General features: G+C 40.8%; 2 protein-coding genes across 2 annotated transcripts; one reads left to right on the forward strand and one right to left on the reverse strand.

Moving 5' to 3' along the window:
• The first annotated feature begins 28,437 nt into the window (after positions 1-28,437).
• On the forward strand, positions 28,438-48,112 carry LOC116399570 (steroidogenic factor 1-like). The gene is made up of 7 exons (XM_031876811.1): positions 28,438-28,649; positions 30,361-30,479; positions 30,872-31,013; positions 31,668-32,323; positions 42,551-42,670; positions 43,745-43,892; positions 46,887-48,112. The coding sequence occupies exons 1-7, from the start codon at positions 28,550-28,552 to the stop codon at positions 47,138-47,140; spliced, it is 1,539 nt and encodes a 512-aa protein (XP_031732671.1). The 5' UTR covers positions 28,438-28,549; the 3' UTR covers positions 47,141-48,112.
• A 5,644-nt stretch (positions 48,113-53,756) lies between these two features.
• Positions 53,757-89,088, reverse strand: adgrd2 (adhesion G protein-coupled receptor D2). Its single transcript, XM_031876802.1, has 25 exons — positions 88,654-89,088; positions 88,330-88,387; positions 87,937-88,176; positions 87,215-87,844; positions 83,890-84,012; positions 81,352-81,446; positions 79,923-80,213; positions 78,210-78,321; positions 77,326-77,454; positions 76,879-76,987; positions 75,792-75,897; positions 75,655-75,710; positions 75,333-75,459; positions 75,094-75,197; positions 74,778-74,880; positions 74,370-74,523; positions 72,860-72,993; positions 71,718-71,833; positions 66,902-67,022; positions 59,335-59,376; positions 59,142-59,195; positions 58,781-58,928; positions 57,655-57,713; positions 57,534-57,564; positions 53,757-54,116 (listed from the first exon to the last, which is right to left on the reverse strand). Exons 1-25 carry the CDS (start codon positions 88,696-88,698, stop codon positions 54,076-54,078), a joined length of 3,228 nt encoding a protein of 1,075 aa, XP_031732662.1. The 5' UTR covers positions 88,699-89,088; the 3' UTR covers positions 53,757-54,075.
• Between the last annotated feature and the right edge of the window lie 55,091 nt (positions 89,089-144,179).

Here is a 144,179-nt window from a genome sequence, read left to right on the forward strand (position 1 = left end):
TTTTATCATAAAGAGGCATGTCAACATGTGGGAATAGTTTGCACAAGCATCTCAATATATCGTATAGTGACGGACATAAATGCAGGTAAACTCCAACAATACATATATCGTGTCTTCATTTTTTGTGTTTTTCTTTATTTGGAATACAAACTGCATTTCGTTGCGCAACCCTGTTGTACAATGACAATACATGACCATTGTAACCGTGTGTTATAATAAAGGAACCCCCCCCCCCTCAAACTCCCTTTAGAAATGAATGCATACGAACAATACCTGAAAGAGTTCGTATATCACTTTAAGAAGGAAAGGGATACCAAGTTGCAGTAAAGTCTCCCTCCTTTATCCTTTTTCCAAATGTAATGTACAGTATTGATTCATTTTGCAAACCAGAGGCAGTAATTATCTGCAGTTAGTCCATGAGAAATTATAAGAATATAATGTATTTTGACTTTGAAATACTTTCTTACAAAATGAATGTTATTTTCATGAGCCTACATCTGTGTGAACAGACACCTAAACAAACATGTGACTCCACAATGATAACCAGATACTTATTAAGTAATAGTTCAAGTCTGTAATTACAGAAACGTTGCAGAATGCAGTCCTGATTAGCAGAAAACACCAAGCCGTCAGGGGAGAAGGCAGACAGAACCCAGAGGAAACAGAGGTAGGATCTCGTGGTCGGGGACAGAAGGCTGAGTGGTTTACCGGGGCAGAGGCAAGGCGGAGAAGTCCAAACAGGCAGAGTCGGTAATGGGAAATCCATCGGAGGGTAAACGCTGCCAGATCCTTCTCCGCATTCATGCCAGACCTTCCAGTGTGTGTGAGACTGGGGTCTAAATAGTAGGTGCAGCAGAGTGAGCAGGTGAGAGTGATGAGCTGATGAGGTGGGTGTGACTAGCAGGTGAGAGTGAGATTATATTTATTTTATTTAGTTTTGTTTTATTTTGTGTTTGTTTGGTTTTCGTATTAGAGAATTACTTTCCTTAGTCCACACTCCAGATTAGTGGGTGGCGGTAATGCACCTAAAAGTTGTTTGGCAACCGCCATTAAAAACAAAAGAAGAAGAAGAAGAAGAAGAAGGTGAGAGTGATGAGCTGATGAGGTGGGTGAGAGATGGAGTGACAGGATAGCAGTGGCAGAGCTGTGACACTAATCAAATTATTTCCATCTCAATTGTTTTGGGGGTTGTTTCAATTTCAAAAGAAAAAGAACACTAGATATCCTAAATACAAAAATGCATTGTTTTCTCCTCACTTTCTAAACTCCTCACTATTCTGAGGTCCTGATGGAAAGCTTCGGCAGGCCTCGAGTTGCCGCCGATTGACGATCACTGTTCTCAGGGTTTGTTTTGGTTCTAAGTTTCTATTAATATGTTTGAGATTGCATCAAATAAATCTCTCCAGAAAGGTATTTTGGGGCAGCGTGCTGACGATATGAAAGACTGACATGAATCACACATGACTGAGATATCTGGAAAGAATTCCTGAGCGTTGACTTTGGAAAAATCCAATCTGTGAACAACGTTGACTTGGATTAAAAAGTGTTTGACATTAATAGAACAGATGTGGCTGTCGTTCCACCTCTTCCCATGCTTTCTCTATTTCCTTTTAGATTTTGACAGGCATTGAAACAGTGGGAAATGGGATTTCTTACCCAATCACAGACACTGATCAAGTCCATCAGGTTTAGCTCTGGCAAAATCTGTGAGGAAAGATTTCACATAGTTCCTAACCTGTAGGTGTCCAAGGAGAGTTATTGACATGAAGTAAAATAGGCAGTAACAAGGATGATATACCAGATTTAAAAATTGTGCTTACACTGTATTACCTCTTTAATTCTTCTTTTACCGATTAAAGTACTGCAGATGTTAAATGTGATTAACAGTCCTCCCTTTTTATCTTTAACCACTCGCCACATTCAGAAGTTTCAGCAAATAAATCAAATTTGGTAATGAGATTGCGCTTCAACAATGGGATTCAGTCAGTCAATGCTAGACCCAAATCCATGTGTGTAGGAGGTGAAACGCTTTTATTTTCTCCTCCTTGGTTTGGAATCTGGTATGTGCTACTACCCTATCACATTTAAGAAAAATCAAATGTAAGATGTTTCAAGACTTCATCTCACAACATTGCTCTGCAGATGAAGCCGCCCCCCCGCTTCCCCTCCGCATTCTGCAAACACACATTAGTTTGGTTATGGCCTACTGTATTTATGTCAGACAGAACACATGTCAAGGCTAGAACTGGCTGTGCAGCGCTGCCAAAACTCTTCCACTTTGGCTTCTCCTGGCTCGTGTTCGCGGAGCGTGCGCTCCACCACTCTCCTGAAGCGTGCCTTCACCAGGTGTGGTCCTCCTTCCTCCACACTCCTCCCCTCCGCCCTCTCATCTCGTTCCCCTTGACCCTGATCCACTGCGACCTAGACGCTGATAAAGGGAGAACAACCCCCCCATTCCTCACCCCTCGCCAATTGACACACTTCCAGAAGGGGTTAGCCTTGTTCCCTCACATTTCTCTGATGCCCCTCTGTGCTCCTGAGTGTGCTCTCTCTTTATGTCTCCTTCCACTATAATTTAATGACCATTTCATGACAATAAATGATCACTTTGCAATTATCACCAGTTGAAATAAAATGGTGATCAGCTTTTAATATTTCAATCGAATCTCCGTCTGCTGTTTGACCGGTGATTTCTTTTGGTGAAAGAAGGTTCTACATGTGGGCAGATCATGTGGTGGGCTCTGCATTACATGTGGTGGGCTCTGCATTACATGTGGTGGGCTCTGCATTACATGTGGTGGGCTCTGCATTACATGTGGTGGGCTCTGTATTACATGTGGGTTAGAAAGATACAGAGGTAGAGCAAATGTGATATTTCTGCACCAATTCACCACTGTGTGTAATTGGAAGTGGTACAAAAGCCTGGTAGTGGGTCTTTGTTGGAACATTTGGCAGCAACTGGTTATGCCGACATGTGTTCTCGTCTCACTGCAGCCGGAGATGCTAAGAAGGTGTAATATTTGTTTTTTGTCCTTTGTCCAACTTTCCAAAAGGAATGTGCATAATAAAGAATAAATAACAACAAGGCATACAATTAAATGAATGTTGAAACAATAAGATTTAGGCTGAAGTTTGAGGTTATTATACCGACCCTTTCACTTATTATATTCTAATAAGCAGCTCAGTCACTATTAGGTTTATGTCAAACTAAAACAATAATAATAATCTTACTTCATGAATATATATATATTCTTTTTCTGATGTACTGATCTGTTCTTTATATTTCTCTTTACACTTGTTTTTATTCCTCTTAATTCCTACTTTCTCTTTTTGATTTCAAACAACCCCTGAGTTCAGCTGGAATCTAAATATGATGTGCTTTGTACATTATCTGTGTAGTCTAAGGTGAGCAGAGGAGTATTCAGTGCTCATTCAGTGTTCGCTTTTACAGTTTGCAAACAATAATGTTTGCAAATGCAGTTAAACGGAAGTATGGCAGAGTGCAACAGCTTATAAAGCTATGAAACAGCATTAATGTGCTTCCAACATTATTTGTGTTCATTTACAGAACATCAAACAACATGACATAAACTCAAAGGTCTGACTTTAAAAAGTTTTAAAATGGGCGCTACAAACACAAGCATTTTCATCAGCCCAGTGGTGGTCAACACGGTTAACAGCCTGCAGCCATGTAGACGTTGCCGGTGCTTCGCTTTAATGAGTGACAGTGTTAACTGGTGACTCTCAGCCGAATGTGTCCGTGGTTTCTCGTAGTGACGACAGCTGTTGAAAACACCAACGGAACATGAAAGTGTCTTCGTAAAAGCCTTCAACCAATTTTCAATACATCTGTGTTTTTTATCTACGACAAACACGGAAGCATTCGGCTGAAAGTTACCAGTTAACACGGTCACCTGTTACAGTGAAACACCTGTAGCTCTAAAATGCTGGTGTATTCTGCATTCTGTACAACTTGAGTCTGCTGCTGGAATATTGATTCTGACAACCTAACACATAACAATTAGACGTTTTGATGCTGCTGACAGTTTTAATTTAATTTTTTTATTTAACTCGTGTTAGGGCACAGCAGCCCTTCTGTTGCCAACATGTGCGCGCATATTTCTGATGTCGTCGGCTGTAAAAGGATCTAAAGATGCTGCAGGGACGACATGTCCTTGTAGGCCAACAGGAAGTCTGCATCGACTTAGTTCTCTCGACAAAACCAATGGAATTTTTCCATTGGATTTTGGATTATTGCAGAAAATATGCTCTGTGTTAAAACATTTCTGTTACTTTTGTTCAGCAAGATATTCTTCACAAATGAGCACTTTATGATTTCTTAAGGCTGAATGCTCCTGCCAGAAATAAAAAGAAACGTTAGGCAATGAAGGGACTACACCACGGTCCCATGAGCGTGAGTAAACACAATGAGGTGGTGAAGGAGGTTTACTCATTTGTTAAAAAACGCCTTTTTTAAGACAGACAAGTCAAATGACCAAATGTAATTTCTCTAGACCAGCAGGTGATCCAATTCATGTCACCTCGCCCTAAAGCTAGCACCTTAAAAAGACAGTCATGCATTGTGTCATCAGTCATTGGAATAACTTCCTCCTTTACATACGTCAGTCCAATAGCAAATCCTCATTCAAATACCATTTAAGAATGCATTACTTAAGCTTCTTATCAATAATCCAATGTTTGTCATGTATGATGTTTTGTTCGTGGTGCCTGATGACGGCTCTTGATGCTAATTCAAAGTCAAACGTGATGTTGTATAAAGTACAAGATTAGTCATTAAGCATCAACTAATGAGGTTTTAAATGAATAAATAAATAAACAAATAAATAAATAGATAAATAGATAGATAAATAAATAGATAAATAGATAGATAGATAAATAAATTGATAAATTGATATAAATAAATAAACATGCCCCCTGACAGCAAGATTTTAATTTTCGTTTCGCTGTGTTTTGTAAATATATGCATTCAGAATTCTCTCCTCGGTGCTTTTGCTCGTTCTTCAGCCTCTTTTATTACAACTAATTACCAACCAGCCTGCTGTGGCCTTGAAAATGAATGTGACTCTGGCATGAATCTACACTTCAACATCTGGTGTCCAGATAATAAAATCTCTCAGCACCACTCTCATAGTGCAATAAATCCATGTTCTACATCAATATTGATAAGAGCGGCAATTATCTTGTGAGGAAAAGAGATTTGAAGAAACCAAAAGAAGTCAGTTTAATTTCCCCATTTTCAGTTGTTATGAAATGCATGCAAACACTTTTAAGATCTCTCTCCAAATTCTCAGAGGGGAGTGTGGGTCAAGGACTATTTGAAGGGGATTCAGATAGGCTGTTTGACATGCTTTATGGACATATTCGCACTGTAAAATGTCTGCAAACTTTATTATAAAGTGGATTTACTGCTGATGTGCAACTCTCAATGAACCCATATCAGATCTCATTTCAATTGATAATTTACAAAAATCTGTGTGATATTCTGTAATTTTCTTGACAACAAATCCCATGAAAAGACCAAAACCATCAATGATACCAACAATTATTGTGTGTTTCAAAGTCTGATATATCTTCTGTCTCTGTGCCTCCGAGGTCCAGTGTCATCCAAAGAGTATTAAAAAGTCATTGATGAGCCACACTGTACCTCTGGGTGACATGTTCCTTCATTACCATTAACACACACGAGATTCAGACTCAATCCCACATCCACCGTCCTGCTGCTCTAAATAGGTGGCATAGATCTGAAATACTAGATCAGTAAATGGTAAATGGACTGTACTTTTCTAGTAAGTAAGTAAAAAAATTTTTAGAAAAAAAAATAAAAAGTATTTATAAAGCGCTTTTCACAAACAAAAGTCACAAAGTGCTTATCAGGGCAGAAATTACAAGCATAAAAAAACACAATGTGACCATAGGGCCAATAATTTACATACACACAAAAAAAAATACAAAATGAAAACATAGTTTAAAAGCAGGTCTAGGACATGGGTTTTACTCAAACACCAGTCTAAAGAGGTGCGTTTTGAGCTGCTTTCTAAAAGTGTTCACAGAATCTGCGAGGCGTAGAGGTGCAGGCAGAGCATTCCACAACCTCGGTGCTACTGCCTCAAAATCTCGATCACCACGGGTCTTAAGGCGAGTGCGTGGGACAGACAGAAGACCTAAAACGTCTGACTTGAGTGCGCAGGCGGGTGAATAGGGGCGAAGTAGATCAGCTGCATATGTAGGAGCCTGACCGTGTAGTGCTCTGTAAGTGAGGGTGAGAATTTTAAAGTGGATCCTAAATGCTCCAGGGAGCCAGTGGAGAGATCGGAGTAAGGGTGATGTGATGTGAGACCGTCGATTTGTCCTGGTGAGTAGTCTTTCCGACCACCACACTACTTGTCATTATTCACCCATTCATGGAAGGGGCTACCATGCAAGGTGCCACCTGCCCATCAGACTATAACATTCCCAGTTTGGAGTTAACTGTCTTGATTAAATGCAGATTAATCGCCGGCAGAATAGTCCCAAACATTTGTACCTTTCATTTGAGCAACGCTTCATATAAACTACAGTGAACAGGAAATTACTGACATCAAAAAATGCAACTGTATATGTTAACTATTTCACATGACCCCCTTTTCAGTAGGCAGGGATTAAAACTATGGATGCACCCATCCGGCTTTCTTAGTCCTGATACCGATATCTGGGCTTTCGGTACCGATCAGATACCGGTGTTTACATTACAGACATTTAGCAGACGCTTTTATCCAAACCGACTTACAATAAGTGTATTCAACATCGGTTTTCGAGAGAACAACTAGTCACCAGAAGTCATAAGTGCATCTCCTTTAAACAAGCATCTGAGAGCATAAACCAGAGCCAACATACAGTGCAGAAACAAACGAATGCAATAAGTGCCACAAACTAATATGAATACAATAAGTGCAATAAGCTAGTATGAATACAATAGATCCTAAGTAAGTGCTAAGTAGAAGGCTAAGGGTAGGCCTTCTTGAAGAGGTGAGTTTTCAGCCTGCGCCGAAAGATGGCAGTCCAGGTGGAAGATGACAAGAGCCTGGATTAGCACCTGCGCCGTCTCATCAGTGAGGAAGGGGCGAATCCTCCTGATGTTGTAGAGCAGGAATCTGCAGGAGCGTGTAACCGAAGCAATGTTTGCTGAGAATGACAGTTCAGGGTCACACCCAGGTTTCTCGCAGTCTGAGTTGGCGTCACCACGGTATCGTCAATGGTGATGAACAGGTCTCGGTGCGGGCAACCCTTCCCCGGGGGGAACAGTAGCTCGGTTTTGTCCAGGTCGAGCTTCAGGTGGTGTGTCGTCATCCACTTCGAGATGTCAGCCAAGCACGCAGCGATGCGTGCCTTCACTTGAGTGTCACCAGGGGGAAATGACAAGACCAGCTGGGTGTCATCGGCATAACAATGGAAAGAGAAGTCATGCGAGCGAATAACAGAACCCAGAGATGTTGTGTAGAGCGAGAAGAGAAGGGGGCCCAGGACTGAGCCTTGTGGAACCCCCGTAGTCAGCATGCGTGGTTCCGACACGGCCCCCCTCCAGTGAGGTACAGTGTTTAATTCATGAACTGTGTACCTCACTGTGTGGAAGAGACTGGGATCATTCTTTCATATCCAAGGCAACATCAGGCTTGACTTAAACATTGTTTTCTTAAAAAATCTTCAAAATTAACAGGTATTACAATTCAAGTGTAAACCTTTTTAATGCAACAATAAAATAGTCAGAACTTAAACAGGAATTAAAATTCCAGTATATAATGTATATGTAGTATATAAAAATAATTCAACTAATTTACATAGATTGCCCCCTGATTGTCACTGATGTTGGGATCTGACCATGTGCCTCGCCATGTGCTTTGAGACAAAGGAATCAGGCCTTCCTATTTTGCAGAGCAACCTGCAGCCTGATTTTGGGTTGATAAGGACCAAACCCCCAATAAAACAATTTCACACAACCTTGTGAAATTCTGAGGTAGTTTGGTTGAGAGAACGTGCCGCTGCTCTCATTGGACGAGACCAGGGATGCCGAGGCGGGACTTCCGGTTTTACGGCCGGAAACGACCAGCGTACAAACCGTTTAGAGCCCCTGAAAACTTTGCTTATCCCTCTGACCCTTGGTCGGACTAAGGAGGCACGCAACATTGTTGTGTTTTAAAAGAAAATCCTAGGTTAAACAGTTTTACATTCGCTGGACGAATCCACTGGACTGTTTGTTTCGTTTTGTTTTTGTTCACATCCTGGAAGAGGAAGCAGACAATTTCCCTGCAGAGGTGAAGAAACGGATTCTTCAGAGAGAGAGAAGCACATTTCTCCTCTCCACCCAAGCTACCTTTGTTCCAGCCGTAAGGAAAGAAAGATTCCCTTAACGCGCCAAAGAAATTCTCTGACGCACAGAGAGTTTAATCACCGCGCCGCATGAGTCAGCCAAGGATTCAGAAGGACCGCATCGACCGCCACCAAATCGACTCATAATAAGGCAAATAGAGTTTGGGCAGAGTTAGGTTATTGTGTTTATTATCTTGTTAGTGTTGCTTAAGTTACTCTATCATTTTGGTGTGTATGCTCAACAATCGCCGAGATTAACGATCAAGATCGTTACTGGTGTGTAGATGTTACCGTGTATGTGCTACAATCGTGTTGAGATGTTTCACCGCTGGTGAGGCCGGAAGTTGTTTCTCATCAGTTCAGAGGTCAGAACCAGAGAGTCGTCAGCTGTGTTTCTGTAGATGAGAGAACAATCTTCCATACTCAACCGCGGCGGGGAGGATCTTATTTAGTTTTTGGAGGATTTGTTTTGTTTGCTTTCTCTCTTCTTTTACTAACCCACACAAACATAGCTTTAAGCTAATGTAGCTCCGGGGTTGAGCTAACGGCTTCAGACACGTGTAGATAACGAGATCTCTATTGTCTACGGCCATTTTAGAGTCTCGCACCATCTTGTGGTCTCGCGAGAGAGACGTCGCCACGTTATATAATATATTATTAATGATCTTACTGACATTAATAATTCTACTGATTCAATAATTTAGTTTTCATATATGCTGATAACTCAAACACGCTCCTTTTCGTTCCCAACACTGATATCCGATCCAGTTATTGCAGTATTTGCCAGATATCCAACATCAGTATCGATAATTAGAACTGGGATTGAAAAAAGATCCTGGACTTTTGACCCCAATTTATACAGTATATCATAACCACCTTTTCACATACACAGTCCTCTAAAACATGACCACAACAAAGAACATTCTCAAAAATATCCATATTATTGACTCAACAAACAACTAAATGAGAAGTATCAACAACAGCTGAACATGCCATAAGAATCATGTGTGGCGACCCTCCTTCTCCCATACACTAGGTGTCCCTGTGTCTTTTGGTTGTCATCTGCTGGATGTGGCTCTCCCCTTGAAGGCCTTTTTCATTTGGCAGCCTGGCTCTCTGGTAGAGGAGACCCTTTCAACCACCAGCATTACACTGTTCTTTTGGGTTTCTATTCTGTTTATCTGCAACACACATCCATACATGCACTTTGGGACTGACAACTGATACCTACCCTTTGTATTGTTTAATTTGTTTGTGGAAAAATATATAATGCTTTTCTTAGCAGCCAGCTTGCTTGGCTCCCTGTTTTGTGGCAGTCTCTGAGCCTGGCTGTGACTTTTGGGGGCTCGTCTATTCCTGGTTGATCCGGTGTTGGCATTGACGTCAGAGATCAGCTGTAATATCAGTAGCAGCTGTAGGCTGTGCACCTTGTTTCGAATCGGTTTGTGAAATCTGCTTCATTGGGAAATATTTGAGTCTGTCAAGTAGGCTGATTTGTTTTGTGTTTGTGTCGCCGAGCTGTTACGCTGGTGATTTTGTGTCAGAGTCTGGTTGGCTTTCTTTACATGATGAGCAGGGACAGAACATTACTTCTGTTCTGTCCCTGTTAGGCTGAAGAGCGGATTCCCTGTGGAGTTTGTTGTCAGGTTCTGATAGTGTGGTGACGAAAGTTGTTGGAGCAGTTGTCTCGGGGGCACGTCCGAGGCTGCGGCTAGGTTGCCAGTTTATGGTGTCTTTACCGGGCCTGTGGGTTTAAGTGCATAAATACCCACCACAAGTAGCACCTGAAGACTAGGGGGGAGTTTAGTTACCCTCTAGTTAGGCAGTTAGAGGGACGGGGCTGCGGTAATGTTTGGCTGTGTATGGGCCGATTGATCTCTGGCTGTTGGAGGATTCGTGTAACCGTGATTTGAAGTGGGTGTTATCCAGTCTAAACTGCATGCTGTTGGTTCTGCCTCAGACTCGTTTGGTGCGTCTGCCTCTAGTGGAGCTAGGGTGAGTAATGGTACTGAGTTAACTGTTGAGCAGCGCAAAGAGTTTCTGTTGTTGCAAGTGGAAATTAAAAGACTTGAACTGGAAGAGCGCAGGTTGCGTTTGAGTGATGGTGGCCTGGGGCAGGTCTCTGTTGGTTTTTCTCGGCCTCATGTGCTTGTTATGTAGCTATTAATCTGAGGTTGGTTCCTCCATTTTGTGAACAAGACCCGGATACTTTTTGCATGGTCAGATGCTGACCGCACATTACTCTTGCATTGCGTTTTCACTGGTAAGGCGCAGCAAGTGTAAGCCGCCCTTAGTGGCTGCTACGTGTCCTATGCCGAAGTGTCCCTGAGCAAGACACTGAACCCCCTAACTGCTCTCCGGGCACTTCTCAGCAGCCCACTGCTCCCAATAAGCTACTGCTCCCAAATGCAGAGGACAAATTTTGTATATATGTATATGACAATAAACTTAAAACTAAACTAAAAGAGCCATTCTCCATAAATATGATATTAACCCTGAGACATATTTGGCTGAGATTCCGCTCCCTTGAAATAAGACCTGAGGAGAACCCAAATGAGTTGTATGCATGGTTGGAGTTGTACGGGAAGTGGATTAATCCAAAAGGTAAAACGGTTCAGGAAATTGGTGAAATCCTAATCTTGGAGCAGTACTTGAGAATACTTTCTCCTGAGCTGCAGGTCTGGATTAAAGAGCGTAACCCAGGTTCTGGTGCTGAAGCCGATAAGCTGGCTGATGTGTACATGGCAGCACGGAGGAAAGGCCAGCATATGTCATCAAAGCCTCCTGCCAAAATGCTAATTTGTTATCTATGTGGAATGGAAGGCCATACAAAACCAATGTGCCCCCAAAATTCCTTCAAGATAACCCAAATGTGTTGTGTGCCAAGGAGTGTTGAAACTGAAGTTAACCTGCATGAAAAAATGACTTCAATTGAAATCAATGGTAAAACCCTAATTTCACTCCTGGATTCAGGCAGTGACCTGAATGTACACAAACATTTTGTACAACCAAATATCATTAGCAGTAATGATACTATCCCTGTTTGCTGTGTTCACGGGGATGAAAAGCCCTACCCAACTGCAGACATGTACATCAAGGTGCAAGGGCAAACCTACCTCCTAAACATTGGTGTTGCTGATAATCTACAATTTCCTGCTGTGCTTGGTTGAGACCTGCCTGTGTTGTTTGATTTATTGAATTCCAGCCACAGATGTAACATGGCAGTGACCATAACTCAAGCTAAGAAGGCTCTATATTTCAGAATCCCTAACAATGTCATTGAAATGCAACAGAATGACCCTACATTAGCACATCTTCTTCAGAGCGCTAGGGAGAAGGGACAAGGAACGGACCAAGACTCCTGCAGTGGTGAGAACTTCTTCCTGAAAAGTGGTATCCTTTATCGTCGGCAGGGATCAGACATACAGTTGGTGGTGCCCAGAACAGCAAGGGAAACTGTGCTGATTTTGGGGCACTCTGTTCCATGGGCTAGCCATCTTGGAAAACACAGAACCTTAGCTCGCATTAAAACACATTTCCACTGGCCTGGCTTGCGTGCAGATGTAGCTCTGTTCTGTAAAATTTGCCCTCAGTGCCAGAAAACCTCCCTCAAAATCCCCTCCAGAGCTCCGCTCCAGCCCCTACCGATCGTCAGTACGATTAAGAGCTTGAGGACAACCCCCTACCATCCTCAAACAGATGGCCTCACCGAACACTTCAACCAGACTCTGAAGCAGATGCTACGGAAATTTGTGAATGACACTGGTATGGACTGGGATGAGTGGCTGCCCTACCACCTCTTCGCATATAGAGAAATGCCCCAGGGCTCCACTGGTTTCTCTCCCGTTGAATTGTCATTGTCATGAAGTAAGGGCCCTCTCTCTCTACTGAGAGAGATTTGGGACGGGGACCAGGCGGGGAGGGGGGTGATTAACATCATCTCTCATATGGTTCAGATGCAAAACTGACTGGAAAGGATGAGTGAGCTTGCCCAATCCCACATGGCAGAGGCCCAGCAGCGTCTAAAGACCTGGTATGATCGGTCAGCCCGGCAGAGGTCCTTCAACCCTGGCCAAAAGGTGCTCATACTCCCCAGTAATGATAGTAAGCTGCTGGCAAAATGGGACAACTACCTATCAGGTGTCCACTCCGGGTAAGCCTCGCTCCAGTAGAGTACTACATGTGAACCTACTTAAGGAGTGGGTGGAGAGACCTGAGAAGAAAGCAGAGATGTTGCTCATCAAGAGGGTTACATTACATTACATTACATTACAGTCATTTAGCAAACGCTTTTATCCAAAGCGACTTACAATAAGTGTATTCAACATCGGTTTTCGAGAGAACAACTAGTCACCAGAAGTAATAAGTGCATGTCCTTTCCTCAAACAAGCATCTAAGAGCATAAACCAGAGCCAACGTACAGTGCAGAAACAAACGAATGCAATAAGTGCCACAAACTAATATAATAACAACAAGTGCAATAAGCTAGTATGAATACAATAGATGCTAAGTAAGTGCTAAGTAGAAGGCTAAGGGTAGGCCTTCTTGAAGAGGTGAGTTTTCAGCCTGTGCCGAAAGATGGGCAGCGACTCTGCCGTCCTGACGTCAGTGGGGAGTTCATTCCACCACTGTGGGGCCAGGACAGAAAACAGCCGCGACCGGGTCGATCGGCCGCAGGGACCTCTGAGCGACGGGGCAACCAGTCGCCCCGAGTTAGCAGAGCGAAGTGGTCGGGCCGGGGTGTAGGGCTTGACCATGTCCTGGAGATAGGAAGGAGCTGTTCCTTTCACTGCCCTGTAGGCTAGCACCAGAGTCTTAAACTGGATGCGGGCTCTTACAGGTAGCCAGTGTAGAGAACGGAGAAGGCAAGTTGTGTGGGAGAACTTGGGGCGATTGAACACCAGGCGAGCTGCAGCTTTCTGGACAAGCTCCAGAGGTCTGATGGCCGACGCCGGGGCTCCGGCAAGTAGTGAGTTGCAGTAGTCCAGGCGGGAGATGACAAGAGCCTGGATTAGCACCTGCGCCGTCTCATCAGTGAGGAAGGGGCGAATCCTCCTGATGTTGTAGAGCAGGAATCTGCAGGAGCGTGTAACCGATGCAATGTTTGCTGAGAACGACAGTTGGTCATCCAGGGTCACACCCAGGTTTCTCGCAGTCCGAGTTGGCGTCACCACGGTATCATCAATGGTGATGGACAGGTCTTGGTGCGGGCAACCCTTCCCCAGGAGGAACAGTAGCTCGGTTTTGTCCAGGTCGAGCTTGAGGTGGTGTGTCGTCATCCACTTTGAGATGTCAGCCAAGCACGCAGCGATGCGTGCCTCCACTTGAGTGTCCCCGGGGGGAAATGACAAGACCAGCTGGGTGTCATCGGCATAACAATGGAAAGAGAAGTCATGCGAGCGAATAACAGAACACAGAGATGTTGTGTAGAGCGAGAAGAGAAGGGGGCCCAGGACTGAGCCTTGTGGAACCCCCGTAGTCAGCATGCGTGGTTCCGACACAGAGCCCCTCCATGACACCTGGTAGGATTGACCTGTCAGGTAGGATGCAAACAGGGAGAGTGCAGAGCCTGAAACGCCCATCCCCTCGAGGGTGGATAGGAGGATCTGGTGGTTAACAGTGTCAAACGCCGCAGACAGGTCCAGGAGAATCAGGACAGAGGAGAGAGAGTTAGATCTCGCTGCGTGAAGCGACTCCGTCACCGCAAGGAGGGCTGTCTCAGTCGAGTGACCCACTTTGAACCCGGACTGGTGAGGGTCCAAGAGGTTGTTTTGGTGGAGATAGGAGGATAGTTGAGTAAAGACAGCACGTTCAAGTGTTTTGGAAAGAAAGGGTAGAAGAGACACCGGTCTGAAGTTCTTGACATCAGAGGGGTCAAGTGATGGTTTCTTCAGAAGGGGGGTGACTCTAGTAGTCTTGAAAGCCATGGGAAAGCATCCTGAAACAAGAGATGTGTTCATGAGGTGGGTGAGAAAAGGAAGGAGTTCAGTCGCAATAGACTGAAGAAGAGGGGAGGGGATCGGGTCAAGGGAGCACGTGGTGGGGCGGTTAGATGTAACAAGGTTGAGGACCTCGTTAGGGGAGAGGGGAGCAAGATAGGGTAAGATGGGGCATGGAGAGGGGAGGGAGAGATGTGGGGGAAGAGCTGGAGATGGTAGAGAGGGAGAGGGTGGACAGGGAGAGAGTGGACTGAGAGAAGGAGGATCTGATATCGTTTACCTTCTTGTCAAAGCAGTTGGCAAAATCGTCAGGGAGAAGGGAGGAAGTAGGAGGAGGGGGTGGGGGTTGGAGGAGTGAAGAGAAAGTTTCGAAGAGTTTTTTAGGATTGGAAGCAGAGGTTAGGATTTTGGAGCAAAAGAAAGCAGCTTTAGCAGTAGATAGAGTGGTAGAAAAAGTGGAAAGAAGAGCTTGGAAGTTAAGAAGGTCCCCCGGGAGTTTGCCTTTTCTCCATTTACATTCAGCCTCTCTTAGGCTCCGTCTGTCATTACGCACTGAGTCCGACAGCCATGGGGCAGGTGGGGTTGGCCGTGCAGGCCTGGAGGTGAAGGGACAGAGGTTGTCCAAAGAAGAGGAAAGGGTGGAGAGGAGAAGATCAGTAGCAATATCAGGGGATAGGAGAGAGAAGGCTTCAGGGTCAGGGAGAGCAGAGGTAACAGAAGATGAAAGATCAGCCGGGGAGAGGGAGCGGAGATGACTACGGGTAGAAACCATGTGGGTAGGTGGTGGAAGTACAGGGGGAGAGGAGAGGGAGAGGGAGTAAGACATGAAATAGTGGTCAGAGAGCTGGAGGGGAGTGACGGAGAGGTTAGCAGTAGAACAGTGTCTAGTGAAGATAAGATCCAGCTGGTTGCCGGCTTTGTGGGTAGGAGGAGAAGAGGTGGGGTAAAGGTCAAAAGAGGAGAGGAAGGAAAGAAGCGGTTCTAATTTATCAGTCTGGATGTTAAAGTCTCCGAGCAGGATGAGTGCGGAGCCATCATCATGGAAGTGTGAGACTAATGTGTCGAGATCTTCCAAGAACTCACCAAGAGGGCCTGGTGGGCGATACACAACAGCAATGGTGAGCTTGACTGGATAAGTGACAGTAACCGCATGAAATTCGAAAGAGGACGGGGAGAACTGTGGAACCGAGACAAGAGTGTATTTCCATTTTGGGGAAATTAGGGTTGGGTTCTAGGGTAGGGTTTGGGTTCCAGAGGATGAAGAAGTGGAGGAGCAGTACTTGCCCAAAGCTTCTTCCGTAGACCTGGATCATGGTGTGGTGAAGCCTGACCGGAGTGGCTTCTGAAGTGGTAGGAGGCAGACACCAGAGACTTTGTCCAGATAACAAAAAGGTGTTTTATTTACAAAAGTGCTCTGCTACACGTGTAGCCAAACGTATATACAAACAAACTGTTAACTTAGCTTAACTGAATAAAACTCAACTCATCATCAAGTAACATAATCACGTGCACACAGCTACACACTAATCTTCCTTTCTCCCCTGCTCAGTCAGAGTCATGTCCTTATATAGAGCCTCCTATCAGCAGGATCTAGTTTCTACCATGAGTGCAGGTGACACCAATTACTGACTCCAATAGTTAACAGACAAAAGCTATACCTTACAGCACCCCTTTAGGTAGCCGACAATTTTATATTGTTTACAATTTGCTATACACTCACAACAATGTAAAACAGATCACAACGAACCTACAAATCTACCTGTACATGCTCCACTCCCCCCCATACTTGGTTTGACACAATGACATCACTGATGACATCATCCAGTGTATAAATAGAGGAAATGGTTCAGGTGAGAACTTCCTGGAAGGACAAACCTTGTTAAGCATGACATTGTGTTGAAAGAGGGAGTTTCTGTGAGACGCTTGAGTTACAGAATACCTGAACGTCTGCTGACCGTTCTGAAGGGGGAAGTCCACTTGATGCTGTCTCTGGGGATCATTGAGTCATCAAAGAGTGAGTGGTGCAACCCAGTGGTCTTGGTTCCAAAGGACGGCAGCATATGGTTTTGTATTGACTTCAGGTATCTGTCTTGGGGCTGTTCTCCTACAGGGACCTGCAGAGGGACGACACCCAGTGGCCTTTATCAGCCGCAAGCTGTTCCTGAGGGAGGTCCGGTACTCAACGGTGGAGAAGGTACTAGCAATCAAGTGGGCCCTGGACTCTTTCAAATACTACCTCCTGGGATGTGAGTTCACCCTGGAGACGGACCACAAGACTCTCCAGTGGCTTGAGAGAATGAAGGACACCAATGGACGGATCACCCGATGGTACCTGGCATTGCACCCATTCCGGTACATTATCCATCACATTCCAGGAAAGGACAACTGCACAGCAGATTACCTCTCTCGCTGTCCCAGCGAGAGCTTTGAAGGGGGGGGGGGAAGTGTGTGCTGGCCACAGACCCTCAGTTTCATTCTAGAGGGTTTTTGTTAATGGAGTTAATGTCTTGTTTTGTTCACCTTATTCTTTAATAGAGTTATGTTTCGTTGACTTCTTTTTTAGGGCCCCCATAACTCTGTTCATTAATTCCTTTGTAGCTGACTGTTATTGAATAACTTTTGGGAAAATAAACCCACTTTTGAATTTAAAGCCTGTTTCCTTGTGCCTTGACTGCTTGGTCCACGACAACGTGCAAGGTCATTTTGAATAATGTTTTGTACGGCTCCTTAAACGTATGTGCTTTGTGAATGTTAGTTATTTCTGTATTTCAGCTAATTCATTGTAAGTCTGTTTTAAAATGTTTTGAAATGTTGTTTATCTGCTTCTGCTGCAACAAAAAACAGGGTTTAGTGAAAAATCAGCTCTGCATTAACACAGTTAAAGAATTTAAGAATTTTTTGCTCTAGTCAATTTTGCTCTAGTCAATAAGAGTACATTCATTTACTCATTAGTTAATGTATAATCCATACATTAACACATGTGTTAAGCATGAACACATGTGAATTTATGCAAACCAAGGGGTTCATTCAAGAGCTGCTGCCCACTGTGATGCATTACGACACAGGAGATATATTTGACAGCGAGCAAGGCTGCAATTAAGTTCAGCCTTAACTAACAACGTTTTCCTATTGTTAAACGAAACACAAAAGGCAAGTTATAAGAGGAGCGCTGTCGAGAATAGAATGTTCAAAATCAGGAACCTTGTCAAGGACGAGAAGAGGTGGTGATTTGTTATGTACCCCAGCCCCCACCCTCTGCTTCAATGCTGTGCAGTTCTTACAAGTGCCCTGCTAAGATGATGTTTTGTGCTTTGTGTTATTCAATTTGCATTTTCTGTCCTGATAATGAATTTTCCACAGAATATTGAAAAATACCTATGAAAATGCTGTTCATTATCAATTTATAAAAGACTGGCTATTTTCATGTTTGTGAATTCCTCCCAGATAAATACATCACATTCAAATGATAGTGAAATCTCTGCCTAAAAATGTTACTGTAGAGATTGTATTAAACCATTGCATATAATAAACCTGAAGAAGTATCGTATTATTTATTCATTTGCTGGTGTGATTACTTTTGTATTCATATACCTCTGCTTATCTAAATACTTAAGATCTGTTAAAAGATACCTTCTTTGAATCAATGTATTTGATGAGTAATTTATTTATCTACTTAACTCGTATAATTTTAAATGATGCTGTCTGTTGCAATTTAAAAAACCAACATTAAGCAACAAAATATGTCTTCCGAAACAACGTACTGCAGACACATATTCTCTGATCTGACGGCCCAATCACCAGATTTGGGTTGGTGGTGTAGGGAGAGAGGTTTTGGGTGGTACAAGGGGGTCCAGAGGGTCTTCTGTGAGCCAGAGAGGAACGCTGCTGAGGATCTACAGCCAGACACAGGTGTGACACGTCCTGGCAGTTTTGTATCACTGGCTCTGTGCTGCTCCTGTTACTTTCTATACATGAGAACAATCCAGGTTTACTAATGTACTCCACTCAAGTCATTTTGGGGTTCTTTACTTCAGAATTTCCATTTTATACTTCTTCATACTGCAAGTCTACTTCATTTATGGGACAGCCTTCGACTAGTTAGTTTCAAGATTTTCACATAAAGTATGGTGATCTGGTAATATGTTGCATTATTATCATATAGATGGTCAAAGAAATACTGAGATCCTTTACTTCAGTAAAGTATGTACAAATATTCCTTTACGAGTACTTGCAACATTTCAGAATGATTATCAACATGTACTTAAACTATTTAAAGTAAAAACAATACTCATAGAATCAGTATTTTCATATTATTTATGTTTTTATGATATTGTTATGTAGGCTACATCATATAATACTTTTCTTATTGCTGAAGCCTTTACATGTAAGCGGCATCTAAATGTTGCATCTGCTTAAGGTGGAGCTGATTTGAACGACTAAATTGTTGGGTAGTGTAACAACCGTTCATCATTTTTTAAGCTGATCATATGTTTTGTATGTTAAATCATAAAATAAAATGAACTCTACCTCAACCAGCAACAAACTGTAAATGCTGTGTACAAATTTGATATTTTAATAATAATCTGACAAAATATCTATTGATAACACACTCAAGTATCTATAATAATATGAGTATTTCTACTTTTGACACTAAAGTACATTTTGCTGATTATTCTGCAACTTTACTGAAAGTAACATTTTGAACATGAGTATTTGTTCACTGTGGTGTTTCTACTTCTTACTCAAGTAAAGAATCTGAGTACTTCATGTACTGCAGCTTTTTCCATGACTTCTCTCTTCCATTACCATTCTCCCAGAAGCTGGAGGTTGAAGAGTTCTGAACTCACTATCACAATATATGAATGTTGAACTAGATGTAAACACGATGACTATTACAGGATGAGTAAAGAGCCAACCAACACTTGTAACTTGTGGGAGTCTTAAGTGTTTAGGATTCTGAAATGTGAAGCTCGTAACGTTAGAGCGATCAAAGGAACCATAACTGATTTAATGAGCCATTCGCAGTTTCACTGTACCGGCCGTGTGTACTTAGACTTGCATGGCTTAATCTTTGAGACAAGCATATGCTACTGGCAGGATCAACCAGGTAGGTAGACAAATCACAACTGGGTCAAAGGGTTTCTAGAATTCTGCGTCCCACCACAGTAGATCCACACTGATACACCTCTGGTTTCGCATATATAGTGTGTTCACAAAAAAAGTAGAAATTCAAGTATACTAAAATCAGACAATGTACACTTTTCTCCCACAATGCAATGCACAAACTAAATTAAGGATCAGCTCACAGCTGAAAAAATACTACACTACACCTGGATACTGAATAAAAATACAAAGACAGTTTATTACAAATACACTGTCCATCCTCTGTCTTTCAATCCAGACAAACTCTAAAGTGACTAAGTGACTATTTGGACTGTGGACGAGTGACGAGGAGACACCGTGGTAGCGGTAGCGACCTGTCAATCAGCGTGTAGCCCCGCCCTAAAGCATCCCCTGCTTTATGGTCTGTTTGACTCTAAATGGACCATAATGTACTAAATGAACATCATGCTGTATTGAAGAAGACTTGAAACTAGAGATTGAGACCATAAACTCATGTTTACAATGTTTACTGAGGTAATAAATCAAGAGAGAAGTAGAGTCATTTTCTCATAGACTTCTATACAACCAGAGGAGTCGCCCCCTGGTGGACACTAGAGAGAATGCAGGTTAAAGCACCTCAGCATTGACTTCACTTTTCAGAAACTGCGATTTCCGCCTGACTGAGACGCACACCTGCACAGAGCCAGAGCAGACATCTGCATCGATTCAAATGAGAGCGGATCTGTTGTGTGAGACTTGCAAGGGAAACGTTTGCAGTCTGGACGGTGGGGGGGGGGGGGGGGGGGGGGTATAGCCAATTGTGGGTTGTATTTATTCCATGAAACAATATAGCCGTGGTTGTTTCAGACACACCTGGTGGACTCAGTGGGGAACAGGTGCTGTATATACTGTATATATAGTGCTGAGTTGTAGAGTTTTAACTGTTAAACAGTTTTTCACGATTTATTGGGCAGGTCTGAAATCATGGCTTGATGAATCACTGGAGCCATCCTCAGCATAACCACTCCACTAGCACATTACCTCTAGCACATAGCTTTTGCTGCTCAATCGCCAGTTACAGCACTCACTTACCACATCCTACAGTTTGTTAGCTAGCAGTGGTGTACTGGCCATCTGGCATAGCAGGACAAATCCGTGTGGGTGCCGGTTTTATTTTTTCTCGCCTTATCAACTATCTTGATTAGAGGACCAAAGCATTCGATGCGACAGGTGAACTCCTCAGCACCACAGAGCACAAGCTCATAGAGCTCCCAGGAGTTCCCCGCTGCAGCAATAAATCATCTGCACGAACTTTGAATTCTGATTCAGAATCTTCCCTTTGCAGGGAAGGCATGCAAGGCCCGCAGAGCTCAAATGTGATCTTGTGAATGATTTTCGGTCAGCTGGATTATGTTGATTATGTTGATGTTGATTATCTCCTATGTCAAAGATGATGTCACATTTGAATGATTTGGCGGACAGTGCAAACAGTCTATGGCCGGGGTGTGAGGCCTTCCCTGACAATGCTGCGCGCCCTCCGTAGGCAGTGCTTGAGGTGGAATGGAGTACCGGTGATGCGTTGGGCAGTTTTTACCACCCTCTGCAGTGCTTTCCGGTCTGAGACAGAGCAGTTGCCGTACCTAACTGTGATGCAGCTTGTAAGGATGCTCTCGATGGTGCAGCGGTAGAAGTTCACCAGGATCTTGTGGCCTCCTTTTCTGGTTTGATGCCACAAGCTTCATTTTAGGTGTGGTGGAAGACATGGTCTTGAATTTGTTGCTCATGATAGGTTTGAAAAGATTACTTTTTTGTAAGAAGTCGATCACGTATGAACTTTTGAGTTTGACTATTTCTGAGCGTTTAGCTCATCATAGCTGCTCTTGAAGACAAACTTGTAAACGACTGAGAAGTCTCAAGCTGAAATGGGTTGATGAAAACATGTCTCTATAGTTTGATCTTTTTGCTGCTTATCTGAACGCTCACCACGGCACTCTGGAGTAGACTGAGGTTAGGCTTGCTGCATCTGCACAGGAACTTAGATCTTGCGGGTAGATTCTGACGGTGGTATGAATGGACCCTGCTGCATTTTAAAATGAAGTTTAAAACAAATTGTAAAGCTTTAGAAGGAATTTGGATCAGAATATTCATATTTGAAGAGAATTTGTCAAGCAGAAAGTATTTTGATTTGTCTATTTGGGGGTGTTTGTGATACTGTCAAATAGAATGGCAGGAAGCCCCAGAATCTTATTTTGTTGCTTTCCCTTTATTTTCAGGATACTCCCTATCAAATTCCATACTTGTAAGTCTATTAATAAAATTGTACCGCATATTGTCTGTCAGAGTTTGCTTCCTGCTGGAGTCATTAGGAACAGCTCTACAGGAGTTGCCAAGCAGCCATCCACTCAGGCCTTCTTCCTCCAGGCTAACCTCGCTGTCACTGCAGATATCTGCTTAAAGACAAGAGATAGCTGGATGAAAATAAATGACCCCTTGCTGATTCTTATTTTGTGTATTTGTCTAAATGTAAAGCATTGCTGAAAAAGGAAACATCTATACTTATAAAACTAATAATAATAATAACTTTAAAATGTAATTTAGCCCAAATGTATCTCCTGCCAACAAAGAGAGCTCTTTAGGCTACATATAAAACAATGTATCTCCTAAAATGTTTAAAAGCCACTGCTAAACAATGTAGGTCAGCATATTGTGACGCTGTGGTACAGAGACTAGAATAGGGTCTTATGTTGTGAAGCATTTCCTATTCTAAGATAAGGCCCACTGGAAGACCCTGCAATGAAGGTCTTAAGGTTATACTGTAGGTAATACGCTGTCTTGGTAGGTTGGGAACTTCACAAAAACACTTCCTTGTGTTAAGGTGGAAGCATCATGAGTTGAGCCAGGCCACTATCAAACAATGCTCACTGAGAGGTTTAGAACGGGGCAGCGTATGTCACTCTAGATTGGGTCAAATTACTTCTTATTTGTTTACTTGTATCAGAAAAGGGTATCTTTATGGTGAACAGCATTTGATTATTGCCGCTCTGACAATTTCCCTTGTTTACTTACTCATTGTCTATTTGTGTCTTACTATTAACGCGTGGCATGTGGGCTACTTGTGTCCTTGTGGTGTGCAGATGTTTAAACATGTACATTGACTGCATTTGTACCCTGTGGTTCATTAATTTAAGAAAGGACACCATAGTCAGTCAGTGGTTAAATGATACCAGCAGGGGGCATGAGTTAATAAGACGAGTTAACAGCTATGATTTATTATCCTCTTCCAACAGTATATCATTCAGTGCAATGGTAAGGCAGCTCATTTTGGAGACTGAACTTTTTTTTTGAGTAAATTTTGACACGATGTTAAAGGATCAGAGAGATAAATTAGGTTTCTTTGTTCTGACCTTGTAGGATGACACTGAGGGAAACCCCTGCCACATCTGATTTCTCTCCATGCTATTGTATTTGTTCTATTTAATTTCCCTTTTCTAAGTGGTTTGTTGTGCTTGTGCCCCAGCTTGGTCAAGGACAAACACGAGGACACTGAATGCAGGCTGTTTAGCCCTAAATCTCACTATTCTTTCATTATTGTGGAACATGATGCCCTGACGCTCTCACCTGATCATACGGCTCACATCTGTGGTATAGATTAACAAATTAGTTATATATAAAGGTTGTGGCTGTGTATGGATAGTTGGAGGACAGGCCTGTCTTGAGGATTTGAAAATCTTTTCTTTTGGAAATCATTGCTAAAGTCAATAATGGGATTATTGGTATTTGGTGATGTTTTCAATGACATGAGGTGGTGTGTATGGAAGATGTGGACAAGCCACATGAATCAATCATTAGCCAAAGCACACAGGGACAGTTCCAGATCATAAACCTGGTTTTGAATACAAAACCCTGATTTTCATTTGTCAAAATAGGTTATAGCCAAAACATACTCACAGTGTAACAATATCATTGCATAAACTCATGCGGAAGCATAAATCATCCTTGGAGGTCATATACTGTATATTTTACAGTCATGAGAAAGCCTCAAGTCTCAAAGCAGGCAGGGTCTAACAGGAAGGCTCACTCAAAGGTCAACACCTGTAAACTGGAGTTTGCATAGAACGACACAAACTTTCAAATCTGAGACTGAGCTGAGACACTAGCAGTAGGGAAACAATACTGCTGGCTCAAATCTACCTCTGGTAGGAACAAAATATCTGTGACACTCAATACTTGCATGAATCTAATGATCCTGTCCCTGCTTACTTTCAAATCCAGCAGCTACTGTTTCATTTTATCTTACAAAACACTTGCTCATTACTTTTATCATTGATAAATGCCCATACATTGGTAGCTCTGACATGTTAGAATAAAGGTATAGTTTCATGCTATTCCACTTATTGATAGTTGGTGACAGTAACACATCGGCAAACATAGCAATGTGCCAACAAAGACAGTAAAGCAGACTGCTAGCAAGCAAACATACATGCACACAATGCAGGATTTCAAATATTTTAAAAGCCAGCTCTACAAATGTTTGATGAGGGCAGAAACACATTCAGCACGTTGGTTAGACCTCAAGAAAACCCAACGCGTTTAGGTGAGAACACAGACTGGAAACTTAGTGTTTCCTTGGAGTACCTTAAGTCTCACCTTGTAGGACAGCTGGATTCCCACGACGTCACAAGATCACGTGAGAACCTAAAGAGGTTTGCGTAGTTGCTGCAATAGCATCAGCTCTATCGGAGTATTATTCAGTGGAAGGTTTCTGTCCATGGAAAAGATGTCTTCTCGCTTCAATAAGAGTTTGATCGATGGATAGTTCTTCCAATCACCTGCCAAGTCTTTTTTGAAAGTGCCTTTCCTTTTCCGTACAGCTTCCAACTACGGCTTTTCAGATAGTTTTAAAGGTAAAATAAAATTAATCATTAATGAATCGTTCACAGAATAGAAGTGGTAAATGGACTTGTCTTGCGCTTTTCGAGTTTTCCGACCACTCAAAGAGCTTTAACACTACATTCATACACTGATGGAAGGGGCTACCATGCAAGGTGCCACCTGCCCATCAGTACTCTAACTAACATTCATACAACATTCATATACCGTAGGCACAGCTTTTGGGGTTAAGTGTCTTGCCCAGGGACACATTTACATGGACTAACGGGGCCGGGGATCGAACCACCGATCCTGTGATTGAAGGATGACGCTGCTCTACCCCTGAGCCTCAGATGCCCAAGAGCAAAAGGCAGCTGATCAAAAAGGTCTGAATCTCAAATCTTACAAATGCTGGCCATATTCTACACAGCATAGGAACTCATCCTCCAGTATCTTTCACCCAGAGTGATTGCAGCGCTATCTTCTTTCATCCACAAAGATCCTGCCACTGCAGCACAAAATGGTTGTCGTGTGGGGGTATTACTGATGGAGTCAAAACACAAGCCAGGCCTCAGCCCTTCCCCTTTATTTATTTTACAAATATATCTGGGAGACAGAGACAGAGCTTGTCTGATGATGGGGCTCCTCTGACCTGTAGCCACAGCACACTTGCAAAACAAAATCATGCCAGAGACAAACAGCAGATAGGCCATATTTCTTGGCCCCAGTGACAGAGGGCCCGGCTCAGCAGGGGCCTCCTGCTCCAGTCAGCCTGGCTTGTTTTCTGGCCGGTGCTCCCTAATAATCAGATGAACAGATTTAGGCTGATATTGGCTAATCGAGGACCTTGCAGTGACTCTGGAAGGTCAGGGGTGAAACAGATCAATCGGTAGAACTTTTCTCCCTGTGTGCACCTTCTGCTGAGCAAGCACTCTAATGACATGTGCTGTGCAAGTTTTTAAAGAGCCAGGGCAACTTAGACATGGGTGCACTTTGCTTATGAATCTTTGCATTAAGCTGTTCTAAAGTTCCTGCATTTTATCATTTACTACTAAAAGAAAAAACAGTGTAGCAATGACTGGTATCACGTTCTAAAAGTACATTTATCTTTTACTTAAATTGATTGTATCAAACTAATTATATTAGATCAAATACTATCTCAGGGTGAAACGGTCAGAGGTGATCCTGGACTCCGGGGGTTACCAGGCAAAGAAGAATTGATGTATGCATACAATATAATGGAATATAATGCAGTACGTTATTTATTACTTTCAAATATGGATTCTACTGTAACTTATCTATTTTCCTTTAATGTTATGCCTGATGAGTCAACACCAATGGAAATACCCTTCCATCCTACTTCCTATATTCTGTTTGGGGATGAAACCCCTTTAAATATGCATGTGGCAGCAGTTCACGTCGATGATACATCGGGGCTCCATTAAGGAAACCGTAAAGGCGGCAGCGGCTTGCGTTGGAGTCTGGCACAGGGCCCCTTCACTGCATGGCATCCCTTCTCAGCTGTTCCTGTCTGTCTCTCTCTCACACTTAGAATAAAAACCTGAAATACAACAAAGCTATCTTGAGAAAAGATACACTCAATGAATTCACCCCTGAGCTCTTTAATAATGTGTTTCAGCAAGATTTCTGCTCATGAAATCATACCCCACATATCTGTATTCTCCGAGATGTAGTGAAAAAGTTGTAATATTTTGTGAAAAAAAAGTTGTGATTAAAGTAGAATAAAGTGCTAATTTAATGAGAATAAATTCATTTTTCAAGGGAGGCCCTCTAGCTGTACAGGCCTTTTGCACACTTGTCTGGTGAAAAATGTGATGTTTTATAAAATTACATTTTAGAGGCCTCTAGCATGGGTGTGATCAAATGTCTCACTAGGGCCCCCTAACAGTTTGCTAAATAAAAGCCCCACCTTTTAACTTTCACATACGAATTTTGGTAGACGTAACATGTTGAGACAGAAGGTCAGACATTTTGAATTCCATGGCCACTTGAGGTCGTTTTTAGCCAGGAACTGCAAGTTATTGTAAAAATGTACTTCATATTGTCCAATCTGCTCTAACTCTTGTGGGAGATATCACTGCACTCAGATGAGACTTCCGGTTTCATTAGGGACCATTAGCCCCGCCCCTACTCTTTGTATCCCGGCAGCACCCCGGACACACAGGAAGGTGTGAGGGCACGTTTGTTATTATTGTTCATTTAGATTGTATTGCAACAGCTGCAAAATCATTTCCCTTTAAACTCTTCTACATTATATTATCTTGAAATATTCAGCTTCGTATTTTATCGTATTTTTGCTTTTTACTGGCAACATCAGGTCACGCGTCACACAACCAGGGTCTTACCCACTTATAACTGTTTGTACCCTGACAGCTGCATATATCTTCATCTGTCTCAAGAAATGTGAACATTTGCAATTGAGGAATATGTTTTAGTGCAAATGTCTCATATGATCATTTGTAAACACTTTAGTTCCCTGGTGATCACATTATTATCCAGGAGCCTTTAGAAAGATCAGTTGATTCGTTGATTTCTTTTATTATTTCTTCTGGACATTTTATCCCTTTTATTGCCAAGCAGAGAGTGACCAGATATTAGTGAAATAAAGCTCCTGCATGTTTCATCATAACATTGTGGTGAAATGGAGTAATTAGACAAAGTGATTATGTCCTCAGTCTAAGGATAACGACAGACTTGTATTCTTCCCTTCACGTAGAGGAGGTCGGGTTTGATGAATGAGCTCCTTTGGTATCTTATACCTGTGATCAATCGATCCCCAATAACATTAACCAAAGTTTTAGTTTTAGTTGCTAATTCCAGATACTCAAAACCCTCTCATGCACTGACACGTGCACTGAGCATTTCTAACTGTCTGCTCCTCAGTCTGCTCATACAACAATAATTAAGATCTGAGTGAATGGAATATATAATTCAGAGGCCAATCCTCTGATCTGTGAGAGACCTAATTTAAGGCTGGTATCAAGGTTTACGTGTGATTTACACATCTCAGGGTTATAAAAGGATTATTTATCCAATTATATTATGAATTATAGAACTGTCTTACATTCGAGGAATAAAGTGCATTCTGATACATTGTCTGAGTGGCTATTCTGGTGAATTAGAGCTGAATGAACATTAATAGGAAGTAAAGTCGGTGGTCTGGAGCGGTCATCCTAGACCATGAGGGAGGGGAGCCTGCAGGTAGAGAGACCGTCACTCTATGCAGACTGAACTCAGCTGACAGTCTAGAACGTGACGTAATCAAAGACAGTGTTTGGATGTGAATGTTTTGTGTCGACTTCAGTCATCGTTGTATTTCCTGTCTTTAACATGGTGCCTTGGTCTTTCGCTGCAGGACCCTCAGCTTTGTTCTGTTTCCACACAGTGACCCTCAGCAGCCGCCCACTGCTTCCTGTCTCAACTAACAATAGACAGTTTGACTCTCCACAGCGCTTACCAAGCAAAATGCCCTGTCACACTCAATTAATATTAATGCCAATGTATTTCAGTCTGCTGAAACATATGTCCTGCTCCACATGTGTACAACCAGATAAATATAGAAATCAATGAATGACCGAATAGAACAGGCTACAGGGTCAAAGCAGTATATATATATACCAGATAAAAATATGTTGTACATTATATATATATATATATGTACTGTATGTATATAATATGCAACATATATATAACGTGTAAATATATCCTAATCAATAATCACAATAATCATAATCACAATCGTTATAATAATAACAGGTATTTTTAGCCTATTAATAACACTATTGTAATACGGATGTATTTGCATGCCTCCCAATATAAACGTGTCCGTTGCGCTTTAGTTATTCAGCTGCCTATGAACATCTCCTCTGCAGCTGCACATTTACGGCTGTTTATTTTTTTATTTCAAATAGTGTTGAAGCACAATTTCTTTAATTCATGTGTGTCTCATAGTAAGCGTGAGTTCTCCATCAGCACCGCTCCGCGCTCCTGTCCAAGCATTTTCACGGAGGAGGCAGCGCCAGCGAACATCCGTCACGTGACTTGGCTTCCACCAATGGAATCACGGGAGTCTAACTTTTGTGATAAGGCAGGCGCAGTAAAGAGCGAGTGGACTGAAGGAGTTTCACTCCGAGATCTTCAATGGTCATCATCACTCACGCACTACCGGCCCTACTGGCTCAACCAGCCGTGTTCTAGACACCGACCATCCGGATTGCTATTGGTCCTTTTTAAACTGTTCTCCTCAGCAGCTCATGCACGGCGGCAGCAACACCCACTCAGGTTTTAATTATCAGACATTCATCGCTGACTGGCTGCTGTCTGTTGTTCAAATGTTGGGAGACAAGGCTCACGGTAAGTCTGTCCGTATTCTACACTCTGTGTTCTGCATTCAGAACACAGCTCGCGCATCCATCAGAGATATGACTTTTGTTTTGCTCCAGTCAAGAAACCAATTTAATCCCAATAAATTCAGGGAGGCCTACATGTTGACGTACAGGCTAAATGGCCTGGCACTGCATAACTCATCCAGAGATCCATAACCCGTTGTTTAATTATTAAGATGAATAATTGTCTGCCATTTGCTGTAGCCAAAGATAGTTTTATTTCATTATAAAACAGCAAATCACTGAACCAGCAACTAACTTAGAACAGGACACTTTCTAAAGTAGGTCGATTTAAAAAAAATGATTTTAAAATTACACCATGTGAAACTTAACTGATCCAAATTTACAAAAATGAAATAGAAAATAATTCAATAGAATAAAAATATATATTTGGTAGCCTATGACTCAACGTAAAATCTCGCAGTTAATAATTTAGCAAAGCTACAGCAAAATACTATAAATAAATTGGTCAATCGTTTTAGAATGTAAAAATTCGTATGATAATAATATAATAATATGAATGATAATACTACTAGTAGTAATACTACTACTGCTACTACTTATAATACTACTACTTCTACTATTACTACTTCTACTATTACTACTACTCCTACTACTACTACTAATAACAATAATAATAACAGTAATATTAATTCAAGATTTGGTGTTTGTCTTCTGATGACCGTGGTGCTGATGGCACGCGGTGACATACAAGAGCCCACGTAGCGTGTGTGTTCCCTGGACTGCTTCGTGGGGCGCGAGGCGCCTCTTTTTCGCGGTTTTTCGGCAGCAGTGTAATAAAGGCTAATATTTCCCAGCTGATCACTGCTCCGCGCGACGGGACCGAACCGAGCGTTAGTTTGGCTCCGTAATATAAATCCAGTGTAACGGAAATAATGGAGCGGGTTCAAACCCACGGAAAGGAAAATAGATGTTTTACAAACATATTTGGCTACATTTATCAGCGGTATGTTGGTTTTATTAATTCCAGTACACGAGTGGAGACCATAGCTTATATAACCTCCTTATTAATAGGTGTATTTTTTAGAGGCTGATGGCTAATTGTATATGGCTTTATTAGCCTGTATGCGCACATATTTATATTATTATAAATTATAAACACTAATTACAAATTAGAACACTTACATTCATTTTGATTATTTATTATTTAGATAGGCCTATACAACGTATGTGAGGCCTTATTGTATAAAACAGTCTTTCTTTGTGAAATGTATATATATGTTTATGTATTATCATTATTGTAATGTCGATCAAATAAATATATAAATATATTACTTTTTCATGTCTATGACATTTCGAAATAATCAGTTAAAGCTCATTTAAAAAAGTGATCTAATTCTTCTTATTTTTACGTCAGATTAAATTGCATTACATGTGAAAAACAACAGCCGACAGCACTGGGACTATTTCAAATGGTCAACTGCATAAAAATGAAGTGAAAGAGGAAGAAACAACAGACGGCACATTATTATGTTTGCGTGATAGGAGAACGTTGTGTCAGTGACACTGGAGGCCTGGAGGATTTTCAGATTCTTTTCTCTTATATTCTGCACGCCGTGTTTATTCACACGTGTTTATTTGTACACTAAAGTGTGCCGTGTTGCCTTTGGTGGATGCATGTGTCTGTCTGTGTCTTTGTGCACGTGCGTATGTACCAGGTGTCACTTTGAAGGTTATGGAATACACATATGACGATGACCTGGAAGAGCTGTGTCCTGTGTGCGGAGACAAAGTGTCTGGATACCACTACGGCCTGCTCACCTGCGAGAGCTGCAAGGTAACACACGGAGATAAACCAACCCGAAACCAATCGAAACGGATGTTCTCATGATATTCGATATAATAAATCATCACACCAAACTTTAAAGTGAACCTCTCCGACAATATTTTGGCATTAGAAATATTTCTCGATTATTCAAATGTGTACTTTGAAATACTGAAACAGAAAAACGCTACATTGCACACATAGACTACTCACTTTAGCTGATATATAAAGTGAGTAGCGCGTGCTTTTAGACGCCATATGCATTATCGAGTATTTCTTTTTCTCTACTATTGGAACGCAGTCACGGTTCACCCGCCACGGTTTATTTCGAGGGCGCAAGATTGCATCCTACAATGTTAAATACTCTGCTAACCTGCCGTTTCCAACGTGTCTCTGTTGTTCAGGGCTTCTTCAAGAGGACAGTGCAGAACAACAAGAGGTACACATGTGCGGAGAACCAGGAGTGTAAAATAGACAAAACCCAGAGGAAGAGATGTCCGTTCTGTCGCTTCCAAAAGTGCCTCAACGTCGGGATGCGGCTAGAAGGTAGAGTTCACTGTAATCAAGCCCGTATAATAATATTAATAACAACAACAACAATAATAATAATATCACTATATTTATTTGGGAGAAAAAATAATATTGTATATATTTATATTTTGGCCATTGTTGCACATTTGTCATTGTGTATTTTGATTCCAACTATAATAACAATGATGTAAATGCACATATTGTGTGTATTCATTTTTAATGTAATTGTTATTACATGATTACTAAACCTTTGAGATATTGTGGCTCTCATGTTGTTCCCTACACACATGGGATGGGATTAATTCCCAGACAGCAATGCAGGAAAGCACCTGCTTCCGTAGCAGAAAAAGGACACATTCTTGACTTACTGATAAAACCCCAGAGACTCCCCTGTTTTAAATCAAAAGCTCTATTTAGACTACAAGAAGGAGTAGAGCTGCACAGGCTCTGAGGATTCTTCTCAGCCCTAAATAGGGAAGTATGAATGACCAACATGTCTGTTATTTACTCTGCAGGAATAGTTGGGGATGCTGGTGAAATACAAGTTATGATTTGACTCCATACTGTTACAGTTCAATGCTTATCAAGGAGTTTTCAGTGCAGGACATTCACTAGAGTTGGAGTTTGATCTGTAAATCTGTTTTTCACCTCTTGTCTCTTGTGTGACAGCGGTGCGTGCAGACCGCATGCGTGGGGGGAGGAATAAATTTGGCCCCATGTACAAGAGAGACAGGGCCTTGAAGCAGCAGAAGAAGGCTTTGATACGATCCAACGGGTTCAAGCTGGAGAGCCCGGCTCCTCCACCGGCCTCTCCTCTTCAGACTGACTACGGATTCACCGGCACCCTGCACAGCCTGCCCACCATCTCCAAAAGTCTGCTTCCCTCCACCCCGAGCTCCATCACCCCTACAGAGTACGAGGCCAACCTCTATGGACCGCCATCCCTGGGCATGGCCATGCAGTCCCACGTGCCCCTCATCTCTCAGTACCAGTACACAGCCTTCCCTGGCAGGGCGATTAAAGCCGAATGTCCCGACTACACCAGCTCCCCTGAGTCTCTGACCGGATACCCCTACCCAGACATGTACCCCTCGGCCTCGCCACAGCCGCCCAGCCTGCCACCGCTGGTGTTGGAGCTGCTGCGCTGCGATCCAGACGAGCTGGTGGTGCAGAATAAGATCGTAGCTCATTTGCAGCAGGAGCAGAGTGGCCGGGGCCGGCTGGACAAGCCCAGCACCTTCAGCCTCATGTGTCGCATGGCAGATCAGACTCTATTCTCCATAGTGGAGTGGGCTCGGAGCTGTATCTTCTTCAAGGAGCTCAGGGTGAGTCCCAAACCCTGTATCATATCCTCATGCTCACAAATGTACACACTCCACATGGTGGAGGAGAACGTCTCATTTTACAGATGTAAAGCTGCTCTTTACAGCCGTCTATATCACACATTACAACACAGCTTTGGTTCGTCTCCCTTCCAAAGACACTGGTTTATATCTACACTACATAATATATACACATATATATATATACATTATATATACACTCCATAATCCATACATTTTTATGTCCTCTACAAAAAGACAGTCCTATTTTCCGCCAAATATCAATTCTCGTGAGTCTGTACCAACACAGACATGGCACCCATCAAACAAGAGTTGGTGTTGCGCAGCTAGGCTGCACTTTACAGAGAAGATATAGAGAAACAAATGGATGACGTGTTGCATGGACAGATGAGGGCCACACTGAGCTGTGGCTCTGCACTGATCCTAAAACAATCCTCTCTCCTATTCCCTTTGCTTGGTTCTGTTTATTCCCTCTCACTTCTTTTCAGTTTTGTTTCTCCTGCTCACCTTGAGACATCTATGGTTCTGATTTCAATCATAAACATGTTTTGATAAATCAACTGCTTCGGGAGGCAAAACATTCAAATTCTTTCTCCCTGCAGAGCCAGTGTGCTCAGACAGGAACAGACCTGGTACACATTGCTCGTGATGTCTGTATCAAAACTGTAAGTGGCTAACAATCAGAATCTGTGTCCATCTGTTTCACAGTCTGCGAATCAAAACTGAAATTTTTTCATTTGTATTGCCCAATATAAAAATTTGCCCCAAATAGCTTTACAATCTGCTATGCATGCGACATCCTCCTCTGTCCTCGGACCCTCGCGTCAGGAAAGGAAAAACTTTATTTTTTAAAAGATTTTTATTTTTAAATTTTAAAGGGAAAAGAAGGAAGAAAGCTCAGTGAGAGCACCAGAGGAGGGATCCCTCTCCCATGATGGACAGAGGTGCAATATACAGTATGTCACAAACAACATTATATAATTACAACATAATCCATCACAGCAATAATGATAGTGTGATAAATAAATGTCCCCTTCTGGTTGGACCCTTTGAATACCTTCTCCCTCTAAATATGCGGAGAATAAAAAACAATCTACGACATAGAACAAAATAAACATTCAAGTCAGCCTGTAATGTAGAAATTCAAAGTAGTCTCATGTAATGCCTCAAATTGTATAAACATATGAAACTTGGATGAATCCCCAAACACTACTAATGTGAGACACCTCAGGTAAACTAATGCATATCATCATGAAACCTCCCGTTGATAACTTAAATTAAGACAATTATTTTTACATTTACTTAAAAAAATACATGTTTAAATATGCAAATTAGTCATTATTTCTATTATGCATATATTTCCAGAACAGAAATGTGAATACTGGATAAAACCAGATTCAGAATTCTTTCACTCTTTCAACAAAATGAAACAAGAATTTTGAACCTGGAAAGGTTTTTACAAAGAGGATCTTTCTTTGTATTACTCCACAAATCAGAAAAAACAGCCAACAGACATGAAATGTTGCATAATTAAGTTATGAATGATAAAATAACAAAGCCCTCAGTAAAAACCTTCAGAGTATAGATAGCTATGAAACTGGAGGAGATTTCTGGCTGAGAGTCTGAGAGAAAAACACCTTTAAAGATGTATTATAAGATTACATTATGAAGACACCACAGGTGAACTGATTACTTATGAAGACAATTCTTTTCTTGTATTACAAGTTCTCTGAAATGTAATGTTTAAATCAGGCGTTATCTGATGCTAACTGGGGGATTCAGGAGAAATCTACACGAAAAGACAAATTAGCATTAAATTAACAAAATAAAAAATAACAAAGTCTCAAGGCAGTTCGTGAAATAGTCACAAAATGCTACCTGTTGGTTTTGTGTACAGGGACACAAAGTGTTTTTTCCCAGGATGACGTTATGCTGCAGAACTTAAGTTAGGCTTAGACAACAAAACCGGTTAGTTAGGTTTAAGACCATGTGTTTGTTGGACCCACCTCCCCTCCCGACCACCTTAAGTCTTTATCGATATTTAATATGTCATTATGTCTGCCCCTGCATAGTCACTTGGATGTGTTTAATTTGTGTATCCACTATGAAAGAGGATCCTTAATGACTTTCCATCGGCATTGTTTCGTCCTGAGCAACACAAAAACAGACACGTGCACAAAACTAACAGAATGCATTTGGTGCCTATTTTCAGAGCTGCCACGAGACTGTGCTGAAAATAAACACCTGTATGTGTATTTGGGATGTTTTCTTTCCAATACTGAAGGAAGATATTTTTTTGAAGCAAAATCGCCCCAAATCTCAAACTTGACCATGAATGTTGTTTTTAAAGGGCAGCTATAACTGATGTTGTGTTCATCACATTAATCAAGCTTTAGCAGGGACTCGTCATGTTCTTCTTCCTTTATTCCTCTTTTATTTACTATTTGTTACTTTGTCTCTAACAACACAACATATTAATAATCCCAACATAACTAAAACATGGGTACATAACATTTACTTTGCTAAAAAGGAATAAGCGTTTATTTTTAAGACCAGGTAACTCGTTTAAGCCGCTCAATCTCATACAGTGCTTTGTATAATATTTTACAAAAAGTTACTTCTCGTTTTTTGTGCGTTTTTCGACAAAAGTCCAGCAACACGTGTCAATTTCTGCTGGTTACATGCATACGGTCTTTTCAAAATAAACTTCAATCTTAACAGGAAACTTCTTAGTCAGGTTGAGGCCACAAAACTATTTACTTAGGTTTAGGAAAATATTGTGTTTTGGGTTTAAATAACTACAGAAGTGCCATCAGACTGTAGATAAGAAGTGGACATAGTCACTGTGACATCAGCCATTAGACTGAAGCATTAGTTTGGCATTTTGTCCGTCTCCGTCTTGTTTTGAGACCAGAAGGGCCACAAGAGGGCGGAGCTAAGTACAACCAAAAGCTAAATAATACATTTTCCGGTGATCAAATTGTTACATTTATTTCTTGTGAAGTGAAAACACACTGTGAAAGGGTTAAAGTAGTCAGATGAATACACAGACCACTCCCACTGTGTAGCCCCGCCCTAAAGCATACTCTGCTTTGTGGTCTACTTGACTCTAAATGGAGTCAAGTAGACTCCACTCACTCACTCACGGACTGACTCATGATCGCACACTGGACCAATGGAATGATCCTCCATCAGACAATCATACATGATTTGAACTAAAACAGTCCCTATTTCATTTATCTTTGTACTTTACAGGAAGAGAAGGGAAAGATAAAGCTTCATGAATATTAATTAACACATAAACACACACTGTTTTAATGGAAATTAAGGTATAAAAAGAGATATTTGTACTTTCCTTATTTCTATTCATGGCAGCTACTACAGATACCACGAGTTGATTGTCTTGAATGAGGAGTGAGTACTGGATTACTTTCAGCCTCGTGAGGCGATTCTTCCTGGCTGCTGTTTCCTCAATGCTGATCCACACACAGACACATCTGGGGATAATGATTGGACATACATCAGTGTCCTACTCCATCATCTCCAGCACTGTGATTGTGCCACAGACACAGTAGTGTTGGACAGAGCAGATGATTTAGTAACACAGTCCCATGATGGAGAAATCAATACTCTAGTTGTGGTGAACAGTAAGGCTGGATACGCCCACCTCTCCCAGTGAAAATAGGGGATTCTGACAAATCAGACCTTCCTGTGTGAGTCATCACATAATGTGCTGACAAACAAACATCTGTCGATGAGCCATGTTCAAACTGATCCAACCGATTAGTTTACCAAGCAACAGAAGGTTGATTCTGGCCTTGGTGAGATTTTGTGAGATTTCTGTCTTTGGATCAAATGGAGTTGATTTACTCAGGTACAGTCAGGTCTGCTCCTCTCCTACTTCACACTCACATCACATGTTTCTATCCTGGGACTGCCACATATGTCTTCTACTGCTGGTCGCTAGGTCAATAATCAAGTTCATAATCTGTTCAGAACCACATGTTGGCAGAGATATTTGCACATGGCCCGTCTTTTTCACTGGAAACCATAATGAACAGAACCTGATCGACAGAGCTGCATGGATCACTTGTCAATGTTTCAAATTCCTGCAACATGCAACTGTTTGGTTTGTCTGCTGGCTCCAGAACAGGTCCTGTGTGTAACTGAAGTAACGTCCTTTCACCCCGAACTACGATCATCTTCCTGAGCCTAACCAAGTCCTTTTGTTGCCTAACCCCCCCAAAAAAAGCTAAAATAAAATAAAAGAAAGGAGATCAGAATGATGGAGGTGAATGGAATTTGTTTGTAACATTAAACATTTCCAACAGCAATATCTCTCTCCAGAAACAGTATCTCTGTTTCTCCCCATAGCCTACAGAGTCATTCACATGGAAACAGATGTTCAGATATCTCAGATTGATTCTCACATTCTGGATAACTCAGCATGGCTACAGTCAACAGGTGTGTGTTCTTATGTTTTTACTTTGGGTGCATGAACCCTTAACTGAATCATTTGCTCAGACATTTGTAGCCATTGTCTGTGTTAACAATGTTTTAGATGGTCATTCACACAACAGCACCTAGTACAGCAAAGTACTCTGATACAACAAATACGCGTTAATCATCAGTGCATCCTGGCATGTTGTTCTCCTGTATGATAACCATCTGTTGAATGAATGGAACTGATTTTTACAACATCTGATTTGCTCTCAGTGTCCAAACCAAAGTATGAAAAGGACTCAAAGTGGTGATAGAATTATAGTTTCTGAGAACATCCAGAGGGATTAGTCTTTTTTGTTGTTACTATTGTACCTTCCTTGTCTCAAAAACAAAGAGCACATTGTGGTGCTGAGGAGATTTGTTGTATCTTCTCAGACTAACAACAACAAGGTATCTTTATACTGCCTGTGTGTGGAAGAGGGATTACATGGCTGGAACACTCCCCTGCATTACTGATGCAGAAGCATAAATGTTGCTCATCTTTCATTATCATGGACGTGTTACATGAACATATATATTTTAATAGTGCATTTCTTTGAATCCTCGCCAAAATATCCAGATTCTTTATGTACACAAAAGTCCAAAAGAACCTGTCTCTGTTTTCATTTGAGATGTCCTCCGGTGTGTATGCGTTCAAACATAGTCATAACTCATATTTCATGCATGTTACTCCTTAATCATTTTGTTTAACGTGTTTGTATTTTCTCATGTGTAGTACAGTTGCAACACTGATGCACTAACAGTGGTGCCCGCCGTCATATGCAGCCTCAGTGGGTCCCTTCACCCTCATAACACATTCACCCTCATAACACATTCACTCTCACACGTGTACAAATGACTTAAACAACAGCTGAACACATAGAGATAATTCCGGTAATCAGTAATGGCTGATGATCTGTGGATGCACTTTTCTTAACCCACTGTACAAGCACTGAGAATATTATAATTCATTTTAATAAGCCTTCATCGTTCTTAATGATGTCATGGGCACAAGACAAAGCTTTAAAAAAGACATCTTTCTTTTCTGGTTAATCCACTGAGACAACATGACGCTGCTACATATTACAGCAATGCTTGACTAGCCATGTCTCCCTTAGATTATGCTCACTACTAGTTTGTTTTTCCAGTTACGGTTCGAGGGAAACGTAACTGCTGCCAAGACACCGGAGATCAGCGTACGAGTCAGTACGAGAAACGTACTTTCACTTTCAGTGTCAGCAACAAGAGCCTGTTGGTTAAGGTCTGTGACGGACGGTGATTTCACTTTAATGTCAATATAGTAAATATATCCTGTCTCAACAGTAGAGCACCGCATAATTATAGTTAAGCACTCATACATATTCATAATGATTTATAGCAATAATCATAACACATGAAGCGTTTTATAATGACTTATAAAGGTATAATCTATGATTCTTATACTCTTTTTTATAACATTAGAATCACTGTTATAATGCATTATAATGTAATAATGTATACATTACTATAAGTGGTCATTGTTTGTTTTAAGTTAAGTGAAAAAATATCATTAAATCTGCAACAACACTCGTAAAATACATTTTCTCAGTGAGTGAAGTATTACGGTACTTGACCTTATAAGTCATTATGAAATGCTTTATATATGAATATTTAGTGCTTATAACTATAATTATACAGAGGTATAAGTTGATCATAATGTGCTAGGGTGATCATATATGCATTTCATATCTAGCAGACAGCTGGTTAGACACAAAACATAATCTGTCAAATGTTTGATACAACCAGCAGAATACGTTCTCACTGAATGATTTCACTGGACATTGTTAGTAAATTGACGCATTTATAAGCAGAACGGTTACAAGTGTGTGTGTGTGTGTGTGGGAGATGGGATGGTACTTTAGCTTTGGACATGCATTATTCTCAGATACCAGAAAATATGAATAAACATTTAGCTTAATGTTGCGTGAAAGATAGTAAAATAAATAGTAAAATAAAGTGATCTTTAGCAGTAATGAAAATCCCTTTTATGAAAACACAGGTAGAATATAAACCAGCATATTGTGCATGAGGTCATTTCCACATTTTCCAGTTTTTCACATTTTGTTTTGCAACTTGACAGTTTTTCTCACCATAACACCGTGCTACTTCATGTTGCCTCCTCACAACCTTCTGCTCTACGAGATGTAATTCTGATGACAGTCAGACCATTCTCATGTATGCAGACAGTGAGAACAAAGATCTGCATATTTTGCCAAGAAAGCCTCGCACAGAAAGAGCTGGGCTGGATAATTGCATTCCATGCAGGCGATAACGGGAAAATGTGTGCTCTCCACCGCTCGGCTCTCGCTGCTCTCGTCTACATTGTTGCTAATTCGTGAGCAGAATGGAAGCTACTGATTCCTGCAGCTCCCCAGAGGATGTCTTTGTCGTGTCTTGTATTTGACCTTCCGTTCACCTGTTGAACACGGAAGATGTTGCTGAGGAAGTGCACACAATGAGCATCACAAATGTTCAGCTACTAAAGGCAGGAGACAGGAGACATTGGATTTAAAAGTCACATGTGCGAGAAGGTTTGAAATAGAAACACTATTTGAAATGGGAGAAACAGTTAAAAGATATGGAGTTTGTATTTGTTTGGTTACATTAAATCTTTCCCAGTGTTGCATTAGTACGCATTAACGTATTAATTAGCAGGTAGTCAAGTTAAACCGTGGATTGGCTGAGGGGAAACTTCCTTAGAGATTCGGAGAGGTGCATCACAGCTGCATGTGTTGTATTCCTGCCATTCAACCCTGCAGCTTTGTTGGTGAGGGCAGCACATGTTACGTTAGTTTTGGGTCTGTATATGTGCATGCTAGTTTGCCTGTAGCTTGTGCTTAGGCTACCAGAGTATGTTGTATGTTTGAAGTATAATGCACCGATTTAGTTAAACCTCCAAACATTTCTTCTGTATCTGCTGCCGTCGGTCCTCTCAGGCCGAGCACAGCTTCGCAGCACTCAGAGCCTTATTTCAGCACACTGACACACCACAGCTGCACAGTGAGGAGGAACTGTCACACCGCTGCAAATCCCACTCAATGCACATGATAAGCCCTCAAAATAAAAATAATTGCTATTGATCAGCGAGCTGATTAGTATATAAAGATGTCTTCCTACTTACATCAAGCTCAATCCAGGTCTGTTGAATTCAAATGGTTGTTGCTGGTCTTTTTTACACACAGGGTTGTTACTTTATATATATTTTAAAGGTTGATACTAATATAACATATCTGTGTGCTAATGCCAGACATTTCTGCTGATATGAAATGTCCATAACAACATCTGCCTGTGTAACTCAAAATGGAAAACTGTCCGTCATCTGTCAGTAAGAGGAGCAACATGTTGAAGACGCACCAAGTAGTGCACAGTGTAGGTAGTGAAGTCTTGGTAATTATCACTACAAGAAGGGATCCACCAGCTGCATTCGTGGTAGCTTTAACTTCACACATGTAAAACTCTTTTTGGGGTCTAAACTTAAGGTTTCCAAAATATCTGACATGCCAGTAAAAAGATTGTAGAGGCTGCCCTATTTGCTAAATTGTTATAACATACAAATTTGCACAAAATGCTGCTAATTCATTGGTCAGTGTGACTGCAAGGGTTGATAACAATGTCGATTGATCTATCATGTCTATGTGATGAAATGCAAAAATGCTGCAAATATAGAGTTCAGTTATTGGGAATAATAATATAATTCATGGGATTTGTTTTTGTTTTGGAGGACCTAATGCATACCTGTTAATATAACATGCAAATCAGAAGAAGGGTGATGGGAAATAAAGAAAGACACTGTAAAGCTTCAAAGCTCAGGACGAACACTCTTCAGTACTTTCTGCTGTGATCATGAGTTCCTCTGGTCTCCTCCGGTAGATCTTCCTTAACCAAGTTACAGTAAGACAAAATGTTCCATGTTAGGTTTCTGCAAGCCGCAGATATGTTGAATATCACTGTTTCTGAACCAACTCTTGCAGAAATGCACAACGTTGTGAAACAATTGGCTAAGTTTAAGGCAACAAAACTAGTTATTTATGGTGAGAAAAACAGATCGTGATTTGTGTTCAAACAATAACATCACTACTGTAAGTAAACAACAACCAGCCTTTGGGATGGAATGTTACCCAACAAGCGTATTGTCAACTTTTACTTTTTATTCCTCAGGGGACCCAAGCAGTGAATGTGAGCCGTCCACCAACACTCCCACCCGCCTGTGACTTTGTCGCTTGTTATACTCGTCATTATACCACGTGTAACTTTCAATAACTGCTCGATATTCCACCTCATTTGCTTTGCGTTCTACTTGTTGCACTACGTTACTTGGTCATGGGCTGTTTTCCTCCACTGCTGGCCAGCTGACAGCGTCATCAGCTGCCGTACAGTCTGTTGACAGGATTACAATGCACACTTTTTATTTCCGGTGACAATCCCTGAGAATTGGACTTCATGGCTGCAAAATAGAATATGGCTCTGACGGGTCAAATGACACTTGACAGATGATAACCTGATATATCAATCCAACCCAGTTCCACGATCTAACATGGACAGAAAGAAACATTTAGAACCCACGTGGGAGATGAAATAAAGACCTTCTCCTCACGTTCAGGACATTTGAGGTTTTTTTTTAGAGGGATTCTTTGGCTGCAGCACAGTGTCCGACTCCTCTTGAAGAGGAAGCACAGGAGGTCACAGAGACCTCTTGCTTCCTTAACCCCATCCTTTATCACTGTACACCCAGACCCCCACCTCTGATCCAGCCCAGATGTGACCAACCAGATTGGACCCACCCCTCTGTGACTGATATATAGTTGCATTCAGATGGACAGTAATTCTGTCATCTTGGTGTCAGGCCAATGTGTGTCTGGGCTATTAGCAGCTGTGGCTGAAAAATTACTGACTGTCGTGTCCTTCAGTTTGCAGACAATATTGCAGCAAGCGGGGGCTCAATCTAAAAGTACACCCATCCCCCAGAGCAGAGCAGACGTGACTGGGAGAGGTGGTGGTGTTGGGGGGGGTGGTTAGGAAGAAGTGAGCAGGTTGAAGAGGTCTCAGACGATGCTCGTAAATACACAACACGGGGCACGGCAGTAACACAAACTCCCAACACAGCAGCACACACACGCACACACACACGCACACACACACGCACCAACAAGCGTCACTCCTTGTTTTTATGGTCTCCCCATTTCTCACTTGATCTGTTTTTGTAACATATCAGAGACATTTGGCTGCGTATTAATAGCATGCCAGGAGAGCTGATTGCATTGTTGAATTCAATTGAAATCTGAATCCAGTTTTATGGCCGAGTGAGTTTACACATAAAAGGAATTCAGCCATGTGCAATGTTTCCATGATCCACAATAAACAATACAAAATGATAGAAAAGACAATTGAAAAATACTTTGAAAAAGAGGATATTGATTTCCACTTCCATACAACATGAAGACAGATGCTGGGGGAGACAGTAATTATCAACACAATTTCAGTTTGAAAGAATATGGATCAGGGTCTTTAGTGTGTAAATAACAAAGAGAAGGAATAAAGCTACAGTATATACACGTATGAACAGAGTGAACCTCTGACTGTAGGTTTGCTTTAAGATAATGTATTTTTTCATCTCTCTCTGTGTGTGTGTATGTGTGTGTGTGTGTGTGTGTGTGTGTGGGTGTGTGTGTGTGTGTGTGTTTCCTGGAGGTGGGAGATCAAATGAAGCTGCTCCATAACTGCTGGTCTGAACTTCTGGTCCTGGATCACATCTTCAGACAAGTGCAACATGGACAGGAAGACAGCATCCTGCTGGTGACCGGCCAGGAGGTAACAACTCCCTCACACAACTTCCCACCAGCACAATGAACTGTCCGCATTCATTTGTGCTGCACTTCATTCAAAATATAGTTAAAGCCCAAATATTAGCTTCATTTATCAAATGGACCAGCTGTAAAACCAGTTGAATTAAGGACTTACCGATCTTTTTTGTTCAGGGTTGACAGCAAAATCTGATATCTTTATACTGAAGCCACACTGAAGTCCATGCTTTGCACAAAAATTTTATGTATTTTTAAATTTGCTCATTTACGTGCCAAAACTGCATGTACCATATAGTGTAATGTTTCAGCCTCTGATCTTTCAGCCTCTGAAACAGATGAAAATTAAAACCAAGAATTGATTTGCATTCATATGAGCACAAAATCTATTTCATTGTTTCTATTTGTTGTGGCTCATGAGGAGACTCTATTATATAAAAGGTCGACTGACAGTGAATGACATGTCATTGGCTTCATGATAAATGGTCAATATGACCCGTCCAGTATTCCAAACCTCAAAGACATCTTGTGAAAGTGGTGGATTTGATTTTGCAAAACCTAATTCTCATAAGCACGGCTGGAGGAACCCTGCATTCCTCCCACACCATTCCAACCATTTTACCAGCTCTTTGGCTCTGTGAAGACGTCTTAATACAATAATTATTAATTAATATGAACTGTTTAACCCGTACACTGCACAGTATGGGTGGCAATGAAAGGCTTCACACTGGTATACGTACAGTATGTGTAAACCTAGTTGACATTGGAATATATAGGCAGGAAGATGACGGGATGATTTTTAAGTTAGAAGCAGCCTTCATTTTGAAAAAGCACATACGTATATGGCTTAAGTCACCATGTAACACATACCTGAACACACTGCTTCGTCTACACTACAACTACTACTACTACAAATCATATTGAGTAATACACTTCATTTCTCAAATGATATAACTGAAGGAGAGAAAACATCTTCAATTTCTCAAAAAAAGCCAAGTTTGGGGATTGAATTGTAAAGGAATTCACTGACCTAAGTCCGATGTATACAAAGGACTTAGAGAATAACTGGAGCCTGTGTTTTCAGGTGGAGCTGTCGTTCATCCTGTCCCAAGCTGAGGCAACTCTGTCCAGTCTGGTCCAGAGAGGGCAGGAGCTGGCGGCGAGGCTGCGGGCGCTGCAGCTGGACCGCAGAGAGATCGCCTGTCTGAAATTCCTTCTCCTCTTCAACCCCAGTGAGTCGGCCTCATGTGTGTGCTGCATCGCTGTGATGAATGTGAAGACGGTGTGGCTGGAGATGAAGTGTTAAATAAAATAAACAATAGTGAATAATGAAACCAGGCCAGTGATCATCATCTGACAGAAATGATATTTTGAGAAGAGATGCTGTCTTTATAGCTAATATCTGAATCATTGGGTCTCACGCAAAATCAGATATCAGAACAAATTTTTGTTCGCATCCACAATTTGTTCTTATTTTGTTCGTACCCATTGATTTCTGGGATTCACCAATGTGTTCTTATGTTTGCTCTTCTCATACAGCGAAAACATATGAGTAGTCGAGAGAACTGTCCAACGCAAGGAAACAGGTTTTTAATTTGAGGAACATAAAAAAACACATTAATATAACACAATAAGATTCAGATTATTATATGTTTTAGAGTTATTATATTAATTCGATTTTTAAATAAATATTATTGGTCCATTGATCCAATGATCAAAACCCTTGGATGATTGTGAACAGCTAACATGCTACTCTTCAATGCTGTTTGATCTTCCTTTAAAGCCTGAAAACCGCATGTTGACTTTGTGTAAATATATTTAACAGCAGTTCAGTACCACTACTGCTGAAACTCTTCTTCTTACAGACTTTCTTTGGTCACATCGATCCAAATGGTGGGCACGTGCCAGAGTATCTGCACATAGCACAACACCTGCCCTTATATAATCTATGCTAACAATATACAGCCACCACATGCCTGCCATTCATGATCAAGGGGATTCTTCATTCAGCACCCCTGGTAAGAGCAGATTTGGATGGTTAAGAACATTTGGAGATGACATCTCTCGCTAGATAAAATATGAGAGGAATTTGAGAGAATGTTGATGCATGAGGCCCATAAGGCTAAAACAGCTAAAACAGGAAAAACTCTATTAGCATAGAGCCTCTTCCTTCAAACGTTAGCGTTAGTCAGAGTCACTGATCTTTGATTGACCTGTCTACGAATGAATGTGTTCCTGAGCGTAGGCCTGAGCTTACACGTGTAGCTTGTAGACTGTGTGCTTTCAGAAGAATGGCGTGTTTTCATGTAAAAATCAATCAACTTGGTTGGGCTGCGGGGTCATACTGATGCTGTACTTTGGCGGAATTTGAATAGCAACACTGACATTTTAATGAAAAAAAAAGTCACAATTGCAGATTATCTGCAATACCTATTTATCTGTAAGGTTACAAGCATTTTCCAAAGTGGCCTTTTTCCCTCCAATAAATTCACTTAATTAAATTTCTAGGGTTGACAAAAGCCAGTATTAACAAAGACATCCTCCTCCACCATTGTCCACTAATGGCATTCAAACGAGGCGTAATGGATGGTCTATCATTCGATGGCAGGACCGACATTCATGTGGCGGCTTGTGCAGATGGAGAGAGCATAGATGTAGCTTGCCCAGATTCTCAGAAGTGTTTGCTGTTTAGCGCTGGCAAGCGGGGAACAAAGAGCTTTTGAATGGGGAGAGCACTTGTCATAGACAGAGAATATTTGCAGTCTTTGGCTGCGGCTTCTTTGCTCTCGCTCTCCCTCGTCTTCAGAGTCAGGTTTGTCGGGGGTAATTTAATTGCCCTTAAGCAGTTTGAAAAGATGATTCAGAACATTGATTCAAAACATTTAATTACTGTGTGAATGGATTCTCCAAGATGGGCTCAGCCGATGCTGAATGCCGGTCCACCGGAGGGCTTGGCTATTGTCTCACACAAACACGCATACACACAGCCACCCACACTCCATGCACTCACTCTATCTCATACGTAACATATAGACACAGCATACAAACGGACTCTAGTAGCTAGCATTAGTATCACAAATGAATGGTTTACATGCACCATTATGACTGTTTTATTTCTACTTTCTGATATAAAACGTATGTAACCTAACAACAACAATACCAACAAACTACAAATTGAAGAAAACGGTCACATTTTACACTCAATATTGGCTATGAGCAGCTTGAGCACAAATATATGATCTGATCTCAACTAGAGTTTGCTCAGCTGAGAGAGAGATGGCTGACTCCATTACCTGATGACCATGAGATGTACCTGAAAGCTCTAGAACAAAACCGAGTACATTAACTCAACCGCAAGATCAGACTATTGACCAATTACTATTTCCAAGGAAAGGAACTTTCATGCTCAAAAAGGAACTGCTCAGAAAAATGCTTAACTTTCCTGTGTTTCCTGGTCATCAATGATCCCAATTTATTGTTCATTTTGTAAGGTTGTCGTAAATGACATCTGCGTCTACTCTACACTAAATAGTAGAGGAAAAACCAGCAGGTTCCACACCACCCTTCAATAAATTGTCTTTGTTAATATGTCAAGCTTTTGTGATAGTTTAGTATATTCACAAAAACTCTATTCCATGTGAATCTTCAACCTTTCAAAATCCAGGGTTACCCTTTTATATGGGATTGTATGCCAGACGAGCCCACAGACGATACAATCCCGGCTCAGGTGGAAGCAACAGGAAGAGGGAAACAAAGATTAATAAACCACATTTTAAGTGTTCGTAAATGCTGGCCGAGAATGAGTGTGAGGGAGGTGAGGAAGGGCCTTTAGTAGATGGATCAGCTGCCTCTGATTGGATAGTTAGTTATAGTGGGAACTTCCTGAAACAAAGAAGGAAAGCCACAGAACACTACTTAGTTCATAACAAGAAGGATGAAGGCAATTACGTAGTTATTCTACATAAAAACACACTTGTTTTAACCCAAACCACGATCTTTTCCTAAACCTAACAAAGTATTTATGTTAGGTAAGTAAACCTAAAAACTAAGAACTAAGTAAACCTACGTTTGTTTTGAAAAGACACTGTATACACGTGATGAGCATCATTTTACATGCCGGCCCTAGCACGTCTAAATCTGACACTAGCGTAGAGCGTCATATTTTAAAGCATAAAGCATCCCTCACTGAGTCATGATCCCTGTTCATCCTGTGTGTGTGTGTACAGATGTGAAGCTGCTTGAGGACCAGGCATTCGTGGAGGGCGTCCAGGAGCAGGTGAACGGGGCTCTGCTGGAGTACACCCTGTCCACCTACCCTCAGTTCCAGGAGAAGTTCAGCCAGCTGGTTGTGCGGCTGCCGGAGCTTCGCTCCCTCAGCACGCAGGCTGAGGACTACCTGTGCTACATGCATCTGAGCGGAGAGGTGCCCTGCAACAACCTGCTCATCGAGATGCTGCACGCCAAGCGAGCGTGCGTGTGAGGGATACGCACAGGTGGCGCCCCCGTCCTGTGTTGTTTCTTGAGGTGAAACTGTGTGTGTGGGAGGGAAAGTGTGAGTGGGATGAAAAAAATTGAATGGCGATAGACAGGTTCATATGGGATCGTCTTCGTGAGGGCTTTTGTTTGAGTTGGAGAGGAGAAAATGTTTTTTAGAGTTTGGAATTATAAAGCTCCATCTGTACTCAAGGTAGTTACATTTTGAATGTTACTGTTTTCATATCAAGCAGAGCTACATTAATGTGACCTTTGTAAACTGGATTTTCTACCTTGTTTTCAAAAAATAGGGAATTAGATCTGCCTGTAGAGTTACATTATATCCTCTTTGACCCATGAATCCAACACCACGACAAGATGTTCTCCGTCCCACAGAGCTGCCCAGCAATCATTTAGACTCAAAGGACGAGGCTTCAACCTGCATCAGTGCTGAACAGTCATGAACACATTGTGACTGTTGAAGTATCTGTCCATAGCTGCAATCGGCATCATTTTTGAAACACCCATACATAAATATCCTTCTGATAAAACTGTAAAACTGTCTCCAACGCCACTTTAGGAGTTCTGTTGTAATCTGTAGATCTGGTGCTGGGTGGGCTGATGTTGAACTGTCACATGACAAAATGGGACTATTTGCGTGGAAACATCTATTGAATGCTTGCTGGGTGAGCTAATGTGCACTTTTCACAATTGTTAGTGTTAAATGAGTCGTTTTTGATCCAAATGTCAGATGCCAGTTTATGATTCCAGGTTCACCAACACTGTTCCCAGATTATTTTTTATTTTATTTTTTCAGATGCAGACAGACTTCAGGATAACACAGCACACTGTGGTCTCGTCAGACTAAACTAGCACTATCTCTACACTTGTTCTTTTTGTGCCACCAATCTAAAAAACAAAAAAAGTAAATATGAAAGCTCTTGAATATAGTTTTGTTTTAATCTATTTAGATGTTAATATATTGATATATAGCAGCTAGACATGCTAAGAAAAACACATTATTATTCAGTTATTCATCATACCCTTACCAAGAAAGAGACAATGAAAGGGAGACAAAGATAGATAAGAAAGAGGGACGCAGACAATGAAATGGGGAAAATGAAAAAAGGGGAAAAATTGTACACAGTGAAGCATTATGGATGAAAAACTAAAAGAAAGCCAGAAGACTAAGGAGCAGAAAGAGGAGTGAAAGAAGACACATCAATGTGCAAACGATAAGGGAGAGATGAACGGCAAAGACAGAATCTTTCCTTCCTTAAGTAGAAGTGTGAATAACAACAGCAACAACAACGCATACGTCAGTGTTTGCCCTTCAGTCTCCACCGAGGAGGCAGACAGAGACGACACAGGGAGGGAAGAGATGCGCCCGGCGACATTTGGTTTCAAGTTTCTTTGTCAATTTAGATTTGTTTGTGGGTCAGTCATGTTCACGCTCACCTTTCAACACACTGTACTGTACGTATGATCTGAGTGTGTGCTGATAGCGATATGTTTTGGACTGAAGATGCTGAAGAGTTGTAGGTTTTTCGTAGGCTATCGATTATGAAAATGACTTTCCAAACTTACACATTCTGTAAATAATGTTAATGCTTTTTTTTCTTCTTATTGTCAACGAATCCCATGAAAAGACCAAAACCATCAATGTGTCAATACTTTCTGACTTCCCAACCCTGTCTGTGCCTCTGTCTCAAGCCGACAACAGTTGTATATGAAAATGTAATTTTGCCCCCCCCCCATATTTGTAACGACCGTCGTCAAATGCCACCAAGAACTTGAGGAAAGCTGATTTTTTTAGATATTGTGTGTTAGACAACTCCAAAAAACCCTGGATGCTCACTGAACACCTCCTGCTTCATGTTGTTGTTCATCTCAACCAGCAACAGTGAACACAACAGCTGTACACAACACACAGGTCAAACAGTCTGTTTCATTGACAGCATCACTGATGCACACTTTAAATATAAAGCAGTGTTTAAACAGTGTTTGCCTGTGTAACGGGCTGGCTGACTTCTACTCAGTCACTATTCTTTCGTACACTGATGTTTCACTTAACAGTATCACTGAACCGACCAGGTCAGCACTGTGTTGGTGGTTAAAACACTTCCTGTGCAGTGGGCCTTGTCTGTGGCACACGATCCTCATCTGTTCACCCAACATGTATCTGCTGGTTAAAGACGTAATACTTTGTGTTTGATCATTTTACACAGTGAGCTTGTATACAGAGTATGTCAGGTGTGCGCGCATTTGGATACAAACAAGAGCCAGTACCGACAGCTTCATCAACATGAACATTACCCGTTAGGGCTGTATTTTGATGTGCTGATGTGCTGATGGCTCCATCTACCCCCCAGCCCCCCTTTATAATTGCGTTCATATGAAGTGCAGAATATTGACATAGAAATTAGGGTCTGCGTCCTAAATTACACGTGTGGTTAGACCAATATTTAGTTCAGCTTGAAAATGAAAATGTTACTCATTTACTCATATTCTCTACGCTTGGTAATGTTACTACTCCAGTGCTTGTTTGAGTTAAAACCTCACCCGACTTGACTGTTTAGTTTATACGGAAGTTAGCTTGTTACGACGGTAGCAAGGGCAACATACACATAAACGTCCTGCAATGTTGAGTAGAGTGGGAATATGTTCTATTCTATCTCTATGGCTGAAACAACATTTGTTCATGGTAATGTTAGCCAACGTTTCTTTGGAAGAGGGAGTTATTTTGTTTTGGTTGGCCCTAAACAATCAGTAGCGATAGACACATCCATCCTGCCTGCAGCATCTTTAGTCACCACAGAAGCTTCCAGAGCGTCAGAGAGGTGGAGCACATTTATGGAGAAATGTTGCTGAAAGTCAACTTATAACAGCAACCTGTACAGTCGCCTCGATCTCATCCACACCTGGCATATGTTCTTTTTCTGACACTATTTTTCAACGGTGTAGCTTGGTAGCTAGCTGGATTGTTTCTAAAAAAGGCGTAATTAGACATCAAAGAGCACAACAACAGACCTTTCTTTTAAATTAAGAGTTTCTTTATTACTTGACCAACGTATGTCCCCTATAAATAATGAATTAAATAAAGAAGTTAGTGTCTATTACAGACTTTTGTTCTCAGGTTGATGAGTGTAAACATCATGGGTCAGTAATACTCTCCATTGATTAGTATATCTGACATATTCCTGTATATTTTTTATATTTTGAACAAAATATCTTGTCAGAAAACCAGTGAACCCCACTGCAGGCTTCATCGGCCCATACACAGTGTCAGAGAGCTCAACACTGTGCTGTGTGTTTGGAGCAGGCAGTGATGTATCTGTGCCACTTACTATGTTGAATGTAACACCAACGTTTTTCCCCAAACTGAACTGGTGGATGTTTGAAAAGTGGCACACCCTATTATTTAAAGCACATGACTCTCAGCGATGTTGACAATATAACGGATCTTCACTGTCACCAGCTGAGAAACAGAGACACAGTCAAAGCAATGTTTATAATATTGTGCAGCTCAACTTTCTCACTGTGGACCTTTAAAATCATTCCTTGCTCATCCATTTCAAGGTATCGTAGACAATCACTCCGCCTGCCTTAACTTAATGTCTGCCTGCACAACATGCACACACACACCTTCGTTTTCCAGTTGAGATATCTGTGCGTTATCACTCTGTACAGTATATTTATGTTGTGAAGTGACGATCTGCTGCAAGATGAAGATACATTTCAACGGAAAAAAGTTCTCCGCTTTATGTTGAGGTCAAATCGCTTCTGTTGTGGAACTGATTCTCTTGATGTTGCCTTTGTTTTTGCTCTTTGTTCATTTTTTGTTTCCCTGTGAGTTGACCGTCCCGTCTTAAACTTAAAAGTGTTTTTTTCTCTTAAAAGAGAAAGTGACCAAAACTTTTTTCTTTAAATATATTTTATTGTAATAGCATCAAACCAATAAATTTCAGTGAAGTAAAGCTCCACTTGTGTGTCTGCTATTATTTCACAACATTCATCAGTTGTGCACAAATGATCCAGAGCTCACAAATAGAAGTTTCTTCACATCGGTCATCGTGTCGCTGTCGTTTAGCCTCGTCCGACTCACAGACACATCATCAGCTACATTCTAACAATAAACATCAGTTTTACAAACAAATACTGGAAAGTAATCACCATTTAATATCTCTTCACATTCGTCTTGAGACTGTGACATCTGTAAGGTATAAAATGCTTTTTTCATGCTATGATACATTTTTCATATTTTAAGGACTGATTACATTTCATGGTGGAACAAAACGGAAATTAATTTATTTCTCAAATGTCCATCTACAAAAATGTCTCAGTGTAGAACATGCCATTCCTGTTGAAGAATACTCAACTCTGTTGGTAACTCTTACCAAGTTAAGGTTACTGAATAGTTTTAATTGTCCTTGGCTAAAGATGCTGCTACGTGAGGATGGACCCACACTCACAATGTAACTACAGGACACGTGCCCAAAGCTCTTGGCAATGACAGCGGGTAGTAAACATTTGATGCCAAGTGGGGCTGAATGTCTGTTGACTCACTGCAATTTGATTTGCTACTTGCCAAGTACTGTTGTCTCTTGAAGAACAAGTTAGTATTAATATGTTTATTTTATTAAGAAAATTAACTGCAACCACAACAAAAGACATGACACATGCCACGTCCCAGTAGAGAATCAAACCCTTGACCTTCCGGTTCCCAGACAACCCTCTTAACCAGTGAGCCAGTCACCCCTTGTTGAACATAACAGCAGATACAGTAACAAAGACCAAGAATTGTGATTCCTATTTTAATATAAATACCAGCAATTACAACATGATTCTTGTCAGGTCCGGCTATCTACAGTACACGCCCAACGGAGTCACCAGCTCAGTCGCCAGGAGAACATGTTGGCATTGAACATTGTGCAAACCATGCATTCGTTGAATGTGGACGTTCTTGCAGTACGTGACCGTACAAAGTCATTTATGTTTTGAGAAACGTCCACACTTAACATATCACAAGGTTTGTATTTTCTCTGGTGACTGCGTTGGAGTCACACAGACCCTCACAGACATTCAGCACGTTGTAAGAGTTTCAGCCTTCAGCTTATAGTGCATCCTGCTGTAGGAGAGACAGGGGAGACGTAACATGGCTGCTGCTTTTATTATACACAACAAGGGAGAAACAAGACAATTCTGCAGCGTCTGAAGCATTCACAAGTTTGAGAGAAGATAGTGGAGATAAAAGTAGCAGAGGCAACACAACATGTGAGTCTTGTTTCTCAAGTCAGAATATCTCTGAACACTTGACACAGCATCATGTCTGCTGTACAGTCTTATTTAATGCTCTCTGTAATCATCTATTTGAACACTAAGACCATAAACACACTACAGAAAGGCATTATCATGCTGTCCAGGCTGACAAAATGTTTGGTAACTATAGACAACATTTAATGAACCACAATACCAGGGGCCACAGGCCTCTGTTCTCTGTGGGAGGCTTGAAATACGACTGACCTGTAGAGCAATTTACAGGAAACATTAGGACAGAAGAGTGAGAATGAAGCCCAGTGTTAATATCCCTCAAATATATGTTACTGTTTTCAAACAACATGTTGTGATGCTAGGAGCACCGCTAAAGAAAAGGTCTGCTTCACTTCACCCAAAACCTTCAAAGTGATTTGTGATTTTGGTGAGCTGACCCTTCGGTGCGACGTCTTGTTGTTGGCTTTCAAAACAAAGACTCATTTGTGCCTTGTAGAGATCAGGTCACCTGTTTACAATACCAAGCCATTGATGTTTGCTGCTTATATGATGAATCCCATGAAAATAAATCCATTACGTCTACTGTATGTGTTCCCAAGCTGAGGACTCACAGACTGGGGACTCTTAATCTAATATGGCTGCCAGTGAGTCAGCGACATCACCTAAAACGTGCCCGTTTGTAATTCTGTTGGTGGTCAAAGACATACAACATACAACAAACAGTGAGTGGTTTAGAGCAGTGGTTCTCAACTGGTCTGGCTGCGGGACCCACCATCACCCCTTAATGACAAGCCGCGACCCACGACCCAAATTATATACTGTATATATATATAATTTGGGTATATCTACATTCAAGAAGTCTAGTAGTAGTAACGTATCTGTGTAGTAAACAACTGCCAAATCAAATAAAGAAAGTACACATCAATTATATTTTAACAAATATTATTCTAATTTTTCAAATTTAACTGGATGGATTATAAATAATGCATAGAAAGACATGAATAAATGTTCTTCTCATTTCAAGTAAAATTGGATTAAAAAATAAATTTATTAACGAAATTAATTTCAGAAAAATTATTTTCACTGAAATGCCCTGCAGCTTTAAATTCAGTTCATTCAGGATGAAGTGAAGGGCCACAATATTATATTTTTCTCATCTTCTAAAAAGAGAATTTAGTGTTGGAAGAATTCACCGATATGACTCTGGTCTCTCTGGCCAATTTTGTGTTTTGGAAATCGTCCTATGATTTGACTTTCACATTTCAACAGTCCTGCTCTGCTGTCTATATCCTCGTCTCTCCCCGTGTGTCATGGTGTGTGTACATCTCACTCAAGTCAGGAAACTTGTCAGAATACCCATATTTGATTGGATGAGCTGCATCACGTGATGTGATTCACAACGCATTGGTCGGTGTTTTTCCTGCACCACTGAACAAGTGCTGTAAATGCCGGAATAATTCCGCTGCATAAAAAATGCCGCGACCCAAAAGTGGGTCGCGGCCCACCAGTTGAGAATCACTGGTTTAGAGAATATTGATCTGATCCAAGAACAGAACGGTAAGAGACGTTGGAGCTTCTTCATCCTGCCTTCATGCTTCCACACTCTTCCTCACTCACTGTTCCTCACTCACTCTTCCTCCCAGAAGAGAGTGTGTGTGTGTGTGCTTGTTGTTACTGAGTATCAGGATCCACGCCATTTGCAGTATAACAACCTGCGGTGAAATGAAGGAAAAGGCATTAGCTGCGAGTCCCAGCTCTGATGTTTTTGCATTACAGGACTTTGAGTGTGTTTGTGTACAAAGAGATAGCAAGAAAGGAGGGCAATGAAAGGCAGAGTGAGAGAGAGAGCAGGTGTTGGAGTGCTTAATGACTGATGAGATTGAATAGCCAGCCCTGTCCATTCCTGATTAAGGGAATGAACTTCTCCTTTGTCTCGTCGGTCAACAATGAACACCCCGCAGCACTCAAACACCATCCATCAGGCGTTCTTCCCAGACGGCTAAACATTTAATGAATCTGAAAACTTCATTTTCCCGACTGCCAGGCAATTTAGAGCCATTGACAGTGACTTGACCCTCTGGAAGCATGGGAACCATCTGTTGTGTTTGCCTGCACATTCACATCACAAAAGACAGTTGGGGTAGTTTCCACACAGGCCGAGATGCTGTACACTGTGCAGGTAAATGGAGACAGTCCAGGGGAAATAAAAGCCCTTTTGCTCTTTCTCCTCTGGTCAGTCGTTAATTTAGACTCAAGTCATTATTAGATGATGCTTTCTGCAAACACTCAGTGCCTTTCAAATGATTGTCATGACAGAAACACATCTATTCTGTGAAAATGAAGAACAAACATAGAAATATTTTAAAAACAGCATTTAGACTTTAGACTAGAACCCTGTGCTAAATATAACAAGAATAAATATTATTGTTATTGACTTAATTCAGTCAACTGAAATGGGAAATTTCAATGATGCATGTATGTAAACGCAAATAGATATTTTTCTTTTTGTTTCTTTCTGCTTTAAAATACTTGCTCCACATAATGCAAACCAGACACAGAGAAGGCAGGTAGAGCTCAATGCATTCCAACATGAGGCCACAGGTGCTGAACAAATAACATTTATTTTTAAATCAACACTTGAAATGATGAAGGTAGTACAAAATGTTATCCATACTTTGGTGTTTCATTTTTACCTCTTTACTTAAGATTTCATCAAACTTATTTTTTTCATTCTTTTTACCAAATGTAGACACCAAAGTATGGTTTACATTTTGTACTAGCTTGTCATTTGCAAGTGCCTTCATCACCTCAAGCATAACAAATGTTATTTGGACACATCTGCACACTCACACTCTGCTGTCCATCCTGTTAGAGGTTTTTGTTTTTCTTTGGGGGGGGGGGGGGTTCCTGTACCGATGTGAGGGTTCTGGGACAGAAGATTTCGTTTGTGTAAAGATTGTAATTTGAGGCAAATTTGTGATTTTGGTCTGTACATACTAAATTGAATTGACATATGAATCATACTGTATGCAGTGTAACATTCCAAGTCATTTTCAGAAGGTGATGTCATTGAACCATCTCATTTCAGAGTTGAAGTGTGAATACATTTAATGATTGATATATTTGCCATCAAAGCTCTTTTTCACATCAGCAGTTTGAGACCAATGTGGCCCCCTAAATCTGTCTTCACTGGACAGGGTTAGACCCCTACAGGGTGGGTACTACCCACCATATATGACCCAGGCCCAGGGTTCAGGGTTCACACTTCAGAAAATCAGCACCTGCAGTAACACTCTTTAAAATACTTGAGATTTAATTGACATGTGATTCTTTTCTCTCTAAATTCAAGTCAGTTACTCCTGAGTTCATTTCAGGGAGATGGTTAGTCAATACGGTTCACTTACTTTCTAACGAGGCACAGTACACAAGCACTACAAACCTCTGTATTAGTTCTGCTTTACTTGATCTTGCATTAATATGGAGACTATACAGATGGCGTATAGGACTCCTTACTAAACACTTCTTATTTGAGGGTCTTGATTTGGACAGGAAAGTTACTGCTGTTCTTATCACATTACATTGTTACGTTATTATTTGAACACAAGCCATGATCTGTTTTCTAACTTTAACCAACTAGTTTTGTTGCCTAAACCTTACCAACCATGTCACGACATTAACCATGTGCTATTGTGTTTTTCTGCAAGCATGATACAAGGCTGATATGAAACATATCTATGAAGTGTAGTTTTGGTTAATAAGACACGTCCACATTCAGCGTATCAAATGGTTTGCAGAAACATACAATGACAACATTTTTTCCTGGTGGATGGATTCAATCACCAAAACAAATGCTACTGGACAATAATCAATCACTGTACTCCACTATGAACCTTCCGTGCTACTGCCATTGCTATCGATCTATCTATCAATCTATCTATCTATCTATCTATCGGTCTGTCCGTCTATCTATCGGTCTGTCCGTCTATCTATCGGTCTGTCTATCTATCTATCCATCTATCTATCTATCGGTCTGTCTATCTATCTATCCATCTATCGGTCTGTCTGTCTATCTATCTATCAATCAGTCTGTCTATCTATCTATCTATCTATCTATCTATCCATCTATCCATCTATCCGTCTATCTATCCATCGGTCTGTCTGTCTGTCTATCGGTCTATCTATCCATCTATCCATCTATTTGTCTATCTATCCATCTATCTATCTATCTATCTATCGGTCTGTCTGTCTGTCTATCTATCTATCCATCTATCGGTCTGTCTGTCTGTCTGTCTGTCTGTCTATCGGTCTATCTATCTATCTATCCATCTATCCATCTATCGGGCTGTCTGTCTGTCTATCTATCTATCCATCTATTGGTCTGTCTGTCTGTCTATCTATCTATCAGTCTGTCTATCTATCTATCTATCTATCTATCTATCTATCCATCTATCCGTCTATCTATCCATCGGTCTGTCTGTCTGTCTATTGGTCTATCTATCCATCTATCCGTCTATCTATCCATCTATCAATCTATCGGTCTGTCTGTCTGTCTATCTATCTATCCATCTATCGGTCTGTCTGTCTGTCTGTCTATCTATCTATCTATCTATCTATCTATCTATCCATCCATCTATCCGTCTATCTATCTATCCATCGGTCTGTCTGTCTGTCTATCGGTCTATCTATCTATCTATCCATCTATCCATCTATCCGTCTATCTATCGGTCTGTCTACCTATCTATCTATGGGTCTTTCTATCTATTGGTCTGTCTATCTATCTATCTATCTATCCATCTCTCTATCTATCTATCTATCTAGCTATCTATCTCTCTGTATGTAGAAACAAGACACTTTACTCACCATCCAATTCCAATTCCTCGAGTGCAGTTTGTTCTATTTAATTGCAACTTCCTGTCTCCTCACTTCATTTGTACCTATTTTGTGAGTATTGTGAGTATTTTGTTTCAGTAAACTTTATTGTATCAACATGCAACTGCTCTTGTTCTTTGTAACGCTGTGCTAATTGACTTTCACCGTGGGACCACTAATGTTTACCTTCTACCTTTCATTTAAACTTATACCAACTCTTGATGATTCAAGACCAGTATCAATTGACTTTAGAGTTGTACCTGATGGCTTGAACCCAGTCAGCTGGACCACCTGTTTCAAATAGAAATACATACACAATACTCAGTCATCTTACACAGTATGACAGCAATGTAGTGATAATGCATACAGCATGTTACTTACTTGGTTTCCTGATGCCGGTGTAATAGAGAAACTCACAAAGCTTTCTTTAATGAAGCTCTCTGAAAGACCAAACACACCTTTTTGTATTTAAAGTTTGCATCTTTCTTTCAGGACCAACACATGCAAGGTCAAATCTTTTAAGACAAAGAAATACAAGCAGCACAAAGCACAAAACAAAGAAGTTTTTATAAAGAACACACAAGGAAACAAAAATGCAAACACTGCGAATGACAATAGAACATTATGAGAATCTCAGTACACTGACTTTTGCTTCCTTCTGTATGCATGTCTTTGTTTTTTTGCCCTTCTCTTTCTTAATAATTGATGTCTTTCATTATAGCCTTGTGTTAGCAGGACAGATTGCTGCTGAGGAGATAAACCAACATTTGAAATGAAGTGAAGTCAACGGGCACGAGTGGATAGCAGCCCCACTCTGCCATTGGAACTCAAATTGTGTGAGCCTTTGCATAACTAATGCTTACTTATGTTAACGGAAGCAAAATACTTCCTCTTATTAAATTCACGCTCTACTTCATAATCAAAGTAAGCCACTTACATGCCTAAATTAAAACATCCGCTAACTGTAATTCACCGGTGTTGCTGATACGATATATACTGTATATTATATATATATATATAAATATATTATATTGTGATGAATGTTCTCAAATATCACTTTTTGTTTACAGCACCACTAGCGCTAAACCAGAAGAACAAATACAGTTGTATTCTAACAGGAAGTGAAAGAAATAGGTGGGGCAGCAAAAGGAGAATTGACACTCCGTCCCGGACACGTCCAAAACTGACACTTTTTGCTACCGCGTAGTAGTTTAGTGAGGGGACACTGACCAAGCCGTGACCAAGAGTTGGTTGGGTGTCATCATTCCCCCATTCATACACTGATGACAGGGGCTACCATGCAAGGTGCCACCTGCCCATCAGGACATCATACAACATTCACACACCGTAGGTACGGGAAGAACTTGGGGTGTGTGTGACAGACGACCCTGCTCTACCACTGAGCCACAGTACACAGTTTGTGTACATTTCACTTAAATAACATATTACGTGAGACCAAACACACAATCCTCACAAAATACCTCCCCTTCCAAGGTTGCCAGCCTACCGTTCTTGATGACCAATGATGTGTAGGTGGAGCTGGGGGGTCCAGAGGTCTCACTAGTTTCAGGGCTAGAGGGGGTTGGTGGACTGCGGCCCCAGGAGGTAACCGGGGCCCTCTGGGAAGGTAGGAAGCTGGTTGGCTGGGAACAGTTCTGAAAATACACCACAACCCACTCAGAAGTGACTTTAGGGAAATTATTTTAGCAGAAAGTACAATATATGGACTACACTACTACGAGACTAAAAAATGTATCCTACAAAAACAAAGTCGGACTTCCACTAAAATGAACATTTGTAAAGAGGAATGTATTTTCTGTCCTGTGCTGATGGACCTGATCACTGCTGTGTGCTTTTTACACACTCACCGTGAAAGATAAGGCCTTTCTCTTTTCTTTGATCCTCTTTATGGCATTCCTCACCTAAATGAGAAGCAGCGTTTACACCCACTGGTTTGTCTAAAAGGCTGGCAGCCTCACATACCGCACGAAGATACATTCTGATATTCTGCCGCAGTGGCAACAGACAGCAGCATTGACAATGGACTGAATACCTCCTTACCTCACTGTTGTAAACAGCATACACGAAGAAGATATACAGGCCCTGCGGAGAGAAGAGAGGCACATAAGGCATGTGAAAATTGGAAAGCGGAGAAATTCCAATTCCATTCGTGCAGTCTTTATTGACAATACCTTCATCAAGTCCATTTAGTACTCCGCTCACTCTCCGGCAAACTCTGCTTTTCTCTTTACCAACAATTTACCAAGTATTGCGAAAGACCTTTTCATGCTCTCAATCTGTGTGGTTTTCTACTCCCTTTTGGCACGAACTCCAGTCGGATCCAGCAGGGTGCGGCACTCAACTCTGAGCTGAACTGAATCCAATCTATCTATCTGTAAATGTAATTTGGAAAAAGGTTTTTTTTGTATGTCCAGTGATATACTGAAGAACTGGGAATAGTATAAAACTATGATCCCTTCACCCAACCACGAATGCTCCACAGCAGAAGCAGCAGCAAGACTGGGTTATACTAGAAAAGGACTAGTTAGTACGTGAATGAAGTCAGAAGGAAGTGTTTGCAGATGCAACCTGATCTCATCCCTACTTTTCATATGTTGTCACTGGTGCAGAAGCATTTTAAGTAGTATCTTGACCCTGTGGGTTTGAAGGTAATTGACACAAAGGTGTTTATGCTCAACGTGCTGTTCGTCGCATTATTCTCCGAAACCCCCAGAACCCCCAATCAAAATGTACTGTGAAGAAGCAAGAAGACAACGAGTGTAACTGGCCAAACGCCATAAATCAATCGTCACTATATAGAGGAACTGAAATTAACTGTAAACTCATAGCTCATATGACTACTTTATTGCCTTTATACAAACCCTGTAAAGAAAGAAGTATTAAATGCATTGAAATGAAACAGTCACATCTGAAAAGCTCTGATCACATGCAAAGATTCAGAGGTGCTTGGCTTGAAATAAGTATAATATACAATAAGTAAGCTTACAACGAACTGTAAGCTACAGGCATAATGACATTTGACTCAGTGATGTAGCGGTAGGTGACAGAACATCACTGAACGTGACATAACGTCACATCGTCAGTAAAAATCATTCAACTTTTGGTTGTGCATGGGACACGAATGCTGTGTAAAAATCCTGTGTTTGTTTGACCCATCCACCATCCCTCCATCAGAGGACTTCTCGCTCTTTACACTACGTCAATTTCTCTGAGTGTCTAATAATGACTCGGATGGGTTTACACTGGTGCATCTCATACAGATGCGAAAGGGTGCCTTGTGTGTCGTCATCGAGACGCCACGGACCACTGACCAAGCGTTGGTTTTTGATGCCCTGGGGGTGAGGCCAGGTTAGCAGATATGTCCAACAGCCACAGTCGAAGGCGATGTGAAAAGCTTGTCATCGTAGAGAGTGGTGAGATGTGATAATCGTTTAAATACTGGGATAACAGTGCACATTTTCAGTCTCACCTGGAAAACATTCAGTTCAAACCTTGCTTACGTTGTCAGTGTGCGTGAATATCAGCTTGTAGCTTGTTGCAGTGGCAGAAATATAGGAGCCACACTGCAGTGAGTATACTATGTGTACAGTGTGTGTACAGTGTGTAACCTGCACCACACCATTACCAACAGTACGCCTAATAAATCAGACAGATCAATAAGTCAGTGTTGATACAGACATTTAGTGGACAGAAGCAGAAGAGGAAGATCTAGTGATATCAGAGACAGGGACTAGTGTCGTGGATTAAAACCTACACTGGATATTATTATTTAGCACAGTTTTGCCGTCAGGCTCTGCTGTCTTGGCCCGTAGACTCTCTGTGTCTTACTTTGCTTTTATAGACTGTTGAAGCAGCCCAGTAAAATCCTTCTTTGTCAAAAGAAGAAGATGGGCTGGCCCAGCATCATCCTCCTACCTACATGAGGAAGAACTCCTACTGTAGTGTTATCTGCCCTCAGCTGGACACTGGCAGTAAATCTGAATTAACTAGCAGCTCTCTGGGGGTCACCCAGGGGCTAGCTCATTTTGATTAATTAAAGACCCGGGAAGAGCTCGGAGGGGCGGGCGGGGTCAGAGAAGACAAAGAGAGAGAATGGACGGAAAGTATAAGCAAAACAGGGACAGCGTATAGAAAAAGGTTGATGTGAGAGAAGAGTGTCTAAGAGAGGAAGTAACTGCTGTGTTATCAGGGGAGGAGGGCTGGAGGTAGATGTGGTATGACCTGCCGTTCAAAGGCCTCCTGGCTTCTCCCACACATACACGCACGCTTGCAAGCATGCACAAATACACATGAAGGTGCATGAACAGTGGCCCCAGTGCACGCTAGTTACTAGTTATGAAGCGTGCACACACACAAAACAAATACACACACACACATACACACATAATCACACCCAACCATTACATTTGTATATATTAGTGCTGGGCAAGTTAACGCATTAATTAATTAACGCCGACAATTATTATATTGCGTGTTAACGCAGTTTTTAAAATTATTATTAAGCGGACATTTTTAACACAAGAACCGGCCGGCCAACCGGCAGGCAGCGAGCAGTGTACAGCTGTTTGTGTGGCGTCTCTTCCGTCTCTTCCTGTTTTCTTCACCTACATTCCCCTGGGTCCTAAGTCCCTCCATGTACAGCTTCTTGTCACCCTCTATGTACCAACGTACATTTATAACAAATACCACACATATTACGGTAACCAGCGTTGCATATGTGTCTGACCAAAATACCAAAAAAAGAAATGATTCATTTAAATTATTATTTTTAGAGTTTTTAAAGTATTTTTCTTTGGAATATGTATAATAAGCATCATTTAGTTATCACTACTGAGAATTTAACAAACATAAAAAAAATAAGAAAAAAACATGAAGTAGATAGGTTTGCAGTTTTCAAGATGTATATTTCAAATTGCATCTCTTACACACATGAAGATAAAGTTGTGAACACCGGCTGAATATCTATGATCAGAATCATTATAACTGTGTTATAACTGCTACTGTGTAAAGGGAATACTGCTGTTAAAAATAACCTTATTTGTTTAAAGTGTTTGCAAACCAAATGTTATTGACCTTTTGTTCATATAGCAGTACTTGAAAATAAAAGTGCATAATACACTACTTTTGAATTCATTATTGAACTTTGCGCATAACAATGCAATTAATCGCAGAAAATCATGCGATTAATCACGATTAAAAATTGTAATCGTTGCCCAGCACTAATATATATATATATATATTTATATAATCAACAATGTGTTTGATTTTTAAAATAATATGTGTTTCTTACGCTATTTTACTGGGAACGTAGAAAGGTCAAAGAGAAAGCTTTCAGTGGGAATAAGCATATCATTTTGTTATAGATAGCAACTGACTTTATCCCTCAAAAAATCAAACTTTGATGGATATGGGTTTGCCTTTTTGAGGATTTATATATCAAATAGCACCTTTATAAATATAATGCACTTTCTGCTTGTGTGCATTGGTGTCACTAAACAGCAATTTCAAGCCCCTGCTCTCTACTCAACATTGTGTCGGAGGGCATGCTCTCTCTGTGTTGACTAACGTGTCATTATGTCAGTGGTTTACATTACAAGTGCACTTATTTTAGGCCGAACCAAGTATTTTTTTCACGTTAACCACGTGTTACAATGTTAACCGCAACCGTTTCACAATGTTAACCACGTGTTACAACATTAACCACGTGTTACAACATTAACCACGCATTACAAAGCTAGCCACCAGTTTCACAATGTTGACCACATGTTACAACGTCAACCATGCGTTACAAAGCTAACCACCACAGTTTCACAATGTTAACCACATGTTACAACGTTAACCGCCAACCTTTTACAATGTTATCCACGCGTTAAAACGCTAACCACCACCGTTTCACAATGTTAACCACGTGTTACAACGTTATCCATGCGTTACAATGCTAACCACCACCGTTTCACAATGTTAACCACGTGTTACAACATTAACCACGCGTTACAACGCTAACCACCAGTTTCACAATGTTGACCACATGTTACAACGTCAACCACGCGTTACAACGCTAACCACCAGTTTCACAATGTTGACCACATGCAGAGATGGGCAGTATTTCTATTACTTGTATTTGAAATACGTATTTCAATTACTTTTGAGTATTTTGTAATTTGTATTTGATAGGGCCGAAAAAAATCGAACGTAATTTGTAACAAAATACTTTAGAGTGGAGTAATTTTGTATTTAAAATACTCAAAATACTTTCTCCACGAATCAAAAAAACAGTTCATGAGTTCAGTCTTCAGATCTTCCAGTTCAACAGATTGTCTGTCAAGTTAAATATTTTATCTGAGTGTGACAGATGTCAACTAGCTTGATGTATAATTTATGTCTGGGTCTGGCTACATAGCCTATTGTATATACATGGTGATGGTTATAATATCAAGCTTGATGCTAACATGCTAATGATGCTAGCATGCTGTCTAGGCTAGTGCATAGCCAGTGTTTAGCAAGTTAACTTATCAGTCGAGTAGTTAGCTATAGGAAGAGGGAGATTGGGAGCTTGTATGTTCATGATAACCTTATCAAGAGACGTCTGACCATCTAATCTGGCACTGTATTACAAGTTATGCCAGTGGCGGGCCGTGCATTGTATGCCTGGGCCTTCACTGCTGTCCTGCAGCTGAAATACCACCTTATAACCACATGATGGCACCTGTGGAGAATTTCAGTATTAAAAGCATTATTAGTAGGATTTAATAACACCCCTAGTGGTGAGTAGAAGTGTCACAATAATAAATATGTTAGTCACAATATGTTTCCATATGGAATGTATTATGTTTACAAATATTCTCACTTATATAGGATATTATATGTTACAGTATATTAACTCATTGAATGTATTAGATTATAGAAGTATAGTCACTGTAGGTATTAAAACACTGTAAGACTTGAGGGTCAGATAGGGATTCTGAGTGAGGTTTCACAGACATGCAGCAGCAAATGGAGGCGACCTCATCGATGGAGGATGGGGCCAGTGGGACGATCAAATGCCAAGCTGACCAGGACGGAGAGGTGGAGCCAAGATGTTTTGCGAGGAGCCAAGCTGTTTTGCTAAGGGATCGATAATGGGAGGGGACAGAATTCGAATGAAGCCAATCATTAATTGCCACGGAGGGTCATTCACACGTTTTATGACAGTATCGGACACTTTCCGACTCTCAGGGGATACAAAAGACAATGTTTTAGGGAGTTTACCTCAGATCACTGCAGCTCTCATTTTCAGCTAACTGGCCGCACCGGACTGTGAGGAGATGCGTGTATGTGGTCTCTGCTCTCGAGAACATTACTATTGATAGTTAATTCAGTTTGTAAGTGAATTTCATGTAGTACATTAAATATTGTTTTTAATTTTGAACCGGATTCAGCCCATTCTTTCTGCTGCGCGTGCGCAGTAAGAAGCTCGCAGCAGAAGAGTTCCTGCGGCCTGCAGGCTCCTTCATCCTTTGTTCTAACCCTAACACACCACAGCTATTCGTTTTTAAGGATGTAACTATATACGTCTTCGTATTAACCCGTTCGGTACGAGGCTTACAATATGTTTGAATAATACTAGAGCACTTGGAAAATGCAGAAGTTTAAATTGAGGAAATTATAATGTTTTCTGCACTCATGTAGGACAGTGGTTCTCAGATGGTCTGGCTGTGGGATCCACCGTCATTCCTTAATGACAAGCCGCAACCCACAGAAATAGTTTTAGGATTTTACTTTCACAACTCGAACATAGAACGTACTGCTCTGCAATGTCTTTCCTCGTCTCAGTCCCCTGTGTCATGGTGTGTGGTACATCTCACTCCGGTCAGGAAACTTGTCAGAATGCCCATATTTGATTGGCTGAGCTGCATCACATGATGTGATTCACTACCCGACTAAGCCTCTGCTGTTAAGTTTCGTTTCATGATAGTCACGTGCTCGCCCACTGACCAATCACAGCACACTGCACCTCGCGGCAGAGCTGCACATGGAAACTGAGCTGCACGTAATGCTGACGTAGCTATAGGCCAGCTAGCCTAGCAGGAGCTGACACGTCAAAGAATACGGCCAACATGTCAAACTAAAGATCTGATTGGTTAAACACTATGACCAATCAACAATATCGTCCCCATTCACTTAAACTGCACATGGATTCACTTGTGAGTCTGCAGGCCTCAGGCCTCTGTTCTTACCTAGAGACACAGAGGTGAAACCTGATTGGATAAAAGCTCTACTGAAAAGAAGCTGCACTGGAAGCAGAGCAACTGAGGAAGACAGTAGCTGTCCAATGAGAAAATAAGATAATGGGGAAAATATTTTTATAAATTTTAATACATGTAGTGTATTTATGAACTTTGTGATTCTGTTTAGGCCAGCAGAGAAGGCCTTGCAGGCCCTGACGGCCCGCCACTGAGTTATGCTGTATCTTCTCAATGTGAATGTTATAATGCCATATCAATTACTGGCAGATAATATAGTTCACAGTTAGCCAGGCTATGACAGTAGATGTCCATTTGTTCAAAAAAACATTAAATATCCAATTTATTTTATTTAAAAGGCATATTATGAAAGTATTCTTAGTTTTATTATTTCATACATTTTACAGTTGGCCAGGTGGACAACATGTCTCAGCAAGATGATGTTCAAGAAGGACCATCAACAAGCACATATGTGCTTAGTTACACTGACATTCTGTGACTGTTCTTCCTTTTTGTGGGCTTCACCAGAGCTTTGTGTACATTATATAGCCCAAACCTGAATGCTCTGCTATACCAAATTGTGAGAAAACGGAAAATCCAGAAAAAAGTATTTCCTATATTTTAAATACAAAATTCATGTATTGTATTTTGTTACATTTTCTGGCACCAGTATTTTGTATTTTATTTTGATACATTTATTTCAGGGGTATTTTGTATTTTGTATCAAAATACATTTTGATGTATCTTTGCCCATCTCTGACCACATGTTACAACGTTAACCACGCGTTACAACGCTAACCACCACAGTTTCACAATGTTAAACACATGTTACAACGTTAACCACCATCGTTTTACAACATTAACCACATACCACATGTACTGTAACCGTTTCACAATGTTAACTGCAACTGTTTCACAAAGTATTCATTAAGATGCTATCTTAAAGGACGGGGCCTCTGCTCAATTGGAAAATATGACAAGGAGGGATATGTTTTTGTTTGTACAAAAAAGGAGACTCCCCGTCTGAATTATTATTATCAGATGTGTCTTGGAGCTGCTTCAGGGTGTGCTTTGATGGTGTGCTTTTTTCTTTATAATTTGGAGGGTACCAAAGTCGTAGCAAGGTTGACATATCAGCACCTTTTAAGTTAATATGTTGAAGTGGTGAGTAGTGTTTCTTGCCACCTGATGAATATAAGACCAGTATTCTCTCACTTTGAGCTCTGGTTTTGTTCTCTACCTACTCAATATCTGTCTCTTTAGCTGCTAAATGCTCCACTATGTTCACCAGCTAGTCTGTAACTGTGTTTGCTGTTTGCTGCTGAGCAGGTAGTGCCTGCTGCTGCCGAAAACCACCATATGAAAGCGGTGAGAGTTTTTTTTACCTGGAGTGCATTGAGAGCGATGAAAATATAGGCGACTACTACCGACAGATGCACGAGCACTCCACACAGCCAGGTCAAACCCAGCACTGGCAGCAGGATGAGAACTGGACGTGTCACAGCCCTGGAAAAAAAATACACAGAATGCCCACACATGAATCATAAGTGCATATACAGTATGTGCATGAATTACTCTCAAATACAGATGCATGAGAATTGGGTCTAACAGACCACAGGAACAAAACTTGTGTTTGGCACCTTTTGATTCATCAGTCTCTTCTCTTTGTCAACCATTATACAAAACATGGGTATAGGCCAAGAGAAGGAGCCAGCAAAGTGGAGTTTTCAAGATATTTTGACGACAATTTCTCCTTGAATATTTCCTACTTGAATCCTGGATCAAACATCTCTGCACAGCTATAGATTTTCCCGCCTACCACATACTCCTGTTTCTTTGCAATCATCCTTTTAGTGATCCTGGTGCTTATGCGGCCAATAACCGTTCCATGGGGCAAGGCAGAAAAGGTTGCCTTTGTTCAAACCACTATTGTTGTCACACTGCTGCACCTGGGTAGAGAGATCGAGTTTTCAGACTGCGCTATATCTGCAAGGACAAAGCCAGCACTCACTTCCCTCTCTCCCATTTTATTTTTGAAAGTCATTCTCCCTCTAATCTCCTGATTTCAAGTAACACTCTAGAGCTGGCACAGACATGTACTTTCAGTTTGTTTGTGAGGGAATGAAGAGAGACAGTGGGGGCAGGAAGGTCGGGGGGTGGCGTTGTGGCATTTTCATCATTTTCATAGACAAATGTGCGAAGGAAGAATCTGGATGGAATAGAATAGAATATAGAAAATAGAATAGAAAAAAATATATAGAAAATATAGAAATGAACTGCAGAGGCTCGATCTTCATGTTGAAGCTTGAATCCTCTGTGTTGTTTGTTTGGACTCATCTCATGTGTTGGCAGCACGATGGTGCAGTGGATAGCACTGGCAGGTTGGGTCTTTCTGCTGCATATTGGGTTGAAGGACTTTTTACCTAAATATGAAAAGACATTCAAGTCTCTCCTTAGCTATAAGACATATTAGCAATTCCTTCTAATTCCAGTGTACTGACCTGTTTTTAACCTAATTAGTATACTCAAAATACTGAAAGAAAAATGCCACTAATACTAGATATTTGTCCAGGTTTGGATACATCTTTCTCAGAAATTTCTGCCTTTACCCAAATACAATGGAGGTGAATTTTATTTTATTTGTGTTCAAACATCCCCATTGATCTGGATACTGCACAGATCTGACTGTCAACTGTTCATTGGTAGAAGGTAACTCCAAAGACATCGGCTAACAACAAGGTATGTGGAGTGTCATGGGTAATATGCTTAATGTTAAATGGACTTTCATTTACATAGACTCTTTATTCTAACAACTAAAAGCATTGAACACTACATGTCAACATTCATACGTTCACACACTGATGGCAGAGGCTGCCTTACAAAGTGCCACCTGCTCATCAGATTGTAATCCAATCATTCCCACACTCTCACACACCAATGGCACAGTCTTCTTCAGTATCTTGCGGACTAGAGGAGCTACGGATTGAACCTCCAGTCATCCAATTAGTGGACGACCTGCTCTACCTCCTGAGCAGCCCCAGCCACCCCTTAATGACGCTCTAATGTCAATCCATATGGAGCCCATATGTTTTGTAAGAAATGCATCACCTGTATATGTACAGTATATGGAAAAAAGTAATTAGCACCATAATTAGCATCAGTGGTTCAGGTGCTAAATATGTTGCTTGGATACATAACTATACTGTAACAGTAGCAATGTTTGTATAATGTATATCCATAATCATGTAACAATAGCTATATAGACAGACCTGACACAATAAAAAGGGACATTCTTTTGCTGCTCAGCCTTTGACTAACAACAATCCACTATGTATTCAAAGTTGAAGCAGTGACTGTAATAGGAAATAAAAATGTATAATAACACATCAAACATTTCTGTCTACTACAAGCTGGCTCATTTAAAGCCTAAGTCTGCTGAAATATTTCTTATTGTTAAGAAATCCCTTGAAAAGAACAAACAAAAGCAGCGAATCTATCCACTAACAAGTAATGTGTGTTTATCAGAGTGATCTATTTTATTCCTCTGTGCCACAGAGCTCCATTGTTGTCCAACAAATGATTAAAAACACATCACTCAAGCTTCAGCCGCTAATGTTCTGCCGCTGCTTCCAGTCATCCCTGCAGAGACACCAGCTCCGTCTGCAGAGGATGAAGACAATATCGCATCGGCATATGATACATACTGCTTCTATCTAGGTCGGTGAGCTGTTTCCACCATGGCTTTAACAGCTCAGTGGCTTAATTATGTTTTGCCCCCAATACCAGACAACTAGCAGAGGGCAGTGTGAGCTCCGTAGGTCTGCTGGATTTTCTCAGTTGTGCGTGGTTCCGACGAAGGCCTCGCGACCTACATTCCAAAGTCAGTTGGCTGGACAGAGAGCTGGTTCTAGGGTTTGTGGCAGCTGCCCATCAGGTGGTATTGCTGGGGCTCGAGCACATGCAGTGCCTGCAGACCTGGAGGACCAACACTTCAACCTCCTCCAGCAACAGCCAGTGTCCTTGGTCCACTTTAGGTCCCTGATACGGGGAAGATACGTGTTGGTGAGGACTGACAACAGCATCATCAGGACCTTAATCAACAGGTAGGGCGAAGTTCCTAGTTGTTTGATGGACTTTCTGTACCGGTGGTGCAGACCATGCAGCAAGAGCCTGTTACAGGGCAAATTGGTCAGGGTTCCAATGCTGGTGCAAGGACAGGAGAATAGCTGCCCTGTTCTATGCAGTTGGGTCTATTCTCTGTTATGAGAGGATGTTGTATGTTGTACGGATTGTAAAGCCCTCTGAGACAAATCTGTGATTTGTGATACTGAGCTACACAAATAATTTGAATATAACTGAATTGTGTGCAATGTTTGATGGATAGAGGGCGGTCTGATGCCACTGTCAAAGTATGTGCAGCAGCAGTGGTGGGCCGTGTGTTTCATACCTGAGTTGAACCTCCTCCTAATAACCTCATTATGACGCCACAGCTACGGTTATTTGTTTCGTTTAAACACCTCATATTCACATAACACTGCAACATTTGACAAGTGAAATAAAATGTTACATGAAGCTCAACACCTACAAATACACTAACTGCAGAGTGCAGATACATGACGGGATGCTGCGTCATTAATGGAAATTGCATATAGTCAAAATCAATCCAGCAAAACTGCGGTGCTAAAACACGCATTCCGCCACACACTCAAGGGCATTCAAATGTTATTTACATCAGATGGAACAATATTAACCATATCATAAAAATTACACAATAGAAAAATTAACACAATAGTAAAGCTAGTGCAGATGTAAAAGCAGTTAATTTAGCAGAGCTGCTGTTCACTATTTAAAGATAAAGTCCATCCTCCTTTCTTTGTTAATAAAGAGTTTAATCTCACGGTTGTTCAGTACATCCGTGTGTTTTAGTTCCAGTAAGAAGTCCTTCTCCATTCATGGACGCCAGTGAAGACAGTCAAGCCTCCCCAGTTGTATTTCTTGAATACATTTTAATGCGTTTGAGGCTGAAATTGTCCGCTCAACAGAAAATAGCAGATATTGGGATTGTCACCGCCCAACATGTCAGGCTGACCAATCACGTACTTGTAGGCCAGCTAGCAGGCTCTGGCACGTCAAAGAATACGCCCAACATGTCAAACTAAAGATCTGATTGGTTGAAGACTATGACAATCAACAATATCGTCCCCATTCACTTAAACTGCAAAGGGATTCACTTAAATTATCAAATTATAAAATAGCTATAACTTTGTGAAGGCCTTGCTGGCCCCGACGGCCCACCAATGATACCTAAGTCATGTATGTTTCTCTACTTTGGTAATATGACAGCAGATATTGTGTTAAGAGAAGACAGGTATCTGCTGACAATTTGACTAGCAGCTTGTAAGAAGACTATTATGAAGAGATAGCAGAAGGTAGAACCACCATCACAAGATGGATGGCTGAAAATTGTGAATGAAATGTATGATATGGAACTGTTAACTCAGAGAATAAGAGCTCAAGAGGAGCGATGTCGTGAGAAGTGGGAGAAATGGACGATGTTTACATGTCAACGATAACACAAGATAAGAACACCTGAATATTTCTCAGGATTTATGCTTTTGAGGGGACAGAGCGATCCAGATCCTTTTTTATTCTGTGTTTTTGTTTTCCTTCTGTATGTATGTGTTCTGTCTGTGAAAAATAAAGTGTGAAAAAACTGAATTGTGTTTTCAAGGTCCTATAAGAAGGTCCTTTAAAGTTACCATTCTGAATTCACTGTTTCACATATGTCATGTTTTAGACACTGGTCACATTGATCAGTGTCTAAAAGAACTAAACCCTGCTAGGAGGAAGCTAGATAGAACCTAAGATGTAACACACTCTCTCACACACACACACACACACACACACACACACACACACACCTCCAGTTGTGTTGGGACCAGGTGTTACGCTGATAAGCTCTTACAACTCCCACAGCAGACTCCCGAACCTAAATTCCCAATCTCTCACACTGTCTCTATTGACTGTGAGGAAACAGCAAGTATGTGTGTATGTGAGAGAGAGAGAGAGAGAGAGAGAGAGAGAGAGAGAGAGAGAGAGAGGGTGCACGAGAGAAAAAAAGACTCAAGAAAGAAAGCGCACAAAAAGCAGGAGGAGAGAGAGAGAGTGACAGAGAGAGGTAGAGAAGCCATTGTATCTCACCAGGTGAGGTCAAAGGTCTGCATCTTTGATGCTGAGCTTGGACTGAGCATCTTAGCACGACGACGAGCACTGGAAACAGTCACCATGACAACCCGACACAGCACGACTATATTGACCTGTAGGAAGAGGACAACAGCATCAACATGGCCTCCGGCAAACACGAGACGTGCTACTGCAGATCCACTTGGCCTCAGACTCACATGTAAAGAGGGGCACGTTTACCCTGCTCATCAGGCTGCAGACACACTAAACAGTACTCAGCTGAGGGTCATTATTTCATCTTTCACTGCTCCTGGCCTATCTCAGATGGAAAAATGTAATATAAAAAAATATTAGAAGGGAAATGCAGAAGCGCAATCTTCATTTGGAAGCTTGAATCTTCTGTGTTGTTTGTACTGTAGTAAGCGCTGTCTCCCAGCAAGATATTAAATCCATTTCCTTCATCATTAAACAACTGTTTTGAACATTTTGAAAGGTTTTCTCTGCCTTTTACTGGTGGGTTAGGGCCGGGATACAGCTGCGTCCTCATGTTCACGTTAGATGCAAACTCAAAGAAGACTTGCTCATCATAACAATTCTGTGTCGTGATTTACCGGTATTGACAATAACCGTGAGATTCAAAAAATGAAATGTTGACATATATACAGTACATATATATTATGATATTGTGTAATAATCCAGTGCCTCTTTAATCATTTTATATATACAGTCATGTTAACAGACTCTCTCAACCTCCCTACACTTTTTGAGTCTTTTGAGTGAAATTAATTTGCTATAAAAGAGACAGACTGCACAATAAACAAAGTTAAAGATTCATTTAACGGACTTTGTTCATAGATATGGCAATAATATTGTTCTCGTGAATTCTTTTGGCCTCAAGGTACACACTTCAAGATGAAACTGTCAAATACACACTGGGCTGTAACACAGAGTACAAGTTGTCAATGTAGACATTGATTTGATTCATTTCAATGATATGATTTAATACATTATTATTATCCTTGTCTCTTCTTTTTCCTTTTCCTACTTTAAACTTTAAATAAATATAATTTCCAATACTTTAATATTCACAAAACTCACAACACACACACACACACACACACACACACACACACACACACACACACAGTGAGATTACATACCGCCAAGACAAATATAACAGGTCCCACAAAGGCCCAGATGGTGTCAGTCTTCACATTGAGCCAGCAGTGATCATCTGCCTTGTACTCATCCATTGATACTGTCAGTGTTACACCAACTATTAGAACAGGTAGTCCTGGAAAACAGTTTGATAGAAGAACATGAACGGTGGTAGTGTTGTGACAACATACAAATCAGCATGTTTAAAATACATATTTATAGAACAGACTATTTAGTCTGTTTCCTTCTCTTGGTCTATTTAGTCTGAGGGGAACATGGAGCACTGTCTGTGTTGCTTATTCACACACTGCTCTCAGCGACATAACACACACTCACAGATGTATTTGGGAACATGAACAGTAGCAGCTGCAGGACATTTAAAAAAAAAAAAAGGGGTTAAGGTTACAGCACAGTAATATATCTGACAGTTAGTGGATTGAACTGCAATTCATATTTGTTTTAAGTTTTTTACTTTTGTAGTCTCAGCACTTTCTAAAAATGTTGTTTCTTTGATCGAGTGATTGGGATGAAAGTCGTTCTAGCACAGTTCCTGAATCCTCTTAAATATATTTTCAATACCTGAATTGCTGTTAACATTTTTCCTTAATCTGATTTCACCCCCAACATTTCATTTACTGGCTTTGACTAACGTATCACCAGCATGAATCATAACAAAATAAACATTAGAAAAAGTCCTACGTAGGGATTCACATCAAGCTGTGTTGTCTTAACTGGCAATATTATAACCAACATTATAACTTACATTTGGTTTACAGTGCTTTAATATTCCACTACTCATATTAAATGAACCTGAAGAATGGTTGTAGTCATGTAAATCAGCACCGTTTCTATATAAAGCATGGATTATGTATTAATAAAATGACCAGGATGCAATTAAGTCCTGGAACTGACAAAATGATCAGGCAAAATATGAATGAATACGTCATTAAATAACATTGTTACTCAAGTAAATAATCAGTGCACAGCCTGTGTTCAGATATGAATTAATACAACATTTGTTTAGATCACATTTAAGATTTCGGGTAAATAGTAGACAATTTATACCATGGTAATATCATTTGTATTATTCATTAATTTCCCAGAAGACAAATAGAAGCACAAGTCCTCTACTATTGAGCCACTGTAGCCTGTGGAGCTGGCTGTCTCCTCACATGAACTCTCTCTATCATCCGTCTGTGTGACGTCAATTCTGAATCGACGAAAAACTTGTTTATATTTTCATTGAAACTACACAACAGTAAGAGAGGTAATGTCAGTAAGTGTCTGGTGTTAGAGGATCACAGAGGATCCTGACTTTGTGAACGCATGCTTTCAGGTGGAAAATGTGGTCTTTTTCACTAACTGTGGTTTACTATAGCATGTAAATCACAATCAGTTAGCTAATACTTTGTGATAATTTGAACTCATGCAGTCTCCATCATAATCTACAGGTAACTAGCTCATGAATCAAATTCCAACTTGGCAAATCACTGAGGGCAGATGAGAGATTACCCCAGCCAATGATGTAGTAGAGCTTCATCCTGCGGTCCTCGCTGATGTTGACCGACACGACTTTACTCCAGAGCAGCAGGCCCTCCACCAGCATCCAGGAGAAGGAGGCCATGAAGAAGAGGTGGAGTAGTGCAGTCACCACGAAGCATGCTGCCTACAGGATAATACAGGAAGTGTTTACTTTGTATCAATAGCATAACGTAACAAAACAATAATGTGCCCAAATGTACTTCTCAAACAGTGAGTCTAATGATGATGACTAACGCTGCTTTAGAGCCACTATGCTGCAGTGCTGACTTTATTTCCACACAAGTTAAATGTATTACAAACAATCCCTTTTTTATTATTTCATGAATATTCCACCTACTGTAACACACTTCTATAAATACGTCATAGGTGGAGTCTCACCTCATTGGCAGACGCCCAGTCACTGCACATCAACAGCAGCTCAGCAATGCCCAGAGCAACAATCAGGTTTTTATGGACAGTGGTGCGGTCTGATTTAGGGATACTGCACAGGTACACACACACACACACACACACACACACACACACACACACACACACAGCATACCATTTTTGTTCTCATAGTAGTTTTCAGGATAAAAAAAAAGAATTCTTTGGTTTTGTATTTTTCTTCCATTTATTGATGTGGATCTGGGAGGGTTTTATGAAATGTTTTTCTGTGATTTACAGAGTGCACTCTGTGATGTTTGTGACTCACCCCACAGTGATGAAGAGGATGAAGGTGAAGAGGAGGCCACACAGAGACACTCCACAGCCAATGAACGTCAGCACCTGCAGAGCTTTTTCGTTCTCTGGGCTCCTCTGACACACACACACACACACACACACACACACACACACACACACACACACGCACAGTGCATGAGCTGGAAATAGCATACTGTAGATAAAAGCCTACACAAAATACACAGTGATAACTGGAGAAAGCAATGTTACCTGGGCTTCATAAACCTGCAGCAGCAATGCAAAATTGGTGGTGTGGTTGCAGGAGCACACAGTGTATCCATAATGTTTGGACACTACGTCACAGCCTTTGGTATTCCACCACCCACCAGCCTCCGGACTAGTAAGACACAAACGGCACATACTTGCATATCTACATACACACAGGTATGCCAAGCACGCCAATATGCACCTATCTAAAGGTTTTGCAAAACCAATCGCATTCTTTTGGTGGAAGAGGTAAGATAACTGTGGAGTTACAGAGGAATACGGGACCTCCAAATCGTCCTTTTTCAAAACATTCATTGGCACTTACGTGAGATCAAAATCCCAGAAGGCGCACACTGGATCATACACAGTACCAGTGGGATTCTGTAATGCAAATAATATATATATGGAATAGGATATATAATTAAGAAATAAAATGGAGAATATTTGAGAGATTTTGCTAACCTGTACTCTGTGCTGGAGTTGGAAGCGAACTGCTGTGCTAACCAGCTGGTTGTCTCCCATCACTGTGGTGGATATGACAGAAGAGCCCAGAACGGTGCCCAAATACCTGTTTATGTACACAAATTCACACGTATGTTTTACTCCAAGACAAGAAGGGAAAAAACTTAATTCTATTTGCAAGTAAATTGGAAAATAACTCTTTAAAAACTAGCTTTCTTATCACTCTGGGTTAAACGTGGCCTTAGCTGAAGATCCTTTGATTTGTTTAAATATTCATCAGTTCATTTCATCACTTATTTTCCCACCGCCATGCTAACATGTTTGCAAGAATGCTATCAATAAGTTACCTTTTTTTTAGTAAAGAACAGGCTTAGGGAATCTGAATTCAAATGCATTCTGCTCATGCCAGGCATACATCGATAAAATCCTTTCTCGGGTGGTCTTAGATTTATTTGATAGACATGATTCAATAGAAAAACAATTATGAGTTGGATGAGGAGGAGGAGCTCCTGTGCCTACAATTAATAAGGTTGTTGTTGCTGTAACGGATGTGAGGTACTTATCCATAATTACCACCTCCAAGCTCTGATTTCCAATCAAATGTCTGCCTGGCATCACATTTTCACAAACCTTCTCTGCGGCTCTACGGGAGCTTTTCCGCAGAAGTATAAATTAGGCATTACCCGGTGTGCCTGTGTTATGTAGGTGGATACCTTTATTCTACAAGCTGAAGTAAGAGCTAAGCCACTGAACAGGCCTTTATTTGAATGAGGTGTTAAAAGTCTGTGTAGTGTTGGAACATGTAGTGCCTGATTCTAGACAACAACTGAAATGCAGGAAAAAAGGTGTAGGCACAATGATTATTTTGGTGGAAATAAACACTTTACAGCATGGAAATATGTTTTGTTTACTCCTCACCCGCTTGACCTCGCAGGACTGATGGAAACCAAAGCTTGGGTTAAATATCCAATTAATTCAGTTGCCCACAAGTCTTTTGCCTCAATATAGTATAGTATAAAATCCTGTTATTCTATGATGGTATGGTAGAAAATGTCAAAATAAAAAACAAAAAGTGTTTGTACCTTACCTCTGACTGCCATCTGTGACGGTAGGAACCATGGTGATGTTCTCCTCTGGATTGAAAAGAGGCCACAGAGAGCCGTACCACGTGTTGACCAATGTGAGCTTAAGGAAGCCTACACATTCAACACAACAGCAAGATGAGGCTTTCTTCAGCTTACAACAGACGGCCAAATAAAACCGTATTAAGAGAACTGTAGTTCATTTAGGATCACTCATTGTTCAAGACGAAATGGTTGTTTCAAAACCCAACAATGCCCCTCCATCTGCACTGCACTGCAAGACCTTGGGGGTTTAAGTGGGTGAATGCATGCTACACATTCACAAGTTTGTCGTTAATATAATGCCTCTTTTCTCTTTGCAATGACTCTTGGTTGTGATAATAAGTCTGAATAAGTGACTACTTAAAGTGCAGGCAGAAGAAGAGGATTGGTCGTTGTTGCATTTTACCTACCGTTGTTATGGAGATCCTGTATCTTCTGGTGTGGGACTGAGATGCAGTCTAGTTTGGTGTGCTTCTCTGTCTCAGGCCCACAGAAGCTGAATCCTCTGGATCTTTCCTGCAGCCTCTGCATCTCCACTTCTGAAAAAGACAGGACAAGAAACAGCAATGTGATATTTTTCCGCATAAAGTGTCTGAAGAAAGTTCACACTGAAAACATAAAAGAAAACATGTATTTTTACATTCATTTTCTTATGTTAAGTAACAACACAAGTTTCTGGGCTTCTCATTGTTAATAACCGCACTATCAAATCAGCGGTATATGGTTTCAATGAAGATTGATTCATTAATCAGAGCTGAGATTTTTCTCACAACGTCACATTGTACAATGCCAAGGTAAGACAAACTGGACACTATTCATTTATAGAAGCATTGTTGCATTTGTAATGACTAGAATTGTTTGTATGGAAACCATGAGCTTTGCTCTGTCACATTTCACAGCTCGGTTTTCAACAAAACGATTGCTTGAGCATGACGACGTTAGTAAATATAGCTTCCATTGAACATTATTTTATTCAGAGATCTTAGCATTTACTCTGGTAAGTACAGTGTTATAAACACTGATCGCACTATATATATATATATATATATATATATATATATATATATATATATATATATATATATATATATATATAACTAAGATTATTCTTCTATTTACTATGAACCATATCTTCTTACAGTTCAGTTATTCATCTGGTATGTTCAGTGCAGCCAGTTTACCAAAGGACCTAAATGATGGACCCAGACCTGGCTCAAATGAGTCATCCTTTGTAACCAAATGACTTTGCTGTATTTGTTTAACGTTTCAATATGTCAGTGTGTGTGTGACTCACTGATGTTAGGTCTGTGAATGATCAGGTGATCAGTCTCTGCCATCAAGCGAGTGCTCAGGCTGGTCACCATCCGGTCAATACTCTTGACCACATCCATGGGGCCGTTCACCACCTAAAACACACGGAGCACAGACGTCTCAGCAGCAGCAACACTTCCACTCCGGAGTACAGCTGTCAAAGCTAAGGAAGTAGGCCTACATTTCAAAATGACCATTCAAATGCCGCACCATGAGAAAATGCTTTCCGCGTCGATGACTCTTTGCCAGAGTTTATGCACAGTTTGGCTGTTTGGCACACACAGTTCAATCGATTGACCTATAATGGTGGGTGCAACTGTGGATGTTGCCTTTTTGGAACCCATCTTTCTGAATTCAATATGCCCATCTAAGAGCTGAGCCTTAGAGACAGAGCTTTGAGCAGTGTGAGCGAGGTTGGTGATGAGTACAGCCACAGTTTTTCAGAGTGCTGCTCATCCATTGAGTCTGGGCTGAGGTGGCCTTGGAGCGCTGAGAGGCCTGGGGGGAAGGGAGCGAAGCGCTGAGAGAAACACAACACTTGTCATAAGGCAACCTCATCATGTTGCACACATCAATAGTGCAGAGGCTGAAGTGACAAAAAAAGACTAGGTAAGAGAACACAATGTACCAACTGTGAACTGGATGAAAGCATGGTTTCCTCTCTGAATTCTACTTTTGATCAGAAATTCAGAATGTAAAAATTGGAAGATTAAGCTATGTCTCAATAGAGACGTATGGAGGCTGCTGTAACATTTGACAACTCTTCTACTATTCTTGTGGTAACTTCATCATTTCACTGAAGACGATGAGCTCATATGAAATATAGAAGCACACTGCCCTCTAGAGCTTTAGAGCAGAAATGGCATCTATCTATCTATCTATCTGTCTGTCTGTCTGTCTGTCTGTCTGTCTGTCTGTCTGTCTATTTATCTGTCTGTGTCTCTGGAGTACCGCATTCACTTACATATATATACTGTATATATATAATTTTTAGTTTATCTCTCAAAGGTAAATATTTACTGTATGTCAAAAAACACATCATTGTTATCATCATATATCAGAATGACAAGTCCTTATGTCATTGGTTACAAACAACATGGTTAAAATGCTTCGCCATGATGTCAATATAACAGTGCACTCTAAGTATTTTCTCATACTAAAACTAGTTTTGATGACGATGTAAAAAATGCACAAGGCTGCAATTTTTCTCTATATATCAATGTGCATAAGCACAGACAACAGTCAGAGCCTTGCTCCCCGCAACCCGTAGGCGCATGGAGGCGACCCTCGCGTTCTCCGGGGAGAACTCCAACACAGCGGCGCTCAACCGGGGGCTTGTGAGTATCCCCACTCCCGCACACCTCTCACCCTGGGCAACTCCAGAAAAGGAAAAGCCCAACCCCTCTCCAGGAGCTTGGTTCCAGAGCCAGTGCTGTATGTGGAGGTGAGTCCAACTATATCTAGCTGGTATCGCTCCACCTCCTGCACCAGCTCCGGCTCTTTCCCCGCTAGCGAGGTGACGTAGAGCCTATCCTAAAAATTATATTGTCTTATTCTTCGGAAAAAAATCTAAATCTATGCTATTTCATGTCAGATGTAAATACAATGCACAAATGTACAAGTTCAGTGAAGAGCCACACATGCACCAGGGCTAAATAAACAGTGGGAATATGCAGTGCTACTGAGTATGTGCTACCTCTTTGATGGCCTGCCACTTGAGGGCGTTGTCTTCACTGATGACGCTGGCAGCCACACTGATGAAGTGCTGGCTGAGCTCCTGGACCGTGTCCCGGCTGTGGTTGGTGACTTCGTTGAGTGGCTGAGCAGGGACGTCAGCAGCCAGAGACAGCAGCTGGACGATAGACACCATGTCTATTGGCTGTAGTCCCTCCTGCTGTGTGTCCTCCAGGGCCTGGACAGAGATGTCCAGCAGGGCAGAGGCCTCGGCCAGGCTGCTCAGCCCTGACGGCTGCTGCCCCAGCACTGCCTGGGTGTGGAGACACTGGGTTCAACAGAGCTACAAGGCCTCTTTCATTTGATCATCTTTTATCAATTGCAAAACCTGTTTTTATTTTAGTTTTATTCAGAACATTACGGATAGAATGCTGGATAGTATTTAGCTTATTTGATCACATATTTGTTGTATAATTTGTCAGTATTGTTGGGGATTATTTTAGAATATCATGATATCATTTTATTAAAGGTTTTTTTTCTTCTTGGGTGATGATAAATTTAGGTAATAGTCCTGTAAATTAAGTTTAGTTAAGAATTATTTGGCATGAGAATTAGCTAAGAATATTAAGCTTCTACTCAAAAATATTGATATCCGCACCAGTGGCGTAAGGTAGGTAGAAGTGCACTCTATTATGACATCCCCAGTGCACGCTAGTTAGGTACGAAGGACACACACACACACACACACACACACACACACACCATTAGGCACACTATGTGCTCAGCTTTATAGTTTACTAATAGTTTTTTATAGTTCATGTAGAATAAGCAAATAATTTAGTTACAGATTGCTTCTGATTATTTTACTAAAAAATGAAAGAAAGGAAAACCATGACGGAGATGGGTTTTCCTTTTTGAGGACGTATGGCATCACGACACATCAGCCATGTGACTTCTTCTTTGAACACAGGCGTATATCTCAGGGGGCAATCTGAATCATTTGCAAGGGCCAGTTCCCCGTGCAACACCTTATTGGAGGTGAGGCCTCTGTGAAACTGCACTGCCTGCACAACAAAAACCTGTACCAAACACCCACATGTCAGACGTACAATTGAATTTGTTATCATTGGAGAATGGTGTAGACCAACAAAAAAGAAAGAAAAATAAATTAAATGTTGAATTCATTTATCAAATCATAACTGAAGTTATCTCGAGACACTTTTCATATAGAGCAGATCTAGACTGTTCTCTATAAAACATGTCATTTTCAATTCTAAATACACCATACAACACACTCTCTGGCTTGATTGAAGACACTACTCGATATTAGGTGCGATAAACAGGCTAAGAAGTCATTTGAAACAAAAACACCTTGGAAGACAGAATGTTTACAGTAGTAAAGTCTTTAAAGATTTATCTTTATCCTAAATAAAGATGTGTGGGTAGTCTACCTGGGTTTTGTTGGAAAGCTTCATCAGATGTTTCATAAAGGTCGTGGGCTGGGAGTTCTGAGAATCAGTCATCTGCTTCATCTTCAGGTAACGCTCTGGGCCAAAAACAACACAACTCCAGTGTGGATGATGTAATGGCAGGATGCTCAGCTGTTTAAAGAACTCATCCTTCAGCTGGAGGAGTTCAACCCTGAGCCTGCTAACGCATCCAGAATAAAATACTCAACTCCCAGCACAGCCTGATCTCTGACCTCCTTGTCAACAGCGGGATTTCCCTCACGTAAGGCTCAGATATTATAATAAGTTACAGCAGGCAAGCATTGTACTCTTTTCCTTTCCAATACTCTTATTCTTCACTTGAGAGGCTGCTGTCGCTAACAGGCCAACACTGGACCTCCAAACTGAAATGACATATTGAATACTTCACATCATGTATGTACACATCTCATGAACTCCTTTTTCAACATTTCAGATGGCCAGTTTAATTTATGTCACGACAGGAAAAAGTTTGATATGCTTGGCCTATTATATTAAGATTGATAAAAGGTTATGATAAAAAACTGGGTGGGTACGGAAAGTATTCAGACCCCTTTAAATTTTTCACTCTTTGTTTCATTGCAGCCATTTGCTAAAATCAAAAAAGTTCATTTTATTTCTCATTAATGTACACTCAGCACCCCATCTTGACAGAAAAAAACAGAAATGTAGAAATTTTTGCAAATTTATTAAAAAAGAAAAACTGAAATATCACATGGTCATAAGTATTCAGACCCTTTGCTGTGACACTCATATTTAACTCACATGCTGTCCATTTCTTCTGATCCTCCTTGAGATGGTTCTACTCCTTCATTGGAGTCCAGCTGTGTTTAAGTAAACTGATTGGACTTGATTAGGAAAGGCACACACCTGTCTATATAAGACCTTACAGCTCACAGTGCATGTCAGAGCAAATGAGAATCATGAGGTCGAAGGAACTGCCCAAGGAGCTCAGAGACAGAATTGTGGCAAGGCACAGATCTGGCCAAGGTTACAAAAGAATTTCCGCAGCACTCAAGGTTCCTAAGAGCACAGTGGCCTCCATAATCCTTAAATGGAAGAAGTTTGGGACGACCAGAACTCTTCCTAGACCTGGCCGTCCAGCCAAACTGAGCAATCGTGGAAGAAGAGCCTTGGTGAGAGAGGTAAAGAAGAACCCAAAGATCACTGTGGCTGAGCTCCAGAGATGCAGTAGGGAGATGGGAGAAAGTTCCACAAAGTCAACTATCACTGCAGCCCTCCACCAGTCGGGGCTTTATGGCAGAGTGGCCCGACGGAAGCCTCTCCTCAGTGCAAGACATATGAAAGCCCGCATAGAGTTTGCCAAAAAACACATGAAGGACTCCCAGACTATGAGAAATAAGATTCTCTGGTCTGATGAGACCAAGATTGAACTTTTTGGCGTTAATTCTAAGCGGTATGTGTGGAGAAAACCAGGCACTGCTCATCACCTGCCCAATACAATCCCAACAGTGAAACATGGTGGTGGCAGCATCATGCTATGGGGGTGTTTTTCAGCTGCAGGGACAGGACGACTGGTTGCAATTGAAGGAAAGATGAATGCGGCCAAGTACAGAGATATCCTGGAAGAAAACCTCTTCCAGAGTGCTCTGGACCTCAGACTGGGCCGAAGGTTCACCTTCCAACAAGACAATGACCCTAAGCACACAGCTAAAATAACAAAGGAGTGGCTTCGGAACAGCTCTGTGACCATTCTTGACTGGCCCAGCCAGAGCCCTGACCTAAACCCAATTGAGCATCTCTGGAGAGACCTGAAAATGGCTGTCCACCAACGTTCACCATCCAACCTGAGGGAACTGGAGAGGATCTGCAAGGAAGAATGGCAGAGGATCCCCAAATCCAGGTGTGAAAAACTTGTTGCATCATTCCCAAGAAGACTCATGGCTGTACTAGCTCAAAAGGGTGCTTCTACTCAATACTGAGCAAAGGGTCTGAATACTTATGACCATGTGATATTTCAGTTTTTCTTTTTTAATAAATTTGCAAAAATTTCTACATTTCTGTTTTTTTCTGTCAAGATGGGGTGCTGAGTGTACATTAATGAGAAATAAAATGAACTTTTTTGATTTTAGCAAATGGCTGCAATGAAACAAAGAGTGACAAATTTAAAGGGGTCTGAATACTTTCCGTACACTGTAAATGTCACGGATATCTCTGTATAGCACTAACTTTCTGAATGTATTTGTGTCTTATCTTCGACTGATGTTCAATTGTAGTATCGTTTTAGAAGAACATTTATGAAAAACATAGTTTTCCTGGCTATGGCCCTGGGTAAAAATTCATGAATTGACCTTGATACAAATCAACTCAATATTCTCACTGCATTTGTATATTCAACATTAAAGTCAATGTTTGAGATCTTATATTTACTACTTGTTTTGTGCAGGCTGCACCATAAATTAGATTTAATGTATCCATTCACCATTACCATTAATATTCTATCATTCTATCACAAGCCCTGGTCTGTTCTTGTGGACTCACCTCTTCTGCTCCTGCAGATGAACAACAGTGGATCAGAGCAGTCTGTCAAGCCGAACAGTGGGAGCTGATCTGACCATCCCAGCAGCGTCCTGCAGCCCTGCAGCTCCATCTGCTGGTGCACTGCTGCTCTCACACACACACACACACACACACACACACACACACACACACACACACACCCACACACACACACACACACACACACAAAAGTCAACTTGAGTCTGTTTAAATGCCTTCACTGGTAAAGAAATATAAACAATGGATGAGGCAAATATCAGATTTGATTCAAAAGAAAACTGGTATTTAGGAACATCGAGGAAAACCAACAACTAAATAGTTTTTGTAACAAAAACCCTGACTGCATGGGTCCTTTAAGAAGTAAGGAAACTCAGACAGTGGGGGAGTTATTGTTCACCACTGCATAGAGTTTTGTCCTTCCACAAGCTTCCCCCGCACTGCTGGAGCTGTGGGAATCCCCTCCATTTCTCTGACTCACTGTCACTGCCCTTCATTTTGTCAGTCAGCCATCCTGTGTTTCCTGTAGTGTCACCAAAATCACTTAATTAAGCAGGGGTGTCAAACTTATTTTCACCCTGGGCCACATCAGCATCATGGTTTCCCTCAAAGGGCCGGTTGTAACTGTAAGACTGTATAAATCTAACTACTCCTAACATATTGTTAAATAACTGTCTCTGCATTTGATTATTGTTTATTCAAGTGTAAAAATATTGTACATGCAGTTACCTATATGAATGTAAAAATATATGTAAGCACATTTCTGTTATTATAACATAAATCATTTTAATTCAGGGTTAAGAAACCCACATTACTCTATCAAAGACCAAACTTCAAAAAATAACAAAGACAGATATCATCAAACACAAGTTATTACATTAACTTAGTTTGAAGCTATTTTTGTCACCCCTCCCGTTGTCTCCCGTGCATGGCAGCTACATCCACCAGCTCCTGACTGACAGTCAGGTCTGCCTTCAGCCTCTTATAAACACTGATAGATGCGCTGTATCCGTGTTGTCTGTGCTTTCATCAACAGCTAATGAAGAAGACGAGTACCTGCTCGTCTCTTAGCTAGCTGTGTTGTCAGATTGCTGCTAGTTCCTGAACTCGGTCTGCGATGGTGTTTCTTCACAAACTGACATTTGTAAAAGTCTGTATCTGGTCGGAGCTCACCTGCTCACAGACCTTTAGCATGCACTGGGCTGTAGCTTTTGTAAATATATTCTGCTGTTATTGCAGTCTGACTTTTAATTCTTGGACAATTTTATGTTTTTCTTGGAGGCTAAATTTAGTATACTTGGCTGCATGTTTGGTGTCAAAATGCCGAAGTAATTTGTATCCTTCATCACCGACGCTGCCTCATAACAGAACGCAGACCGTTTTTTCTCCTTGAAGCACAAACATGTATTCGCTTTCCCATCTTTCATTAAATCTTCTTCCCTCTGCATCAGTTTTTCTTTTCTTGGACATTTTGAGATTGTTTGTTGATCTTTTTCAACTCAATCACTTGTTGGAAAACCGCTTTACGGGCTGTTGCCTCTCCTGTCCACCTGTTATTTTTAATGTCGGATGTAACGGATCGTTGTCGATCTGTGATCCGTACAGATCCCCCCTCACGGTTCAGCACACATGCGAACCACGGATTAATGACTTAATTAATTTATATTAAAAGTCATAATTATGAGTTCAAGATCCCGTAACTACGAGATATTTTATCATAATTATTAGATATTTTCTTGTAATTAGGAGATCGTAGCTTATTGTAGTTTCCATAAGATTTAGTCAACTTTATTGATAATAAGATATTTTATTTGCTGTGGTGGACTCAACTTTCATCGCGCTTTACTTTTGCAGCTGCTCTCCCTTCTGCAAGAGCACACAGTACTGCACACAGCCCAGTATTATGGCAGGAAATAGGGAAATAGTCAGGAAATGAAATCTTTTGGTATCCAACAAACACAGGACTTTCAACCATGAGACCAGTGTTCAACACCACATTATGGTTTTATGGTTTTGTTGCCCAAAGCTAACGTTTGCTTTGTTGCATTAACCCAACTTTACGTAGTTACACGATATCACGAGGCCAGAAACATAAGCAGTCAGACGTTGAGACAGGTTGGAAAGAAACCAACAGTTTATCCAGATTATTTTAGAGGTAAAACTGAAAGTGAGCAAACCTGAAATATCTTCAACTAATCCTTCCTCCATTGCACAGGAAAATTGTGTGCATGTTCAATTATAGTAAATACATAGGGTCAAGGTTTAATCAGGTAGTCAATCTGTAAACTGTTGGGTAATAGGCCTACGATGGTTTTGGTAAAAATTGTACCTTTCGCCTTTGTTGTCTTTTGGAAACAATTTTCACTAGTCCATCTTTTTTCCTTCTAAAACCTGGTTCCGTTTTTTTGCCACTTCCAATTCAGATTTCAGTAAATAATGTTGTGTGTACAACAATATAATCCTCAAAATAATTGTTGCAAAAACTACAAAAAATAGGACCCAAATTGTAATTATCCTATAAGAAGGAAACCTGACTAAAAACCTCCAAATGTCCAGACTGTGTTGACTAGAGTAAGTCTAGAGTACACATAACTTTCACTTACTTCAAACTCACCATCATTTCTTTACAAATAATATAGCAATTTGTCAAACTTTGTCCAACAAAGGTTTTGTTATCAGACCCCTACTGTATGTGACAATAGAAGTCTTTTGAATGACACATCCTGGGTTTCAATCATATACTGTATATGAGAAGTGGACCGTGACGTCACCCATTGGATTGTGGACTTCCGTTTTGAAGCCTCGAGTTTAGCATTTTGGCCATTGCCATCTTACTTTCTTTGGAATCAGATGTGGTCATATTTGGATGAGAAGGTGGCGCTCTGGAGGAGGTACCTTTAGCGTAACAAACGCTAAGCTAGCAGCGTGCACTAATGAGTGCTAGCTTGGTTAGCAACTGATATTAATTGAAAAAAGAACAGCTGACTTCTTATGGTGTGTTCATACTAAACGCGAAGCGAACTTTCTGTGTAATCAAAAATGGAGGAAACTTGTAACTTGTAGTTACTTGTGGGCGCTTAGAGCTCTGTGATAGTACCTCATATTCATATAGAGACATGCATTGGCATCAGTATGTAGGTATTTCAGCATCCTTTATACATTTATTGCAATTAAATCACAGCAAAATCTATTTATATGGGGTTCATACCGCTGTAGTAAACCAGCCAACGCGTGGCTTGCCAGATACACTGAAAACATTTCAACTTGGCTCAACTTTCAACACAGAGTTCCGAAAACAATGTGATCTTACCTGGGCAAAAAAGAAGGACTTGAACCTCTTTCACCATTGGGTGGCTGCTTAGGTAGGCAAGATTCCAACTGAAGAGCACTTCCGGGGTTATGGGTGAACATGCATTGAGAGCATGGATATGCCTTGATTCCAGAGACATATTCCAAACATTAAGGTCAGTGATATTTCCAAAAAAAGGCTCTGTGAAATTCCCTCCAAATGAATCTTGGTCCTGACCCAGTATAAATATACCATCCCCATAGATATTCCTGGAAGAGTCTGTGGCTGAGCCCATGTCCTTTCTGTCCCCATCCACATAGATAGCCCAGTGGCCACTGCTCTGGAGCCATGTGACACATACGTGATGCCAAGCTCCGTCGTTGGGGAAGGACGCCTTATATGGCAGGTGCTTCCCGTGGATGATGAGCGCAAGGAGGATGCGTTCCTGCATATCTACTTGGCCTCTTAGCTGAAACTCATTGGTAAAGACAGGTGCAGCGTAGGAGAAGATGGTTGACACTTCATTCCACTCTGGGTTCCACTGAACTCGAACACACACACTGACCGACGACAGAGTGGGAAAGGACATGTTGACACGAGCAAAACCCTCACGGGATTCCTTTGGGAAACTTAGAGCTGAGAACTGTACATCTAAACAAAAGCAGAAGAAGTGGTCAGTGATGAAAGTGTTTTGTATCTCTTAACTTGCTTTAGATGTTTGAAGGTCCACTGATTGCACTCACACTGTTTGGAGAGGGCCACAGCCCCAGAGGCTGCTTTGCTGGGATCCCTGACCCAGATAGGCGAATGATGTCCATTCTGCCGAAGCAGCTCCAAGACTCCCTCCTGGTCCTCTGAATGTTCAAGGGTGGCAAGGGAGCTGAACTGGCTTCTGCAGAATCTGTCAGCGCTGGAGAAGGCCAGTGAGTCATTGGCCAGCTGGAAGGCCCAGTGAGAAGTCAGATGGACCAGTCTTGATTTCCCTGGTGAGTCAGACAAAGAAAACAATCACAACAAGCATGAATGAAAAATAGTAACGCAGCAATCAATAACATATTCAATGATTTTTTTGACGGCTAGAGAAGTCAGTACTATGAATTGAATTGCTGGCCACTAAAAGTGATTAACAGTCTCACCATGTGACTCCCCCGCTCTGTCTGGCCCAGCATGTGTTGGCTCACTCTCACATACCACCTACAGGAGAAAAAGTCAAGTTTACGTTTTATTTTAACCGTTGCTTTGTAACATTTGCCTGTAAGCAGTATGCACAAGTTCGAGTTTATCTGCCATTTGAAAATAGATAGTTTATGTGTTTCTGAAAACAGTCATCGTTATCAATTTAGAAGACTCCAAAGTTGATTTACTGATTAGCATTTTCAATACGATACAATCTTAATAAAAATAACAAAATAAACTATTTGCATGGCTCTTGTTATATCATTGAATATTATTAACATTACCACAAATGAGAAGAGTATGAGTCCAGTATGCAGGGCTCCAGTCATCTCTAGACCAGTGTAGTTTCCAAATGAAATAGACCACTGATTTTACCGAGAAAACAATATTTCTGCTTCAATTTAGAAAAAGTCACAAAATGAGTACAAGACCCTATTAGCGTGTCACTCATCAGCAGGCAGTTTTCCAAAATTCTGGAGTTAACGTCCTGAGTCATTGTTGCTCTGTCCCCATTTTCCTTTATAGCAGCAGAAAGTCTCTTTGAGTAAACTGGGAAGGAAATCCATGCGTGGTATGATCAAACCCAAATCTGGTCCAGACTCCTCAACTAGTGCCTCGGCTTCAATATGCAGCATATCCAGCAGAGCTTCTGGTCTCCTGACTGGGAGAGAGCCAAACAATCCCAACGCGTCTGTCCAAGAGACCCTGTCTGCGTCCTGACTCCCTTCAGACCACAACCCCTCCCTCCCCCTCCTGAGTACCCTGAAGCCATCTGCCTTTGTCATGCAAATGCAGTAATTTTTTAAAAGAACCCTACTTACGCAAGCAGTGTCAAGCATTTGGCACAGAGAGTTCATCAAGAGCAGCAGGGCGGCTGACATTTTTACCACATAGCCCTTCTTTATGCCTACTACAGAAATCTCTAAAGTTATTTTGAACATCTGTTTCATTGATGTACTTCATAGTCAATAAAAGATTAGTCTTATTCATGTGTACATTAATTAAACCGTAAAGTTTGTCTGTTTGGTTGGCTTTCAGCTTTTGTATGCCTTTTGACATCTGCATTCACAATACTCCTGCCACATGTTTTTCATTTGCAGATTATCAAATTGATGACCAAGTAAATGTATAGTTCACAGAGTTAAACATATCGCTCCCAAATCTAGACAAAGAAGCGAAGGTGGCAACACCATGGCTGACTGAAATACAGTGAGAACACCTGTTGTCAAGCACATCACTTACTTCCCATCTCTGACATTGTGACTCCTAAAATTAAACACAGCATGACCTTTTTGTATATGATGACATGGTTTGAGTTGTTATAGTATAACTCCAATTTATTCTTACTATTTATTCTTGTATGTTTGGTCATCATTTCAGTTATGTTATTATACACTACGTTCATTTTAAGTGGAGATATACTTGAAGTTAGCACACTTTGGGGGATTTTAACCACGAGAGAAGGACCACTATGACCCACAAGATGCTAGTGCATCGCTAACGGCTGAATGTAGCATAATGTTGGATGGCCAACAATGGCTGTGCAAGCACGTATTCTAAATTGTTTTGATCACAAATCCTGTGGGTTTGACAATGTTGTTTGATGGGTCATTTGTGTATAAAATGTTTACTTGAAATTCCATTTGTTTTGGTTTTACAACAGTTGTAAGTTACAGAGTTTGAGCGGTGCCGACTGAATAGTCAGATCTCCAGCTAAACATTATGAACAGAGCTAGTAGCAATCTGTTAGGGCGTGTTCAAATTCTGTGATAATAGAAATACAAGAATCGGAAAAAGACCTGTGTATTGAAATAATGCTTACATGGTAGACTATACATTTATTTAGGCAAGCAACAAAGGAAGGCAAATGTTATACTGAGCTAAGAAACCTTAACTTTAAACTAGTGCTGGGCAACGATTACAATTTTTAATCGCAATTAATCGCATTGTTATGCGCAAAATTCAATAATGAATTCAAAAGTAGTGTATTGCGCAGTTTTATTTTTAAGGTACTGCTATATGAACAAAAGTGCAATAACATTTGGTTTGCAAACACTTTAAACAAATCAGGTCTTTTTAACAGCAGTATTCCCTTTACACAGTAGCAGTTATAATACAGGTATAATGATTCTGTTAATAGATATTCAGCCGGTGCTCACAACTTTATCTTCATGTGTGTAAGAGATGCAATTTGAAAAATACACTTTGAAAACTGAAAAACTCATCATGTCATGTTTTTTTCTTTTTTTTAATGTTTGATAAATTCTCAGTAGTGATAACTAAATGATATGCTTATTGTACATATTCCAAACAAAAACAACAGGAAGAGACGGAAGAGACGCCACACAAACAGCTGTTCACCGCTCGCTGCCGGCCGGTCGGTTCTTGTGTTAAAAATGTCCGCTTTATAATAAAAAAAAAACTGCGTTAACGCATGATAAAATAATTGTTGATGTTAATTAATGAATTTGTTAATGCGATAATAACACGTTAACTTGCCTAGCACTACTTTAAACATGTATCTTTTATCCATAGCTGACACTCTTTAAGAACATAAATCCCTAATTGTACTTGCAGAAAACTTATGGGATCTGTTGTTCCCTACCCATTTCTCTTCAGTGCAAATATTGGCCAGTAAACAGGGTTTTCACAACATATAAGCCCCGGCATAATTGATGTTGTTCAGTTAGTGAACAGGCAACAGAAGAGGAGAGCACGAGGTAGAGCGGTGTCCAGGACTTTCAGAGTGGATACCTAGGTGGAATACCAATGACTGGCTTTGTCTCAATCAGTTCTTGTCTGTATCATTGGATTCTGGGCATTAGGGATGTTTCGGCTCTACTTGATCAGTCTCTCTGTGAGAGTCTGTCTAGACAGGTGTGTGTAAAGCAGTGGCGGGCGTCTTACTACAGTTGAATAACTTAAAAACCTCATTATGACGCCACAGCTACGTGTTATTATTTGTTTCGTGTAAACACCTCATATTCATATAACACTGCAACATTTGACAAGTGAAATAACATGTTACATGAAGCTCAACACCTACAAATACACTAACTGCAGTGTACAGATACATGAATATGCGCATGATGGGATGCTTCGTCATTAACGGACAATGCATATAGTAAAATCAATGTAATTAACACAATGACAAGAACAAACTCACAAGAACCAGTCACATTTATTTACAACAAAGCATGACAAAACAATCCATCAAAACTGCGGCACTAAAACACCGCACACTCAAGAGCACGGGCCATTCAAATATTACTTACATCAGAGGGAACGATATTAACTATATAATAAAAACAACACGATAGAGAAATGAACACAACGCTACTAAAGGTGTAAAAACACAAAAGCAGTTCACTTACCAAATGCTTCTCACTATTTCCAGACAAAGTCCATCCTCCTTTCTTTGATTACAAACAGTTCAATGACGCGGTTGTTCAGAACATCCCTGCATTTCAGTTCCAGCAAGAGGTCCTTCTCGATTGCCATGGACGCTAGTGATGACAGCCGAGCCTCCCCAGTTGCGTTTCTGGAATAGGTTTTGATCCGTTTTAGGGCTGAAAATGTCCGCTTGACAGAGGCAGCCGATATCGGGATCGTCACCGCCAAACATGCCAGTGCGTAAAGTTGACGCATGCTCTACATTCTACACCAAGCAAAACGCTAAAAATGTCATAACTTCTCTTACATATGTTTCAACCTGAACTCTTACTAAACACTAAGATCTGCTAACTAGCTTTCTGTTTGACAAAAATCACGCTGGCCCACTGACCAATCACGGCGCACGTTAATGCTGAGCTGCACGTTAATGCAGACGTACTTGTCAGGCTACCTCGCTACCTCTGGCACATCAAAGAATACGCCCAACATGTCAAACTAAAGATCTGATTGGTTGAAGACTATGACAATCAACAATATCGTCCCCATATACTCAAACTGCAAAGTCTACCTAGAGTACCTCGGGCCTCTCTCCTTACATCGAGACATAGAGGCTGAATCTGATTGGATAAAACTCTCCTTAAAACAAGCTGTGCTGGAAGCAGAGCAACAGAGGAAGACAGGAGCTGTGCAATGAGAAAATAAGATAATGGGAAAAATAATTATAATACATGTAGTGTATTTGTGAAAAATTATTAAATTATAATAGCTATAACTTTGTGATTGTGTTTAGGCCAGCAGAGAAGGCTTAGCTGGCCCTGACGGCCCACCACTGGTGTAAAGCCACAAGAGGCAAGATGTTCATGTTAAAGGATTATCCTGGTGTGATAACATTGTACTCACCCAAGGTAATTGTAGAGTTCTACACCTTTTAGCTCAATGTATTTTGATTAGTAATTGGAGGTGAACAGAAAAATTAAATAATTAAAAAAAAAAAAATGCTGAGCAAGGCTATTTGTACTGTGAAAAGGTAAACAATGGAGAAGTGCACAACACACCATTCTCATTTCTTTTATTAACATAAACATCAATAAAAACGAATATATTATATTCTGCATTCAGCACTCATGTCACTGCAGTGTGTAACGGTTGATTCAATTGGTTTCATGACAAAAAATTATTTCAGAGAATATTTTACTTTTGTTTCTCATGAATTCACTATTTTGATCTTAGAAAATATTTCAGTTTTTATACTTGGCCCTAATATAATCTAGCAATCCAAAAAAATATATTTTTCAAGGTTTTGAGATATTTATCTGAGATTTTTGCCTCTGTCCCAATACAACGGTGAGTGGAATTTAGTTTGGTTTAGTTTGCATGTAAAAGTATTTTAAAAAAAGTTAAGCAACAACTTTGCCTGTTCTGTCAAATATCCCAAAACCTGAAGACATGGATTTTAAAACCCAAAATGTGCAGTGGACTGACAGTGTGAACATAATCATGGTGTTTGAGATTCTTTATTTCTTTGTAATACAAGTCACAATTCTCAATTATGAATTTAACAGATTCTGCTTAAAAAATGATATGTCAAATGGCTTTTCCAGTTTCATTTTTGACTCAATTAGTACAAATGTAGAGAAGTGGAAAATGAAAAATGCTATTGTGTGATTACATTTCCATCTAGTCTGCCAGATGCTTCCATAGTAAATGCTTATATGCCAACATAATGCAAGAAAGTCAGCAGAATCTGTTTTCAGTTTTCAATCATTCCTTTTTGTAGAACTGCAAATATCTGAAATCTACACAGTTGATTTCTTGCCCCAAAAATGATCAGAGGTGAATTTTATGATAACAAATAGTATACAAAAATTGTAAATTAAAAAAAAGTTACGGTTGTTCGGACCAAGCCTTCCTTTTGACTACAGGAAGAAAAACGTGGGCTGGCTGAGTCGCTCATCCTGGGCGTGTCTAGCACGTGGCGCCGGTTAGCATCACAGCTAGGCTAACGGTAACATCTAGCAGCCAGCAGCCAATCAAAGGCAGAGTAGGGGCGGGTCTTCCCGCAAGGCATACTGGGTAGGCAGTCCCGCGGACTGGATCAGGCCGCCGGGACGGATTGGGTACAGACAGAGACAAACATCATATAACATCAACATGTTAGTATTGTCCCTGTGAGCATGTCGGATGCAGATATTAACATTTTAACAACAAAGTTTCAATAAATATATGGTAATTTTATGAACATTTGAGAAGTGTCTTGTAGTGCACACACACACACACACACACACACACACACACACACACACACACACACACACACACAGTTTTACAGCAGAATTGTAGCAACCCTTTGACACATTTGTGATGTGTTCTATAAGGAAGAGGCACCTCTGAACCTGAACCTTTGGAGGATGATGTCAAGGTGAAGGGGACAATGAGAGAAGTCACTGAAATTGGAGATGGACCTAAAAAGAGACTGAGGGTCTCTGAACTTGACCAGAGACATGAGGATGCCACCACATCCTCCTTGGAGGTTGCAACACCCAGGAAGAAGAGGCACTCTTCTCTGACACCACATCCACCGCAAAGGAAACCAGCAGTTCCAGGCTAAATACAACCAGCTTCACCGCTGGGTGAGGAAGGCCACGGGTCGGTCTATTTTCTCTGTGGCAAAAAAAAAACACATTCCCAGGGACAGTGTCATCTGTAAAGACGTCACTCATAATAGGAGGATCAATCAAAAAACATCACCCACCGGGACTTAAAGTTGGAAAACATCTCGATTGAAAGCAACTCTGATGTCCCACACTTGCGGCCGATTGACTTTGGCCTCAGCTGCTTTTCGAAGACTACCTCATCATACATGAACTTCTGTGGTATCTCAGCCCACATCCCACCAGAAAAGAAAACAGTGCTGGACCTACAGGTCCGGACCTACCACAGTGTGGTAACTGGGAGTGGTCCTGTACGACATGCTGCAGACACACAAACTCAACATCAGCAAGGACGTGTCTCAAAACTGCCAGGACTGTTGTGTCTGGCTGTAGATCCTCAGCAGTGTCCCACTCTGGAGCACCACATGTGGAACCCACATGCATTTGTTTTATGGTTTAATGACCTGACAAGGAATTTTTACAACTACACATATTACATGTGGTGTGTTCTGAAGACTGATTTTGATCTTTTCTGCTGCCCACAAAATCAGCTATTATAGGTGTAACTAAAGGATCTGTCAAGTCTGAATAAAAAGTAACATTTATTTAATACACGCCGATCTGAATGACAAAAAGCCAATACTTTAACAAAACTATTTGAAAACCTTGTGAAAAAGAAAGAGAGAAGGAAGGAACTTGAATTGTCCTTTAACACCAACACTGGTTGTGGAGTAGCAAACTTCTTGTGAAGCTGACAGCTGGTGAAAACGGGTATCGGTGCTGTAATGGGTCAACTATAATCCAGTCAACTGGGTCATAAACACAGGCAGTCAACAGAAATGCAGAGCAAGAGATACTAAGGCATTTCCCTATGCATCCCAGAGCAACAGGTTCACATCACATGTTGAAACGGCCATGACCTACTTCACTACATTAAATGTTTGGAAAGTCTAAATCTGCCCAATGTGTCCTTGGTCTGGTTACACAAATATTCTGAGATGCATTATTGCCTACTCTCTTATCATATGTACAAACATAACAGCAATATATCTGGAGGCTGGAGTGAAAGTAAAGTAGTTCTGTGTGTGTGTTTATGCATACACAGTGTTTCTTTACACAATCTCACAATTACACTCTGAGCTTAGTGTGCAAACAGTCGTTCAGCGCTCTTTTACTGGCTCCGAGTCAACACGACACTCTGCACACTTCAGTTCAGTAGATGAGCAACTGACGGAGCATTCAGGGGAATTTACATCAAAATTCCTGTTTTTTGGGGATGCTCACAGTCAGTAAAGCCACATTAATCTAACATCTTTAACTCGTGTGTTTTGGCCACATTAAAGAGTTGCAGTCCTTAAGGAGGAATAGTGCTCTGTTTTGTCCCTGGTTATTTTTGTCCTGCTTTTTGCCTGAAGTCAACAAACGCCTTTGGTCAGAGCTCTCCTAATCAACAGTCTTGGCCACAGTGAGCAGAAGCTCACAAAAGAGGCTGGGCTACTTCACCTCCTCCCTCTGCATGCTCTTTCCTCCACTGTAACTTCGCTGCTACTGCCACCCAGTGTATTTCCATGACAACCTGGGGATTGTAAGAGCGGTATGGAAACGTCAAACACTCAGTGGGCTCGCATCGTCGCACACAAAAGGCCAGTGACCTACATGTGGAGCGCGGATGAAGTCTTTTCCCAGAAGAACAGGCTCAGCAGCGTTACTGGACGGTGATAGAAACACTGTGACGCCCCCCCTCCCCCCCCCTTTTTTTGTCTCCAACTGCTCAGAGGCAGAACAGACATGAAAAAAGTCGACTACTCTAGCATGTCAACCTGTTGCATCCTGATCTCATAATTTGAAAATAGAGCGGCTGTAGAAAAGAAAAGAGACTTTTATGAATACTTTGGCGAGTGAGTTCTGCATATGTTTCATGAAGTAGTAATTGTTTAAATGGAGTCAGTTAATTAACAAGCTTGTATTCCAACTCACCTCATCACGTAAAAAACGAACAGAAACTTGTCTTTCAGCCAGGAGACCGCTGTTCATTCCCCGCATGAAACAAGAAGTCAACGTTGATTTATCTGTCACGCAACCTACTTAAATAACGCCACTTCTTTAACCCAAGCAACAATCTTTTCCTCAACCTAACCAGGTAGTTTTGTTGCCTAAACCTAACTACATTTCTTGTAAAGAAGGGAGTTCATTTTGAAAAGACTGTATATGTGTAAATTGACACGCGTTACTGGACTTTTGTAGGAAAACCCACATCATATCTTACTTTTTCGTAAGATATGATACGAACCGTTGTATGAGGACATGTTGTGTCTGTAAATCTGAGGGCAGAAAATGAATGCAGAATGCTCCCTTGTAAATAAACATTCCTAGCTGGTCAGCAATCGGGGGGCATGTTTGTCTAGCCTAATCTGGCAACAGCAGATAGCCTTTATGGCCGCCTCTCGGCCATCAATCAGGCCTGCTACTGAGGACCTGGTTGACAACAGCAGGGGTCCCACGGTCGCTACGGAGACCGCCTTTTAAAGCAGTCATATAAACGATATAGGAAACAAAAAGAAAGGGAAAGAGAGAGGGAGGGACGGGCCAGCCCAGTGTTAGTTGTGTCCTCTTTGGACAGAATCAGGCTTCAGCTTGAGTGAGACAATACTGAGCTGAGTCAACCCCTGAGTTCATGCAGTAACACAAGGTTCACACCGATACGTGAGTTTGCCAGTGGCAGCATTTAATTAAAGTTCCAATATGGTTACTGTTGTCCCCCTCTGAGAGGATATGATATAGGACAGTTTTGAGTTGCGTTTTGGTAGAATTCTTGTTGGTATTATTCTGACTTTCGGCCAATGCTAAGGCATACTGTCGTTATTTGACTGCGAAGGCATGAAAGGTCAGATTTGATCAGGTTCAGTAAAAACATATCAGTATCAGTACCAGTGTAATAAATTGGCATTGATTGAACCTTGATATGAACTTCTCATGAATTTCTTGTTTATCACTAACGGCATAGGACAGAATACATGTATCAACATCTGAAAAGGAAGAGTGGAGATTGGATTAAGGGCAGCTGACTTTGAGATGATCACCGCCCACGGCCGGCCAACCAGCCAGACCAAACCCCACCAAAGGAGAGCGAAGATAACCCAGCTAGGACCTGAGGCTACTCCACTACCTACTGCTGGCTGTCTGATGCCTGGTCCCAGTGACATAAGATGGATGAAAGCAGCAGGAGGTTGGGGACTATTGAGCCATCATCTTTACAGAGACCTTGCTCCATCTTTGATCCCGGATCAAGCTGCACTTGACAGGCGGATATCAGGACAGAGAGCAGGACTCTGGTGGACTCTGTGTTCACATCATGATGCTTGGTGCTCAAACACAGTCAAAGTTGATGGACAATGTTTTTCATCATGTTGAATTTGTTATGTAAATATGTCGGCCATATTATCTGCCTGGTGAATTGTGATTGTTGCTGCTGTTTACATTCCTTATGATGCAAATTTAAAAAATGAACGACAGGAATGTACAGCTGTTTTTGTTTTGTTTGTCATGCGTTTGTTGTGTAGTGACTGGGCTACAACTGAATTTCGTAGTGCATCCATGTGTTGCATAATGACAATAACTGATCCTTGAATAATGTGTAACTTGTGATCAGTGTTGGGCAGTAGTGCATTTGGTAGTAGTGTATGGGGTTTACAATTCAAAATGTTGGCAGTTACATTGCAGTTAATCCCAGTAGTTACTTTGATGCTTTGGGGTTTGTCTCATTCCCTGTCTAACCAGCAATTAAATGGGGCAGTTCAGTCTAAATTTTGGATTTGTGTGCACAATAGATAGACTGGACCTGGACATGTTAGCTTTGCCCAGGGCTGCAAATAGGTAGCTGGCTTCTGCAAAAAGAGGAGAAATACACTCGACTCCACAGTTGTCTATTTCCATGGTTTGGCTGAACTCAAGAATCACTTGGGTTTTGGCCCCCCTATTGGCCCTATGAGACTACAGTGAATTAATGTGATGGGGATTTTGCAATCACCCCTTATTTGATGACACACATATGAGGTACATTTTCTTAATATTTCCTTGTCTAGATTAATATTTTTTTCTTTTGAGGATAGATATGTTTAGATTCTTAAAAGGAGTGTTTGTCTCACCTGCACATTTTACTTCCCTGTAGTAGAAAGTCTATGAATGAGAGTATGCGGTTGTGACTGAACTGTACTTTTTTATGCTACTATAAACCTTTACTTCACTAAATCCATACAGCTGTAAAATAACCTTGCACAATACAACCCAGTTGCCAGAAAGGTTGGCATTGTACACTTCTGCAAAACACAGAATACGTTGAATGTTGATGTTTTTGAACCCACGGAAAAGTGACATTGCTACGTTTCATATCAGCCTCGTATCACGCTGGCAGAAATGCACAATGTCAAAAACAAAATTAGTTGGTGAGGGATAGAAAAAAAAGTTCATAGGTTGTGTTCAAATAGTAGCATAACAATGTAACATAGCAAGATAAAATAGCAACGTAATGTAGCAACTTAAGGTAGCAATGTAACAACGTAACATAACGTAATGTAAAAATGTCACGTAGCAATGTAACATAACAACATAATGTAAAAATGTCACGTAGCAATGTAACATAACAACTTAAAATAACAACGCAACATAACAACATAATGTAAAAATGTCACGTAGCAATGTAACATAACAACTTAAAATAACAACGCAACATAACAACATAATGTAAAAATGTCACGTAGCAATGTAACATAACGTAATGTAAAAATGGCACGTAGCAATGTAACAACTTAAAATAACAACGCAACATAACAACAATGTAAAAATGTCACGTAGCAATGTAACATAACTTAAAATAACAACGCAACATAACAACATAATGTAAAAATGTCACGTAGCAATGTAACATAACAACTTAAAATAACAACGCAACATAACAACATAATGTAAAAATGTAGCAACGTACGTTACGACCGTAAATAAACAACCGCCCCTTGCAGACTCTTATGTACCGTTACCAAACCTCCCACCTGCCCTTAGTTTACAAACTTTCAGTAGCTGTCGCTCGCTGTACTAACTCACTTGCTCTGACCGAAGGCAAAAATGTCCACATTCAACATACACGTTTTTTTGCAGAAATGTACCCAAATAGTACTTAAAACAGTAAAAAATGAGCACCACATAGAACAGCTACAACATTAGAATGCTCTACTATATCACCAATAATCATCCAATGATACACTATAAAGGTGCCTTCCTGCATGATGAGTAAATATTTTGCTGATACTACTTCTGTACCTTTACTAACATTTGAATGTGTGACGTTTAATGGAGTATTTTTAACATTGTGGTATTCGCTTTTACGTTTGTTTAGGTTAGAATACTTAATAATAATATATTTTTTTCACAAAAGAGCCTTATCTCACAGTGCTACTTATTTTGATGTAATTAATGAATGTATAAAATAACCTATAAAATGTGGTATCTTCTATTTTGCTACAACAAAAGTGGACTAATTTACTGATAACGGTACTTTTTGCCCCTTTTTCAGATATGGTGTAGTAGAGAGAAATACAGAGGTTCAGTCCTGACTGTCATTGTGGTAACTCTGCATTTTGGCATACTGACACCATGTGGCACAATGCGGCACAGCTTTGCCACAAGACCACATTATACCACAATCTTGCTTTATTTCACTCTCTGTTCTCCTTGTGCTCAGTAAAAGAATAACTCACATTTCAAGACACTACTGATACATTGTGAGGTCATTCAAATAATTGCACATGTCTTTGTATGGGGTGAGAATTTTTTTTCTATTCATTTACCTAATTAATTAGGTCAACACTGAGTTCTTAACCCTATTTTTTCAACTTTTACAGGTAAAATGGTGTGAAGTCAAATGTGTCCATAAAACAGTGAAGCCCAGAGTATTAATTAATAAATCGGGACAGGCAGGTTAGACGTATGTGAACCTTTACATATGCACTGAAATAAATTACATGTATAAATACCGATACAGATTCACTACTCTAAAAGTACACTTCCATTGGCTCACTTATTTCACTTTACAGCAGCATCTTGTTTCAAAATAGTCCGTATTGCTTTGGATTTCACTCATGATTTATCCATGCTTGTAATTTGTTCTTTTGAAGATTTCCATTTGTTTCCCATTTTAACTCCAATTTCTTGAAATTACTTTGAAAAAATTGTTCTCAAAATTCTAAAAATCATCTTTATTAATTATTTCAAGAGGTTCCATCAAGATCAACAACCTGGACCCTTTTTTAATTTAAAGAAGAGACATTATTGAGTAAGAGGTTTATTTTGTTCCTTCTTTGTTTTCAGTGTGTATAGATCAAATACAAACAACCAGCAGCATTCAGGTGTTCTTGAAAATATATAGGTCACGACTAAGATTTTTGTTTTAAAGCAATTGTATGTACCTTTATACCACCCGACAATTGTTAATGCTGGTGAGGAGTTTTCACCACGGTTGGCTTACACTACACTTGTTGCGACATCAGAAATTCCTGCTTGTTTGTCCACATTAAACTGTGACTTGGAGGTGAATGCAGACAAAAAAACAACAAAGAAAACAACCTTCTAGTATCAAATCTGCACAGTAACGGAAAGAATTTGCGAGTCTAAATGAGGTATCACCTCCAAACTAATCCATTTTACAAGTGTCACATGACTCAAGACAGTCTGGTCTAATCCAGCATTCCTAAATGTACCTACAAAAAATAATGTGACATAATTTGTAGATATCCCAAGAAATAATTTCATATTTAATCCCCGTAATCATACCTGAGGAAGTAAAAAGACTGCAAAAGCCTAGAAAGGGGGAGCAAGAGGAGCTGTGGATGGGTCCAACCAACACGGATCTTTCAAACAGCAGACCGCTGTTTGTTCCCCTCAAATCTCAATACTGCAGCGCTGTCTGCACCTCGGAGCACAGAAGAGAGGCCAAACTACAGACACTCGTGGTCCGCTGTAGAGCACACTGTAGCTGTTGAAATGATTATCATCGGTTGTACAAATCCAATTTAAGATTATTTAGCATTATAAAATAGCAGAACAGAGCGTCAGTAGTTTTTAATAATATATTCTAATACTGTGCATATACATTACCAAGTGTGATTCTTGTTTATATATAGTTTTAATGTGTTGCTGCATTGAACAAGAAATTATAAAATGTTTCGGGTTTTCCTTGGTGTAGTTTATTTATTTGTATGAACGGTGTTACTGGCTGACAGCGTCGCACATTGTTTGGCTGGGAATGTGTTTCATTTTAACTGAGCGTCTTGGTGTTTGGAGCTACGCTAAGCTAACCTGAGGACACCATAGCACGGCAGGACACTACGGTGCTTTTGAAAACTTTTGGAGAAACCCGAGTGGATCTACAGATCAACGAACACATTCGCAGGGAAACGGAGCTCCACAACCGCGGTCTGCCCGCGGCCGGTCTGCGCCGGGCCGGCAGAGGTGGGATCCCGGCCCCGCCGCAAACGAAATACAACTGGGGAGGCTCGACTGTCACTGGCGTCCATGAATCGAGAAGGACTTCTTACTGGAACTGAAACGATGTACCGTGGGATTAAAGTATTTGTCAACAAAGAAAGGAGGATGGAGTTTGCCTTTAAGTGAACAGCATTCAGTAAGTGACAAACTGCGTTTGTTTTTTTTACACAGGGAGAAATCGAGGTGTATTCACAGTGTCTAGCAAACAACACGTCGGCTGGTTTACTACAGCTGTATAAACACAAAATAAACTGATTGTTCTGTGATTTAACTGCAATAAACGGACAAAAGGGATGCTAAAGTAACTACATAATGTGTAGTTACGATTTGTAAAAAGTTTGAGTTCATGTTTCGTTAGTTCTCTCCGCAAGACGACAAGCAAATCACTTTTGAAATACTTGTTTTCTCAATGGAGCTCGGATCGATCGGTGCTTTTCTATGCTAACACTGTAGCAGCTCCATCAACACTGAAAATAACGTCATCTAGTCGAAAATACGGCAGCGTCTTTTTCCATATGGTTTATACACAAACATTTATACACATAGTTTTGTCAGGTCTCTACTAATATGAGGTATCGTAGAGCTCTGGGTGAACACAGACGGCTACAGTATTTGTATTGTGATTCAACAGGCTCGCACAGCGTCACGTGATTTTTTTCGCCAGAGTTCGAATCACGCAAATTTGCGTCATTCGCGCCGCAACAAACGTGTTAATTGCGCCGCGCCATCGCAAATTCGTGTGACTCCAGTCTCATCGCGTCTGTGCATAGACTTGGTATGTAATCTACTTGCGTCAGGGTGAGCCTGGCCCAAAACAATGAACAAAACAATCTTCATTAACATACTCACTTACCTATTCCAAAACTGAACAAAAGAAAATACAGGCAGCTTACCTACCTCCCTAACAGAAAACAGGAGAAAACAATGTGAACAAAAAGGGCTTTTCACCTCGACACTACACAGACTGCCTTTGGACTAGATACAATGATTTGCCGCTCCGATCTGTAAAATAGCGACCCCCCTTGGCAGTGCAGCACGGCCCGGTTGGGAGCTGGAGAGAAAAAGAGAGAGCAAGCCGGCTTCCACAGGTTCCTTCTTATCTCAGGGCTCATCAGTCTCCAGTCCAATCACCTGCAACTCAGCAGATACAAAGCACAGACACAATGTACAGCACCACCCTCAGGCAGGGAGGTAAACAGCATTCGTGTTCATTATCAAATCTTATGACGTTATGAAGTCATAACAAGGATATTAAAACAAAATAAAAAAATGTGATAATATTACCCTTGTTCTTATTTCATTACATTGGCTCCCTCTACATGCTAGATCAGACTTCAAGGTCCTACTTTTAACACCATCCTACTGATCACCTCTAGTCACCCATTATATAGCTACTCTATTCTCTCAAAATAGTTTCCTTACTATTCCAAAAATAAATACCAAGCCCCCCCCCCCCCCCCTTTTTTTGGAATTGTCATCCTACCAGAATTCGAGAGCCTACCTCAGTCATCAGCCTTCAACCTCACTCAGTCTGCCCCAGAATACTAAAGCTGCTACTGCTTTTATTGTATCTATTGTGTGTGCCTGTTTGTAATGCTTTGTATTTACCTTATCTTACTTCTTTACATTTTTGTGTGTTTTGCTAATGTTAATCGTTAATCTTTACAAAAGTTACCTGCAAGTCTCTCTTCCACCACTAGATGATGCTCCAGTGTAGGACTTGACAGTGTACTCAATATGTAAACATTCTTTGAGTGCATGCGTGTGTGCCCAGGAGAAGCTGTCAAAACATCCATCCCAGTTGTCCCTGCAAATCTCTGCTGATCAGAGAGCAGACAGATTGCCTGGTGCCGTTTTACCTGCAGTCACCTGCAGCCAGCCTCCGTAGAGATGTCTGAGATGGAGACAATTACAGGAGCAAGCAATGGGAAACAGATGTGCAATTATGAGAACAGAGGTTTGCACTTAGCCCGTTCATTGCCCCAATGTCGTTGCAGCAATCAACAATACAATCCACAGCAGCCAAATTCACAAATAGCTAATTAAGTCCTCATCTCACCTAGAGAGCTACATGCACTGATCATCACAAACACAAGTCAGTGTCGAATCCTCTGCTTGTCACAAGGTGCTTTAGCACCACAGTCACCTTTCATTTCTGATGTATTTTCAGGGCCCTATAAACTGAATCCAAAGTATGCTTTCACCAGGCTGCCATGATGGAGATCCAAAGGCTGCCACCAACTCATATTTCTGCTGATACTCAGTGTGTTTAAATTTCACAGTTTTGTGCTAAACATTGTAATGCAGTCATCTTTTAAAAAGACCTTTTAAGTAGTAGTTACACAATCGTGGCACATTGATATTCTCCACTGAAATGTATCCATCCTTCCATCTATCCATCTATCATCCATCCATCCATCTATCCATCCTTCCATCCATGCAACCAACCATCCATGCATCCATATCTCTCTTACAATATGAAAAGACACTGGACAGAAAGCAGACTATGCCCACCCTATTGCCAGACCAGAGCATTGATATTGGACCTTTCTAAAAATCGTATTAATGCAGAGCGTTATTAAAAGTCAGCGACAATGTTTTTAGAAATGATTTATTTTAACGATATTTATATAAAACAGCTATTATTGCTATAGTCTCTGACTGGACACCATCTCTGGTTCGGGCATGAAGGTTGGATGCACTGCATCCTCACTCTTTACACCCTTAATTTCAATCTCACTCCAGTACATGAAGGGTGCACTACTGCTTGCATTGACTTGAATGTTGGCATTATTGGTCTCAAACGCTTGTAAATAGTGGACTGCAAATTCCAGTATGGCAATTATTGATAGTGTGCTGCCTGGGCAGGTCAGTCGGACACAGAGATAAAACATTTACAAACTGCACATATCTGAATTTAACCAGCAGATTTAAACCTGGTAGCGCTCATGGATTGATCCAGTGTCAGGCCCCCCCGCCCTGGCCATAACCTCCAAAATGTCACTCAAAGAGATACCTACAAACCAGTAGGAGACACATAATGACCACAAACAAACATAAAACGACAACAATGAGACACTAAAAGACTATAAAGGGACCCAAACAACTACAAAGAGATGTAAAACAGCTGCAAAGTGACACAGGAGACTACAAAGAGACTCACAATGACTTGGAAAAGGGACAAAAAAACACAAAGAGACACAAATTAACTGCAAAATGAGACACAAAGTATCTGCAAAAGGACACAAAATGACCACAAGAAAACACAGAAGAACAACATAAACTGTTGCAGGAGAGGTGGTGGGGCCTTTTACATGATTGTGGCCAGGGGCCCATTGTCTCATAATCCGCCCATGGTAGTGTCAACCACTGATCTGCTGTACTCTCCATTGAATACAGTGAAAAACAAGCTAATTACCCTGTTTACGCTGCTTTAGAGATTTACTTAAGATATGGTGAGGTTAGTCTTTACTACAGGTTAAAGGCTATATCACTCTAAAGGCTCAACGAAATGCATCCAATTGTTTGTAGCTGAAGGATACAGTCAGCGTACCGTTTAGTCAACAGTATCTTAGAGGCTGGAGGTGATAACTTGTGATGATGACATGGTGAATTTTCTTTTGGTAAGGAGGTGCAAGATCAGCTGAGTCGTCCCAATGGCCACACAATTTGGACTGTTGACAGCAGGATCGGAAGGAAGTAGCCCCTAAATAAGGATGCATTTATCTGATCAACAAGTTCGTTTAGAGGCTAGTGCCAAACCATCTAATGCCAGAGATCGATTGGCTATAAACAAACCACATGTGTACCAAATATACAGCAAATGTGTGCTGACTTTCTTTTCTATACGATAACTAGCTTTATCTCTTTGGTCAGAGGGCTAAAGACGTGTTTCAAGTGTCACCTCCATGCAATGGAATTTTCATAGATAGCAAATCATATATACACACACATCAGCAACCTTAGGAATGAGATACCTGAATTCTCTGATGGTGTGAGTAGCAGCCTGTCTGTCTGTCTGTGTCCCCACACCCCATATTGTTATCACATACCAGGGTTTCTCCAACTCATTGCTAGCCAGGACTCCATATCAAGTGGTCACAAATTGAAAATAGAGTAAAAAAATGAATAAATACATAACTGACAGCCTTATCCAGGAGAACTTAAGTGTTCAGTGTGCTTCAAATGACTTAGGTTGAGTGTCAGCCCACCATGTCTAAAGACAAAAGTGTTTAACCTTTTCTAAATGGTCACCCAAAACACTGCTGTCACAGCCTCCTCTTGCTGCATCTCACTGCCTCCCTGATCTCCTTCCAAGAAATCTTGCCGTCTCAATGACAGTAATTCCACAAATGGGGATAGCGGTGCACACTGTCATACAGTCACTCATCAAAGGCATTCACAGTGTCCTCACTGAACACTTAGTAAGTAAACAGAGGCATAGCTGTGTGAGGGATGAAGGAGAGAGCTATAGAGAGAGATGCTAACAGTCTACTTTCACACCTTTGCATATGGGCAAGTATGTTATTGCTGGATTGTCCATCTTTCAATTACGATGTCAGAAAGGGGAGTTATTGCAGAGAATAAGCTCTGTGTCAAAGAACTGTCTATGATACTTACATGGTTTGTTCAGCTAGATAATCTTCACAAATGAATTCCACTTTTAGCATTTTTGAAGCGTGGATGCAATCACCAGAAATAAAAAGCTAACATCAGGCTATAAAGCAACTCTACCACAGTCACATGACTTAACATCACCACTAAGCTAAAGGCAGACAAGTGTTCTAGTGATGACGTTTAATAGTCTCATTTAGCCACTTGTCGTAGAACAAAACATTTAAATCTCTTAAGCTTGTGTTAACTACAGGGTTTATTTCAGGTATCTAACCAAAAACACATTTAAAAATACACATTGACTTTAAAACAAGGGAACCAATAGTGCAAAAATGCTGACTCATTCCAGGTTTTGGGACTCATTCCTGCAGTGCGCTGTTACTCACCCTGTGTTACCTTGAACTCTTGAAGAAAATATAGTTTTTCTCGCATGCCTCCATTGGGAAAGGAGAATCCAAAAATGGTGTAAATCGTTGATAAATTGATTAAAACATAAAACAAGGCACATGAGAAGGTGAAGGCAGAAGTTTTTTAAATACTAAGGTTTTAGCAAAGATGCATGTGTTTGGGAAGTAGTGAGCATATGACTGGATAAACGAGACTTGGATTATACAGCATGAGTTGTATGACAGTTTGTAAACAGATTTTTTATAAAGCTTTGCTGTTACTATACCATTTACTTCAATTCATCGAGGATTTACTCTGTTTCGGGATTCTACGCTCACTTTGGAGGCAGCAGGTTTTCTTCAAGAATTCAAGGCAAGAGGCGGTGAAGAATTGATATACAAATGGTCATGTTGAGGGTGAAGTATTCCTTGAAGCTGAAATCACAAATGCTATGTGGAGCTTATGTTTGTGAGTGTTTCACACTGCAATAAAATATACAGTAAACTCTTGTGCATAAGGCAGCATTTTAAGACTTCACAAAAACACTGTGACCACTGATCGTGTCGGCTATTTATATGCTGACACACCTGCACTTTCCCTCTCCTTCTGACTTATGCATGCCCCCGCTGACTGATACAAACATGGAGGCCATGCTAAATGAAGTGTGCCTCTGCTGATGAGGGAGAGATTGAAGGACCCACATGCGTTTCCTGTGTCTCTCCAGGCTTCTGAGGAGATCTGCTGCTTACTCAGGAGTGAAAGCCTCAAATTAAAGTGTTTGTGCTGACAAAGGACAAATGGGATTTTTCTTTCGCGCAAACGGTGCAGGATTGTGTTGGCTTGCTCAAAGTGTCATGGAAAAATTGTCTCCTGGTCGACACCTCTAATGAAACATGCGCATGAAATTAACGCCTGCATATTGCTGCCGATGTTTAGGTTGTACATGTATAAAGAGGTTGGCAGAAGAAGAGGAGGGAAAAGAGAGAGATAAGGCAAGATACAAGAGAGCGAACAGAGAAAAAGATGCCTCTCTTCTCTCCTGTGTATAGATATGTCTTTTGTACCCTTGAAGAAGGAGTAAATTGAATATTCATGAGTGAGCATGAATAAGTGCTCTGTCAGCCAGTAGTGTCACTGATAGATGAGGGGTGGACCTGCATGAAGCTCCAATGACCAGCGATGGTCCTCCATAGAGGGTCACGGAGGCGGGGGCATCAGGTACAGAGAAGGCTTGCCCTGGAAATAGACAGGACAGAGGGCTTAACTTCAATCCATCCATATTTTGAGCTCTAACTTTAGGAGGCATGCCACAGGCAGGTAACCCTGATGTTGACTCGACGGTTGCAAGCTTTACTTACTGGACAGCTAGACTGGACATCACTGGAGGTGGGAAAAATGAGCCAAAAACTAATGGAGTAGAGAGATTCTTTTCCTTTTTCACACAGCTAGACAAAAGTCTGGAGGTCTCTCCTGTGATTCTTGTTTTCCAGACAGTGAGTCCATGGTCCAGAAACCCACTCTAATTTCCTCTGACAAGTTCTCACAGTTGCTTCTCTATCCCCAGCGTCTACCTCCTCCTCTTCCCCCTCCGCAAGAGAAGGAGGCTGACACACACACAGACACCAATCATTTCACCGCTCATATTTAGATATGATAATTTTATTCATGATGCCACTCCTCGGCCGCTGTGCAGCTCGTCTGTACAAGTGTAAATGAGGAGTGTTCCAAATGTAAAATGTTCTGCTGAGGGGGATCAACGAGGTTCTGTGGCCAAAACAAGGCAATATACAAAGTGAGTTCTGTTCCAGTACACAGACTGGCCTGGTCCGCACCAACTCCAGTTAGCATGCCTGGCTCCACCAACATACACCAGATGGCCTCATCCTCAGGCAGAGCGAGAGAGAGAGGGAGAGAGGGAGAAAGAGAGAGAGAAACACAAAGAGAGAATGAAAGGGGGAAAGCACTGGTGCTTGACATGCATGTCCCAGAGGTGCCAGGCTCAGTCAAAGTTATATCTAACACTGGGCTTGGCTTATACTAGAGCTCATCTAATGTTAAGACTAACGAAAAGCCTAAATCCTGCAAAACGGACATAGTAGGCAACCTTATTTAATTTTCCATCTCTTCTTTCCATCTCATTACTCATGAGGACTTTATGTATGGATTAAACCAAATAAAATGAACCCTTAAAATTATTTTGGTAAATTTCACAAGAGGTTCTAGTGGCAGAATACTAATTAGTATTAGAATCAGACTTTAGAAGGCTCCTAGAGAGGGTAGTCTGGTAACCGCAAGGTTGGAAGTTCCAGCCTTTGCTGCTAATCCTGTGCCCCTGAGCAAGACACATAACCCCTAGTCACTCCCCACTGCTTTCAACATGCTAGGGATGGGTTAAATGCAGAGGTTAAATTTCATATGTATATAATGACGATTATAATGAAGTTTAAGTTTAAGAAGTCATTATTCAACTGTTTTCATTGGCTTTGTAGTTCACCCATAACAAGTCAATTGACTTTGACATATTAAATTGTTGGAGTGCCCCTTTAACATCAATAAATAACACAGTGTTTTTAAAACATTTGTATAATTACCATGAAAATACAACAACAGACTGTAAACTGGCAGCCTGTGGAGTGGATTTTACTCTTTGTGCCATGAGACTGGAGTAGTGTTAATCCTTTTCAATAAACTCAAAGACACTATAGGGTTGGAACAGGGAACGGGAAGGAACATACATTTTTATGGTTTTAAATCAGAAAAACAGTAGCGCTGGCAAGAGGCTTCCAATCATCTCAAGTATGGTCTCATTCCTTAAGAGCAGCATAACACCATTCCTCCAGTAAGATAGTATACTACAGTTAAATACATATAGTAGTACATTTTAATAAATAGTTCAAAATTTGCTGAAATGCAATCTGCGAACCCACCGGCTAACGGCTGACAATGATTTATTTATTGGTTTAAAATTAGCTTGTAAACTGGCTATTTGTGAAACAATCCGGTGGTATACAATCATCTTGCAAACTCCCTTGCATCTCAAATTTCTAATCGTACTGTAAACAAGGAGCAGCGCAGGGAAAACGTTTTTTTGGCCCAGATATCCGCTGGCTACACCGGAAACCCAGAAATACAGACCCTTGTCCCCAGAGGCTTATACGATGTCAGACAGATAGCAGATGGTTTCAGAGCTCTAATCTGATTATTATCAGATTGTGATATTATATTATTATTAGTGCTGGGCAACGATTACATTTTTTTTATCGCGATTAATCGCATGATTTTTTTGCGATTAATCACATTGTTATGGCACAGTTCAATAATGAATTCAAAAGTAGTGTATTGCTCACTTTTATTTGAAAAGTACTGCTATATGAACAAAAGTGCAATAACATTTGGTTTGCAAACACTTTAAACAAATCAGCGGGTATTCCCTTTACACAGTAGCAGTTAAAATACAGTTATAATGATTCTGATAATAGATATTCAGCCGGTGTTCACAACTTTATCTTCATGTGTGTAAGAGATGCAATTTAAATATACACTTTGAAAACTGCAAACCTATCTATGTCATGTTTTTATGTTTGTTAAATTCTCAGTAGCGATAACTAAATGATGCTTATTATACATATTACAAACAAAAACACTTTAAAAACTCAAAAGAAATAATTTAAATGAATCATTTATTTTTTTGGTATTTTGGTCAGACACATATGCAACGCTGATTATCGTAATATGTGTGGTATTTGTTATAAATGTACGTTGGTACATAGAGGGTGACAAGAAGCTGTACATGGAGGGACTTAGGACCCAGGGGAATGTAGGTGAAGCATGGAACCTGTAGTCTGTACCGTGGCAGTAACCTGCATGAGGAAGTTATGCTAATAAAGAGTTGCAGTTAACAGCAGTTTGTTCTCTCGTGCTTATATGTTTATTTAAAAACACGACAATATGTATGTCTCTATCCTGTAACGAGCGAGAGAGAGGGGGGAGGGACCGACGGTGACGTAGTGAAGGGAGGTTCCAGATCTGGCGTGTCACCCTGGTGGGGGGGAGAGCGGAAGTGACGCCACACAAACACAAACACCGCTCGCTGCCCGGTTTTTGTGTTAAAAATGTCTTAAAAATAAAAAAATAAAAAAACTGCGTTAACTCGCGATAATATAATTGTTGGCATTAATTAATTAATGCGTTAACGCGATAATAACGCGTTAACTTGCCCAGCACTAATTATTATTATTAATTATACTATGAGTACCTTGAAGAAATCCACTCAGTTGCAGTTATTTCTTAAGCATACAAAAGTGGCAAAAGCATATGAGAGTACTTGAAAGATGTGAAAAGTAAGTGTCCTTTTCCATATCCGAATGCCCGTCCAAAGCCATAATACAGATGGCCCAGTGGCTCCTCCTTGCCTCCCACTGCTCTGTTTTCATTCCTCTCTTTTGGTGATAATATATTGTCTACAGGGTGTGTAATGATCCTCGAGAGCAGTCGTATACCACTAACAGGCATTTCTGTCAAACACATCACCATCGCTGTGCTCATTGATTTGTGTTGTCTTTAAAACGGGCTGTTTCCTCAGTGCTGGGTGCAGTCGTAATTGCATCTTGCTTAAATGATTCAAATAAGGCGGTCTGTTGCTCTTATCTCCACTTCCCCTCCCTCCACTGTCACTGTCACCCTCACTTATTTCATTACGGATTCAGCAGACTTGATAAAACAGCAGGGGTGGCCCATTCCACAGCGCTTAGCCAGCCCGGCCGAGACAAAGAAGTGGTCAAGCGGGGCAACAAATCACACCAAATGGAGCGTTTGCTCTTTGTGCAGCCTAGTTATGGGAAACTGATAGCAGCATCCAGAATACTGAATAGGTGTAATAAATGCTGAAGAAGGGGGATTCTTCTCCTAATTGGGGGGGGGGTAATGGAAGCACCGGCATTCCCCTTTTTGTATCTGAAAATGAGTTCTGTGAAATAGTCTAATAGCCTGAACACAGTTAAAAGGAGCAGTGCAATCCGCCCACCCCTCCTTGTCCGCAAAGCCATCTCGTCCTGTCTTTGGGCTGACAGATAAACATGTTCTCTGCTGGCTAATTGCACTACCTGTTTCTACCAAGTCTCAAGTGACAGGCTAGCTATGTGAAGCCTCAGATCTCCCGGGTCCCACGATGCTGGCGTAAAACACTAAAGTATACAACAGCCAAAGTGAGGCTGAGGAACTTTTGAGGAAAGTGGAGGATTATGTACCTTGAAGCGCACTGTGTAACTTTCCAAATGAGCGGCTGAGTTTACAGCTGAAACAGACAGCTGTCCGACAGGCATTGATGGATTAACTAACATGACAAGTGCAGCAGGAAATATGACAGCACCTGTCCAATGATATCAACGTCAACAAGAGAGAAAAAGCAAGACAGACAATTTAAGAGGTAACCGAAAAAAATCACACCTTAGCATAGCGAGTCTCCTTCTTTTCACAATGAAATAAAGATGTTCAAATTCAATTTGCAGCTATATACATATGTCGCGGGTCCTGAAAGTATTCCATGGAGGTACCTTTGTCTGAAAGGACTGCAAGTGGTCATAAAAGATGTAGGCCCTCAGCTGGACACTGACTCCCTCCAATCAGATGAATAATAGTACAAAGGGCTGCTAAATCATTGAGACAGCTGCTCTGCTCTGCCCAGACTGCTCTGGTTCAGCACAACACTGCTAACAGATCAGTGCAGAGGACATAAGAGGCATTGAAGTCCGCAATCCTCTAGACGAAGCCTCGGCTCACATTCTCAGGGATTCGCAGTCAAAACTCAGGAAGACTTTCAACCCAAGTGTCTGTGGGGTAGAAAAAGGCTGATTATTCATAAGTATCAAAACCGACTGCATAATAAAAGTGGGATGCTGTTTCGATGAATCGGAAACTGTGGAATTCTTAAAAGTTAAAGGCGTGGGGTCTGATTTGTCCTTTTCGACATGAGAGGGTAGACTAGTGGACAAACTGTCCTTTTCTCAGACCCATGATGATCATGATGAGGGGAATAGGGGGGATTCGGCTGTCTCTCTCTGTTGAGGAAGTGACCAAAGTATGGGGCAAGGTCATTGCAAATCAATTTCATTTAGATGGTAGCTCAGAGAGTGGGCTGTAGCTTGGAGAGAGCGGAAGAGAAAGCATGTTGTTTAAGTAAAACCCGCAAGAACATTATGATTTATTTAAGTGAGGAGAAAATATGAATAATGTATTGGCTATACGGAGCATGAATCTCTTTTGTATTAATTGTCAGAAAGGCTTGCATCCAGTGTGTGAGGGGTGGAGGGGCTGGAGGACCCAGAGATCACAGGGGCGCTGCGGCTCAAAGCCGCCGGTCCTACAGCCACAGCATTGACTTGCAAATGAGCTGAAGGAGGCTAATTAATGGGGGGCCTAATGAAAGCAGTAGTTGGGCTCAAGTGAAGAAATAATCTGGGACCCCAATTTAACTTTCCCCGTCTTTATCTGACTTTCTTGCTCTCTCCCTCTCCCACCATTCCCTGGCTTGATCGTCCTCTCTCTTCCCACAAGATGGCTTGTGCCATTGAAGTTGATTGCAGAACGCATCAATATGTGAACAAAGTTGTTGGTGGTGGGGTGCAGTGGTGAGTCGTGGTGGTGATGGGGGGTGTTAGTAGAATTAGCATTCATTTGAAGCGACCCCCTCTCCATCTCTGTTATTTATTCTGTAGCTTTTGGCACATTTTCTGGTTCTCGACTCCCAGGAGGAGAGATGGAGGGAGATGGAGCAGGGTGTTTAAGATGTGTGACAGGCTGTAATGGTAACTTTTGCACTTTTTCTTTATTGTTTGCACTGGAGAGATTCAGGCTACATCCACACTAATACGTTTTCGTTTAAAAACTGAGTTTTAAAACAATCTCCGTCCACACGGGCTTTTCAGCATTGTTTTTGAAATGATCTCCGACCATACTAGCAAGCCTGAAAATGAATATCACGTGACTATTCATGTACACTGGGCATGCGGTTGCCGGTGTAAACAGGAAGTAGATTGGTTGCTTAAAAAAATATGACAGAGTAATATAGTAGTATTAAATAATGAATGGTTGTGCTTGATACTTAAGATATTACTTTAAAACCTTCCTATATAAACTTAAACAGACACATTTCGTAGAAAGTTTTATTTTTCAGACTTACGGTAGTTTCAGCGCTGCTGGTCTTGCTCTCTCTCTCTCTCACATCAAATTTATTTTAAATTGAACACTTACACATAATAGTTTACTAGATTATGGGTCCATGTGGTCAACTTGTTCCCTCTCGGTTTTGTTGTTGTCTGTTCTCACGCTCGTAGCTCTGCTGGTGGCTGAAGTCTCTGTCGTACTGGAGAGCAATTAATGCTTTTGTTCCATTACAGTTTCTGTGTGGACTTCACAATAGTTGTGCAGAATAAAATAAGCATTGATAAGAAAAGGCAAGTCCTCCGTTTTGTGTCCGCCGTCCTCAAAGCCGCAAACTGTGACTTCAGAAGTTGAAAACGCCGCTCGCTAATCGCTCCAATACTAGCTGCTTCCTCCGCAATAATGCAGACTTTAACTGCACAACAGCTGCTAGTAAAGACAAGGTCAGCACTAATAATAGCAGGCAATACAATAGAAAAAATATGACTGCCAATAATAACAGCAGCAGTGTATATCATTGATAAAACCTGCGAGGCGAGAAAGCAGAAATATTCCGGGGAAGAAGTCAAGTTAGTAATTTGCATTAATGGTACATGACTGCATACAGATGGAGAGGAGAGAGGAGCCCAGTGTATCCATCAGAAGCCCCCCAACAGTCTAGGCCTATAGCAGCATATTTAGGAGTGGTGTAAGGCAAACCTGAGCCAGCCCTAACTGTAAGCTTCATCAAAGAGGAAAGTATTAAGCTTACTCTTAAAGAGGCCCTATTATGCCTTTTGTCTTTTTCCCTATACTTTAGTGTGTTAAATATATTTTTGGTCATGTAAAAGGTCCGCAGAGTTGTAAAGCCTGAAGTCCAGGACTAAAGGAGGTTACGGTCGGTGTTTCACACTTGCTACACACCCTCAGAAGCACTGCTCCTGAGCTGCCTGAAACGGCTCGATTGAATTCTGTCTTTACTTACGTAACCTAGTGAGTCACTATGTAAAACATTTGTATACCTCCTACCGGCTGGTTTGGCAGGCCATCAAACAAAGCGAGAGAGACAGGAGCTGGAGCTCAGTCTGAAGAGTTTGGTTTGTGGCCGTCATGTCAAGGAGACGCTGTGTTCTGCTCTGCTAGTGGAAATGTTCTTTGTATGGACCACCAAAGGAAGATGACTTGAAGGACAAGTTGCTAAACTTCATTTTTTATTGCATTTTACCGAGGACAACTTTCAAAACTGGACAAAGTTCACAGCTGTATTTTTTAAATGCTTACTTCTGAAAGACAATGGCAGTTCAGGACAACCTGTAAGTATGATTTATTATTTGTGGATGTGTAATTGTGGAGAATTTCAGTATTAAAAGCATTATTAGTAGGATTTAATAACACCCCTAGTGGTGAGTAGAAGTGTCACAATAATAAATATGTTAGTCACAATATGTTTCCATATGGAATGCATTATGTTTGCAAATATTCTCACTTATAGAGGATATTATATGTTACAGTATATTAACTCATTGAATGTATTAGATTATAGAAGTATAGTCACTGTAGGTATTAAAACACTGTAAGACTTGAGGGTCAGATAGGGATTCTGAGTGAGGTTTCACAGACATGCAGTAGCAAATGGAGGCGACCTCATCGATGGAGGATGGGGCCAGTGGGACGGTCAAATGCCAAGCTGACCAGGACGGAGAGGTGGAGCCAAGATGTTTTGCTAAGGGATCGATAATGGGAGGGGACAGAATTCGAATGAAGCCAATCACTAATCGCCACGGAGGGTCATTCACACGTTTTATGACAGTATCGGACACTTTGCGACTCTCAGGGGATACAAAAGACAATGTTTTAGGGAGTTTACCTCAGATCACTGCAGCTCTCATTTTCAGCTAACTGGCCGCGCCGGACTGTGAGGAGATGCGTGTATGTGGTCTCTGCTCTCGAGAACATTACTATTGATAGTTAATTCAGTTTGTAAGTGAATTTCGTGTAGTACATTAAATATTGTTTTTAATTTTGAACCGGATTCAGCCCATTCTTTCTGCTGCGCGTGCACAGTAAGAAGCTCGCAGCAGAAGAGTTCCTGCGGCCTGCAGGCTCCTTCATCCTTTGTTCTAACCCTAACAGGTTTGGCACGCCATCAAACAAAGCGAGAGAGACAGGAGCTGGAGCTCAGTCTGAAGAGTTTGGTTTGTGGCCGTCATGTCAAGGAAACGCTGTGTTCTGCTCTGCTATTGGAAATGTTCTTTGTATGGACCACCAAAGGAAGATGACTTGAAGGACAAGTTGCTAAACTTCATTTTTTATTGCATTTTACCGAGGACAACTTTCAAAACTGGACAAAGTTCACAGCTGTATTTTTTAAATGCTTACTTCTGAAAGATAACGGCAGTACAGGACAACCTGTAAGTATGATTTATTATTTGTGGATGTGTAATGTTTAAAACAACCAAGGTAGCTAACGTTACTAGCCGGGTTCATGTGCTCACCTGTAGTTGTTGGTAGCTAACGTTATTGTGTTCTAATGGCTCTACTAATCAGCTTTAGCCCCTCTCTCACCTATCACTGTGTAGTTTATGACGGTTGATTATTTGAATATTAAATATTTTGATCTTGAATAGAGTTTAAGTGAGGAGGTAGGTTTGTGATTACAAGCTGCAGTGTTACAGCCACTATCCACTTTGGTTTGGGTAACTTTCTAGCTATTTTCATAAATGTTACCTCGCTGGTGTTCTGTTGGTTCTGATCCACTGGTCTCCTTTCATAATACTGCCGACAACAGTTCAACCAGACACATCCCAGCAAAAGATGAACAGCGTACATTTTACACATAGCTTTGTTATGGAGGTTGATCTCTATATTCAACAGTGTTATATAACAACTTCTAGACATTATTTATTATAATGGAAATGAGGACCGTGAGCAAGTAACAACATCTGCAGGAACAGCTGTCCACAAGTTTGTGTTCCCCAAGTCAAAGAAGGGTGACTGCATTGCAAAGCCAGTTACAACAGACCCTACATACAGTAAGTTGTAAAATATATATATTTTTTTATAGCAAACATAATACAATGATCATAAAATGTGAATGAAATTTCAAATATAAATAAGGAAGGAAGCATACTTAGTTTAAAACCAAAAATGACTATTTAGATGCTATCTTTTTACAGAGTACGTTGATAAACTGATGAGACTCAATTCAATTCAATTTATTTTTGTATAGCCCAAAATCAAAAATTACAAATTTGCCTCAGAGGGCAAACTCCATTCGTTAAAGACAATCCCAATCCCCAAGGACCTGTCGTCCCAGTGTGAGAGACCCTCAAAGGAGAAAGTGTTGCCCCTAATGTGTCCCACTTCAGTCAAGGAGCAGCCTGAAGCCCACTTTCTGACCAATCGGATCAGGAAACTCCCTGCATTTCCAAAATACAACACACGACGGGATGGCGTCCTAAATAGTACCAGCCGAGAAAGCTACGGTAGGCAAGGGGCCGGTGTCGCCTGTATGGAGAGGATCACCATTGAAGCTAATCTGTACGGTATTTACAAATGTTTATTTTTCCATTTAAATTTTTTTATATTTGAAAAGAAATAGTCATTTGAAGGAAAAATAAATTATTCTCACTTAGTTCTTATGATCTTAGGTTATAAAGAAACATTAGTGTTCAGAAGTAGTTTACACAGATTTCATTATATGTAACAACAACTTACTCTTCTTCTATTCTACTACTCAAATGTCCATGGTCAGCTCTGTATATGTTGTGGATGTTCTGCAGGGTTTATGGATTCAAACAGTTTGGCTCGAGGACAGGATGCGAACGTGTATCTAGGAGGGACTGGAACCTTCATTCATCTCAAAACCTCATGAGCAGAATAATAAACTGATTCATAATAAAGCAATGTGTCATAATAAAGCAAATAATGACTCAGGAGGCAACACCACTGCAGAGGAAAATATTGATCCAGGAAGCAACAATTTGAATTCAAATAAAATGGTTGTGACGACTCGCATGAACTCTAGTTAATTTCACTTCCTGTTTTATTTTTGTTTTCACTTACCCATGCTTCCTAGGTTGCTTGACTTTGTTATGGTCCATAACTTTTGAACACAGGGAGAAATCGCACCCCCTTCCTTCAGCCATGTGCTCTCAATCGCCTCCAAAACACAACAGCAGGTTTAAGTCAAAATCAAATGGATTTATTATCCAAGAAGCATAAAAACAGTTACAAACCGAATCACACTACTAATAACAAAACAAACATAAATTCCATGAAATTGAGGCCCCGTCCGCACCACACAACAGATTGGTGTATCTGCCCCATGGTACCGAAGAGGTCTGAATCTCTCCTGGATTCACATCTCCTTTTTCCCCCAAAGTCTCTGAAACTTACATATCGATCAGCTCAATGATTGGCTGAAGTCCAACAAGCCCCTCCTGGGCCGTTGATCCATTGTTTTGATCTTCACACCTCACCCAGCCACTTTCACACAAGCCCCCCTCCAGCACATTCCTCAAACCCCCTTCTTTCACTCAATGCATGAAATGACAACACTCCATGATTCAAAACCTTTACAAGTAAATACACTGTATCACATAATATCCATAATTAGGAGCTTCAAAACTAAATTCCTCACAACTTCCTGTCTTTGTTTAGTTTACTGCCTGTTTTGTTCCTCATCTGTTTCCTTAGCTCATCAGACCTCCCAGTACTTATACCCCAGCTGTTCACTACCCATTTGCCAGATTGTCTAAATTCTTTCACTAGACTAGCTCTCTAGCGTTTTAATTGTTTCCCCGTGATTTACCTCTGTATACAGCGTGACAATTTCGCTTACAGCCTGTTTTGCCTTTTGTGAACCTAAGTTCAGTAAACTTTATGGATTTTTGCACTTCACTCCAGTCTCGTGTGATCCTTCCATTTGAGTCGCTTGCCTGATCATCACAATGGTGTGATTATATTGTTGGTTACAAACATAATAACAGCCAGGAGGGGATTGTAAAATGCAAATACATTTTTGCAGAACGGTTACAGTTAAGATGAGATTTTATAGTACTAGTGTTGTTACTGTATATAACACAAACTAATAAAACACATTAGGTTTTAACAGACCACGTGTTAGTATCTAACTTTGGTAGCATTTCCCTACTGAGGCCACTTGAGTCTAATTCTTAGGTAGCGTTACTTAAATGAAGAGGACTTGTGTTTTACACCATAGCATAGGCCTGAAGCCTAATGCTAGGTGTGTGCTACTGTTGGTGTTTCCAAGTAGTTAGCTAGTTACATAGTGCAGTAATTAATTATACTGTTAAGATACCTGTTGTATTTTTTGGCAGTAAAACAGCGTTTCAGACAGGCTAAGAAGAGCAAGACAGCCAGGATGAAAAAAACAAGGCGGTTTTTGAGCATTAACGCATGTAAACATTTTGTAACAGTAAATTGAGATAAAAATGTGCACACGAAAAAGAGCATAATAGGTCCCGCTTCAATGTGGTGAGTGTGTCTGCCCCCGGAATTAAACTGGGAGTTGGTTCCACAGAAAAGGAACTTGATAACTAAAGGCTCTGGCTCCAAATCCACTTTTGGTGACTGAAGGAACCCTGCATTATGGAAGCACAGTGCTCCAGTGGGGTAAAAAGGTACTATGAATGCCAAATGCTGTGTTCACACCATACGCGGCGCAAATTCTTCGCACGAGTGGATTACATACAAAGTGAATGCACAGACGCTAAATACGCAAATTCGCCTCATTGACGCGACAGCCTATCAGCGTTGAGATGCTCCTTACTGACGTCCTGGCGTGGTTGAATCAGGAAAAAAATATTGTAGCCGTAGTGGGCACCCAAAAGCTCTGCGATACCTCATATTAGTAGAGACCGGACGAAACTATGTGTATAAATGTATGTGTGTAAACCATATGACGTAAGCCGTATTCATGCCTAGATGACATTATGTTTAGTGTTGATGGAGCTGGTACAATGTTAGCATTGAATAGCACCAATCGATCCAAGCTTCATTGAGAAAACAAGTATTATAAAAGTAATTTACTTGTCATCTTGTGGAGAGAACTAACAAAACATTAATTCAGACTTCTTACAAATCGTCATCATTATGTAGCTATTTCGGCAGTCCTTTTTGTCCATTTATTGCAATTAAATCACAGCAAAATATGTAATATTTGGGTTCATACAGCTGTCGTAAACCAGCCGACATGTGTCTTGCGAGACACAGTAAATACAACTCGAAATATAGCATTTAGGACTTTGTGGGTGAGAAGAAGGATGTACGTAAATTATATTCTGGATTTTACAGGGAGCCAATGCAGAGAAGCTAATTCAGTAATAATACGATATACTATTTCTTAGTTAACTTCCCGGAGGTTTTTACTGCATGTGCGGTAACACGCTCCATGATGCATGTCAACCTTGATTCGCTGTTTGATTCTAAAAATCTGACGTGAGACACGTCAGAGTTAGGTGTGTTTTCCCTGCCTGATGTACCTCTCTCAGTTTCGCAGGAAGACCTAAAGGTTGAACAGCAGACCGATCCTTCTTTGAGAGGGTTGTTCGAGCAGGTGCTTCCCGTGGAGGAGGTAAGAAATAATTCTCAGGGTTATTTCATGCACAATGCGCTGCTGGTAAGAAAATGGGTGCCTCATGGTGACAGTTTCATTGGGGACTTCCATACGCGGGAGCGGAAAGGAATCTGGTTTAGTCATTATCCAAATTGTGTTGCCATTTAAATTCAGGGATTCTGCATTGAAATTGGCTCATGATGAATCTGGACACTGGGGGGGTTAGGAAAACCTATGATCGGGTCCTACGACATTTCTTTTGGCCGCGTTTGAAAAAAGATGTTGCTGCTTATATTAAATCATGTCGCACGTGTCAGCCCACTGGCAAACCAAATCAGAGTACCTCCTGCTCCTTTGTTCCCCATTCCAGTTATCGGCCAGCCTTTCGAGCATTTAATAATTGATTGTGTGGGTCCGCTACCTCGTTCTAGGTCGGGCGCAGTTTATCTCCTCACTGTCAGAATACCCGTTATCCGGCTGCATATCCATTGTGCACGATAACTGCTACGTCTGTAGTGTACGCTCTCACCCAGTTCATTTAGATTTTTGGTATACCAAATATTATTCAAACAGATCAGGGTTCGATTTTCACCTCGCGTCTGTTTTCTCAAGTGTTGAAACAAGTTCATGTCAAGCACAATAAAGCGTCTGCCTATCATGCACAGAGTCAGGAGGCATTAGAACGCTTCCACCAGACACTGAAGTCGCTGTTACGGTCTTATTGTATTCAGATGGAGAGGGACTGGGAGGAGGGGTTGCCCTGGTTGATGCTGGCGGCTAGGGAGGTGACGCAGGAGAGCACGGGGTTCAGTCCGAATGATTTGGTGTTTGGACATACAGTGCGCGGCCAGTTGACTGTGTTATATGATCGGTGGAAGGAAGCAGAACCTCCTAAAAACCTTGTGGAATATGTCAATAGTTTTCGACATAGGTTATATTCAGCTGGAGAGCTGGCAAAACAGAACTAGTCATCTGTACAAGGAAAAATTAAAAAACTGTTGATCGACGGGCTGAGCGTCGGGTATTTAGTGTGGGAGACCAGGTATTAGCGCTGTTGCCTATTAGCGCTGTTGCCTAGCAAAGACTGCAACCCTTCATGGCATCGGGGTAATGAACTACAATTCCCATAGTCAGCAGGGCAGCCGGGGCCAAGGCGGCAGTCCAGCTGAAAGAGATGGAACTGATTACCCGGGAGAAGTGGGTGTGGGGACAAGGAAGGAAATGTTTGGAGAGAGGACAGGAGCGCACAAAGATAAGAGTTTTGTAAAATAAGAGTTTTATTTTACATTAAAGACAACGAACCTGAAGAAAACGGAAGATACTTATGTTTGGTTTTTGTAGCGGCTTTCGGCTGGAATGAAGTTTACCTTTTGTTTAAAGAATCGAAATATATTATTTTGAGTTAGAACACAACCGCTTGTTGTCTTCATTTATGCACCCACGCCTCACAAGCTGATCCCGACCTCTCAAGACATCACACATGTTAATCCTGAAAAATCGGTCAATACTCCCAGGTTTTGTACTGATTTTCGCAAGGTGAATGCAGTGACTAAACCAGATTCCTTTCCGCTCCCGCGTATGGAAGATTGTGTTGACCAGGTAGGCCATGCCAAGTATGTTAGTAAGTTTGACTTACTGAAAGGGTATTGGCAGGTTCCGTTGTCAGAGCGGGCACGTGAAAGTTCTGCGTTTATAACGCCAAATGGGTTGTACTCCTATAGAGTCATGCCTTTCGGGTTGCGTAATGCCCCGGCAACATTTCAGAGGCTTATGACAAAAGTTCTGGGGGATTTGGAGGGATGTGCAGTCTATTTAGATGATTTGGTGGTCTTTTCAGATACATGGTCCTCTCATTTGGAGCACATCCGGGCTCTGTTCGGCCGCTTGGCTTGTTGAAGGAGGTCATCATATAACTTAGGATTGAACTGAACACATTTGGTTTCATAAGTAAACAGTTTATATAACTTATGTTGAAAACATTTGGTTTCATAAAAACATTCTTAGGAAGTGATTAGGGCATGGCAGACAAATTGTAATATATCACTCCAATTTGTATCAAAACATTTCCCGTACACGAATCATGTGTTCTGCCAAAAGGTTATCTTGACCCAAACAAAGTCATGAGAGCATGATATAGTGAAGAGACGTGCTTTGTTTGTGGTTCAACCGACATTATGATACATAAAAAACACACACACAAAAAACTAAAGGTACAGCAGCATATGCTTCTGTATCTCTTCTCAGACTGCAGTAGGATGAACAGGCTGTGGCGGGGCAGGGTATTGTCTTTAAATATTCTTTCGGCTCTTTGCAGGCACCTCTATCATCAATCTAGTCATCAATATCATTATTGCTTAGCAGATGGGTACCAATGATATTGTAAGCGGTTTTAATCACCCGCTATAGAGCCCTCCTGTCCTTGGCTGTGCACATCCCTTCCTATTTATGTCTCCAGTCATGATGCTTTTTGTTGCTCTTCTGTAAAAGTTAACGAGAACTTTGAATAGGAATTTTGGCCTTCTTTGTTTTCTTAAAAAATACAGCTGTTTATGAGCTTTTTTCACCAGGATAGATATTTGTGGTCATTATGTCAGAACTTTTGTGATGCTGATTCGCAGGAACCTAAACTGTTCCCTTGCTCCACCTCAGCTCCATTGATGTAGGCAGGGATGTGTGTCTTCGCCCCTTTTTTTTCTAAGATCAACAATCAGCTCCTAGTTTTACTGATGTAAAGCAGTAGGTAGTTTTCTGAGCACACAGGGCTGGAGTATTCAACACTAGAGTGGAGGAGGTGTGGCTTCCAATCTGAGCTGCCTAGGGTCTGTTTGGGAAGAAAGAACTCGATGCAGAGTGAGGTACTCAAGCCGAGAATGCTAAGTTTATCAATGAATTTCAAGGGGGACATTGTGTTGAATGCTGAGCAGAAATGTCAGGCAACTGTGGCTCAAGAAGGCGAGTGTGGCTCAGTGTTAGAGCTGGTCGTCCTTCAATTATAGGAACGGAGGTTCCATTCCCGGCTCCACTAGTCCATGTCGATGTGTCCCTAAATTCATATGCCGCAGGCACAGCCTTAACCCCCATGGGCGTATGAATGGTTAGGTAGTCCTGAGTGTATGAATGGGTGTGAATGGGTGAATGACATGTAGTGGTCAGAAGACTAGAAAAGCGCTATACAAGTACAAGTCCATTTACCAAATGAAAAAAAATAAAAACATTCTGATGTAGGTGTTGGGTGTTAGAGTGATAGAGCATGAGATTCCAGTCTTGGATTAAGCCTGGTTAGGCAAGTGTTTCTTATGTATGTTTTATTTATTTATTCTTTTCAACCAAGCACTTAACGTCTTCTATATATAATCTTTTTTTTATATACACTTTGCCTTTTTTTTAAAAAATATATATATATACTGTATATTTAAAAGACCTCAGTGTATTAATATGCTGTTATACTGTTTTATCCCCTATCCAATTCATTTTTCACAATCCCCACTTGTGTTGGGACCATGTGCTTCTGACCATGTGCTTTGAAACAAAGGGATCTGGCCTGTATGTTCATTCAGGGGCCCGATTTGGGTTGATAAGGACCAAACCCCCACACTAAAGAATTTCACACCTACATGTGAAATCTGACATAGTTTGGTTGAGAAAACGCGGCACTGCAATCATTGGACGAGGCCGGGGATGCCGAGGCGGGACTTCCGGTTTTACGACCGGATGCCACCAATTTACAAAACCACTAAGAGCCCCTGAATGCACTGCCATTCCACGCAATTCAATTTGCAAGTAAGGAGGCAAGGACACAACGTTGCTGCTTTTAAAAGAAAAACGTAGGTAACAGTTTTACATTCCCTGGACGAATAAAGACTGTTTATTACTTTTGGTTTCGCATCCTGATAAAGGAGTGGACAATTGCCTGCAGAAGTGAACAAAACTTCTTCAGAAAAAGAGGACACTTCCAGTCAAGTCGACTTTTTGCTGGTCGTAAGGATGAGAATTCCCTTAATGAGCCGAATAAATTCTCTGCCACAGAGAGAGTTTATTGCGCACCACGGAGCTCGCGATTCTGAGTTGAACCGAGGAACTCAGACGGACCACATCGACCGCCACAAAGTCCACTCACTATAAGGCGTAGTAATTCAGGGCAGATTTTGGTCATAGTGTTTATTATCTTCTTTGTGTTTTGCTTAATTTACTGTGTATTTTTATAACGTGGTGTTGTGTATGCTCAATAATCGCCGAGATTAACGACCAAGATCGTTAATGTTGTGTAGAAATGACTGTATTTCATACTGCTGCAATCGTGTTTTGAGATAGTTCAGTCACCGCTAGTGGGACTGGAAGCTGTTGTCTCATCGGTTCAAAGGTCAGAACCACAAAGGTTTTTGTGATGAGATAGCAATCTTCCGTATTCTACTGCGGTGGGGAGGATCTGCTTCGTTTCAGAGGATTTATTTTGTTTTGTTTGTTTTCTCTCTCGCCATTTTTTTAAAACTCCCTTCTCAGGTCTTAATCAACTTCTACAGGAGTACCATAGAGACAATTCTGTGTCGCGTCCGGACTTTCTTCCAAGAGACAGAGTCCCCTCTGGCTCGAGGTCCGTCGACAAACTAAGGCCGAACAGCTGGTTCAAGTTAAAATCAAAAGGTATTTATTCTCTAACAAAAGCAAATGCAGTTACACATTGAATCACACTGGAATAGAGGTCTAATGTGTTCTACCTGACAGACTGGCGTATTCCAGTTAGCTGCGACAGTCAGAGAAGATCTGTCGATTTCCGGAAAGTCCTGGTTATTTATCCTCAGAAAAGTCCACCTATTGACCATACGTCATCACAACGCTCAGCCTCGATCTGCTCTTCCTGTTGTTCTCGTGATCTGTTGGACTTTGGTCAGCCACGTCTTTCAACAGCTCAACTCTGTCCTCGAGGTATACGTTATCTTTTTCAGTAAACTGCTCCATTGTCCTTGAGTTCCTGTCATCGACAATCATTAACTTATTTGGTGGTGACGTGATGTTTCTGGGTTTGTTCCACAATCGCATAATACAAAGTCCCAGAAAGCTGCAGGTCTGCTGAGACCCTCAGCTCCTTTAAATCAAGATTGAAGACTTTTCTGTTTGCTGCCTTTAATTGAACCAGATTCAAGGATATTAATCCATTTCTGCATTTTACTACTGTATTTTCTTTCTTTTTTTTTAATTAATTGATTAGTTTATTGACTACAATGTAATGATACAAAATAAACATAAAATACAACCTCAAAGGACATACACTTTTTGCTTTTTTTTTTTTTTTTTATTAGACAATACATAGACATAACAACAAGAGGATGACAAGAACAGTGGGATAAAAGCTAGCAAACATCATATAGTCAGTGTGTGTGTATATATGTGTGTGTGTGTGAGAATGTCCTTGAGCCTTTTGAGATGGAAGGAGAAAAAAAAAATAATAATAATAATTAAAAATGTATTTTATTTCTTAAATTGCACTGCAACTATTATTCTATTTGAGCTTTTTAGTGTTTTAATGACTGTTTTTAATGTTTCAAGTTCTTAAGTGTTTTTAAATCTCCTTTTCTTTTGCCTTATGTTTTGACGCTTTTATTTGTTTTATGTGAAGCACTTTGAATTGCCTTGTTGAAATATGCGATACAAATAAACTTGGCTTCCTTTTACTTGAACTTACATTAAACATTGTTGTCATTCATTTCCAGATGTTTTGTCATCATTTTAGCCTCACATTTAGTGTGGATCATTCATTGCAACATACAGTATATCCTAATTCCCATGTATTACTGCTTTACAGATAATTTATGCTACTGCCCTACACGGTTCTTAAGCTATATGCACATCAGGGAAATCAGGATTTGGGGTTTAGGTCTAGTAAACCAATTTTTTGGACCTAGGAATTTGGAAAACCCTGTGTAACCCTCCGATATATCAAGATACTGTTTTAATATAGCTTATTGTAACGCAAATTACGTAGCCAATCACGGACTGCACGCTGCGATAAATATCTTCTTTTTTTTTTTATTATTATTTTTGTTTATCCTTTAAAGGTTCATGTTCATTCATTATTCCTTGTGACCTTTTTTTTAGGTCAGGTTTTATGTGTCAGGGTTCCGGATCATCCGGATCACCTTTATTAAAGTTGGATGGCGAGCTACAGGATGGAGTTTTTCTTGGATCCAATTCCCCTTCCTTTCCACAAGTGGTGTTGTACGATCGAATTCAAATTTACTCAATAAACTCTTCCGAGAAATGAACTGAATCGGATGTTTTTTCCCCTCTGACTTATGAATTTTATTTATTTTTGTATGTAATGAATTTATGTTTTGTTTGGAAAATGATTACAATACAATGCCTGGTTAAACTTACCTGTGACTCTCAGTGGTTCCTTTGCAAAAATTGGGCTCCGTAGATGCGCCAAGCATCTAAAAACATAAAAACTGGTCCATAAAATTCCTTTTTATACAAAAGCGATATGAAATGCCATCAACCGTTCCTTCTATCAATAAATGAGTAATTTTGACCACTGGCTCATTTGTTTATTTGCCTCAAACAGTGAAAGACGTTAGCATAAGTTAGCTGCAAGCTAGCTGAAAATGGACACACAGAAACATGTGGTTGCTGCGCCGTTCAGCCTAGGACAGACTTCATAACTCACAAGTAACTCCAATTCTTTCTGTTGTTTGCCTTCAGTGTCTCTCCTTTTACATCTCATCCTCCATATGTCTTTAAGAAAAAAAAATCATAGAATAGTATGCCATGAAAAGTCATTAAAAAGTCAAAGAATCATGTCATAAAGTTATATGAGATCTCAGATCTGTTTTGTCGATGAATTACCCAGCTTTTATAGTAAGTTTGACATAACTGACCTCACACAGGAGCAAAAAGCAGCTCTATTTACATTACCTGAATCGAGCTCACCATTGACCAACATGAAGAACAGACTGTTCTCACACATCTGCCCCAGGAAGGTCATTGGACCGTATAGCATTTTTGGGCCTTGTTAAAATCATGCAGAGAAAAGCTAGTGTCCAATATACCTCTGAACTTACAAACTGTTCCTTCCATCTGGAAAGACTATTATTATTCTTGTTCGCAATTAAGCATGTTATAAGGAAATCAATGCCTACCATCCAGGCGCATTGACTTCAGTTGTTATGAAGTGTTTCAATATAGTGTCACAGAAGTCACTTGCTCACTAGATCATTTTGAGTTTGCCTTTAGGTATAACAAAAGATGATACGGTTATAGCCATGGGGCATTGTATATCTAAGCAGCCTCATCTGTTAATCAAGAAGCTGGATGACCTTAACATTCACCGCCTCATTGTTAGATGCTAATCGTAAACATGTGTTCCTGGTCCGTATTGCTCCTACTGCCATAACTTTGTTCATAGTTAAGTTTATTTGTATTTGTCATTTATTCTTGGATCTGCCTGTCTGCTCCCTCAGTTTTGTTGCCTGCCTGCTTTTGGGTCAGCTTTGTTGCATTAAAGCTCACCCTTTTTATACTGATCCTGCCTTCCTGGTGTTCTGCAGTTGGGTCCTCCTTTGAATTCTGAAATAGTTCAAAAAAAAGCCTTAAAAAAGTAATTTCTAGCTCACTATTTAGCTAATCATATAGCATGTATGCAACAGACTGAAGCTAGCTAACTAGTATGGTATGAATCATCGATGCAGCAGTCAGCTAGCTCCTTGAATCGAACTTGCATGCTAAGATACTAATGGTAAAAGCGATGGCAAACCATGACTCTTAGACCACTGACTCCTGGTGTGGCTTCTCTGGTGGTTTCCCTCTTCACAGTGTCTCCTGGGTTACTGGATCATTGGACTGGTAGAGACCTCTGCCCTGCCATGCCTCCCTGCAGCTCCTAATCCTTCTCCCCAGGTATGTGAACCCTTCCTACCCTTTGCCTCCCAACCCCCCTTGCCCCGTCTTTCCCATCAGGGGGCGGAGGCTGAGATGGATGGCAAGGCAAAGCATAGCCCCCCAGACGGGCTGATTTATGGCACCTCCTTTCCATCTAGACAGAGTGGAGGCCCCTAGGGCTCCCGCCTGGAGAGCGCTGGGGACAGCCGCCATCTCAGACCTGACGGTGTCAGGTTCCCAGTCTACCATGATGCCAAGTACCAAACGGTGACTCCAGAATGGTCGCCATTCGTCATATAGGCAGCCTGCGATCTGCCTTAAAGAGTGGAAACACAGAGAGCAGGAACAATGAGACTCCCTCCCTTCCTCCCTCGACTCTTCCCACAGACAATGAGCTTCACTGCAACAATTTATTATATCCCCTTTGCTATGGCTAATATCAGGGAATGCTTTTGTTTAACGGTCAGTGTGATCACTATGAATATAGCAACATCAGAGGTAACATAAAACAACCTTTTACCTTTTTTTGTGCTGTATTGACAACATATGGATACTTTCTACTTTATCTAAATATCTGAATTAAATATACCTCTAGGTCTGTGCAGCAACAAAACAGCATGTTGTCCTGACTCCATACATACAATGTTAGCATTTGAGTAAAGTAAATACAGTCAGGGATTAAACCTGAACTCATTTTCAGGAAGCATTAATCTACGCTGTTATCCTTTGAATGATCCATTCTTATTTGACATGAGCAGATATATGATTTTAGCATGGTTTCAAAAGCTAAATTAGTATTAAATTAATCTGCTGATTGTGAAATATATGTTCAAAAAGCAATCTTATTTATCTGTATTGGGCTATGTATAGGCTATAATCTTGTCAGAAGGGGTATTCTCTCTGATTAAAAGGTCAAAAGCTGTTCTACATTAAAAAATGTGTGACAGCAATCCAACACTATGGGAGCACGCCAAGGGACTTCTGTACAGCCCAGTCTCTAACATTATTCATCATAACATGCATCATAGCATATATCACTTTGCTGTCTAAGAATACTAACAATGCTTATAATCAGTTATTAATGAAAGAACATAAACATCTACATCAGAAGCATTTAAGTGCTGCATAAACTTCAATCTGTCAGACACCAGAATTTGATTTCCACACGTGGGTCCTGATGCAGGATGACCATCGCCAAAACTGTCCAATCAATGAGTTATCTGTCAGTCCGTAAAATGTCATGTTTACTCGTCTTGGTTCTTTTGCAAACAGGAACAGGAATCGGACCAGAACTAAAATGCAACAATGTATAATTGTTCCAAGTTCCATCCCAGGCGCCTTTTAGAATATGGGTGTATCAGTGTTCTGGTCTTAAAGGGGCAATGAATTTTACTTAAAATCATTTAAAAAAATGAATAAAAATTCTCACCAGAATGTTTTGAGGACACAGTGTTAAGACGTCTATGTACGTCTATGAGGTCTGATCAGGTTATAATCACTGAGCAAGTCAGAAATGTACTAAGAACCTTACCATTCAGTGCTTAATGGACTATTATCAGGATTTTGGGTTGATTCTGTATTGTACCCGTTGAAGAGATTTAATTTCTGGAGTAATATGTACACGTAAGTGTACGTGTAAGGACTCATTTGAATTAAAATGTCGTGACCGACACTGTCAAAAACGGCAGTGAGCTCCAGCAATACTAAAATCGAATTGAAAGATATTCATCCATTTGTTTGGATTTTCTTCAAGTATTTTGCTCAGAAAAGGAAGATTTGAGATTGGTCTGTAATTATTAATTACAGATGAATCTAAGTTGTTTGTCTTCAATAGAGGTAAGATTACAACACGCTTGAAAGAAGCAGGGATGGAATCAAGAGAACATGTGCAAGACTTTGGGGACTGAATTACTTCCTCCAGATCTTTGGAGTTAAGGCGTGAGAATGTAGACATTGAGCACAATATAGTAGATTGGTGTAAGGGTGAAGTGATGCTATATGTATTGCTACAAGAAATACATTTTCAGCAATTGGTCATAGAGAGAAATCCATGGGGTGCATATTCACCCAATTCATACATTTGTTAATTGAAGAGAATAAGAACGAGGCATTATTCTTTGTTGATGATCAAATAAGAAATTCATATGGTTGTTATAACAGTTGAGCACAATTTTATAGATCTTATAAACAACTTGTAATTTGCTTTTCCTCCAATCCTTACATTTTCACTTTTTCTCCAAGGTGCTGTTAGTGGTCCACATATCTTCATAGTTTTGACAGGAGCAACAAGATCAATGATAGACTGATAGAGTAATTGTCCCCCATGGCACCACGAGTTGAGTATTGTATAATTTGAAAATGCATGAAGTAATATATCCAAAAGACTAAACTCCCCGTCTTTCCTGTTAGTGTGAGTGCAATGGACAAGAGTTAGCATGTCAATTTTTTATCGAACCAGGTTTCTGTTACTAGGAAATAGTCCAGTTTAAGAGCAGTAATGATGTCATTAACAATGGAAGTCTTTTAAATCAAGGCATGATATGTAAAAGACAGCTAGTGAATCTCTGGGATTTCTTGAACTTTGGTCTGATGTCAGTGTGGGACCCATTGTATGGGGTATGGGTTGGATACTTGGCAGGAGTGTAGTGTGAGTTCAATGCTCATTGATAAGGGCCATGATCCTGCATGTTTTGGATGGTGGTGATCATTTTTAAAGAGATCCATTTGTTGTAGAAGGTGGTGAAGTTGTCCACACAGGGGGCACATGCTTTCCGGTAAAGCAGTAGCCCTTAAGTCAGATTTGTAGCAACCATTGTCGGCTTTTCGTCACCAAAGCGGGGGTAGGGCAGTAAGCCTGAAATTATGCACGGTTGGCTAGTTTTCAACACACTATGTCAATGAGACAGTTTTAAGTGTCTTTTGCTCCATCTTAAGGTCAGTGGTGCTACATATACCACAACAGTAGACACAATTCGGTGGTTATAGCAGCTGTAGGCTGGAGGTGTTGATGTCTTTAATGAGAGTATCTGGGTGGCATGATGTGCAGCACCTGTTGATATGCACAGGACAGACCATGGAAGACCCAACAATAAGCATGGGGGCGTAGTTGGTGTGATTGCCCTCAACAACTGCTTTGTTAGATGTCTCAGAGTGGACATCAACAGAGGAGTGTGGTGGAGGTCCCGAGTGATGCTCGACTACATGGCGAGAGTGAGCCGCAGTGATATCTTTTTGGGTGACATGCAGACTGCCCAGGCATGGTCAGAGAGGAGGGTCATGGTGCAATTGATGGCAATGAGGATAAGCCTATTCACACAGAGGTGGAAATTCCTACTCATCCACAGCTCTGGGGTAGTACAAATTAGGGACGTGGGCTTTGCTCTCAGGCTCAACCACGCACCTTCCCTCACAGCTGGTGGGGCATCAAAGTGGGCCGACTCAACCACTGTGACAATGGCCCAGGACCAGGGGAGGGTTGGGTCCGAGTCAGGTGGGACTACGGCTGAGGACACGGAGCACAAGATATGCTTAGCCTGGGCATTGGCAATTGTGGATCGCTGAATTAAGAGCTCATCTTTTTTCTTCATATACTCTTGCAGGTAATGGAGGTCTTTGGTTATCTTTGTGTAGACAGGCAAACAATTCTCACACACACTTATGGCCAGCTTGGCTACCTGGCTAAAGACGAGCCTAACCATGCCAGTAATGTGGCTATAGCATAACAAGCAGCAGCACCTAGAGAAAGGGATGCTTTTTGCAATTGTTGGGAATAACATAGCCTCAAAAGGGGGCACCATTATGTTGGGAACGTAAAGGAGCGTGTTTGGGTTATCAGCATCTAAGAAACTAAATTCTTGACATCAATAGTATTATTAATGTCAGTAACAATTATTAATGATTATTAATAATAACGGGGCACCACCCTGCGAACAGGGACCAATAACCAAACGATAAAACTAAGTCTCATAATTAGTGTTCACTCGCAATGTCAATAGTCTGAGTACTATTACACATTCAGAGTGAAAGTGAAGGTTTAAGTTCGAGCACAGACGACATATACGGCTATTATCACAATACACATGCACAAAGTAATCACAGACAGCTGCTCTTTAAAATATAACAGAGTTTATTACGTTCTAATACTAATGATCTAGTCAACTAATATCTAAACTAACAACAACTATACATTCATGAGCACGCCATCTAAAATCAACAGACGATTGAAAAGAGGGGGGGGGAGTGTGTGTGCGCGCGCGTGTGTGTGTGTGTGTGTGTGCGCGTAAGGGGGAGGAGCGAGGGAACAGCTCAGCGACGTATGACGTAGTTGGGATGTAGTGACGTCTCTCATGCGTGAGACTCAAAAATGGCAGATAGCCAACAGGAGACCCGGCGTCTAGTGCCGGTAGCCGTTTAGCACGTAGCTAGATTAGCTCAAAGCTATGTGTGTGTGTGTGGATTAGTAAAAGAGAAGGGAAAGGAACAAAACAAAATGAAATAAAACAAAAGATTAAGATCCTCTGCGCCGCGTGGGAGTACGGAAGATTGCTCTCTCAGCCAGGGGAGCAAGAACCGGGACTCTTTGTCTCAGCCGGCGGTTTTGACCTCCTGAACTGATGAGAAGCAACTTCGACCTCACTGCGGCTGTCTCGACACGAATCACGGTAGCATGAAATACACGGTAACTTCTACACAACACTAGCAATTTCAGGGATCGCCAGTGTCGGTGATCATAAAGCATACACCACGTTATAAAAATGAACAGTACTTTAAGCACACAAACAAGATAAAATAAACACAAATGAACTCTCTCTAACTCTGCCCAGACTCTATTTCGCCTTACGGTATGATGCAATCGTGTTGATTGAGGGGGGTTCTTCTGAGCTTCGATGGGCTCGGGCAGCGCGGCTGCGGGCCGCGGGAGGTGTTCTCTCGGTAGGAGAGAATCGCTGTCGTCTGGATAAGGGATTTTCGCGTCCTTATGGCCAGAGCAAACGAGGAGCTTGGTGGAGAGTGGAAGTTCTCTCTCTCTCTTTCTGAAGAAGTCTTGCTTCTTCACTTCTGCAGGAATAAAAGGGTTCGCTTCGTGGATACGAACAAAGATAAAATAGACAGTTTGGTGAATTCGGCCAGCGAATATAAACTGTTAGACCTAGGATTTGGTTGAAAAGGGAAACAACGTTGGTGTGCTCCCTAGCTCGACGGAGGTCGAAGGGAAAAAAGCATTGAGGTGGGGGTTGCAGGTAGTTTTGTAGAACAGTGGCTGAACCACAGGGGTCCTGGGGTGTCTTGGCCCTTGGCCAATTAGATTGCAGCGCTGCTTTCAGGTAACTTCAGGAACACGTAGTTTTTGGGGGGAGGAAACTCACACCCTAATGTGAATTTCTTCAGAGCTGGGGGTTTGGTGCTCAAACTACAATCAGGATGAAACCTTTGCTTGCAAAAGGGAAGGCCTGACTCTTTGTTCCACAGCACATGTCGAAGCCATATAGTCAGATCCCAACACAATCAGTCTCTCAAGTGGAAGTCCATACCTGCTTTTAAAAGAAAATAGGATCTGCGCTGAAGGAGTTTTTCCCTGCGAGAGACTCTGCCCTGGAGCAATTTAGCTACTTTAGTTAAAAAACAAGTCGGTGTAAGCTAGCTACAGATTCCACTCGAGATCAGCAGCCTAAACTCACTCTGTATCCTAACTTTCTACCTAATCCTGAAAAGTTATTCTGATTCTGATCTGCAATACTATTGTCTTTCATCACAAGGATTTTGAGGTAAACTTTAGAGTTACTGCAGGTCTGTGATGTTGTGCATCCTGCAATGAAATGAATGAACTTTCATATATTACTGTTAGATCACATTAGCTCTGGCCCAGCTTGCAGGGAATTTGCACTGCAGAGAATGGCCAAGATGCTGCAACCTTCAAGTTCACCTGCCAAGTCACTGGAGCTGTGAAGTAGGGCAGTAGCTTGGAGGCTTCTCAGGATGGGGGACCAGTGGGCCGGACATTGCCTGGTCCAGCACGACTCTGCTTTCAACAAGTAAATCAAGTATTACCTGACTCTTACTTGACTACTGGCTCTTTTGGTAATAATTCACCTTGCTGCAGTTATTTTTCATTGAGGAAGACTTAAGTAACTGAAGTTCAGAATATCATTAATTAATTAAAGTTCAACAGTAGAGCTGGACTTAATGTAATAGAATACATGTTTATCAAACTTGCTTCCCATATTCTTATGTATCTACTTGCTAATTTATTCAACCCTTCTTTGTCTACATTCCCAGCCATCTAAAAATGTGCATGCATCACTCCTTACAGGAGGCAATGTACTTGATCTTAACATTTATAGACCTATTTTCACTATGTTCTAACACTAAAGTCTTTGAAAAATGAATTTATGATCAACTCTCACACTACCACAGTATCAACAATATCCTTTCACCATTTCAATCTGGCTTCATCACTTCAAATTCATCAATAATGTTCTTATCTTTTGCAGATAATGGTGAATCTACAGGTGCAATATTTATTGATTTTAGTAAAGCTTTTGATTTTGTTGATCGCTATCTGCTTTTAGATAAACTGCATGCTGTTGGCCTGTCTGAAAATGCTGTTCTGTGTTTTGTACTACATGGGAACAAATCTGATCTGTAGATCAACAACAAGGTGTGACCTCAACATTGGGACCTCTTCTCTTCTCTTTATTTATTTAAACAATTTACCATAAATTTTCAACAACTGTGGCGTTCAACTCTATGCTGATGACACTGCCAACTATACATCGGAACCTGACTAACTACAAATTCAAGCTTCTCTTCAGTCTGATCTTAACATCTTACAAGATTGGCTTTCACATAATAAACTACTGCTTAGCATCCGGTTCTCGTCTATTTAAATCAGACCTTGTTCCATATAACACAGCTTACAATAGACTGCAGATTTCTTCTTCGATGTCCTTTACTTACACTTCACTGGTCATCTCTAAACATAGAAGAAAAATTAATTGGCTTCAACTTATATTAAAATCTATTTATTTCAGATATGCTCCCTTTTAGCAACAGTATCCTGTACCTTGTACATCAAATTATCAAGTCAGGCACTCTTCTCATCTATTTCTCTGTCCCTGGAACTAAGACAAAAATAGGCGAAAAAGCTTTTATGATCAAAGCCCCAGCAGATTGGAATGATTTACCTGTTAATATTAGATCACTTACGTGGTACGTTCAAACATGCCCCATCTGAGATGAACTGCTCTTGTTTCCAAGGAGCTTTCACTATATACCTTTCGTTTATGTCTGTCCTTGATACCTGAGTGTATTTGGTGATCCACTCACACTCCACTGGTTATCTATTGGCAACCTTGTGGTTGTAATGTTCTCATTAATAAATGCATGTGGTTTTTGTCTTGTTTTTTTGTTATTTTTGTTGATTGTCTGTCTGTACATTGCCGTATTGATAATTGTAGTTCTATTTATTTAATCTGTCACTCTTCATTTGTATTAATTGTGTTATATTTTGGTAACACAATTGTCGTTTTGAGATGTACCACCTCAAAACGAGATGGTACATCTCAAATCGTTTTATCCTAATGAATAAGTTTTTTACACAAAAGAGTAAAAAACTCCATAGAGCTGAAGGAAATGGCATAGTCCATGAAAAGTCTCTTTGAGTTTGACATTAACACTAAAGAGTTTCCAACAAAAATTTGCGTGAAATTTACTCAAATTTCAATAAAATCGCCAAAGACATTGTAAATTATTCTGCTTTTCCAGTCATGAAATGTATATTACCCATAGTCAGCTGACTTATTTTAGAAATTTTGCTGTCACCTGAATAACAGTGAAGTGAGATAAATGAGATGTTAAATGAGATTAAGATACTACAGTTCTGTTGGCAGAGGACAGGGCAGTTTATATACTATATAGTATGTATATATGTAATTTCACTGTTGCAGAGTATTTGATGAGAAATCAACAATAGCGACCCCCAAACAAACAAAAAAAGATAATGTTTGGTCTGCACATTAAAGAAATGTAACCTGACAATAGTAAAAGGACAATATGGCAAGTATCAGTGGTGTTGTTCGCTGTGTTATCCATGTATTTTGAAAGTGTTATTTCAATTAAAAAGTGCATAAACTGCTGATTAATTCAGCATACTTCCCAATTACAGATCAAACAGGCCTCTTGGGGGCTGCAAAGCGCCAAAGATGGCAGATGCCGTGCACACATTAAGGCATATTTCATATGGCTATGAAATATTGAGCTGGTGTGTGGCGTTGTGGTACGCCTGGGTGTCTGTGTTGTTGGGGCTGTATGTAAATCCGGTTGTGACACCCCTGTCTGCAGCAGGAGACTGATATCTGGGCCATGTTGGGAGATACTACTCGGAAAATGATGCAATCTGAAGCTAAGATGCACCAGAGAAGTTGCGTCTTACAATCTACTTGCTTCCAGCAGAGCAATGCATGTGCAACTTTGGAGTCAAATTATTGTGAGTGCAAGAATTGTGATAAGAAATGCATTGATGCGGGTAAAGGTAATTAGGTATGTGTGATTTAGACAGCAACTGAACGTACACTTTTATGGCGGGAAATCCCAGAAACCAAAGCACTATACTTTTTTAATGTTGTATCCCATGTTTTACAGATTACTTATTCAGAGGATAATTCTGGTTGCCTTCAATATTTTTCTCATTGTCAAAAAAACAATGGGCCCTTTGACCAACAATGTTTATCTACTGACAATTATTGTTGGTATCCAAGCCAGGTATGTTGTATATATTGTTCCCCAAAAACTGTTATAATCAATGAGCCACACTGTTATACGTGTTCCTTCAATACCAAAACGTTTATTTTGACTCAGATCCACATTCACTGTTTTGCTGCCAGAAATACACACATTTTAGGGGAAATTAGTTTTATATATGAGCTATTTCTACTGACAAAAAGGGTACACGTGAATTCTAAACCAATCCAGAGTTCCAAAAGACCTAACACTGAACACTGACCTATTAAGGGCCAAAAGGGCATAAGTGCACTTTTATAACTATCTTTTCGGCAATGAGAAATGTATAATGGGCCTATGGATAGGACTCGAACCGAATGACTGACACCACATGTCAGTCATTTAGGTCAAACATTAGAAGAAGAAAGCTTTTAAATGCTGAACAAGTGTTACTAAATTTAACACTCAAACTACCGGAATTCTATAACTGCTAGAATAACCATAGAGTGTAATACATTACATTACATTATTTAGCAGACGCTTTTATCCAAAGTGACTTACAATTCAGATTCTATCACATTTCTACACAGCTACGGGAGCAATTTTGACATGCAACTAGCAGAGCCGGGGATCAAACCGCCGACCCTCTGATTGAAGGACGGCCTTGCTCTCCACTTAGATACAGTCGCACCTATCAACACTGAAGGCCATGGTGCCTCTGTCAGCCAAAGCTGCTCCGTTAGCAAGCGGAGCTGTGCTGAACGTAAGACAACTGATAATGCTGAAATTGCAATAAACATTACAAAATATCACAGAAATATGAAGTACAAAACACCCGGCAATTCCACTGAACAGTTTTACCGACGGAGCAGAAAAAAAAAATCCCGAAAGGAAAACAGTAGTTGGCTGTTCAGTTCTATGAGCAGGCCTACGAAAAGTGCAAGAAAAGGGAGTGAGCCTGCGCCTGGACGTGGCCGAGAGATGTGATACATGACCAGATTATCATAGTTTATAAAAACGCAGCACAGAGAGGATACAGCCACTTCATACACCAGACGTATTGAACGCGACCTGCCAATGCGCATTCAACCCGTGTTGGACCCGCTCAGAGACTTCCGTCTGCCATGTAGTTCATATACTTCACTGACAAACCAGATAATTGCTCCGGAACATTGGGCTTCATGATCAAAAGAATGTTTTGTATCCCAACGACACTTCACTCCGTACTTGCTCGTGCCATCTCTCTCTCTCTCCCCCGGCCGTTAATTACCGGAAACACTGATAATGTAGGAGGTCAATATGACCGTTATGGGCATCAATTACACATAACTCTTTTTTATTTTGTAATGCAGTGTGGCTTTGTAGCACAAAAGCAGTAAAACTGCCTGTGCAAAAGCACACTGACTATAATCCTGCGGGCTTAATAATAATAATCATCATCATCATGATAATCTACTTATGCTCCATCTTCCGTACAGAAGTTTGCAGCGCTTCTTGTCGCGCAGCGATGCCAACACCTGCGCAAAAAAATACATCAAAACCTGCGGCCTGATTGGGAATCATGTGTAATGACTTTTCTCAGTGATTCGCCCAGCCGGTTTCCCGAAAATCGCAAAAAACGCCACATTTCTCTATTCACGTCAAAGGGAATTCGGTGTGAAGACATGTTACTGGTTAAGAGTAAATGAAGATGGCACACAGCTGAAATTGAAAAGTTTCAGGTTCGCCTGAAAAAAAAGCACTGTTATTGTTATTATTTCTTGAAATGAGGCAGTGGTTACCCTAAACATCTTGTGAACAGTCTCTGTGCAAATTCTGACTTTGACAAAGTGAAGCAGAAAGAAGTTAGAGAGGTTTTAGTACAGAGATGTCAGGCGAGGTCAAGCTAAATTGTCATTTTGGAACCAGCTGTTCCATTGTAATTTTATATACTATATAACTATATATTTCACTTGTTTTATCACTAATAGTGTTCAATCTATCCAAATACAGCAGTTTGGCATCATTTTGAGAGCCTGAATCCTCTCTGAGCCTGTGAACCATGGATCCATCCTCGTCTGACTGCAGTTTTCCTGTGTGTATGTGGGGCTATCTCAGCCTATGATTGGTCGATTTGAGTGAATGAGCCCTCCTTTGACGTGTCATAGTCCATAGAAATGAGTGGGGGTAATGTGGGCTTGATTGGCAGAATCGTTAGCCAGTAAAACTCAGAACTGCGCCGTGCCTCGCTGAGCGTAAAAAACGATACGCCGAAAGTGAAATCCCTTCCCCCCGGTCCCCCATGCTTGGTTGACCCCCCTTTCTTCAGGAAACAGTTCAGAAACACAGGATATACGTCGAACACATATTTGAATCGAAATAAGCGGGGATTTATCCGTTCTCTTCAAGAAAATCAGCTCATGGTATGAAGCATTTATGATTATTAGCGGTGGAGCGGTTTGTTTTTGTGGTGCTTGTTGGCTACATCTCTAATGGTTTCACGGAGAGAAATTCTGAAGATATCTCTGGAATCTGTGTCGAATTCTCTTGCTTTCTGATATATTGGGTGTCCATGTTAGCGTTTAGCTTTGTGTTCGTAGCTTTGTCCGGAGTGCGTTGCTCGCCGAGTCATGGCAAAAAATACGTGATATTGTGGTTCATCTTCTAGTTGATTATATTAGTTTGTGTATAATTGTGTTTGCAGTGTGTGAAATGCTTACATGCTATTGTTACCCAGAATCTCTTCGTTAAGTCGGTATATAACATGTGTGTAACATTCATTATATTCGTTTCTGAAAAGTGCATTCTACGACACTCTCTTTGCTAAACTTTCTCGCTGGAACCCCAAATGGTCCTTGCTCGGTACCAGAAGGCGTAGAAAAATTATTTGAAGTTTAAAACGTAGACAAAACGCTGGACTTTATTTAGCCAAATGGGCCTTTTGATAGCTAACACAGGTTTCATGAAGTCACAGATAAAGTTTCAGAAACATTTTGGGTCCGTTTCAGTGTATTGCACGGAATGTTTAGCGCTAGAGTGAGGAAGTTAAATTAAAATTAAATTGTAATAATAAAACAGATTTAACGTTACCTGTAAACAAAGAATAGACTATTGAGACCAAAAGATTGTTCGTTAGATTCAACTAAACTGAATTATAGCTCATGTTTAACTGTACAACGGAGAAGTCAATACCAGCGGCAAATTTCAAAAAGACTTGCCGAGATGAGGCTGTTCTAGGCGGGCACCGTGAGCACTGAGCCCCCGGTGCTGGTTTACTGCCGGTCCCGCTAGCAACACCTCACATCTCCGAAATCGTCTGAGCTAATTTTTATGTTGGCTGAATCTTGACAAACTGACCACAGATTTGATGCTTCAACAATTAACTACTCGCCTAAAATCATCCTAAAATTACTTTCCGTGACTTAACAGTAGTATTTAGAAGTTTCAACTTACAGTTGTGGGATTTCTCCTCTGCCATTGTTTCCTCTTGCTGGAGTGAAATGCATTCTGGGATATTTGGCTGTCCCAAGTACACACAAGTCATCCGATGCATCCCCGGTAAAATGGGTGGAGCAAGACACATCTGGACCGTGCTTGGCTCAATGCAAACTTTGCATTGGAACTGTACTTGGGCTGAGACTGATGACGTTTCACAAGTCCACGAGTACACATACACACACTAATACACACATGACTTGGAGGTATTCAGTCACATTATGATTCTGTCTCCTCTCCCTCTCTCTCACCCACCCAGTCCTACCCTTTCAAAATTAAAGCCCCATGGAATAACTGCATCTTAACATTAAGTTCAGAATGAGGTTAATGTTAACAAATGTTAAGTTCAAGTCTTTCCATCACAAATACAGAAATGTAATTTCCAAAATATATATCTCAAATATAGATATATATCTTATTTCCAAAGGTATGCCATTTGCCCCAATCACCGTGGTAAACAGTGACACACATGCATGCGTTGTCAACTGTGTTTCTATGAAGCAATAGCTGCTCTCAAGTTGAAGACTGTCCGTCATAAATACAAGATTCAATCCAAAAGTATGAATCTAAAATGCAGAAATAAGAGAAGTGATATCTCAATTGACCCTCAATGATACTACTTGAGGTTTAAATACAGAAATGATGGGAGCATTAGCTCCCATCTTTTCCAAAGGCTTCTCAAACAAAGATGTATATCTCAAATACAGAAATGACGGGAGCTATTTGTGGACTGTCCATCACAAATACAAGATTCAATCCAGAGCTTTGAATCTAAAATACAGAAAAGAGAGAAGCGATATCTCAATTGAACCTCAATGATACTACTGGTAATATTGGTGTGTATATACTGTATATTGCGACATACGTGCTTTAAAAGTGATCAGTAAAACCTTAAAACCAATTCTAAAACGAACAGGGAGCCAGTGAAGAGAAGCCAGGATTCAGGATTCGGGTGATGTCATCTGTTAAAACCAGTGAGAAGCTGCTGCGTTCTGAACTAGTTGGCGAGAGAGAGACTTTTGTTTGATGCCAGAGAGAAGTAGTCGAGTTTTGAAAAGATGAATGCATTAATTACGTTTTCCAGGTCAGGGTGAGAGAGGAGTGGTTTGATTTTGGAGATTGTTCTTATTTGAAGAAAACAGGACTGGACAACTTTTGTGATTTGTGGTTTGAAGCTTAAATCTAAATCAATAAGTACTCCTAAGTTTCTGGCAGTGGACAGGGGGCCAAGGAACCTTTTAATGGGAGTGATAGGGTTTGGGGGACTAAACAATATAATTGATGATTTTGAGTTATTGAGTTGAAGAAAAATTTGTGCCATCCAACAATTGATTGGCTGCACTTAGGTCTAAAATAATTAAAATCGTGCTCTCCCCCTGTCGGCTGCTGAAAGGAGATGATTGATACCTTGAGGAGGTTTCTGTGCTAAAGCTCTAAAAGCTGACTGAAGCTTCTCAAAGACGTTATTAAGACACATGAAAGATAAAAGCTGGGTTGAAACCACTTTCTCTCAAACAGAAGAAATGGATCTAAAATGTCTAAGAACAGAGGGATCAAGGTTAGGTTTTTTAAAAAGAGGTTGGACCACAGCAAGTTTAAGAGTCGATGGAACAGTTCCTGTTGCTAATGAGCTATTAATAATCAATAAAATACTGGGCCCAACTGTATTAATAACCTCTTTAAGAAATGTAGGTATAAAATCAAGACTGCACGTAGTTGATTTCATACGGGATATGATTTCAGCTAAACAGGACAGAGACACAGGTTTTAAATTGCTAAAATAACTAATACCCCTCCTGACATGTAAAAAGGTTAAAAACTGCTCGCTCATCTCTTGTGAGGCATCAGTGAAATGACAGGGGGGAGGGGTCAGTGAAATGACAGGGGGGGGGGTTGACCACCAAGTGGATTATCTTAAATAGAATTCTCGGATTTGAGTGGTTTGCTAAAATTAAGTTGGAGAAGAAGGAAGTTCTTGTTTCTTTAACTGCCGTTTGATAAGTCTTCATTGCATCTTTCCATTTACATTCCTTTCTGCTACAGTCCCTCTTTAAATCCTGGGTGGATTCATTAAGCCAGGGCTGGGGTGTTATGTTTGTCCTTCTGTCTTTAAGGGGGTCATCAGAGTCCAGGACAGTCTGACAGGTGGGATTAGAAAGGGAGATCAGCTCCTCTAAATTAAAATGAGGATTAAAGGCAGTTCAAATGCTCAGAAAACATGCTCGCAGACATAGAGTTAAAAACCCGGCAGCGGACAGGTGTGAATAACTGGTAGAGGATGGAATAAAACCGCTTTGTGATCAGACACAGATATCCTTCATCTCAAAGTTATCAGGACTGAGACCACTGTAAATAACTAGATGGAGGGTGTGACCCTTTGAGTGTGGGCTCCTGTATCGGCTGAGTGAGGTTAAAAGATTCCAGGGTATCCATCAAATCAGTGACAAAAACAAAAGTCTGTGATGGGCAGCAGACGTATGTTAAAATCACCTCAAATAAGAATTCTGTCATACTTTGAAGTAAAATGGGATAGTACCTCTGCAAAGTCTTGGATAAAAACACTGTTAGGCCTGGGTGGTCTGTAGATTATTAAAATGATCACTGGATCTTTAGAGTTTACTTTAAAACCAAGATGTTCAAATGAAGTAAAACAGACATGTACAATGGGAGTACAATTAAAAACTTTTCTAGAGATAACAGCAACCCCCCCTCCCTTGCCCGACAGCCGGGGTTGATGGAGATGTGTTAAATTTGGGGGGGCTGCTTCAATGAGAGTACTACAGTCTCCCTGCGACAACCATGTCTTTGTGATAATAAAAAAAGTCTAAATGAAAAATCATTTAAAAAAAAAGTGAGCACAGTGCGGACAAGATTACGACTGCCACTGAATGCAGGTTAAGGGCACTGGGTAACTAGGAACTCAGGAACATGCAATCAGGATATTGTAGCCAGTGAGTGATCCAGCAAAAGAGGACGGAAAGAAAGAGATACCCTGATAACTGGAAAAAAAGCACAGTGGCGGCAGAACTGAGGGCAAAACTATGTGAATTCATAAAACATTAATGTCCCAGACTTTGCAAGTCAGTCATCCAGAGTAGGCTGGAATCTCATTTTAAATCAATCAGAAACTTGTATGATGTGTAGGAAATATGCTGTTCTTGCTGTGTTGCTATATTTTTACATTTCCAGTCTTCTATAGTCTACTTTTGACCAGACTGTTATTTTGCCATAATTAATGTTATCAATTGTTTTTAAACTAATTTGCTATTGATAGCCTTTTTATATATTATTGCCATGGAATGTGTAGCCCATTTTCAATTGGCTATTTGATGAAATGGCCAGTTATTAAAGATTATTATTTTTTTAACACAATAAATTACATTCAGTAAACTAACATGATGTATAGGTGTGAGTTTCTTCCAAATAAAAACGTTATTTTAAGATGTCA

This window comes from Anarrhichthys ocellatus, unplaced genomic scaffold (assembly GCF_004355925.1).
Source record: "Anarrhichthys ocellatus isolate YVR2014 unplaced genomic scaffold, GSC_Weel_1.0 scaffold116, whole genome shotgun sequence".
Lineage (NCBI taxonomy): Eukaryota > Metazoa > Chordata > Actinopteri > Perciformes > Anarhichadidae > Anarrhichthys > Anarrhichthys ocellatus.

What these genes read in the sequence shown, in the direction of transcription:
- LOC116399570 (XM_031876811.1), top strand. Translation starts at nt 28,550, where the DNA reads ATGCACGGCGGCAGCAACACCCACTCAGGTTTTAATTATCAGACATTC. An exon ending in GTTGGGAGACAAGGCTCACG is followed by an intron (nt 28,650 to 30,360) that starts GTAAGTCTGTCC and finishes CGTATGTACCAG; the next exon opens with GTGTCACTTTGAAGGTTATG. An exon ending in CCTTCTCCTCTTCAACCCCA is followed by an intron (nt 43,893 to 46,886) that starts GTGAGTCGGCCT and finishes GTGTGTGTACAG; the next exon opens with ATGTGAAGCTGCTTGAGGAC.
- adgrd2 (XM_031876802.1), bottom strand. Translation starts at nt 88,698, where the DNA reads ATGACTGGAGCCCTGCATACTGGACTCATACTCTTCTCATTTGTG. An exon ending in CATTCACAGACCTAACATCA is followed by an intron (nt 77,455 to 78,209) that starts GTGAGTCACACA and finishes TGTCTTTTTCAG; the next exon opens with AAGTGGAGATGCAGAGGCTG. An exon ending in AACTCCAGCACAGAGTACAG is followed by an intron (nt 75,711 to 75,791) that starts GTTAGCAAAATC and finishes TTTGCATTACAG; the next exon opens with AATCCCACTGGTACTGTGTA.